This window comes from Manis pentadactyla, chromosome 9 (genome assembly GCF_030020395.1).
Source record: "Manis pentadactyla isolate mManPen7 chromosome 9, mManPen7.hap1, whole genome shotgun sequence".
NCBI classification, from domain to species: Eukaryota; Metazoa; Chordata; class Mammalia; order Pholidota; family Manidae; genus Manis; species Manis pentadactyla.
The window spans coordinates 26,706,664-26,850,842 of NC_080027.1; the positions used below are offsets into that span (position 1 = coordinate 26,706,664).

The 144,179-nt window shown below is 37.2% G+C and overlaps 1 protein-coding gene across 1 annotated transcript; it reads right to left on the bottom strand.

Annotated features, from left to right (window-relative positions):
* Nucleotides 1–2,627: 2,627 nt before the first annotated feature.
* On the bottom strand, nt 2,628–80,891 carry TYR (tyrosinase). Its single transcript, XM_036923325.2, has 5 exons — nt 80,016–80,891; nt 65,596–65,812; nt 44,000–44,147; nt 10,883–11,064; nt 2,628–3,239 (listed from the first exon to the last, which is right to left on the bottom strand). Exons 1-5 carry the CDS (start codon nt 80,832–80,834, stop codon nt 3,013–3,015), a joined length of 1,593 nt encoding a protein of 530 aa, XP_036779220.2. The 5' UTR covers nt 80,835–80,891; the 3' UTR covers nt 2,628–3,012.
* Nucleotides 80,892–144,179: the final 63,288 nt, after the last annotated feature.

Here is a 144,179-nt window from a genome sequence, read left to right on the forward strand (position 1 = left end):
AAAACTATGGAATCAATGTGGTGGTGGTTTTATCACCAATGCTGCTGCCAGACAGGTGAATGGATACCTTGAGCCTCTAGAGAAAACAGTGTTCTGTGTTGAAGTGCAGTGACAGAGGAGGGAATTTCATTGTGGTAAAGAAAAGAATGACTTTATGTCCTGTCTGTAACAATGAACTTTCCTTGGGTAGACTTTTATTCAAGATGCTCTGTAAAAATGATTAAAAATACCCCCCAAGGTAAAATTATGCCTTCATATCAAAACTAGCTAATTAATGGTTTTGTTAGGAAAAAGATAGACCTGAGCAGCTGGGCAAGGAGAAGATAAGGTTCAAGAAAAAAAATGCCCAAACTCTGCCCAGGTAGGAGGTCCCCCGTGGGACAACAAAGGCTTTGCAGGCAGATAAATTCTTTGCATATGGGGTCCAGGCCAAACTGATCCCAATGAGGGCACAACTGAACAAAGCTAAGAACTGCCCAAAGCACGCCTCATCATGGGAAAGGGCACGCGCACTGAGAGGGATGGCTACGTAGATGGACCCATCAATCAAAGAGGCGCATCCTAGCCAGAATGCAGTGTATAGGCCTCCCACCTAATGGATTGAGGCCTTTGTCTACCTTGACTCTGGCCTGTTCCTCCCTTAGAGTATTCAAGTAAAACTTATGCTTTGCTTTGCTGTTGTCTCTCTGCCTTTCAATTCTTTGTTTCAGAGGGGCCAAGAATCACAGAGAACAAACTCAACCCATAACAGTTTTGCACGGTGAGCTCAAACGAAAGGCAACCACAATCACTATACTGCTTCTCCAAAGTCATCTGCAGATGACTATCCAATTTCTTTTCTCACTCCTTCTGCTGGGTTTTACTAGTTCCAATTCCCAACCAAATTGAATCCAGACCTAAGATGCTATTGCTAATTTATTTTAAATCTTTTTTTCTGGTTATGCACCAAACTGAGGATTTAACCCCTAGGATTTGCCCTTGAATCCCACAGCCTCCCATGGTATGTCTAAATCTGCTGTTCCTTAGCCTGTGCCTGTGTTTTCTCCACTAAGCATCAGAAATTAGATAAGCTAAGAAATGAGAAGTCTCACAACTAATGGGGGTTAGAAGATGAATATTATTTTATAACTGAGTTTATTAACTATTAGTACTTTATGAGAGTCAATGCTATTACTTCAGCAATGATTGTACATTTCTATTTGTTCTAGATGAAAATTAGCCAAAATCATCTGACCAATATGTATAATAGGATGATTCTTGCTTTTCTTTGAAATCCAAACTGGGACTAAGTGAAATGTGACCATTTAAAATTATGTGATCTTGACTTTAAGTCAATGTTTTCTTAATAAAGGCATTTACAAGAGCTCAAATTTATCAGTCATAAACAATCTGAACACTATGCTTCAGACCTAAAGGAATTGTAGAATATTTTAGTTTTAAGGTACCTACCTACAGGTCAGTGGGTCTCCTCTTATGTACACTCCTAGAGATATAGAGGTTCAAGTGCCAGACCCAGGCAGGTTTCTGAGAGCCTGGACTAAACAAGTCTGCTTCAGAGCAAGGCATCATGGAGAGAGTGAAAGACAGTGTTCAGAGATGGGGCTGGAAACATAAGTCAGTTAGTCAAACTGAAGTACATATTTGAAAATGCTGAGCTGATAAATACAAACTAAGCATAAGGGAACTGAAGAGCCTAAGGTTACCAGGACAGAGGAAATAAATGAATTTATATGAAAGGGTAAGAGTTGAAATCTGGTGAAACACCCTGAAATACTGTGTCAGAATCACAGTGACTTTTTATAGAGCATTTTTTAGCCTTGCTTCTGAATGGACAATTGTTGAGTCCTGAACCAGTTAAGTATTGCTGTAAACTCATTGCTTAAATTTTCCTTATAGAATTCAAGTTGAATTAGCCATTGAACCTATATGTGAAGAATTACAGTGGCAACCACTTATTATTTTCCAAGGATGTCTGGTTTGGTTTTGGAAAGCTCTGAGTTTGGACAGTTTTTACTTTTACTGAACTAAAATCAGTTCCCTGTAACTTCCACCCACTGATCCTCATCTTTTGTGCTCATGTAGCTATAATAAAATGTGGTATCAGGTGGACTCTTTTTAGAAATTCAGCTACACCCAAAAAATTCAAGTGGACTATCTGCATATCCTAAATTAAGGTCTTTATAGCCAAAAAATAGAAAGAAGCTATGAACTGCAGATAGCCTAATACTGACAAAATTTTTCTCAACCTTCAAATGTTTTGTGGCATTTTAAACATTCTGTAATAAAATAAAAATCTTAAAAGATAAAAAAGCTTGTAATAGGATTATTATTCTTATTGTCAACATATTTAGTGAGTCACATTGTACATTTCTATTTGTTCTAGATGAAAATAGACAGGCACTTAGCTAGTTTTGTTGTAAGGGTGGGGCCCTTGTTTCCAATGACCTTCAAATGTATAGTCAGAATTGTGGCAAGAAAGAACTGAAGGTTGTTTTCTATTTGAAGTCCATAATACATTTTGGAGCAGGTATGTAAAATATAAGGGAAGCATTATGCTCTCTGAGGGAAATAACACTGGGTTTCTCAAACTCAGAGCAATCAAATCAGTGTATATTTGTTACTTAAAATTTGTTTATTAAGATCAAAAAAGGGAACAATAAAAAAGAATGTGCCGTTAAACACTCGGGAGGAAAAGATCAAAATTATTCCCACATTTTGTAAGAGCACCTTCATTCTGATACAAATCACAGTTACTTATTCCAAAATGGCGTCCTTTCTTTGGAACTGTGTGCTTGAGAAAAGGTGTCAAAGGGATGGGCCAAAAACAGTAAGGCAAGCACAGCTGTGTCCTACCTGAGTTGGAAGGGCATGCGTTGTATTAGGTTACAATTCTGATAATGGTCTTCACAAACAAATACTAGGGGTTTCTGCTGGGACATCCCCTGTGGACTGAGACGTCATTTGAGTTAGAGTGAGATCAGCTTTTTGGCCCTTCGCTATTGCCTAAGCCTTTTATACATGGCTCTGATACAACAAGTTGTGGTGATCCCCCTTTTCCATGAGCAGTGGCTGCTCTTCTTCAGGGAGCTGCTTTCTCTTGCAACGGCATAACAGGCTCCTGAGGCCTCCCAGCACGGCAGTGAGGACAGCGCCTACCACAGCAGCCCCAGTGAGCCATGGCCAGAGGCGGCTTGCTTGTTCTAAGTAGGGCTTAATGTAGTCTTGGAAGAAGTCCGGTTCTGAAAGAGAAAGATACCCAAATATTGTTACTGTGGTCTTCACTGTCGTCGTCATCATCGCCAGTACCCTTGCATGGTACTTTGGAGTCAGACGCTTGGATTTGAATGGCAGCTCTGCTGCTTACTAGCCGTAAAGGCTTGGGATACATAATACACCAAAGCCTCAGTTTCTTTATCAGGAAAATAAGAAAACAATACCGTCTTTGGGATGTTTTAAAATTTATAGGTAATATCTGATCTGTAAATTACACAATGCCTGCCTACAATTCAGCTACTATAACTCTTTTGGCTATTCTCGTATTTGAATCCATATTTCTAAAAAATAGGTAAATACTGCAATCTCTTAATTCTATAACATTTATATCTGGAGTTCCTTATATAAAAAGAATAATTTTAGCTTTCTTACAAGTTCCCTTTTCTTGAGCTTTTTGGTATGACATCATGATTTGGGGGCAAATCCACATCTAGGTTTTTCATGATTTTTAGTATTTAAATATTATTCACTGTTGAACCAAGTATTATGTTAGGATTACATTGCCTCTCATATCATTTTCCTTGAAGTTGAAGTTCATAATTTATTGTATCTTTGGCTTTATTTTAAAGTATCTATCACTATTTATAAGATGCCCTATAATCATTTTATGATACAATGGAAAAAAGAGAATGTATTTTGGGCTTACCTTGCAGGAAATTTATGGCTCTCTGACTCAAGTCTTGAACAGAAGTAATATATGTAACTTTGGGTAGTTCCCTTGAAGAGACAAAGTATGCCTTCACCTTTTCCCTTTTTTCTGTTTTGCCTGTCTGGAAGGCAGATAGTGTGGGTGAGCTATCATGGACCATGTGGTCCAGGGCAGACCCTAGGTCCTGTGGGACTACAAGAAAGGAGCAAGTCTGGTCCTTGAAATTATGGAGCTGATATTTGACAACACACAAAGACTATTATTTGAACAATAAATAAACTAGCTTATTTAAGACATGGATATTTGAACCTATATCTGCTTCTGACTGGTGCAGGAACTGTAGCATTCTTTGATGACCCCTTTCCTTGGCTGTAGTTGATTAGTACTCATTGGACCACTGACTCTAATGGCTAATCAGAATCATTACCCAGAATTCACTGTGCTGGAATTGAGAGTCAGGGGCTCAGGAGCTCAGAACAGCCTTACTTCTCAACATGTGGAAGACAGGATGAAGTCTACACACGCTAAGAAGTAGAGGCAAGGGCTGGACAATGACAGAGAGTTTTTAGGGTGCTTAGTTCCTGGTTCCAGCTCTTCCTCAGTCTCAACTACATACCTGTTTTCCCCACCACAGTTTGAAAGTTCATCCCTTCCTTGGAATTTGTAAACCAGTAAGTGCCCTCTTTATCTAAGCTGATTCTGTGGCATTCCTTCAATTTGCATTTCAGAAATTCTAATTATTAAAAAATTTAATTATATGCCAACTATAATAAAAGATAAAGTACCTTAGGCTATTTGGGATGCCAATTATATATAAGCACCATACATAATACAAATGAAATCCACAAACCAAAGAAAAAAGGAGTATTTAATGAAATATCTTGGAAACATGAAGTAAAATTTAAGATGAGAGTCTCACTGTTCACCAGAAACTCAATAATGTTTAGAACAGTTGTAGCAGGAGAATTTTGTTAAAACTGATTTTATATTAAAGGCCAGTATTCATTCAAGGAAGACAGAAATGGAGCTTCCCTGGCTTAAGTGGGTCTATAGAGCTGGAACTTTGTGTAGATTCTCCTGTCACTGTTCCTCTGTCCCTGACACCTCTTCTGACCAGCTGCCACTAAGGTCCATCTCAAGTTCTTAGAACTCCTTGAGCATGATTGGAACAGTACCTCACTGTAGTGTTTGTCTTCATCAGGAAAGCACAGGAACTTGCAAAAGATAAACGTTATTAGGCAAATTATAAAAATGATGTAACTTTGAATGATAACTAATTTAAATGTAAACAATGAAAGCCCACAAAGCTAAAATTCAGAAGAAATTTAAAAATATGAAAAATTACCTCACATGGTATTGTTCTTAATGTATTTTATAAATTATCTTGAAAATGAGACTATACATGCCTAGATTACATTGCTATTAATTAATTCAATATATAGTACATTTTAAATATCCAACAAGATGCAGAGTACATGTAGTACAGACTATATGACATAATAAATAAGACATAATAAATATGATTTCCTTTATTGTTCAAGGCCCTCAGCTCATGCTCAAGTCACAATTTTTAAGTACTATTTCGATGTCTGTGCTGCTCCTCAGCTTTTCTTGTAATTTCTCTCCTCCAGGTCTTTCCAGGTGGTCTCAAATCTCTAGGACCAAAGGACCATCCTCTCCGAGAAACTTTATATTTCTCCATAACTTTAAACTAAAATTCACACTTTCTTAGCTATTTGGTTTTGAACCCAACAGCACACATTTAAATTATTTCTCAAGATCATAATTTTTCTATCATCTTCACCTACTTAAAATTCCATTTTTCTTGTTACCCCTTCTTTTCAGAATGATCATATAATCTTCTGTGCTGTATGTTTTCCACATCACATACCCATTTAGTCACACAACAAACACATGTGGTTGTTAGGGACCATTATCCTAAATTACTGAATTAACAATCTGTAACTGAGAAAATTCACCTGGCAAACTTAAAAACATTACAGGCAAACTTTCTCAGTTATAGATTCTTAATTTAGTAAGTTAATATATGCAAAGTACATAGAAAGCAATTTATAAGTTATTAAATCTTGTTATTCCATAATAATTTCATCAGTATTTCCCATAGTACCAGCTTCCAAAAAGAGGTTTTTCTTTCTCAAACCTGTTTTGAATACTGATTTAGTTCAAGTCTCTTCTCGGGTCTTTCAGACTCTTGCTTTGCTTCTTGGACATGTGCCAAATTGTTCATGTTAAAATTATTTATATGTATGTCTTACTTTTTAGGCTTGATCATAAACTTTTAAGAGCAAGTATTATGCCTCATTTGTTTTCCCTTTCATTCTTCATTAATTCATTCATGTAGCAAATGTTCACTGAAACACTACTACATGCCAAGTAGTGGTCCAGGCACCAGCTGTTGCAGGTGAAAAGATAAGTGAGCAGAATCCTTGACCTGAAGGAAATAATAACTGGAAGAGGAGACTGACAAGTAACAAATTATTTCAAGACTAATGCTATCCCAGAAATTTTCAAAAAGATACAATAGAATCATAAGCAAAAGACCTCCTGTATCTGTCTGAGGAGTCAGGGAAGGCATCTCAGAAGACTAGCCTACTGAGTTCATTCTAGAATGAACTAGAACTCGAACGTGTGATGTTGAGGGCAAGCCATCCCAGGCAGAAGGAGCAGCATGAGCCTGTATAGAGACGGGCACAGCGGTTGACCAAATCCGTGAATAGAAGCCTCATCAAACCCCATCTGCAGAATGAGACTCCAGTTACTGTGAGCATGACTCCCCCTCTCATTTTTAAAATCAGACGTCCAGGTCTTTTGGAATACATTGGAAGAAGGAAGAAGGAAGCTTTCCACAGAGCAGACCAGACAGAAATCAGGATTGCAGTTACCAAAGCACTGAGGACACAACCCTTCGCTGCCAAAGCTTTTGGGCCTCACCTTGTAATCGGTTATGCGGGCAACAAAATCACATGTTACGTCTTTTTTAAAAGCATCACTAAATCCAATTCTAAGAAAATGTTTGGCAAAGGTCAGACATAGTCATCAGCTGCCTTTCACTGGAAACACTTAAGGAATTATAAACATGAGTACATGAATGATGAAAAATGAACTTCTTGAACTACATTATATCAAGAAAATCTTAAGGATTTTTTTCAGTAAACTTAAGGTTTAGCAGTGAATAGAGATACATTTTAAACTCCTTGAAGGTACAACAGAAGCAGCCATAGAATAATTCACAAAATACAAAGTAGGCAGTTGCTGTTGTTTTAAAGTCAGACTTCTCTAAAATTAATATGTATTCACTGCTGTACGAAAACTGCTCCAAATTGATGAAACATTTCAAATCAATTTGATCTTTCAAAATTTCACTAGAAACAAATGATAAACACCTTTAAGCCCCTAATGTGATTTTTTGAGCCTCCTCCCTCTTCTTTCTTCCAATAGTTTTGGTTGCCTTTTCAGTAAAATGTGCCCATTTGGACACAAGGGAAGGAACAATGGTGTGGAACATATAGGGACTAAAGAGAACCCTTTCTAGTGTGGAGTAATGGCAGAGAACTAGTTTGGGATTCAATATTTGCCACTTACCAGCTTTGTAACTTAGAAATAGTCACCTTAGCTTCCTGTTTTCAATTTACTTACTTATAAAACAGAATAAAAAGCATGACTACATAGGATCGTAAAGATTAGCCGAGAGAATAATTTATGTTGTTGTCTGCCTCATTAGTACCTCAAGGCCAGAATCTTTTCTGAGTTTCAAGGCTACCCAACTGCCCCAGAGACATATTCATCCTGACGTCTCATATCACCCCACTTCACTGTATAACAGGTACATCCATAGGATTCCTTCTGTGTCTGGTCCTGCTCCTGCTGGTGTTGTCTCAGTGAATTTTATCACCATTCATCACTTCCACAGGCCAGAAAGATTAAAGGCATCCCTACTATATCCTCTCTCTTATCTAATATAAAAATCATTTTCTGAGTTCTGTGAATTTTGTCTTCAAAATATGTCAAATTGCAATACAGGATTTTTGCTGGCCTTCCTGAATGTGCTTTACAATGGCTACAACACTTTCCACATGCTGCAGGTAACAGTAATCTTTTGAAAACTCAAATCTGATCATGATCTGTTTAAAATTCAACAATGGCTTTTGTTACTCTAACAATATGGCCAAATCCATAATCAATACCTTTTTTTGAACTAATTATTTTTTCCTGTCATATTCCATCCTCCTGAATGTTACTTCATTGACCCCAAGAAATAATAGATGAGTGATTAGGTAAGGAGTTAAGGCCTTTTTTTTCTATTAGGAGGTAAGCTCTGTGAAGATAGAAACTGTTGTTTACCACCGCATCCATAGCATCAAAGACAATGCCTTGTCCAAGGTAGTTACCAAATATATGTATGTAGAAAGAATAAATAAATCAGTAAAACCCCATAGAAAATACTTAATGTGATAGAAGTCATAAAATATGTTAAAAATGCATATCTAAAAATGACCTGGGTTTTAAATGGGAGTAATACTTCTCTAGCAAGCTCTACTTATATTGGTTAAAAGATTATGAGATACTTAATTGGTTAAAAGATTACTTGTACTGATTAAAAGAAAATTATAAATATCACTTACACTCAAACTGATTCATTGATTTCATCCTATACTAATACCATTTGGTACTTAGACTAGAGAAGCTTGAAAGATACTAATTTTCATCTTGTAAGGCTCTTAGACAAGATAGAGAAGGAAACGATACATAGAAAACTTACCATGTAACTCTAGTAAAGGAGTGATTAAACATGACTATGTATGTGTATGAAATTATTTCATACCTGAAAGTTTGGCAAATAGATAAACAGGATCAGAGTTCAGCCAGAGAGAAGAGTGTGTTCAAAAGCATGAGCCATGCTTTTGATGAGCATGGTCTGGAAAAGGAAATCATAGAATCCTAAATGGTGAATCTTTCAGAACCCATTACCAATATATTCCTTTCTTTCTGTACTGTGGGTGTTTATGGAAAGAAGGGAACACATGCTACTTGAGATTGTCCCTCTTTTTAGCTCACAGGAAGCCCCTCCCCTTACCACACCCTTTGTTAAATCCCATATTCTCAGTGACCTCAAGGTTTTCAAAGAACTGATCTTATCTGCCAGCCAGTGTTTCTTCCATTGGCTATGATCTTCAGATAAAGCAAAAGAGGTTCTGTATCTATGCAACTGTTGGTCCTCTAAAAGGCAGGGAAAGGTTGATAAGATACAAGTTCTCCCGTTGGCTCTAAATTGTGGTTTTGCTGTGCCACATGCTCACTAGATGGCCTGGAACAAATTATTTTCTTTAAGCCTCTGTTTTCTCATCTGTGACAAGGAAAATAAAAGAATAGTACCTACTTCATAAGGTAGTGGTGAAGATCAAAGGAAATAATGCATGCAGTATACACCTACAGGAGTTACTGGCACATTAAAAAAATACTCAGGATGTGTTAGCTATTACAAAAAAAAACCGACTCCATTTATCTCCTCAGTGTAATTGTCCATTTCTTATACTACTCAAATAGGAGAATTTAGAATTCCATAAACACGTTGTACACTTTACACCTCTGTTTTTCTTGTTACTCTCCTAGCTTAGAAGAGTCCCTGTTCTTTTCTATCTGCCATTGCCTGCTCATCCATCAAAGCCTTGTCTTCTCTTTTGAGGCTGAACTATTCAGAAGTCATTTCTTTCTCCTTCGTGTTCCTGTTGGATTTTGTTTGTTAACTTTTTCATTTCACGTAACACAGCATGATGTCTCATACTTTCTTGCACAATTATCTGACTTCCATACTGAATTTAGAGCTCCTAGAGGTCTGGAACTGTCTTAGTCATTTATGTCATTAAATCTAGCACAGGAAGTACCAAGTTGGTAAATGTTCTTCATTTCTTTATATTTTACTTATCTGTGTACATTTTCATGAATTATCAATGAACTTAGTGAAACATAAGTGTTTATTGAATACCCCTTACCCACAAGCCATATATTGTTTTACTGTTTTTGCTTGTAGACCTTCTTGTATTAGAGTGGAGGGACAGAGTAGTGAAATGAAGAGAGACCTCATGGTATTGGAATCTGGCTCCTCCACATAGTGGTGTGTGGTATTGGGAAAGTCACTTAAACTCTCTTAGTGTCAATGTCTTCACTCTTTCTAGGGATGATAGTACTTTGCTAATATAAGGTTGATTAATGATGCATGTACAGAATCTGCATGTAGCAGGCTTTTGGGTAGGGGAGACGTTACTATCTGTTCTTCATTTATCAAGAAGATACTGACAGCTCTACTCAGGAAGCTTACTGAAAGCCCAGATCTAAGTACAACCCTAGAGTTTTATATTACTATCTTAAACATAGTCATAGACATTATTATAATAGCTATTATCATGATTACTATTAATTAGGCTTAAAATCAAAATGTCAAAACTTTTCTTGGCAACACAAGCAGGAGTTCTCAAAGGTGATTCTAAAACTGCTAGATACGATCTTGTGTCACACTGCACAAGGTTCTTTAACACATGCTTTTGTTTCATTATCACAGCACTCTTCGATGTATTCTGATCTCAGTATTTCAGGTTAAGAAACTTCAATTTGGGGAATTGAAGTTAAAATTTCCAAGGTCACAAAATAGTCAGCTGAGAAAGTCACATCTTAAACCCATTTCTTTTTCCTGATTTTAATTCTAGTGTTCTTCCCATGGTTGCCGTGCATAAAATGCTCTATGTTAAGCAGAATGGGAATTTAAAGACCCTTGCAACTTGGTTCATGAATGAATAAATTATTGATAAGTTAGGAATTGAAATGTGCTTTCTCAATTTAAAGGGTTTGGGGATAACATTATAAAAATGTAAGTTTCTTTTTAATTTCTCAAAGCAACTGGTCATGCTTGATTCAGCAATTCATATGAAAGGAATTGAACTTTACCTGAATCTTGGAGGTAGCTATAGTCATAGCCCAGGTCTCTGGATGAAATAAAGAAATCGCCATTTCTATAGAGAGGTATAAAAGGAACCATGTAGGAGTCCCGGTTATGTCCAATGGGTGCGTTGGCCTCTGGGTAAACTTCTTGAAGAGGATGGTGCCTTCGAAGCCACTGTTCAAAAATACTGCAGAGGAAAAGATTATTCAACCTCAGAAACATACTGTTTATAAAAGAAATACTTGGAATTCTTAAGATAACAAGGCATATCTTGAAATCCCAAGATATGGAAAGATGCCAGATATTTTTCATGCTTTGAAAATATTTTGTAAAGCACCAGTTCATGCTGTCAGGCCCTGATGAGGCCCATTCATTTGAAAGAAATAACAGAGGATAACTCTGAAAAAGGAATTTAGGAGATGACTGAAATGCACATGACAAAGTTTAGACCCCTCAGAATGCTGCAGAGCAAGGATAATTATTGTCTGAGTGACAATTGAGTCATAGTTGTAAATTAAATGTTTCTTGTCTCAAAGAAAGTTAGCCTAAAGGAAGGACATACAAAACAAAGAAATCCGTACTGGCATTTGGTCTTTTTTTTTTTTTTTTTTTGTCAGGGTGGGAGACTTTTAACTATTTCAGCCCCCTGGTTATCTTTGGTGAAGTGTCTCCTTAATGGATCTTGTGGGGAGAAAGAGCTCACCTTCCATAATGGAGACTAAAAATACTTGGACTTGGTTTCCCAGCTTCCCCAGAGGATGGAATATGACCCACATGATCAATACTCAGCCAATGAGATATACCCATCCAGATGTAACAGATGATAGTGATGCAAAGAGGCAAGGACGATGGAAACCATTGGAGGGGTGGGCAATGGCAGTTGTGAGAACAACATCCTGTTTCTAGGGGAAGCAAGGCCAGAAGTAGCTGCAAAGGGATGCACTCTGTGTCCTGCACCATGGCTCGGCTGCTGCCTTCCTCCCTTGTTTCCACCTGTTTCTTATGATTCCCTCAGCTATCTGACATCCTCTCAGCAAATGCTTCTCCTGTTTCAATTGGTCAGTTAAATCAAATCTTTTCCTGCTTAAATTAGAGTTAGTTTCTGTTGCATGTAACTAACATCTCTGATTGGAACAAAGCTAAAAAATTAAGAGATCAAAATGATCCAGTAAGGATGGAATAGAACTCAAGCTGTAGCAGAATTTATAGTGGCTCATTAAGAGTGTGATAAAGAAAATGGTTTTGTATTATCAGGGCACATAACGTAGAGGGAAGAACACTGCATCTGGAGATGGCGAGTTCCCCTGTGGCCTGGCTCTGTGGTTTAAGAGCTGTATGAACTCTTGGCAAATCACATGAATTCTACGCAAATCACTGAAGGTCTCAGAGATTTAAGGCTCCTCCTCACTAAAATAAAAGTAGTAATGTCTGTCCTATCTGTTTTCAAAGGAATTATCCAATGGGATAACTTTTATAAAAGTTCTAAATAAGTAAGCTATTGTTATTTAGCTATAAAGTGTAAGCTAGGAGATAAAAGGTTAGTGTGTGGTTGAGGGGCTGGTGTCTGAAAAGGAAAGTGAAAAGACATCTTTTTTGAAAAGGCATTTTTAAGTACAATAACGAGAACAAGGAAGCAGATGGCAGCAGTGGTGATCATTTTTTCCATGGTGGAGAATTTTTGCTTAGAGAACCTGGACTTCAAATACTAACTGTGGTCAGAGTTGGTTTTTAATTGTGAATTAAGTGAGGTATCAACAGGATACTGATAAACAGAGAAAATATGGTCCTTGAATACCAAATGCTCTCTAAATAGCTGAATGTTTAAATATGTTTCCTGAATACTTACTATGTGTCAACTTTTGGACAAATATAAAGCTGTGTAAAACCCTGAGTTTTGTGGCTTGTGACAAGGGAAATTTGTAAAATTTCTCAACCTGCTTGATTTTCCTTTTCATCTGCAAAATAGGAATAATATTTATATCATGAAGGTATTGTGACAATGAGTTAATATAAGTAAGCTACCTAGCTAAGTGCTCGACAAATGGTCAGCAGAAGCCGTCGTCATCTCTATCCCCTCCCCCTTCTTCCTCCTCATTGTTAATGTTAAACCGGAAGAATCTCACAACTGGTAAGAGACATGAGACATGCTATGACAGAAATGCCAAAGCCTCATATATTTGAGCAGAGTCTTTAAGAATGGTTATTATTCTAGTTGGCAGAAAATGAGAAAGGAGAAGATTGAGGAAGATTGGTTTTTCAGTGTGTACCTCCATTTCCTCAACTGAAGAATTTAGGAATCTGGCTTAACAAATAAACCCCCAATTCCATTCAAGTCCTAAAATTTTATGAATTAGTCTTTAAGCAGTTTTCTTCTTTTGCACAAAAGAGTAATTTGTTCATTATATACAATTTAGAAAATATAAACAAGCATTATATCTAGTTTTTAAAGTATGCATATATAATGCATGTATAATGGAAAAAGTACAAAAATATTTTAACAAGAGAATTGTATTATAGATAATGTCTTAAAATATTTTATTTCACTAAGCAATGTTTAATGCTGAAACAATATTTGAACATGTTTAAACAATGTTTACCAGCTTTCAACTGGCAAATGCATCTTTTAATGAGAAGGAGGCTCCCTGATAATTAATCTCTCCCCGACCCCTATTAAAATTTGATTGATTTTGAAAGAATACAATGTGCAGTGAGCCCAAGATAAGGACTTGAGGCAAAAATTGTGCCTTTTATCAATTAAGAAAAATTATTACTGTCATTCAATTAATAAATTATCTTTTGTCTGCCAAAAAATAAAAATTCTTTAGCTAGGTAATACAAGGGTAATCAATTCTTAGCACCAAAAGATTTAATGGATGAAACCATTAATGTGCTCACCCACCTTATCAACCTTTTAAATGAAGGTATTAATCTTGATTAAATTCTTCATTGGTGGTTCTCATCTTCAGTTAATTTCATCAAACCATGTCTAGAATGGCTCACGTCAGAATACTAATGTTTAAGTTAGATAATCCCACTGACATATGGGGAAAAAATTATCTTCTTACCAAAGATTCATTTAAACTGTATCTAGACAGTTTTCTGAAAGTCTGAGTGACAATAAAATTCCAGTAGTTAGGAAAAGGTAAAAATGACCATAGATGGAAACAAGAAGATGTGTATTTTATACATACAAGTAACATAGGACTTATGGTTTCAGGACTGACATGTTAAGACCCTGGTCATACCCACAAGAGAGAGCTAGACAAATGGAAAAATTAGTAACATTTCATGGCCCCATGAGAGAACTGAGGTCACAGGGCAAACTGCTACCCCAAAAACTGCAGAGATAAGTGCATCCATGGGAACACAGCTGAGATCTGGGCGTCAGGAACAGAAGCAGCTGGATCCATAAACTGGAAGGAACGTGTAGGCATTTTGGTGGCTGGCTAGAGATTGAGGATGGACTAGTAGTGATAGTGAGGAACTCCCGAGAGCCACATTCTTGGGGATATTTCTACACAGTTGGAGTTTTTTACCTCCAGGAACTCTATCAGGTTTTCATAATGAAAATGGGAGAAAGATTCTCTTCTGGCTCTGTCAGCAAGAGGGAGAGTGTGACCATCGTGATACATGCCCAGAGCCTTGGTCATAGCCAAGCCCTTAATCCAGAAGAAATAGCTACTGAGCCTCATCCCTGCTGGAAGAAGGGAATTCCTCTCAGTCTAGGCATTTCCAGCCATCCTGTCTCACCTAAGGGGAAATAAAACACAGCCTGCATAGGTCAGGCCTTCCAGGAAATAGATTGGGAATTCTGTAACCAAAAAAGGGAGAAGGAGTCCACCATACCATTGGAAAACATTCACGAGGGTCACAGCCCTAATACAGTGGCCAACTAAAAGCTGCAATGCAATCATAGTATTTTAGAACCCACCCCTCCCTTCTACTTTACCATGGTACCAGCAGAGCAGAGTGGAGACAAAAACAAAGACACTCTGGAAATTTGAAATCTCTGGCACCTATAGCTATAAAAATCATTGAACACAGCACAATCCTTGCCAGATTAACAGAAATCCTTACGTTAAAGGCCTGTCTACCTCAGTTTCCTGTCACCCAATAAAACGTATCTGACTTCAATAAAAAGTTACAAGCCATGCCAGAAAGTAAGAAAATAACAGTCTGAAGAGACAAATCTTCAGACCCCAACTCAGATATGGTGTAGATTTTGGAACTGTGAGATAGAGAACTTAAATAATTATGAATATGTCAAGGGCTCTACTAGAAAAAGTAAACATCATGCAAGAACAGATGGGTAGTGAGGCAGAGAGGTGGAAACTCTATGGAAGAGTCAAAGGAAATGCTAGAAATAAAAAATACTGTTAACAGAAAAGAAGAATACCTTTGATGGACTCATTTAATATTCTGGAAATGCAAAGTCAAATAAAGAACTGTCCCTGTCTTCAAAAGTGACAGTCTCGTCAGTCATTCAGCACAGTAGAGTATGAGTGCTGTGGGAGAAGCAGGGCCATTAACATTTGGGGAGAACACAGAGAGAGGAGATAGCATCTGTTTGGGGGAGCTCTTAGAGTTCCCCGGAAAAGCAGAACCAACAGTGTGTGTGTGTGTGTGTGTGTTCAAGGAGAGAGGGAGACCGAGAGTTACAGAAACAGAGACAAAGAAAGGTTCATACAGTCATGGGAATGTGGCAAGTCCCAAATTTGCAGGGTAGGCAGGCAGGCTGGAGACCCACAGGGTTGCAGTTAAACCCTAAAGGCAGTCTGCTGGCAGAATTCCTTCCTGCTTGGAGAGTTCAGTTTTTCCCATGAAGGCCTTCAACTAATTGAATGTGGCCCACCCACATTATGGAGGGTAATTTGCTTTACTCAAAGTCTACTGATTTAATGTTACTATCATCTAAAAAATACCTTCACAGAAACATCTAGAATAATGTCTGAGCCAAAGTCTGGGTACCATGGCCTAGCCAAGTGGAAACATAAATTAACCGTCACAGGTGATGTCAGGCAAGGCACCCCAGTTTAGGTGACACTTGAACCTCCCTTTTGAAAAATGAATAGCAGACGTCTGGGTAAAGTAATAGAAGGGAAAGGGCAGCCTAGGAGGAATAAAACACAGGCATGAAGAAACAGAGGTATGCTTTTAGGGCCTTGAAAGTAGTTCGGAAAGGCTGGAGGGGAGGACGTACGTGGGAATATGTGGCTAAACCAAGATTATGTAGGGCTTTTCTACACATTATAAAAGGTAGAAAGTCTGAATATTATTCTGAAACCTCTGAGGAGCCATAGGAGGATTTTAAGCAAGGAAGTAACATAATCATGTTTAATTAATGCACAATTCAATGAACTAATAGCTGAATTTGGAGTTGCAAAGGAAGTAAGCAGGTGATATATATATGACCTATTTGTGCTGGGATCACTGGACAGAACTGGCGCCTCTCTCTAGGTTTGAGGCAGCAGCAGCCCAGGAGCTCCTTTTCTTCATGCTCTTAGCTAATGATAGAACTCATTTAAGAAGTATTTAGGAATTTTTACTGAAACTACACTTTTAAAATAGGTGTACACTTTAAGAGCTTAGATTTCAGGGATGAGTAGCTGCAAATGAAAGCCTGCTATGCAGCTAAGAACTTCAACTGGAGCCAACCTTTAATGACTATGATTTCAATATACTCTACAGCTTCTTAGCAGAGTTGGGCAAAGGGCAGACAAGTGCTTGGGGAGTAGGTAAGGGAGCGAAAACCAGATTAACATCACTTAAACTAATGATGAAACTTAAAGGAATTTGGTGTAGGAACAAAATTATCAGTGATAATGAATCAGAAAGAACTGAAGAACTAGAAGTCTAAGAAAGAAAGGCAGTTTCAGAGTTTGTTTTTCCTTTTCCCAAAAACACTTCTGGGTATCATTAAGTGACAAGGCACCCTGCTATGAACTGTTTTAAGTGGGGATTAAAAGCAAACTGTAGTGGCCCCATGTGGTTACAGTGTGCATCCAGGATTGAGATCCACTGCCTTAAGCAGACATTGCCCTCAAGTCGCATGAGCCAGGCTGTACTCACAGGCCATAACTAGTCAGTGTAAATCTGTGAAAAGGAATCTTAAAGGACCAGCCCTCCCAAAGTTGAGAGTCTGTGTGGGGCAGGCTATTGATTTGGCCCTCAATACTGATTAACCTTCAAATTCTCAGTGCTCTCACCTGTGAAATGGTGATAATACAAAGTACCTTGTTCCCTTCACTAAGTTGCTCATTTGTTTATTCATTAAATATCCTGTCTTGTACCCATTCCATGCTAAGCTCCAAGGATGGGTAAGAATTGGCCCTTGTCCTCATGGCTCTCACTCTGTGATGCTGCAAAGAGAGATGTGATTTCAAAGCCATGTAATTGATGCTCTTTGGAGGCATGTGCATAAAACCTGTGGGATTTCAGCAGGAGCAGCTAGCTGTTGAAGTCAAGGACAGCTTCACAGCGGGGATGCTATTTAATCTGGCTGAGTAGATTATGGGAAGTCATCGCATTCAAGGCACAGGCCCATAGGAAGCCTGAGCACAGATGTAATTGAAAAATGAAAGTGGTTTGGGATGTCAGAAGAGAATGTAGAGCAGCGCAGGATCAATAGAAGTGAAACCGGAAAGGTGAGAAAGGTCAGACTGTGAAAGACCCAAGGGTGGCTGAGGGTGGCAGTGATAGTTTGGACTTGCTCCCGAGAGTTAATTTTCCGCCTTAATACATTACATGAGGACTGACAAAGATTGAATTTGAATTTAAAAATATGATTATAGTTGATATGTATATTATATTCAATAATAAATCAACACATACTACTTCTGTATATTGGAGATTATAGTGTATCCGTAGACCAACAGTGAATAAGGTAACGTCTACATATGTAGACAACTCTTCTAAGATAGCTACACTGCCCCTCTTCCTTGCAAAATTTCTTTTCACAAACTTTACCATCACTTCCTACTATTCTTCATTAAAGTAATGCTTCTGAGGCTCATAAAGTAATGAAAACCACCTAGTCAATTCTATAATAATTCCCATGTATTAGGTAGTTATGTATCTGGTACTGTGCTGGAGATTTTAACATGCATGGTCATGTTTCTCCAACAACACTGCAAGAGAGGTATTGGTCATAGTAGCAGTGGGGAGAGCTCCATATAGAACACCATATGCTGGGTGCTGTTCTAAGTACTTTTCCTACTGGAACTCATTTAATCCTCAGAACCATCCCATGAGGAATGTTCTATTATTATCCCTATTTTGCAGATGAGAAAACTGAAGCACAAAGGAGGTAAGACACTTTTACAAGGTGACCCAGCTAGTTAGAGGCAAATGGTGGAATCAGGATTCAAAACCAGGCAGTCTATCTGCAGTACTGTTCTTAGCCTTAGCAAAGTATTGCCTAACAACAGTATTTGCATGAAAACACACCACAAACAAACAAAAAACAGGAGTAAACGATGACTTTCCCTGGTTCATTTAGGTAATGACCTGAGCAGCAGGAACCTCAAGGGTGGCTGTGCTCAGTGCTTTCCACGACAGCAGGTGCTTCCAATTGTGTGTTTTGCAAACATACACACCCATGCAGAGTGAACCTGCGTGACTTGCACAATTTCTAATTTAGTCAAGAAAAGAAAAAGAGCATTGCAAAAGAGCTTTTGAGTGGAAAAACCTGTGGTATTTTGTATTAGAAATGAAAGCTTAATCCATTCACTGCTGTGTCCATGAAAGTTGGAAGAGTGCCTGCGTACAGTGGGTGCTCAACGCATATTTGGTAAAAGCCATCCCATAAGGATTCTAGAATCTGCCCCCTGGGAATGAGGACAAAATACCATAAATATATATATATGTTTTTTCAACATCAACTCAGCAAATTGTTATTGAGTGTTTACCTGGGCAGCCAAGTCCTGGCAGTGTATATGATAAAGCAGGAGATAAAATGTTTAAAAAGGCAGAGTCCTTCCCTTAAGCAACTTTTAGGGAGGAAAACCACTCACACCATTTATATATATATGGCTTTTGTATATCTTTACTTTAGTCAAGGCCCTAGGACCTGTATCCGATGTGGGAAGTTGTCTTTAGACACTACTATAGGTTAAAAGTCATCATTCCTGGTAACCACAGTAGAATTAGTTCAGGATGGGCATAATGCATATGAATAGCATTTCACTGGCCCAACATTCTTGTCATGACCACAGACAATACCGTGGATTCCAACATCCTCTGTACTTAAGGATGTCCATGTCCCTAGGCCCTAAACATCAACGTGGCGATGTTAACAGCCTATTGCTCTCCTTGTCAGGGTAGATTTCACCTGCTTCTGAGGGTTACCGTGAAGAGTTCACCACACATCTACTACCTGTCCAGCTGGAGAACTCCTTTGTTTGGAATGAAAAAACTCCTTCCTCCAGACAAAACGATACTGTTGTCATTTTGGAATATGGGCCTTCAGACACAACTCTAACAATTTCAGCCTCACAAGAAACTGGATTTAGTTTGATGGGAATCCATAGAAGTTATGGAATTATTCCTTCACCTAATCACCTACATTACAACTTAGAGATCCTGTAGTCACAGCTGCACAAAGGCTCTAATCCATTAATCAATTTTCACCCATCCCCAACTGGAATTAGAGTATCTGTTTTTTCCCCTGTAGGCTGTAAGGGTTCTTGTTAATAAAAATCACTAAGAACCTCATTCTTCATCTCTGATCACTAAGAACATTTGCTGACTCATCTATGCCCAGACCTGGCCTGCATCTCTCCTGCTTTCTGACTCTTCTCCAGGACATAGAATGAGAAAGTGAATAGTTTGATGGGTATGGATAAAAAAAGGGGGGGAGTAGTGAGAAAAGTGCGTTGATAGGAACAAAACACAAAACTCTATGGGTGTCAGCCTAAGGCATATCAATTTATTCCATATATAATGAGAATCATTGTTGCCATTTGAGATGAACAGAATGAAAAATGTGCATAAAAATTGTATATGCAAGTGTTGCACAGGATGGATTTTTTTGTTAGATGAGAGGCAAGGGACCAACATGTAAGGGGCAATGGCACCTATACCGAAAATGTAAGAAAAGTCAAAGGTAATGTCTGTAAATGAAACAAGAAAGCAAAGAAGGTCATAAATGTTTGAACATCAGGGATGCCATCTGGCAGAAGGAAGATTCAGTATGAGCTCAAATGCTTCTTCCAATGAGTAGCAAACATTCCACGCATGCCTAAGAATATTTATGATGTACAATTATAGAAACACATGGAACACAAATACACAAATAATTTATGGAGTAATAATGCTAATATCATTGGAAATTCAGATGAGAAAAAATATAATGTGCTCAAGTCTATCCTAATGAACAAAGAAGATAATGTAAAACATCCTTCAGAAAGCAAATACAACTGGAGCTGACAACCTGACATCTTAATCACAACAAATGATTCTGATGCTGGAAGGAAGGAGCCCACAAAAAGATAGATCAAGGACCAAAAAGGAGATTATTTTCTTCGTGTTTTTCTCTAACATAGTAGTTACACACCCAACCTATCCACCCTTTTTCTTTAGACAAATTCATCTATCAATATTTCCAAGTCTCTTTTCTTCCTACTACTCTAATCTTCTATTCCAGTTAGGAAAAATTGGCAAATGCATTTCTTACAAGGGTCAGTGCTCAAAGTAAAGTATAAATTGCTACTTTAAGGAAAGGAGAAATCTATTCTCCTTGCAGTAGATCTTTACACTAGAAAGGAAGCTAAAAAAAAGAATTCCCTATCTTCAGTGCTAAGGAGGGGTCCGTAGAAAGGTAAAATATTCGTGAAGCCCGTTCTGAAAACAGCAATGAATCATAGAGGGTAGAAGGCCAGAGGAGCAGGCAGAGAGCATCTCAGAAAGAGTTAAGATTACAAACAGAAGGGTCTGTATCCGTGAGGACTTTGGAATCTCTATAAATGTCCCAAGTTGTTATGACTTATTACCTGTTTTTCCCAAGTCATTAGTAGTATAATTCATGAAATTAGAAAGATTCTATTAGGGACCGTTAAGGGAAATATTCATAATGAAATAATTAATATTTCATTTCAATTATTGTACTTGTATTTGTCTAGAAATAACATAGGCACTGTTTTTATTGATATGGAGTTATGGGAATGTATTTTATTCCACAGCCAAACAGCAGACAGAGAGGAATTCGGAGGGATGGAATGGACTCAGCGGCCATGTCTGTGTACTCTTCCTTGGGTCCAGCTGACAATCCCTGTCCTCATTTCAAATATCAGAGGAATGAACTTATGTTTGAAGCCTTTTCCCCAACTACTTAACATGCTTCTAGACAGTGAGGACTAATAATTCCATTTATCCCCGCCTCTGATTTCCTTGTGTCCTTTTGAAAGTTGAGCTTGCATGTTCAGTGAGGGTTTATCATTTGCTCTTTGTGCCCAAAACACTTGAGAACCTCTATCCATTAAAAAATTATGACTATTGTTTTTTCATGTGAAACCTTCATAAGAGTGTATATCAATCATACCTTAATAAAAAATTTAAAAAAATTATGTCTAGATATAATCACTTAAAAAATAGAAGAATTTCTTAGAGATTTGATTACCTAATGGGTCTGGACTCAAAACTGATGTAAGGATCAATCAAGCTTAATTAAACATGTACTAATCACATAGGTATCATTTACTGGGAACTCATATGAGGGAGAATGGGGGGGAAAGAGTATTATTTTTATTCTTTTCTCTTTGTTTTTCAAACTGGTTAATATCAATTGAATGATCTTCAAGTTTAATGATTCTTTGTTCTGACTCAACTCTTCTGTTAAGTCCTAATTAATATTTCATTTCAATTATTGTACTTTTCAACTCCAAAATTTCTTTTTCGTTTCTCTTAATAATTTCTCTCTCTCTACTAATATTCTCTATTTGGTAATATAAGATTCTTAATACTTTAGTTCTTTATTCCTGATTTCCTATAGCTTTTTGCAAATAATTAAAATAGGTGATTAAAGTGTTTGCCTAGAAATACCATCTAGGCTCTCTTAGGCACTGTTTTTATTGATTGCTTTTTCCCACTTGTGTATTGGATATAGTTCCTTTTTTTCTTTTCATTCATTGTAAATATAAATTTAAAATACTCAACAAAATACTACCAAACTAAATCCATCAACATACAAAAAGAATTTTACACAGTAACAACATGGAATTTACCCCAGAAACTCAAGATTGGTATAGCATCCAAAACTTAATTAATGTAATAAATCCATAATCTAGCAAAAGAGAATAATAGGATTATATAATGAGAACTTTTCTTTTTATTAACATTAGAAGAGGTTCAGTATAACCATAGTGGAATATCAGAGGAATATTTTGAAGTTCCAGATGTTTATCTCCTTACTCATTGAGGTTTTACCAGCAGACATGCTTGAAAATAGGTAGAATGAGAGTTTGGGAGAGAAGGTTGAGAGTTACAAGCAAGGTAAGTCTAGGAAGGTGTCCTGGTTTCAGGTAGGTCAACCCTGAACAGACACCTAAGTATCTAAACATGAGCATCTGAAGGGATGTGATGGACTCCGGTTTGACTCTGGCTTCGGCTTCCTCAAATTCACGGGCCTTAAAAACTCATTCCTGTGTCCTATTTCTTCCAACTCTCCATTTGAATTATCTTTCCTCCCCCAGACCTAGCTACGTTATATCAGTGTAGTTGTATTTGATGCTATTTACAAACGTTTTCTTCTAGAAGGACCTAATTTAGTGTGAGATCTGGGGTTCAGGGACAGGTGGGTGCTGAGGTTGTAGCTTTAGGTACTCTGCTTGGTATTTCCATGTCAGCGGTAGAGGTTTTAATAATGTCAACTTTCTCAGGAAAAGAGGCTAAGAAGAGCTAGGCAAGATACTAATGTCGTAGCCAGATATCCTTCAGAATAGGGCAGAATTTGATTCTCAGTATGAGAAGTACTAACCTTGAAAGAAAGTTGTCTAGTGGTGCAGAGAAGGGGTTCAGAGAATGCTGTAAATTGGTGGATATCTATGTTCACCTTTGGCATACCTGTGGTTGTATAAATACTGCTAATTATACACCTGCCCACATCGTGGGAATGAACTCAGTCGTTCTCAACCTAAGAAAATGCTGATGCTCAGGTCTCCATATTTATTAAGTAAGAAGCTCTGTGTCTGGGGCCTGCACAGGTTATTTTTTAAAGTACGCCATGGATATATGCAGTAAGGATTGGGAGACACTTGCACAGGGGATTACCTATTCTGTCAGGTCTGGCTTAGAAAATGGATGAGAGAGACTTTGAGTAGAATGTATTAATGGCAGAGCTACTGACTAATTGGTTTAAAGAAATAATCCATGGACCTAGAGAGTATTATACTGAGTAAAATTAATCAGACAGAAAAAGACAAATACCATATGATTTCATTTATATGTAGAATCCAAAAATCAAAACAAATGAACAAACAAACAAAACCGAAATAGACTCATAAACACAGAGAAAAGACTGGTTGTTACCATAGGGGAGGGGTGAGGGGATGGGTGAAATAAGCAAAGGGAAAACATTAGTGACAATGTTTGATACCTTCTTCTGGAAAAAAAATACACTCACATTCCTCATAACAATGGGCAGTTGGGTTTTGGTGAAAACAAAATTCTAAGAGATTGCTCTAACTGCTTGCAAAGTAATTTTAGGTCTTTTAATTCATTTAAATTCATAATTCATAAATTATGTCATTTAATTCATTTTAATTCACTGGTATTGTGGCACTGGGTGCGTAATTGTTTGCTATGGTAAGAGGTGAAAAATATCAGATGGGTTTTGCCTGAACACAGATGAGGAAGGCTGCTTTTTTTCCTTTTTTTTTTTTTCACTATTTATAACTTGAGAAATTATGACACCTGATATCTTGAAGGCATTGATGTGGAAAAATTGTGTTTTTATATTAGCTGTCTGCATCAAATCAGGCAAGAACAAAACAGAAAATTGATTTCTTTGCTAGTCTGATGGATATAGTAACTGCTTTTTGAGAAGAAATTAAGGTAAATCTTCCATCACCTACATGCCAACATCTAGCTGAAGGAAAATGTGCAAAAGAGAAAAACAGGAAATAAGTTGGGGTGCTGCTTTTTCAGTGTGAAAAATGAAAAGATTTTAAAGTTAGGTATTTGATTAGGAGAAAATGAAAGGTGTAAGTGTCACCTTCTCTGGCACCTTTGGTGATGTGCATTATAGAAAATATTTGAGAAAAAAAATCCCAGGCTATTAGGTTGGGGTAGCAAATACTTGAAAAAATAAAAACAAAAGCAAAACATGAAAAGTGGATGGATATTGGGTAGATTTAAGGAAAACAAAGTGTTTTTATTTGTATACTTAACTTGTAAATGAAGTAAATAAGCACTGACATATTTTTCTAGCCTCTGCAAGTCTCTTCCACCCACATCTTGCTTAATTTCCACCCCAGGCTCAGTCTTTTCGTCGTTTTAAGGACTAATCTTGAGGGCTGGTAGCCCCACCATGATAATACTTGAGTCCTCACTGATCACGGATTGACTACTTATGTCCACTCTAATAATCTTGCTTCTTTTCTGCCATGTTTTCTTGACATGGGTTACTATCTTATTAACTTATTTGTGAAGACCTTCTAGAATTGGGTCTCTGCCTACCAAAATAAAACTTCTCTGACAGTTGGGGGTCTTTCCCCAAAGTGAACCTATTTGAGTGAGCAATTTTAGTTTCCAAACATTCTATCCCTTTTAACAATAGCTAATAATATGGTATTTGGCCATACAAAATTATCAATTTTCTGTCATAGAACAGAAGCCTTGCATTTGACACATACTCCATCTGAAATCGAGGAGCAGGTGTCTGTTAATCCCCAGACTCAAAGTCCCCACTCACATACAAATCAGCAATATTTCAGGATGATTTTTGCACATACAGACACCAAAAAATATTGTCCTTGCACTTAAAAGCACAGGGAAGACAGAAACATGACCATGCATTTTTTAAATTAAAGTATCATTGGTACACAATCTTACGAAGGTCTCACATGAACAACACTGTGGTTTCAACACCCATGTTATCAAGTCCTCACTGCCCCCCCACCCCACTGTGGTCACTGTCTATGAGCCTAGTAAGAGGCTATAGAGTCATTACTTGTCTTCTGTGTGCTGTACTGCCTTTCCCATGACCTACCTATATTGTGATTGCGAATTATAGTGCCCCTTAATCCCCTTCTCCCTCCCTCCCCATCCTCTCCAACCCCTTCCTTTTGGTAACCACTAGTCCCTTAGAGTCTGTGGGTCTGCTGCTATTTCATGAACATGCAATTTTAACAGACACTAGAATAGACGTAAGTAAAAGATGGTAAAAAAGAGTGTGTGATCAGCTCTGACTGCAGGGAAGGAAAAAGAGGCAATGTTTGAACAGGAGCTTGAAGCTCAGATGGTGGAAGAAGAAGAAGGGAGAAACTGGTTGAGAATTTCAAGGAAGAGGTAAGATAACAGTTTGCACAAAGGCCTCTTGGAGGCGGCACCTAGGTGATTCCACTTACATTATCTTGATTCTCTGTAGTTGAGGGATAGGTGAGTATAGTCGGCCTTCAGCAGATTTAATTGAAGGGCATTTTAGATGTTTTATGCCACAAAGCATATGTATAAGAAAGAGAGATATTACAGTGATTAATGTAATCGATCCTTATTATCAAGGTATATTGGGTTGCTGATGCACAGTAGGACAGTAGGACAGAAAACAGTAGGTATGCAATACAGGGCATTCTCTGGGGAGTTTTTAGCATTTCTGTACTCAATAGTAAGACATTAATGGGTGACTATTGTAACCAAAGAAAGGCAAAATCACTTCAAATTCAGATCTTTTAGGAATAAAAGTTTGGGCCATTCACCAGGTAAAGAGCCTTGGCTGGCTGAGGTACTGGCTAAGGGCAATCAGAACGTGCTATGGGTAGTGGAAAAAATTATAAATAATAACTGTGGCATTATAATGTGGCGTGGAATTGAGGTCTGCAGTAGCTATGCATATTTTCTTGCCTATTATTCTAAGTGTATTTTTGCATACTACCTAATTTGTGTGTCTATGTATATACACATATTTTTATATATTAACTAACATCTTTTTTGTTATCTTCTTTCATATAAGGGATGTCAATGATATTTAATTTTAAAATTTAGATTTTGGTGTACAGAATATTCAGTATAGACTGTGACAGTATTTGAGAATCATTTAACATTTCCTAGAGAGATACTTTGAGTTTTAGTCAGAATTGAATGTAATGGCTTCCAGAGCTTTAGTTATCTTTTTTGGGGGGACAGAATGAGAGAATGTACAGAAAGCATTATTATTATTTAAAATAAAACATTTTATCATACTTGATTATTTTTGCTTTAATTTGAAATTTAACCATGTGTGGAAGGCTGTGTGTATGTGTTAATTCTAAATAGCTGAAGAGTGGACTCTTGCCAGTTATTGACTAGTGTTTCTCAGCCTGAGATACCCTGCTGTCCTCCACTGCGTGGTACCAGGGCTGAGACTGTAATTTGCATATCCCCTTTGCTAGCTCAATCCCACAGACACTGGCAATAGACTGGAAGAACAACAAGGGACTTAACTGTCATTTATTTCAGTAACAATTCCTTACCTTACTAAGATCAGCCTCCAGCTTTTTCATCAGCACTGTCAGAATCAGCACATCATTCCCTTTAATAAGTTTCAATGTAAGTTGGGCTATCTTCTGCCTTTAGAAGTGTGGTATCTACTTCTGAAAAATGCTGGTAAATTCCTAGGGTATCAGGTAAATTCCTACAGCTGCCTACTCAGAGGTTTGAACTCTGCTCCACAAAGCCCCTCTTCTAATATCAACTAGTATCATGAGGCAACAGCCCACAACAGGCATTGTTTCTTTCTCTCTCATTGACACAGAACACACACACACACACACACACACGCACGCACGCATGCACATGCACAGACATACACAAATCTATCATTTTTGATAATAAATTAGAGAAAATAAAGTTCTCGGCTAACTGGTTGTGGGTTAATTTTTTATATGAAATTAAGAAAAACCTAGCCGGCAATTATAGACTATACTTTGAAAACATAAGACATGGAGAGTATCAGAAATAACTGATGTGTATTTAGATTTCATGCATTTTACAGATGAAAACATATATTCATATACTCAAATTGTTCCAGACATACTTATAAGTTTTCCAATAACAAGCACACAACTGTTTTTAAATTAAAACTAAAACTTACATACCTGAGTGGCACTAGCAAAATTTCCACTGCTCAATAGCTCCATTGCAGACCTGGATCACTAGCTTTCTTACTCATCTTATCTTGATGATATAATAACCTACAAACACGATTTTTGAACCATATGTGGCAGTCACATGTTGCCCAGGATCAGAATACAAGTCAAATACCAGCATTCAATGGTATTTCCATTTTTTGTCTTTGTTCTCCCTGTACATGTGCCCACAAGACTGGTGAGAAGGAAACACAGCTCTCCCCAGTCAATCCCATAGAAATGCTAGCACACCACAAGAATTAGTTTGGGTGGAAAATGGGGCCACAGTAGCACTCGAGCCATTTTAATTTCTTAATTTCTAAGCTCTGATAATTACTCATGATTTTGATTCTCAGGTCTGTATTACTCCTATTTAACAGTTCCTCTGGTCTCAATTCCGTATCAGCATCTGAACACACTCTTATGTCTTATTTATTGTTCACTGTTTTCTAAGTATGCAACCTCACTCCCTATTCTTTGCCGCAAGGTTTTTGCTTGACTACTTGCATCTTGACACTTACCACTGACATTAGTATTGCCTTCTTTGTGACTGAGAAGGGGGAGAACATTAAAACTTGTCAGCAATCAGTTCTACTTTTGCTTAAGAGGTAGAAATGTTGCAAGATAATGTCATTCCCAATTTACCAATAAGAAAAAGTCATAATTTAAAAAAATCATGTTTTTGCCTCATCAGTGATCTAGTGTCACAAGGAAACCATGCAGATGGATTCCAGCAAGTGGCAAGACATGCTGAGGAGAGATAAGATAAGCGAGCTGTTTCAGTTTGGCAGAATGTGAGAGGAAAGGGGAAAAGCCATAGAATTGGATAAGAAGGAAACAACTAAAATGTTAATGATTAAGCTTCATGTGGGCTATGGGACAGTTGAGAATTTCTGAGAATCCAAACACAGGGACCATATAAAACCGCTTGCCAGTTCTTTTCCATGGGCCTCTACTGGATGCCCAATGGAAAGACTGGAGGCAGAAAAGAAGACATGTCGGGCATGCATAGGTCTGAAGGTAAAGGAGATGTGTCTGGGATGCCCATTTGTGCTCTGGGATACATGAACACAGTGCTGATTGGCTGCTGGCAAGGGCTAGGCAGAAAACCTGCTCAGATCACAGATCTCTCTTTGGTATGAAAAAAAGACATTAGCTGCTGGGAAATGAGAGAAAACATTTGCACCTCAACCTCAGCCCCCATCCTGTTGCCAGGTAAAGATTAGCTGCTTCTGGGAGAAGGCTAAGCATTCTGCCATCCAGCTCCGTGCTGTGCTGACACTAGGCAAAACCCCATAATATGAACTTTGAAGTCTGTTTTTTTGTCTCCCTGAGATTAAAAGTGCTTTGCTGCCTCTTTTCTTGAGGGAAAATCATTTTTTTAAAACAACTTTTTTCCTTTGATAAACATACATACCTTTCTCCTGGGAGGTTGCTTTGTAAAAAGACCACAGCTACAGAAAACGTCTTTCATGATTATTGTCATTTTGGTTTCTTGAATTTAGTACATGTCTTTCCTGAGTTTCCAACAGATTCTCATTGTTATTTCTAGATCATTGTGACATTTTGTACTTGACAACAGTGATTTGGGCTTTCTTGACTCCAGGATAGAAATAACATTTGTATCATACATCCTTGATTTTCTCTTTTGTCTGCTTTGCCAATCTTACATGCAGAAACTTTGTTTTGCCATTTCCAGAAGTCATATCAATCTAAATTACTTTATCAAAACAAAGTCATATGATAAAAAGGCATTTTATGTGTAATTTGATAAATGAGATTCTCAATATAGCATTTCTTCTGAATATTTTACATATCAGTTATCATTTTTGGTTAGTTTTTCCTTTGGGGAAACTGTGGGATAATTTCCCCTAGAGAATGATCTTTTCAAATTGAAGCCATATATCTTTTTCCATAGTTTACTTTTTAAAGCATTTCAGTGTGCCTTACTTCTTCTTTTTTCTCTACCATTTCCTTAGCAAATTTCCCTTAAATTATACATTCAGTCACGTATCTGTTATTGCTAAAGAAAAAAAAGCCATTCCAAACACTCATTTTCTTAATTCTTCTCCCTCTCAAATAATTTGCTGCCCTATTTTGTCAAGGTTTTTAAGAACTTAGTCTAATTTGATTTTTCAATTCCTATTCTGTTTCGTCCTACTATAGTTTGACTTCCATCCTACCACTTACCATGAGCTGAATTACATCTCCTCCCATCCCCCAAACCATATTTGAAGACCTCACTCCCAAGACCTCAGGAGGTGACTGTGTTTGGAGATAGGATCTTTAAAGAGGTAATTAAAATAAGTTCATGAGGGTGGGCCCTAATTCTGCATGACTGGTGTCCTTATAAGAAGGATAAATTAGGACACTCATGTACAGAGGTGAAGATGTTGGGAGAAGACAGCCTTCTGTAAGCCAAGGAGAGAGAAACTAACTTTGCCAATACCTTGATCTTAAGAGTTCTAGCCTCCAGAATTGTGAGAAAATAAATTTCTGTTGCACCATGGTTGTGTGGTACTGTGTTATAGCAGGCCGGGTAAACTAATACAACCTCTACAGGTGCTGTTTCTGATGTGATTACTGGTGACTTCCTAACTGGCATCGAAACAGAACTGAAAGAAACGTTCAAGTGAGACCTGTAAGTTAAAATCCTATTTTAGTGGATTAATATCTCCGAAACTTTGGGTAAAAGTTTTTCTGAGCCTCAGTCTTCAAATTTCTATGAAGGGGGTAATAAATACTTATTTTGAGGATAAAAAATATGGTATATATGGAAACGCCCCTCATAGTTTTATGCAGAGAGTAATGAAACTCATACTTCTTACCTGTTGCCCAACCAGCTTATACCTTTAACTCAGCAGACCACTGTTGTATTGAATGAAAACTTAAAGGTGATTCTCATATATTTTCTCAAACATTTCACAAACTCTTCCCTTCCCATTCTCATCCTCTCAGTCAGCCCCTACCTCACTTAGAGCTGATGATTTCTCCTCATATTTCAAGGAGAAAATGGCAGTAATTGGATCAGAATGCCCTAATATTTTAGACCCCGAACATACAAGCATGCACACCTCTGGTGAACACCCTGTCCATTGTCTCCCTCCAGGCATAAAGCAAGACCCACCCCAGTCATTGCAAACACCCTCCTCTCCCCCTCAAATCTTAACGAACTTTGCTGTGGCAGGTTTTCTCTTTCACTCCCATGGCTCTTCCTTTGTCCTTTTTATTTCTAATAGCATAAAACATTCTTTAATACACTATATTTCTTTAAAAATATGTATTAAGTTCCAATCTCTCCTTTAATCCCAAATCTCCTTTCGTGCTTCCCATTTCTCTGCCCCTTTTCTTGTTCAAACCTTTCAAAAGAGTTGTCCAGAGCCCCCTTGGCCTGGTTCCTGCTGTTTCCATTCCACTGAACCTGCTGCTGTCAGGACGCCACAAGCCCCATGTCTCCAGACCCAGTGGGTGCTCTCCCCTTCTCAGTGTGTTCATCTCTTAACTGCACTTGATATGTGTCCATTTCCTCACTTTTTGCCTTCATGACCCTTTGTGACTTAATATCCTGTTTCCCTCCTTGTTCATTGGCCAAAGAGTCTCAGTCTTGCTGACTCATCTGTATTCACTTACTCTCTTCATGGGGTTTGCCAGGCTGTTTGTAGTTTTCTCTGTTTATACTCAGTCCCTGGATGATTTCATCCATTCCCATGATGTGAAATAATGCCTATAGGATAAATACTACCAAATACATGTCTCCAACCCTGTTCTTTCTTTTGCACTCCACACTCCAGATGCAACAGACTACTTGGCGCCCTCTCTGTATCTAATCACCATATCCAAAAAGGGCCCTAATATATCCAAAAGAGAACTCCTGATTCCATTTTCTTTACTGTGTTACTTACCTAGTCTTTTCTATGTCAATAAATAGCCCCCATTGTCCTCCTAGTGTTCCTAATCCTAAGAATCATCCTTGATCCACCTTTTTTTTTCTATTGAGCATGAGCTATATTTATGTTATCACTAGTCCATTGACATGTCCGATTGGTCTTACCTTTGAAAATGGTTTTGCATGAACTCAGTCCTATTCCCAACAGCTCCATTGTCACCCATCTGTTTGATATTGCTTTCATTTCTCACTTGGACCAATGCAATAGAATAATTAATAAAAACCTACTAAAGATTTTGCCCCAATAATCCATTTACTACAACAATCAGGCTAACTTTTTAAAATGTCAGTCTTAAAATTATTTCAGTACCTAGATAAAAATCACTTGAAATCTTACTATTGTACTTAGGCCTCTAGTGACCTCTGCTAACCTCTTCAGCCTCATCTTGCACTGGGTTCTTTATTTATCATCTTGAACTTTGCCAGTCTCCGTGAGACAAGCCATCTTCTTTGCTGCTATGGGCCCTTTGAATGTGTTCTTTTTACTTCCTGAAATACTTTCCCAGAAGAACCTGCTATGGTCAACTCCTCGTGAACCCAGTGTCAGGCTACAGCTCACTTCCTCAGAGAAGCCATCTATAACTAGTCTATCAAAATTGGAAATTTTCTTAAGTAATTCTTCATATAATGCTTATTTTATATCTCATATAGTGCTTAACTGAATTGCATGCTTTCTTTTTTTATTTCCTGGATTCCCTGTGTTTTCCCGCACTAGAATGTAAACATCTTAACGGAAGGGGTTCATAATTGTGTGCTCAGAACTTTCATGTGATTTATAAAAATATCATATTCATTATCAAAGCTACAACTTCAGATAGATACTAATATTAGCAGAATTTTATGGCTGAGAAAAGGAAGGCTTAGGGATCAATAAGCAGCTTGCCAGAGGTCGCGTTGCTAGAGGTAGCAGCCTTGGGATTCAAAATGAGGCATGTCTGATGCTAAAATCTGTGATCTTAATCACATGATTTATTGTTTCCTAGTCTCCTGATTTCTGACCTTTTGATTTATTTTATAGCCCTGCTCAGCCTTTGGGCCTGATATTTTGTGCTATTTCAGCAGTTCTGACCTTTGGCTCACTAAGTAATTATGGTGAAGACCTTCCTATAGTCACGCTACTTTGGCTTCCTGGTTAAATATCCCCTGTCATGTTAAACATTCCATTCTGTCTCTGGGACCTCCTATCTTGTACTATTAGACCTTGAAACACTCTTCCCTCTGCTTCTAAGTAAAGAGTGTCCTTGAGCAGGTCATCCTCTCTGGGCCCTGATTCCCTTATTTATAAACTGAGGGGTTTGGATCTTAACATTTTCTTTTAGATTTAAAAGTTCAGCAAAAATAATGACGACTCATGTTTTTTTATCCTCTTCCATTTGGGATTTTTAAGTTATCAGTATTTTAAGAAATTTAATTTCCCTAGTAGTAAAACACATTAATTCCGCAAAGCGCTGGGAGATTTCCCACATTGTAGGAGGATCATTCTTCAGGTTATTAGTTATAGTACATGGCTTCTTCATCAGCTAACTGAGTGTGATTGATTTCCCTTAGATTAGTATTTTACTCCACAACAAAACATTGCTGATAACCTAGCAGATGACTGCCTGCCTTAGAATGATCAATTATACAACTCTTTAACCTAACAAGTATTTAATGAACGTCTCTTATGTGCCAGGGTCTGTGTTAGGTGATGGAGTCTGTGCTAGATGCTAGAGATGATCAGTACCTAGACCCTGTCTTCAAAGAGCTCAAGATGTAGTGGGAGAGACCTACATATCTACGAATAAATCTAACCAAAGCCGACTGGTATAAGAGCTCAACCCAGCAGCAACAAAATCAGCTTTGGGAATATGGATAAGTACAACTATAATGGTATAACTGTTACTTGTTCTAGGGAATTAAATCTGCTTTAAAAACAAACAGGGGGCATTTTTAAAGTTGGTCACAACCCAAAAATATGAGAAAAAAACAAGTAACAAGACAGTTCCTCCTCTGCCATCCCTTCTGATTTCTAGAGCAGACCTCAAGACATTTTTCTGGTTTATGAACTTCCCTCCTTCCACAACCCTGGGATTTCTGTCTTTCTAAGCAAGCTTCAGTCTTGCCGTCACCAGCAGGCAAACCATCTGCTGTTCATTCCTGAAGCTCCAGGGACCTGCCTTCTGCCTGGGCTATTTCTGGGCTCCCAGGTTGGCAAGGTACTTGGTTTGTGTGTACGTGGGTTGGGGCAGCCTTCTTAGCTGGAAGGTTCCCCTTAGTGGGGAGCAGAGTGGAGGTGAAGCCTACAGCAAATACAGCCAAGAGGTCACCCCCAAAGATGTAATTAATCCATAGCTGAGGAGCGAGGCAGGTTTGCCATCCCTGGAATGTGTTGCTTTGAGTTTGTACCTAGCGGGGATTCTCACGCACTGGAACCAGTGAGGTACTGTCAATGCTAGAGAGCACTTGGAGAACAGTAAAGAATGAAAGCATTGCTTATGCTTTATAAAAGTCCACTGTGCTTTACTGTCTCTACAAGAGCCAGTCTTTGAATAATGTAGTTTATAAAGTGTACACTAACATTTCTATGAGGTAATTCCTATTACCACCATTTTCCTAAGTGAGGAGACAGAGGCAGGGAGAGGTTCAGTTACCTTCCCGAGGTCACACAAATATCACAAAGCAGATACCAGGACGTGCCCACAGGCCTTTGGACTCCAGGATTCCCGGCTCTTCCTCTCAAGGGCTTCTCTTCCACACTGAGAGTCTAGGAACTAGACCGTGGGCTCCCAGAGGGGAGGTGGCCATCACACCTTCCCAGCCCTGCTAGGACTGATAAGGACCCCACCCACATCAGCGGAGGGTTTACAGTCAGTTAAAACTGCTCCCTTCTTACGCCTCAGGGCCCTCTAAACACAAGCCTCCCCTCTCCAAATTTTTACTGTTTTTGTTTCCCTTAACATCCCCTGCTTCAGGCTACCCCTCTCCCCTCTCTCCCTCCCTCCAGTTTGAGCTTGCTCTGTTAGTGACCGACTTGTCCTGCCTCCTGCAGTAACTGTCCTGCTTGACTAGTGCTCACAGTAACCACTGGCAGTTCCTCTCTCCTGCTGGGGGAAGAGTATACTCTCTCTGTATATGCAGCTGACCCTTGAACAACATAGGGTTGAACTGTGCAGGTGTGCTACATGTGGGTTTTTGCCAGTAAATATATTGGAAAATTTTTTGGAGATTTGTGATAATTTACAAAAAACATTTCCTTTTCTTTAGCTTACTTTATTGTAAGAATACAGTTTATAATACATGTAACATACAAAATATGTGTTAATTGACTTTGTGTTATTGGTAAGTTTCCAGTCAACAGTAGGCTCTTAGTAATTGAGTTTTGGGGGAGTCAAAAGTTATGCACAGATTTTTGACTGTGTAGGGGTCAGTGCCCCTAAATGCATGTTCAAGGGTAAGTGGTATAACCATTTCTTTTGTTCAGTCTCAATCTAAATCCTTTATGAAGCAGTGTGTAGTGGAGGTTAAGAACATGGGTTCACATCCTGATAGGTTACTTACCCTCTCTGTGTTTGAGTCTGCTCATCCCTAAGATGGTGATGATAATAACATTTAACTGGTACGATGGTCATAAGAGTTAAACCAGTCAGTCCATGTGAAGCATGTAGCAGTTAGTGTATGGTAACACTCAAACATTAGCTGTGTTTTTTTAGTATTTTAGTAGTGTTTAACTATTGTCTGTTCCCCAAGGTTTCTTTTAATTTCACACTTCCATGCCTTTCTTGTGTTCTCTATAAACTGACTGTTTTCCTACCAAACGCCACAAGTCAGAATCCTACTCATTCTTCATTGAGCCACCAGTCACAAGAGCATTCCACACAATAAAATCTCACAACTACTCGGTGACTATCTGCTCTGTGCCAGGCATGGTGTCAAGTGCTGCAGACCCAGGGGATGAGGAGGACAACTCTCTGGTCCTTATGTCCTTGGTGCTCTTTTCTTCACTGCCACATGCTCTGTCCTATTAAAACACTTTTACCGCAGATGTTTCATTTTGTTTTATGTTACTTAGTTATTTACCTGTCTGGACTGGAAGGCAGTAGGTGGGGTAGGAGGGAGGGAAAGAGTATTTAGTACTTGCTGCCTTCCCATGGCCCAATATAGTACACAACACATAGAGGGCACTAACGCTTGTTGGATTAATAGATGAATGCATGCCTGCGGAGGTGTGCTTACTTTTGTTGACATGAGCCCTTCTTGAGTGATTAGGTGTCAAGGGAAAGGAAATATTTCCAAAGCCCCCCTTCTGTTGCTCTGACTCTATCCACAGTGCACCACCCAGCACAAATCATCTTTCTTCCTGGAGGAAGCCATAAGCATTAAAGCTCCTGATTCCATTACGAAAACATCAGCTTGTTGTAGTGTTAGGTTGATTTAAAGTTTCAAATTCCTGTTTTTAGCATGTTCTAAATACTATCGTTTTCAATAAAAAGAATAAACAACACTCCAGCCTATTTTTTCTTTTAGGGCGGTCACTCATTCCTTGCTGCAAAGTTTTTACAAACCTGAGAACTGTGCTCTGTCAGATCTCAGTCTGAATGGCACAGAAAAATAATTTTAACTATGAATTGAACTTACCAATTTGTTAGTTACCTATTAATCTTAACTAAAAGCATGATAAAACTGTCACTAAGAAACCCACTACAGCTCTGTAATCGTACTAATGCATTCTACTGTCATTTCTGGAAAAAAAAAAAATTATCCAGAGTATTGGAAAGTCCAGAAAGGACCTTGGGGCTTTAGATCAATGCATTCTTTTCACAGACAATAATGAGGAGCAAAAAGGTAAAGACTGTAAAGCCATAAACAAAAGTTTGAATGAAAAGAACCACAGAAAAACAATTAACTTGTCTGTAGTGAAAAATATACCATTAAAACCTAAAAGACAATAACAATTGCAGACAATATTAGTAATGTTTCTGACAAAAAGGGCTAATTTAAAAAAATGTGAAGAGCCTACATAATTCAGTAATTAAAAAGGCAAATCTAATATGAAATAGCAAAGAATGTAAACTGACATTTGAGAAAAATATCTATAATGTGCACATGAAGTAGAGAAATTGAAGTGGATTTTTCTACTTTTCAGAGTGGCAAAGATTAATAAGGTTGATGACACCTAGTGCAGGTGAAGGTAGAGGTTGGCAGACACTTTTCTTTCTTTGTGGGATAGTTGGCACAGTCATTTTTGGAAAGCAATTGGGAATTATCTACCAATTTTAAATACAGTTAGCCTCTCACCTTTCAATTCCAATGTTTAGAATTTGTTCTTTTGCTATACATGTGTGTGTGTATGTGTGTGTGTGTGTGTGTGTGTGTGTGTGTTCAGCAAAAAGAGAGAGAGAGAAACAAACAAAATGTCTGTTAACAAGTGGTTACTAAATTATGGTGATTCCATTCAATGGAATTCTTTTTTTTTTACACATTTATTGATTCATTTACCTGCATTTACTTACATTGCATGTTAATAACATCTTAATATTATAATGAAATTAGTGCTGGTTTTGTGGACCCCCTAAACTCTGTCTAAAACATCAATCAGTTTGTTCCAGAATATGAAGAAGCTAATTAATGAAGGACAAAATTTGGAAAGTGAATTTTATTTGACTTGCTTTAAAATACCTACTTCTGAAGAAACTTCTAAAATTTGTTAAAAATCTTAGCAATCTGAAATTTGATGGCTTTATTTCCTTAGTTAACTGCTTATTACCTTTGCCTATAATATGAAGGATTAGTTTTTACTTGCCAAATAGCAGAGATTCTGACTCTAACCAGAATAATTTCCTGAACTGTATGTTGATTTTATTATGTTCTTGACTCTTTAAAAAAGAAACAAAGAACAAAGGTTTCTTGTTTTTCATTTATAAAGAAAACTACAATCATATTACCTTCTTTTTTATTTTAAAATATTTTATTGACATATTGATTAAATATACAACCAATATATATATATATATAACTTGTTTCTCAGTCACTCATAGTCTTATCTTAATCAAGTATCCAAAGATAAATTCTTTGGTTTTTGCCTTACTCAAATTAGATCCTAAATATAGACAAAATTAAATAAATCTTTTAGAATATCTTTTACACCTAAAATGATCTTTCTGATTTCTTAGAGGGCTCCTGGAAAATCACAAACATTTGTTCTTTTATCTTATGGAAAGAGAGATGGTAGAAATAGTCAGTTTTATTTATTAGTTACTATTGATGAGTTATGTGGAAAGAGTACTCAAGAAGAGATACTCAGTCCTCCGTAGGTTACATTTGCGAAGTAAATGTCATTAATATCAGTACTTTAGAAATTGTATGCTTTATGGGAAGTTCCTAGAGATTCATCAGTGCCCTCACTGTCTGTGATCTGTTTCCATTTATTCAAGTCCTAAAGGTGCTTTGCTTGATATTAGGCAACAACAGTGTAATGTTATCAGTCATAATTTATGTTATTTAAAATGTTCACTAGGCTACAGTCTTATTTCTCTTTTTTGTTTGATTTTTTAAAGAGAAGTTTTAGGTTCACAACCAAATTGAGAGGAAGGTAGAGAGATTTGACCATATATGCCCTGCCCCACACATTCACAGCCCCCTCCCTTGTCAAAATTCCCCACCAGAGGGGTGCGTTTGGTATAGTTGATGAACCTCCATTAACACATCATTATCAGTCAAAGTGCATAGACATTAGATTTTACTTCTGGTGGTGTGCATTCTGTAAGTTTGGAAAACGTATAATGATATATATCCATTTTGATAATATTATAAAGAATATTTTCATTACCCTAAATATTCTCTATGCTCTGCCTTTATCTCCCCTTCCCAACACACCCTCACCCCTGGCAACCACTGATAATTTAGTCTCCATTGTTTTGGCTTTTTCAGAATCACACAATATGATAGCTTTTCAGGTTAGTTTCTTTTACTTCTTAGTACTATATATTTGAGTTTCCTCCAAGTTTTTTCATGGTTTGATAGCTCATTTCTTTTTTCTTTTATTAAGGTATCATTGATATACACTCTTCTGAAGGTTTCACATGAAAAACACTGTGGTTGCTACATTTACCCATGTTATCAAGTACCCCCCCCATACCCAATTGAAGTCACTGTCCATCAGTGTAGTAAGATGCTTACAGAGTCACTACTTGTCTTCTAGCTCATTTCTTTTTATTGATGAATAAGATTCCACTGTCTAGATAGAGCACAGTTTCTTTACCCATTCACCAATAAAGGACATCTTGGTTGCTTCTAAGTTTTAGCAGTTATACATAAAGCTTCTATTAATACCTACATGAAGGTTTTGTACAGACATAAGTTTTCAATTCTTCCAGATAAAAACCAAGGACTGTGTTTGCTGGAATGTATGGAAGGAGTTTGCTTAGTTTTATAAGAAACCAAAGTGGTTGTACCATTTTGCATTCCCACAGGCAGTGAGTGAGAGTTCCTATTGCTCCACATCCTTACCAGCATTTCATGTTAGTGTGTATTCTGTTGTTTTAATTTGCATTTCTTTGATGACATAAGATGTGGAGTACCTTTTCATATGCTTATTTGCCATTGTATATCTTTGTGAGGTGTCTGATAAGGACTTTGACCCATTTTTTAATCAAGTTCATTTTCTTTTTGTGTTTTAAGAGTTCTTCGTATATTTTGGATAACAGTCCTTTATCAGGTATGTGTTTTGAAACTATTTTCTCTGTGTCTTGTCTTCTCATTCTCTTGACATACAATGAAATTCTATAAAGCTTTTAAAGGGAAATATATAGATACATATGTGGAAATAAATTTAAGATAAATAGGAAAAAGGTACAGAATCATGTACAAATACAGCTATTTAGTGTATACAAAACATATATTGTGCTTTTTTCCCTGGAAACACAAAAATGGAATGGTGGAGTGTAACTTTTCTTATTTTGTTAATTTATTCCTTTCTCTATGTTTCTGAATTTTCTAAACTTTTTGTACATGGTAGAATAGATTTTAGGTAATTTTCTCCATTATATTGCCTTTTTTTTAATTTAAGAGAAAAATAAAGCAAAAGCTAAAATATTTTAACAGTTTTTAAAGGAAGCCTTTCTTTAAAAGAAACCCAAGAACAATTGAGTCCATCTAATCTGATCCTGTCTTTCTTGCTACTTGCTATGGGAACCCATTCCTCCAGCAGAGCTAAATAATGTAGTTTCTTCAACATGATTTCCTCTGCCTTGTGATATGCCTGTTTCATTCCCTACATATGACATACACTTCCTTCGTGTCATATCTCCTCATCTTCAAGAATTTCTCCTCATCTTCAAGAATCAATTCAATGTAGCCTTTTCTAGAAAGTGTTTACTTTTTAGGGCAGACTTAAACTCTTCCTCTCTGGATTCATATACTTCTTAAACTTTTTTTACAGGCTGTACATGATTGCTGCTTATTATATTTTTCTGTCTTTTTTGAAGGACTGTATAAGTCGAATGTTCAGGTCTTTTTATTCATTTCATTAAATTTAAAAAAGTATAGTATCTGGCATGGTGTCTCAAAAACATAGTGTCTAGTATGGTGTCTGAAATATAGTACAAACTTAAAATGTTTGAAGAATGAATTAATTTTTAATGAAAATGATTTATCTTCAATCTAAGAGTGGTCAGAAGGACACTGATATTTCAGCTCCCCAAGGAATTGTCTGTAGTGGTTAAAAACATAGCTCTATATAAGACTGCAATGTTTAATTGTCAGCTTTGTCCTTTACTAGCTATATAATCTTGAGTCAACTATTGAATTTGTCCATCTCTCTTTTTCAATCTGTAAAGTAGGGATAATACTAGAACATACATTATAGACTTGTGGATTAAATTAAATAAAACTTGTAAATTTGTATCTCAAAATTAATGAAACTTAGAATAGTGCCTAGAGCACAGTGAAAACTAAATATATAGTATCTCTTAAAATCAGACCCATTCTCTGATCTTGATAGAATTGGAACTAGCTTATGTCTTTATTTGCCCAACATTGGAATATTTTGATGGCAGACACGCTGGCTGCTGAGATCTTGTCATTGTCTCGCATATGAACCTTGAGGTTTATTTCCTTGTGTTGGATGTCAAGCTTCCATTTTCCTTTTCAGGTCATACTTCCAGTTTGTGATTGATTTCAGTGAGATAGGAGTCATGCTCCTGATTCTTGAATATCTATCTTTGTCTTGTAGGCCTGCTGTTCTTGAGGGCTCAGCTTATATATCATCTGTTTTATGTGGCTTTCCAAGAATATCTCCCATGATTGTTCATGAATCATGATATGTTATAGTTGTTTACTTGTTTATATTTCCCACTAAACTATGCTTTTTCAGATCAATGATTCTGTTTCATTAATCTGTTTCCTTAGCACCTAGAACAAGATCTAATTGTCTATAAACATGCTAAAATCTTAAAATATGTTCATAGCATGTTTGAATGACTATTACATTTTGCTTTTTAAGACTTGAAAAAAATCCTTCAGCTAAGATGCCTCTCTTGTAGTTCCTTTTGTAAGTATGGTAAATGTAACTTGCTGAGCTTCTTTTCAATTATTTATTTAGTTGATAGACATTAAGTTTACATTTTTACTAATTGTATGCTAGACAAAACACTATGAAAAAAATAAATATAATACAAGACCTATGCCATGCCATTGAGTAGTTCACAGATTAACAGGAGACACAAAGCAAAATAACAAACAAGAGCAATATAAATGGTGTGTCCAAAATAAAGGGCAGAGAGAGAACATGGTGTGAGTTGTAGATGGGAGCATGTTGTATTGGCCATTATTTAACAACTAGACCTCAGAATAAAAGCCTCAATTTGTATCATTTGCCAATTTCATGGTGTAAATTCTCCTACCATGGCTGATTTCAAGCTACAGTTTAAGGTCACTGAAGCAAGGTTGGGAAAAGATGTAGGGATTAGGTCTTGTTAGCCAATGCAGGCTGGCTCCAACACATCCTAGGTGGAAGAGATTGTTATAGACAGGCATGTTCTGGGCAGACTTCATGGAGGAGGTAAAAATTGAAACCAGTCTTAAAGACTGTGTAGAAATTAGGTAAATCAAGGAATATATGTTCCAGATTTGGAGAATGGTATAAACAATGCATAGAGGCAGGAATGAAGGTGGACTATTGAGGCAAATATATCAACACACAGTAGGTGCTCCATAAATATATTTGTGAATAATTGAAAGACAGTGAACCAGCCATCTGACTGAAGAAATTAGTCTCTGTAAGAAGAGACTGGGGAGGAAAGCTCAGGTGCGCAGTATTTGGTGGCGGTCCACAGGTCTCTATCCTTCTTTATAACGATGCTTCTTCCTTCCTCTCTACCCCCAGAATCTTTATAAGCTTGGCTCTGTGGGCTGAATGAGAAACTGTGGTGCCATCTGTTCATTACCCTTGAATTATTTTAAGTAATCATATAATTATCTAATAGTAAGATAGGATTAACAGAGAATTCTAAGAGGGCAGAAAATCTTAATTTTCAAAGATACCAGAGTGGCTTCTAATAGCCATGTATCTGCATAATGGCTTTCTTTCTCTTGAAAAAAAAAAAAACATGCCCCCAGACATGGAATTCAATTACAGCATTTTCTATAAATATACATAGAGGTGATCTAGTGAAAGATCAACTTTTCCTCTCATCTGAAATATAAGTGTGGAATTCTGTGTTTGGGCAGGGATCAGGAAACTTCCTGTAAAGGGCTACAAACTAGACATTTTCCACTTTGTGGGCCATAGGTCTGTGGATAAAGTGAAGGTGCCTTTGGCCAGGATTCTCACTTGGCCCTGGTCAACTAGCTCACTACACACATGTGGGCAATACGTTGTTATTGACTCTATATAAAGAGCTCTGCCCAGTGCTCTCTGGGTGACATGGTGGCGTGGCTGCAAGGCTGCAAGGCTTCAGGAAAGCAGAGCAGAGGCTGGAGTGGTGGCAGCACCGAGGACAGAGACTGAGATGGCTATGCAGAGAGGCCCAGAGATGGTGACTGGCTTGCTGCCTGCAGACTCGCTCTGAGTGGATGGAATTCTAGTGATTGACCTGCCACCGTGGAAATAAAGTTGGGTACAAACGCATTCACCCCAAGACCATTCTACTGTCAATTCTTGGGTCACATTGAATCCATAGTGAACTTGTCTGGGGCTGAAACCCATTGGCAAGACATGGTCTCAGTCCCAGCGAGTCAGCTCGGCCATTATAGCATGAAAGCAGCCATAGACAATGTATAAATGATCGATCTGTAGCTGTGTTCCAATAAAATCTTATTTACAAATAAGGCAGGAGATAGGTTTGGCCTATAAGACATAGTTTGTTGATTCCTTGCCTAGGGCATCCAGGTGTCTAGGAAATCTGTAATTCTTTAAAGTTCATGGGACAAAACTAAAGATCAAAAAATGCCAAAAAATCCACAAGGGTTATACGATGAAAAAATGACTCAGTAGAAAGAGTTCAATCTATCTATTTTGATAAAATGTTTTGCCAACCCCCTTCCTCTTTCTTTTATATATGGGTATAGATGATCATGATGTTATATTGTTATAATTTTGGTGCTTATACACTTTCTTAAAAACTAATTTCTGAATAAAACTTGACTTGGGATGTTACTTAATTCCTATAATACAGAGTTGCCATGACGGCAATAAGAATCTGCTTAATAACCTTCCAGACGAATGGTCATTTTCTTATTTGAGATTATGTCCATGTTCCTGGTCACAAGAGTGTGTTGGAGATTATGACAAGTTAAACATCTAAATTTCAGTTTCAACTTCCTTAGCTTCCAAACATGAAAAATAGAAGCTGTTATATTTACCAAAGAGAATGACAGTATTATCTTAATGGCAGGTATAAATCTGGGCCCTTTATTCATTGGCTGTTGTGAGAAAATTACCTCAGATGGGACCAAAAAAGAAGAGCCCTACAACTGTCATCATGACTTAAAGCTTTATATCCTCCCCACGTGAAGAATTCCAGAAATAGACAACTGACTTTCCTTCATGTACTTTCTTTTCTGTTACCATCGTCTAAGATTAAGTCCAAAATCTATATAGCTAAGATGTTGCATATATAATGGAAGTGGGTTAGTAAGGAGGAAATTTTCCAGGAAAATGGAATCACATTAAACCCACTAGTTGGGCCACATGTGCACCCTGTCTGGAGAATTAATCATAAGATGTTCTGGCCAGTAGTTGAGATCAAACATTGTATCTGCTTATATGTGAGGGTCTGAGGCTGGAAAAGAAGAAATTAAAATAATATTGCTAGAGAGAAAAGAAATATGTTGATGAGAGATGTAGCAGATTAATGTCTTGTCCAGATGGCTTTAGATGCCAGCTGTGTGTGCCCAGCGACCTGATTCTACATGCTTTTTCTCCTAACCACATGCCCCTGAAACCTTCAAAAGACTGCCCTTGGGCACTAGAGCTGCATAGCCTTTCTGGAATTAGCTAGTCCCTGGGAGCTTCACAACTCCTACTGTATGGCAACCTATAGCCAATGGCTATTTAACACAGAGGTGCAAAAACTCAGTTCCTTTAAGGCAAGACAAACTAAGATGTCTTTCACACTCTTCCAAGATCTGGCTGGGTGTGGGATTTCAACTGAAATTGTACTTCTTTCTTCTTATCCTGCTTTGCCCATTCTCTTACTGGTTTCTCTTTAACAAAACACTTTGATAAAACATTTGCATTCAAATCCTGAGTCTAGGGTCTATCTCTGGGAGAACCCAATCGAAGACGATAGACCACCATAATTCATTAGCTTTAATATAATAGCTAAAGTCACACTATATTTAACACCATTGAGCACATAATTTATGAAGAAGTATCAACTAACCTGTCAACAAATACATGGTGAAGAAGAAAAATGGGATCGTTGGCAGATCCCTGTACCTGAGACATCGTTCCATTCATATAGATGTGCAGGGCATTGTGCATACTGCTTTGAGAGGCATCTGCTATTCCAGTAAGTGGACTAGCAAATCCTGTTGGTCAAAAAAAAGAATGGAAAAAATTTAGCTTGTCTTAATGGTTGAATGTCTAAGTAATTATTTCATTTGGTTTACAGGCTACAATTAAAAGTCTAACTCAAAGAAACAAAATCAATAATAAAATTCATTTTGTATTTCAGTTCTTTACATTCTGGATACCCAGTGAGTATTTAATAGATCTTTAGAAATTGAATGGTGTTAACCTGGGTCCAAGGGGCTGGTTAACCAGGTTGAACAGGCTGAGCCAGTTTGTGCTCCCTCCTGGTGCTTTCTCCTATATTCTTCCTTTAGGTAGTGAGTAGTAGTAAGACCTGTTATAATAATCAGCATAGTCAGTCTCATTTTAATCTGTAACAGTGCTTAGAACAGATCTTTCCAGCCTGTTATGTATCTCTTGCTTTCCAGTTCTGGTGGTTACTTTTAATTTTGGTTTCTGGTTCCAGAGAAAGCATAAAACTTGTAACCTTCCACATTACGATTCATCTTCAACAGTCTGGGGGACATTGGGTCATGATGAGTTTGATTTTGCAAGACAATCATTTCAAAGTTAATCAGAACTCCATTAAATGGTTCCATTCATTATATCAGGGATACTGATAATGGGGATAATAATTATAAAAGTTGTTATTTTCTGAATGTTAATTTGCTATATGCTTTCTGTGATTTCTGTCCTCCAATCTACAGCAACTCTGTCAATTAGAAATTATTATCCCCAATGGAAAGAAGAGCAAACTAAGGCTCAGAGAAGTTCTGAATTTCCTTAGGCTACACAGGAGGTGGTAGAGTTGGGATTTTAACCTATATCAATTAAACTGCAAGAGCTGAGCTCTTGATATTTTGTCTTCTCTCTCACACACTCCCTGGGAAGAGAGAGAGTAAGTTAACACTTCAGAGTCCCATTTAAGCAAAACATAAAACATAAGTAGAAGTCAGATTCAGAAAGCAGACAAAAAAGTCAGAGTAACAAAGTTAAAATGTAAGCAGAAAGCAAATTGGGGAAATATAGCAAGGGGTGTATTATTAAACTTCGAATTTGGAAATCAAACAAGTAGAAACTGTGTAAGATTACAGTTTTGAAAAGGTACGATAACATAGTGGAGGTCTGGCTATGGAGGGAGGTTTATGCAGTGAGGAGTATTTTCTTGTCAACTTCTTCATTTTTAAAGCTGTAGCTCTTGACATTTGCATTTGATGTCTTGTCTCCCACCATTGTGGCTCACAGTATTTCTGCACTCTCAAGTCTGTGATTTTTTTTCCCTCCTTCTGAGCTTCCTGCACTCATTCTTGGAGAACATACCAACAAGCCCTGCTCCCTCTGGAAGCCTAGCCTAATTGCACACACTTCTGTCCCCTCTGAGCTCTCTGTCTATGAAAACGTTTATGATTATATGTGCATGGCACTTAACTATATGCAGCAATTTTTCTAAGAGCTTGACATGATTAATTTACTAGAATCTTCAGAATGAACCTTCAAATTAGGTACCTTCATCATCTCCATCATGTAAACTTGGAAAAGGGGGCCTAAGGAGGTCAAGTAATTTGTCTAAGATTAAAAAGCAAATTGAGGAGTTAAGGTTAGGACACAAACCTGTTTTATTTTAGAGCTTAAGCTCTCAAATGCACTGGTTTACTGCCTTTCCTCTGTAGCAATAAATCACATACCATGGAGGACAAGCTTCTGTAGAGCAATTGTCTTCAAGCTTTTATCCTTGACTGGCATCAAAGGAAGGTTTTAAAGCCAAGTTTATGTTGGCTCTTACATAAAGAGGTTTCCTTTTTTCACTTGATCTCATTTTTATTTTATTTTCCCTTGGAATTATACCTAATTGTTATATAAAATATTCTTGATTTTTAAAAAACTCTTTTAGTAGTCTGTCATAAATAGATTTGAAATTGTTTTAATCATAATTATTAACAGTTTCACCAGATATGACTTCAGGGATATTGCAAAAAGTATACTTTTAAAACAGAAGATTTATTATCATTTAAAAAATGTATCCACCTTATTCACCATCATCCATATCAAACTACTGCAGACTGAAATTTTATGGAGTTTCCTTTTTTCACTTGATCTCATTTTTATTTTATTTTCTCTTAGAATTATACCTAATTGTTATATAAAATATTCTTGATTTTTAAAAAACTCTTTTAGTAGTCTGTCATACTTTCCTACAACAAAAATAGGTACAAAAATTAAAATTACTTAAAAAAAATTTTATGTGGCCAATAATCTTGTCTTTTGAATTAGGTTATTAAACATTTCAGTAATAAACAATGTTTTAAAATCACATACATATACAAAATATTTTACAAAATAATTATTGAATATAAAAAAGCAAAATTATATTGAAAATTCATTTCTTAATACTACTGATGTAATAATCTTACTAATATTGATGAAAGTTTTGTTAATTAAAAATAAATTCATATACCCATGCATGAATATTATTCATTTCTACAAACGGTAAAAGTTCAGCATAAATTTCTACTCAGTTTTAGAAAACAGATGAGAAACTTTGTTTCATAAATTAGATGTGAATGAAGATTTTCTTGTAGTAATTTCACCTAATTACTTGAACTCCTTTTTATTTACATATGCCAAAAATGACATACTGATCGAGCATCAGAGTAATCTGATCCATCATCAGACAACTCAATCAAGAATTCTTTAATGAAAAGTCTTCTAAATTATGAATTTTTAAATAAACCACCTGACTTGCAAGACATTTGCTACCTATTTATTAAAGTCATACCTTTTATTAGCGAGAGTGGCGCCAATATTTGGAATTCTCCATTTGTTTGGCGCCTTGCAAATTTTTGCCCCTTCTGGGAATGCACTGTGTTGAGAATGGATTCAGGATAGGTGAGAGGTATGCCCTCTGAGAAGTCGGAGAAGGGAGATCATGAAAAGTGGGGAGATTACGGAGAACCTTCAGAAACCTTCTCAGATTCATTTTTAGAAAACTACACTTAGGAGGAGGACCTGGAAATAAATTTCCTAAAACTCTGTGCTATGTCCCCTTTAGAGAGTCTTAGTGAACCTGCAGCAGTGTGTCTATCCCAGTTTGGAGATAATGCTATAGAGAAAAGCTTTTTAGAGCTAAGCAGATCTGGGTGTACATTCTATGTTACTTACTGAGACTATACACTTTGTCAGGTTATTTATCTTTTTTGAGCCTCATTTTCTTCAGTGGTAAGAGAGGAAATAATTAATGTCCATCTCATGGATTCTGGTAAGGATTAATTCTGACAGTCAGTACAAAACACCTAGTGTTGAATCTGGAGCAAAATGAATGCTTCCTGAAGTTATCATTTCTCTGAGCTCATTGTGTTTGATACATGGGTGCTCAGATGAGCTACCAGCCAAGAGTATGGGGTGCTCCTGCTGCAGAAAGTCTTCCACTACAACTCCCTGCCATTGGGACCCATCCCAGCATCAAACACCTTTCTCCTTCCTGACTCCATTGCTCTACCGAAACCTGCCTCCTGCCCGCCCTCATCCAATATCAAGTGCTCCTGGGCAATTCTAGAAAGTAGGATTGGCATTCTAAGAGTGCTTTCAAGATTTCATGTTCCTTTCCTCACTTCTTTTGCTAACTTGCCAGATGTTGCATCTAGGAAAGCCTCCAGTGATATGAAGAAGGACATCAGAATAAGCAGCACATGGGGCTTGTCAGAGTGCACTGTGACGCGGGCTCAGAAATATTCAAAGGTGCAGGGTGGACAGATGCCAGCCTCTTTGTGATAGGTATAATCATTGTGATACAGACAGCCTACATTACAATTGTTATGTTAACAATTTTAGATGAGCTGTATATATTTTGTGTCTCCATTTAGACTGGAAATGCCTCTAAAGTAGAAACCAAATCATTTGCTTTGACTTTCCACAGTCCAAAACAGCATCGTGCATACCTTTGTACTTAAAAAAAAACAAATATAAAATACTTCTCAAGCCTTCACTTTTATATCCTATAGAAATCAGGAATAGGAAAAATACATTTCTTTCCACAAAATCTTTAAAGGGCCTTCAAAGAGCTTTACTGGCTACTTGTTATGCGACCAAATAGAGAAAATTCCATGGATTTGAATAATGCACAAATGTGAACAAACTACTTTGTATTTTACTTCTTCACACAATTCACTTTTTTAGCCAGAAAATCACCTTGAAAAAATAAGAATTACACCAACATAAGTAGCTTCTTTTGCTGAGATTATTCTCTTTTGGAAGAGCAAGTTGAAAAGGAAATTCTAGGCACCAAATAATCGTAACTTTTACATCACGCTTTTCAAAAGTCTTTCTTGAATCTGATCTCATTTGAGTCCCAGGGCTACTTGTGGTATGAATATTATCATTGTCCCAGTTTTATAGATGTGAAAATGTAAGTTTATAGAAGTTAAATAACACATCCAAATTCAAGCTAGTAAATGAAGGCATCAAGAAATTGAAAGTAGTTTTGGGTGATTCCAAAACCCTTATTCCTTCCTGTGCGTTGCAGCCTGGTTGTGTCCGTACTGACTTGGTGATGCACCTTGGGAGCCTCATATTATTGTGCACTATGAAATGAATTTATTGACTTGCTATTTCCACCTGTTATCAACAAGGTGCAGAATGTGTTATTGCCTCACAACTGTCCAGAGATTCCCCCTGATGGGAAGTCTGATAAGCCAGCAGGGACCTTGTTAGCCATCATGGATGCCAGAACGGCTCCAAGTTCTTTGTAAAGGACAGTGGCAGTTGCCCAAATTACTCTGTGTTATGCCTTCAAGTCTGATGCTCCATTCCTTTGGGAAATTAATAAACACAGTTTCAGGCTAGTGCTAACAGTCCCTTGAAATAGGGAACTTCAACTTGTCAATCCATGTCTTTTTCTCTTTCATTTCTTCCTCAATAGTACTCTAGAGGGTTTTCTGTTTGTTTGTTTGTTGTTTTTAATGCTGATGGCTATCCCTGTCCTCTGGAGATTCAGTTTTAATTGGTATAGAATGGGGCTCAGGCACTTGATGTTTTAAAATACCCTAGGTGATTTTAATGTGCAGCCAGGGTTGAAATTCACTGATTTAAGCTAAATTGCTCTCTATCCTCTAAACTTGAGTTCATACTTTAAAAACTTTACCTCTGAATATATTATTTCCTGTACTTGAAATTTTCTTCATCTATATTCTGATAGCCCAAAAATGTGTCTGTCTTTAAAATCCCACATAACATGCTTCTGCCTTGATATATTTCCATACTGATAAGTGCTCTGATGTGTACCTTTGAAAATTATGTTTAAAAAATTGAGCAACTACTATGTGGCAGACACTGGATGGGTATTTTCACATGTATCATCCTATTTAATTCAGTTTTCTCCTTTCTAGAGAGCTGGGGTATACATGTTGCACTTTATCATGCCTGTCAGATTTTGAAAAACAGGATGTAGTTAAATCTTTAGAGCAGAGTACATCTAGTTTATTTGATTTAATTTAATTTTATGTGCTTCTCTAACCTATTTTAATATTTCATTGAGTTTCAGAAATATAACTGGGAGAAAAGAAACCAAAAAAAATTTTTAAATGTACATCAGTGTGTCTGAGGCTAGAAGAGAAATGATATTAGACCCCCTGGCTGTGTTCAACCTGATAGACTCTCTTAAGAAAGTTAATTTCAGAAACTATGAAGTGCACAGCCTCACAAGGTTACACACGGTAATTTTAGGAGGTTGTATTTGATGGCTGAGTACTTTTAAAAGGCTTATAATTTAAACTATTTGCAGCAGAAATATAATATTGCAGATCAAAAAAAGATCCTGGATCTAAGCAAGTCCCTAAGTATAATGGAAGCATTAACTTTCAATCCAATTTAAAGTTTTCTCAAAGTACTAGCTCTACAGGCATAAATATAATTAATTAGCATTTATGTTTATTAGAAAATACTTTTAATTTGATTCAGGAAATTCCTTCAACTATTGGGAATGGAGCAATGAAGCAAATGTAGTGGCAGATGGTTGTTTCTTACCGTGTAGTATTAGGTGATAAAGTCACAAATGCTCCACAAATTCTGGTTCTCAATAGTGTCATCTCAGAGCAAGCAATGTCACTGGTAAACTTGTTAAAAATATGAACACTCTAGCCCTAAGAGGGAACTACTGAATTGGAAAGTCAGTGGGATTTATCATTTGTGTTAACAAGTCTTCCAGGTGATCCTAAGGAACACTAAAATTTGGGAACAACTGCTCCAAGTATTTTCATTGTTTGCACAAAGACAATGGTGAATCAGTCATAATTAGTCATAGTCATCTCCATAAACTCAGTAAAGGAGAGCGATATTAGTTCACATGTTATCACTTTAAATTGTTTACTATTTTAAGCATCAGACTTATTTCCCCTCTTGGTACCCTCTGTGTTTGTTGTGTGTATGCTGTGTTTGTGTGCATGCACGCATGTAAACATTTTCTTTACATACATATTATAAATACACAGGATATTCACAAGTCATACATCCAGTGATTTTTTTCAGCCTTTCTTAGGTCTTCTCTCTAGTTCATAAACACGTCTATAAAGGGATCTTCCACTTCAAGAATAATGGTTCAGTTCTTCATTTAAAATTGCCTGAAACTTGTTTTAAGGTAAGATTTTTATAATGGCTTTCTATATTCTAAGATTAGATTTGTGTGTTTGGGAAGACTCAGAAATATTGAACCGCATGGCAGAGTCATTTCGTTCACTAAATTGTACCAACTGAAACAAGCAAAGGGCTTAAGCAAAGTGTCATTCAAGCTATATTCTCTTCCTTGTTTTTCACTTATGACTGAATTGATAGTACCTGGTATATTTGGTATATTTCATCAGGTGTACTAAAACTTTGATAATGTATTTATGTTAATGCTAACTGTTTTTGAAGCAAAGATAAGGTAACCAACCATTCTAGACCCTGTTTTCCCCAGACTGTTCTGGTTTTTGCAGTGAAAGTGCTGTGTCCTAAGTAGGGATAGCTTCATAAGCGTGCACCTGAGGGTTCCCCACCCAGATCTGCTCATAACTTGGTTTAATGCTCTGCTGTTGCTATCTTGAAATTCTGAATAATTTTTGAACCAAGTGTTTCATTTAAAAATTTTCCACTGGGCCCTGCAAATTATGTAACTTGTTCTGATCCTGGGAAATCCCATAGTTCTAGGCAACAGGGATGGTTAGTCACCCTACTAAGTTGACTTTGACATCCCTTCATTGGCTTGATTTCATAGGGCTTTTCTAGAATATACAAGTCAATTAAGTCATTTAAATGTATCCTACTGTCTCATTTATGTTTTGCTTTCTAATTAGGCAAGATCATTTGATGATATTTTCATATGCAAGTCATAGAATTCCTATATGTCTATAATTTTCCATAATGAATACTCTAATATATTTTCATTACATGTTACAGTTCACAAAACAATTTCAGGCACATTTTCTCATTAGACATTCCCAGTAGTGTACTAGCCAAAGATTAATAACCAGATCTCAGAGGGTTTTTTTGTGGAGAATAGTAAATAGGGGAGAGATGTTGAAAATGTGATGTGATTTATAGCACCTATCAATTTCCATGTTGTAAATATTCCCATGATTGTTAATTTCAAGGAACCAACTTGATGTCATCATTAGGAAAAGATGCTGTTCTCACAGCAGATGAGTCAGTTCTAGCACACCACTGGATGTTCCTCTATCCCATAAGGGAGAGAGAGTACATTTAACATGATTTTACAGAAAATAAGATTGTGGAATCTGGATGACATAATAAAGGTCACATGTCTTCTGAGCAGCTAATGCCAAAACTGCATTTTCAGTCTTCTCATTCCAAAACTTGAGTTCTTTCCCTATACCATTTTGGTATTTTTTTTTTAATCTTTCATAGCTATCAATTTGAATATAGGGATTATTGCTATCAATGTATAATGAAAAAGCTGAGGCACCTAATCCAGTCCTGTTTTCCATAATGTATTCTTTCAGGGAAGAGAAGGCCCTATCACAGTAGTTCCCACTCTCCCTCTTCCTTTGGATGGGTACTTAATAAGCTTCCTATCACAGGATTGCAGGTGGCCTACAGTCAGCTCAATCAATGAGATTCCTGTCATGAATGTGTTACCAACAATAAGCCCAGATGTGTACCTCCTGAAGCCATGTTTGTTTCTGTCCAATTTAATTCCCTTACTGAATGAAGAGTTTATAGGACATAATTGCATCTCAAAGGTTACTTTTTAAAATCATTCTAAGTAGAAAGCACAATCATGTTGTTGCACTTCGGTCATTAGCTCAGTTAAGCACTATTGCTTTTCTGAAGCGGCTTTTGTCCCCTGGAAGTCTCAAATACTGGTATAGTCCATTGGTTAGAATCTAGTTTCTATACGGAGTTAGAAAATTAGACTGTGCATGTAAGACAGTGACTATTATTTAATGAATTTTCCCATTACAGAGACTCTTCTAAGTAATTTACAAATATTAACTCGTGTTCTTTGTAACAATATATGTAAGGTAGATATATTATGATTATCCTCACATTGTAAATGAACAACTTCAAGTAAACACAGGTTAAATTTACCAAAAGTCATCTGACTAGTAAGTGATAGTATCAGGATTTCAACCCAGGTGGTTTGATTCTGAACCATTATTCTCTGCTTCCTCTAAAACTTGGTCTCTGTTTGGAAGACCTGGGGACATGACCTGCCCTGTTGATGATCCAAATAAAAATTGAATTACCCAATAGCCTTGTGACCTTGTCAAGTTATTCAAATTCTCTGAATCTCAGTTCCTTCATCTGTAATATGAGTGCAATAATAAATATGGTAAAGGCTTTTAAGAGGAGTAATTAAGATAATAGATTAAGATAAAGGTTTTTGGAACTAAAAATTAGGGCTACATTGAAGTCAGAAGTTATTATTAATTACAGGGAATTTCTTGGAATTTGTAAGACTATTATGTTAGGGTATCGGAAAGAATTTGTAATTTTTCTCCTTTTTCTTATTTGCACTTTACCCAGCCTACTCCGTCTCATCCTTGAAGGTATCAGATCCTCAGTCAGAGCTTCTCTGACAACCAACACATGACTAGGTCCCTCTGTTTAATAACATTTTAACTTCCCTCTTTTTAGTCATTTATTTCCTTTGGATTATAATTACTTACCCAAGGTTCAGTTCTTAATTAAACTAAGTTCTAAGAGAGAAGGATCTGTATCATTTTGACTGGTTATTCTTACTGTATTGCTGAGTGCCTGCACAGTAGATGCTTTATAAATGTTTGTTGAATAAATAAATATGGAATATTTATTTCTCTTTCTAAAACATGTAATCCCAACTTTTTGCATAATTTTAAAATCAGTTAAGCTAAAGTTTTTTGGCATGTGCTCAAAATATTCTGAGGTTTATGACTAAGATGGATCATGGCTCTGAATTTGGCTCTTACATTTTTATTTAATAGGCCATCCTCTCAATATTCTTCTGATGGAATAATTAATTGTATATAGAGAAAGGCCTGGGCAACTTGTATGAAAGATAGTTACAGATTGTTCATCAAGGGAGAGATGATAGTAGATGTTGGGAGAGAAGAGATAGGTGATTTTTTATAAAAAAGAAAACGTGAATAGAAATAATTATTCACTCAAAATCATGGAATGCATTCGAGAAATGCAGTGGGGAAAGCAGAATATGTAATGGTGAGGGAAAACAATTTCATGGCCTTTTACTAGTTGGTGGGAAGTGTAATAAAGTGGGAAAGAAAGTGATGGCAAGTAAGAGAGCCAAGAACCAAGGCTGCAATGTAAGTGAGGCATTCCATCTCAACTAAAACCTCCAGCAATCACTGGATCCTAGAGGGAAAAAAAATTGAAGTCTCAAACAGAAAGACCCAACGCACGTGCAATGTGTTCATGAAACTCATTTCCTCAAACTTCTGGATGCACAGCCAACCTCATGTTTAGGTGTGATCCTACATGGATTGTGGTTAATGGAATGTGGACAGAAGGTAGGCAGGCCACTTCCAGGCTTGACTCGTATATTCCTCCTGCAGGACCCTTCAAACACGATCTTCCTTTGTCTCCCAGGAAGATGCAGAAGATCCATCAAAGAGCTGGGGTGTATAAAGTCACTAAAATGGCCATGTAAAAGGATACTCACTAGCCATTAACACCAAAAGTAGACTTAGCGTGAGCAAGAAATCAATTTCTGATTTGTTAGTCTACTATGATTTGGGGGTTGTTTTGTTACAGCTCCTGTTTTAGTCAGCTTGCACTACTATAGCAAAGTACCATAGACTAGCTGGCTTACAAACAACAGAAATTTCTCACAGTTCTGGAGGCTGGAAGTCTGAGATTAGGGTGCTAGCATGGTCATATTGTGATGTGAGCCCCCTTCCAGGCTGCTGACTTCTGGTTGTATCCTCACACAGTGGAAAGCAGAGAGGGGAAGCAAACTCTGTTAGGACTCTTAGAAGGGCACTAATTCCCTTCACAAGGACTCCATCCTCAAGGCTTCATCTAAGCTTAATTAAATCCAAAAGGCCCACCTTCTAACCATCACATTGTGGGGTAGGATTTCAACATATGAATTTGAAGGACCATAAACATTCAGTCTAGAGTATCCTTGCATGTCACTCTGATACATTCCAATTTCCTAAGGTATATATGCTTACAAGTTTAATAACTTGAAAGGTCTGGAGTAAAAAAATATTTTGACACAGCATTTACCACTACAGAATTAATGTTTTATGTGAAACTCAATAAACAGAACACTGGGGTAAGATTATTTTGTTTTATATAGTTCAGCAAACACTAGAAAAAGGGATTGTGACAGAAACTGCTACTTTTTTCACCAATCTCTCTTTTTTCCTAATAATATATATACTACATGTGATGAGGCACATAGCCACTAGCTGGAGATTACATTTTCCAGTTTCCCCTTTGAGCTAAGTGTGACCATATCTATGTGACTGTAGGGATAAAACAGAATTGATGAGAGATGCTTCTAACTTGCGCCTTTAAGGAGGCATGGACACGCATGCCTCTTCCTACTGATTAGTATGAAGACATTACAGAGTGAAGATCTAGAGATGGAAGGTGAGAATCCAAGGCTGGTAGGATTGCACTACCAGCCTTGGATTTTCTACTTCTGCATTGCTTCATGAGAGCAAAATAACTTTGTAAACCACATTATTTGGGTTTTCTTTCTTAGGATATTTTGAAGCGAACCCTAATTAATAGAAGGAGCTACACTAATCAGCAATATCCTAGGAAACTAATGGCCTGTGGAATCTTGAAAGGAATACTTAGAACTACAGTTGCTTTTGGTGTATATACATGTGATGCTTCTTACCCTGTTTAATTACCATATTTCAAGTATTTCTGCCTACAAAATCGATCATTTTAACCAGTATATTCTCTTCTGCTGCTTTAAGCACTGAAGTTATAATTCCAAGTTCACAAGCTTTTGAAGCTTCTATTGGTTAATTCACCTACTGTGAGATCACTGTCGCAAGATCCTGAATTTACTATAAAATGAAAATGAAAAATAAATATAGTTTGGGTTAAAAATATTGATAAAACAAAATTCTAATACTTTGAATAAATCCTAAAAATGATTTTCTTCATTATAATATAACAGAGGCTTCCTACATTTAGCAAACATTGTCTTATTTGACTATGAACACTCATAGATAGATGGCTGAGAAATATTATCTCCATTTGATAGATGAGAAAAGGTGTGCTATGAGATGTTCAATGACTTAGCCTCATGTCTTGAGTTCAAGTGATCTCTCTTCAAGGACGTTAGTATATTTACCGCATTTCTAAACATTTCCCAATGAGATTATAAGCTCAGAATTCAGTATTGATTTTGGATTTCAGCTCTACAACTTAGAATCAACGGGATATAAGCAGAAAGGCTCTGCCTTTCTGATATATTTTGTTTTTACCTATAAAATGGAGATAATAAATAAACTCATCACTTAGTATAAGGTTGACAAAAGGTACATATATTATTCATTAAAATACCTAACATTTACAATCTCTCAACAAATGATAGCTATTAGTTGTTTTTTTAAGTTCTGATTTTTAAGGGAGAGTTGATTTACAGTATTGTACAAATGCACAACCCTTGGGAGTACCATTTACACTGTATTTTCTAATTTCATTCTCTAGAGCACAAAACAATAAAATTTGGTTGGTGTTCCTAGATCTGTATAACACAGTAACCTTAATGAGTTTTTTTTTTTTTGATGGATTTTATCTTCAGGAAAGTGGTATCTCAACACATACTTGGCGTTGGAGACAAGCCTCTAGCTCACACATTTTCCATTGGGTTCAGCTAAAGCTCTAACACGAATGTCTACTGAAATCTATGCCTAAATAAATAAATCACTTTGATCCTCTTAAGCTTACCTGTAAAAAAATTAGTAGTAGTCTTTGGCATGAAACTGATTGGCTCTAAAATGATGGAGTCTAGAGTTAACCCTTGGCATCTGTAGATGTAATATTCTAATTTTAAACCAGTTTTTCTTAAATAAGTTTCTTGAAATTTATAGAACACAAGGTTTTTAAAGAATGTTTGGGGAAATAAAAGACACAATGCAATGGTGGTGATAGATTCTATTGTCAGATTAGTTGGAAATACTTTGGGTTAAACAAATCAAAACAGCTCTGTGTATTATAGAACTTCTTGGATCCCTTATTCCAAGATGTGTTTTGAAGCTCTAAGAAGGTGTATACCATCTACAGTTCCTGAATATTTTAGTTTAATAATCAGTTTTTCTATTTGTCCTACTCTATACAGACTCTTTAAAGGAAAAAAATTGATTGCTTATTTCAGTGGGTTGTTTAAAATTGTTTATGTCCGCTTCCTAAGGCCAATGACATAAAACCATTTATCTTTTTATTTTTGCCAAACCAGGAATCTGACTGAACTTCAAGACTTAAAATTAAGAGCTAGGTTTTTTTAAACTGATAACCTAGCCTAGTCATTTCCTCGGCCTTGCCTCACTAAAAGATCTGCAGTTCTTCCATTAGGGTAACCTAGCTAGGTAAACAGCTGCCATTATGAATTGATATGGAAACTCATTCCTCCACAAAATATGACTGTAAAATACAAAGCAACTGGTAATGCTGTTTGTATAAATGAAAACAAGTCAAAGACTTTTAAGAAGGGTGATTCTTTAGTTAATAAATATGTTAGAGAAATTCACAAAATTAGAGATTCACGTAGTTTTTGGTTTGCTAGAACTGTGACATATACTTAAGGAAATTCTCTGTAAACAATCTGAAGATCCAGGTGATTTGTATACCAGTTATTGGGCAGTTATTTATTCTCTGGGACAATAATTATTCTATTAATCTCAATATTACATTGTAATATTACAGTATTACAGCTAGGATATTACCATTGAAAGAATCAGGATACAGGACACTTGCATACTGAACTAGCCTTGCATTTTGAGAATAAATCTTACTTGGTTCATAGGATAGAATTCTCCTTACATACTGCTGAATTCTATTTGTTAATATTTTATTAAGAATTTTTACAACTGCATGCTTTAGGGTTATTGATTTATGGTTTTCTTTTTCTTTCTTTTGAATGATATTTTCCTTTTAACTTGATGTTACTGATTTCTAGTTTGATTCATTGTGGTAGGAGAACACAGTCTGCATGATTTCAGTTCTTTTAAATTTGCTATGGTTTATTTTATGGTCTAGAATATGGTCTATTAGAATACATTTGCAGGCACTCAATAAAAATGTTTATTCTTTTGTTGTTGGGTGAAATGTTCTATAAATGTCCTTTTGGTTGATAGTATCATTGAGTTCTTCTATATTCTTGTAGATGTTCTGTCAAGTCCTACCATTGCTGAGAAAGGGCTACTGAAATCTTCAACTATAAGTGTGGATTTGTTTATTTTTCCTTTCAGTTCCATCAGATTTTGCTTATATATTTTGGAGCTCCATTGTGCATACATATTAAGGATCACTATGTCTTCTTGGTAGAATGACTCATTTATCATTATATAATGTCCCTCTTTTTCATTTCAGTGCTACTGTCTATTGATGTTCACTCTATGAGATTTGCTTGTATGATGAGTGATTTTTGTTTGAAACCTGAATATATTTGGGTATTACTTTATAAGACTCTGGGTCTTATTAAATCTTGGTTTAGCTGGATTTCTCTAACTTATCTCGATCAAGGGAAGGGAAGACAGACACTGCTTCATTAGGGCTAGGTAGGATAGAAGTCCAGGTTCCCCACCTGATCTGGTTCCCTAATGGACCCCTGTGACTGTCTTGCTGTGAGAGGTGGAGATGACACATTGCTCCTCCTCTCTTGGCCTCCACTAACACCATGGATTGGGTGACTTCAGTATCACTAGGTAGTACTGGAGGTCTTGCCTCTCCACTGACACTCCTCTGACACCAATCTAGCACATAGAGAGTCATTTTTTTACTGCCAGGTAGGGTGGAGGTGCTGTTCTCATTATGAATGCCATGTAAGGTAGTGAAGTGGTTCCTTCCTGCCTGCTGGGGTGCAAGTCTCTGCCCAGCCTTCTCTGACACCAGCCTGCAGGGCATTGGGGTGCATTGTTGCAATCTGGTCAGGGTGCACATCCAGGTATCCCAAGCAGCCTTTATTGGCATGGGTGGGGGTTGTGCCACAGCGTTTTTTGGTATTTGGAGTATAATGGTTATTGCCTAGAAGTTTTCTGCCCCTTTCCTCTTTTTATTTTGCTAGAAAGAGTAGAATTTTGTGGTTTTTGTTTGTTTTTGTCTGCCCCTCTTGCTGTTCCCAGGTTTCTGGCTTCTTCAGTTCCAAATCTTGGGTGTTATGAGGCAAAAAGAAAACAAAAGGGACTCACCACCATGTCAGGGGGTCCCAGGGTCTCCAGCTAATCTGCCATAGCATCACCATTTATATTATTCTTTATTTGTTTTATATACAGTGTCCACAGATTTTAAATATGCTTAGAGAAATAAGGAAGAGTGTATCTACTCCACTCTCCCAGAAGTGGGAGTCTGGTACTTTTATTAGTTTAATGACTGATTTTTTGGACATCTAAAATGTGACTGTATTTTTAGTAATCGAAAATGTCCATTGTTTTCACACAAGGATTTCTTCTAAGATACCCACACAAAGTAGAGTGATAGAACATATAACAGAGGCAGGACTGGGAGTGTATCAGAGACCTTAGTTCTGCTCTGGCAACTTAGAGAAGCCAGAATAGGACATACATATGTAATATGTCTGCTACATTCTGAAGTATGGTGGTTATCTATTGGAAAAGTAATTTTGCCATGGTTTGTGTTAAGTTGAAATAGCCATGGCTTTTATGGAATGCCATCTTTACCTGAATGCAGAGTTGAGAAATAAACTATGGTTATTCAGATTTACACATTTGGCAGACATACTCTCGAAGGTGAACAAACAATGTCACTTAAAACTGATGATATTTTTTGCCAATGATAACATTTGAGATTTCAAGCAAAAATCAGAATTTGGAAAATTTGATTCCATCACTGTAAGCTTGACAGATTCTCAATACTTAAATACATTTCTGATGAGCTTGCTGGTAACATTAATGAATGTGACTTTTTAATATTATATAAGAAAATATTTCAACACTTGAAAGATGTGTGTATCTTACTGAATCAGCATTTTGCAAATGATCCATGCTTAATGTTGCAAAATAAATATGGGAAAAATATCCACTCACAATATAAGATAAATCAATGGATTTAAATATAACAAATACAAAAAGTTCATTAAATGGTTTCAGATTTGACAGTGCAACTAAACCTAATAAATTACCAACTGCCAGGTTGTGATATAGAAGAAACACTTTAATTATCAGAAAATATTTGTAAAAATACTTCTTATTCCAATTTTGTATCTGTGTGAGGCTGGACTTCGTTCAAGTTTCTCATCCAAACACCTTATCATAACATCTTGAGGAAAGAAGCAGGCATAGAATCCAGATGCCTTCTTTTTGCAAAAATGTAAAGCAGTGCCTTGCTACTTATATTTTTGAAAAATATCTTTATGGTATTGATACTAGCATGCAATAATTAACTTTTTTTTTTTAGTGAATCAGTAAATATTTTCAAGTTTTCTCTGTTTTAAAAGTGGTAAGTGGCTATAAACATAACCTATGTAAACAAAAGCTTGTTGGAATTCTCCATATTTTCTAATAGTTATAAATAGACAAAATATTTAAAATCAGTCATTGGAGATTACAAAGCAGTCCTACATGTACAGGGGACCTAGTTAATTTGTCGTTGGTATCCTGAAGTCTCTCAACTCATATCTGTTAAATGAATAAATGCATAAAAATAGAATTCTGCTTTTGCTTTGTAGTATTTATTACTAATTGGTGGCATTTCCCTGAGATTTGTCCCAAGAAGGTGAAATCCCCATATGTCTAATGCCTAACTCTACTCTTAGAAGAGATACATTATTATTTTGCTCCTTAAACATCTTCTAGGACCTTAAATGGAATTAATGGAAAATAAGAGTGTCCTTTAGCAAACAGCCATTTTCCACAGCAGTGGATTCAAATGATGAAAACTTAAATGAAAGCTGTCTATCATGAGTAAATACATGTTGTGAAGCCTAATAGCCTATGTTAAGTTATGAGGGAAGTTGGAATGACAGTTGAAGAGTACAGACAAGACAGGAGTGGGAGAAAAGGAAAGCATTTCTTATGTATATATAAGAGTGAGGTATGTATACATCCTCACAATAGCCTAATACATATAATTACTAAAGTTTAAATGAGAAGTTAGAATCCTCATAATGTTAGCACTGATGCTCAAATTAGGGGGCACTATATACTTTCAAAATCAGTGTTCCAGTTCCTATTAAGGAGCCCTGCAGCAATGTAGAATTTCTTCTGTCCCTTTCTCTCTGCAGTGTAGTTTCCTGAGATGGTATTTGCCAGTACATAATAACAGCAACCTTTTAATTCATAGCAGAGATGGCACATGGCTTAACTAAACTGCTTTCTCACCTTTGGCAAGAACAATCTACATGCTGGTCTAACTAGTAAAAGAGGAAAGAGAGAGGAGAGTTACTTAAAAATGTATGACTATATGGGACAGCCACCCCATTTTTCTGTATAGAGAGTGCTCAGGCTATGTCATTATCACAGTTGTTGCTAAAAGTTTATTGAGGATCAAGCAATAATACCCCTAAACCTTAAACATTCTGTTTATAAGGCTTTTTTTCCTGAAAGAAATATAACTGAATTTCTACCACTCAGATGTCTGAACAATATCACTTGTTCTAAAGAAATTTGTTTCTGCAAAAATGAAAATGTCACCTAATATTCAAACAGTCATAGTTTTTAGCAGGCTATTGCTGTATCCTGGCTACTGAGTTTCTAATAGCCAGATAAAATGAATATATTCTAGTCTTGCCACCCTTATGCCTTGAGAAACAAGGTGCTGATTAATTTAACAGGCATTTCTATATAGGAATTGTGCTTGAGTTATATTTTGTGAACCTAGTACCTAAGTATTAATTCTTCCCTGAGAGCAGCTTCTGTCCTAGATAACTTAAAACATATATACAGATCCCCAATAAATAGAAAAGGTTGAAGAGCTGCAGGAAAAAGAGGTTCTAGAGAATTGTAACAGCAGTTTTTTTTTTTTAGGAGAGCTGTGAAGATAAATTAGATTTTTTAATGGTATAGCTTAAGAGGACAAAACAAGGACCAATTATTAGAAATCAATGACATACATTTCAGAATCATCCCCAATGTGTTGCTTACCTTTCTGCCTCATATTTAATCACCTAATAATGTCAGATGCTCTAGAATATACAAGAGTTTCTATACTCTAACCAACTCATGTTCATCTCATTCTTATCTTAAAACAGCCCTCACCATCCATCATCCCCTTGTAGTTCTGTGACTAATCTTTCTACAGTCTGCTAAGGACACTATCTTTCTAAAATATAAATATGATCATATCAATTTCTTGCTTAACCTCTCATGATTTTCATTGTCTATAACAGTGTTTCACAAAACAAGGTATGTAGACATATTCTTGAAGATATGAGCATTATATCACAATTAAAAACCCTTTGTTTTCAAACATCTCTCTTTTATATGGATAATATAAAAGACATTTACATAAAACAAACTTCAGTATCTTAATTTCCTAGGGATCTGTGGACGTATCTTAGGGACCTGCAACCTTTTTCTCCTCCAGAGAAGATTGAGAAACACTTGCAGGCTAGCAGGCATGGCATATTTTAATCTCTTTATACCTCTTGTTATATCCTTCTGGAAACAATATTCAAGGCATATACAACTTCTCATTTTTGGTAACTAATTTTACTTTCACACTTCTATTCCACTGCAAATGTTGTTCCCTCTGCTTGAAATGCCTTTCCTCTTCTTTTCTTGGTTAGAAATTACTGATATTCCAAGATTTGTTTCCACCTTCTTAAGAAATATTTCTAATTTATCACTGGATTCTACCTCATTTTATACGACTATCATATTTTGCTCTCTTCAACATGTTTGTGTGGTGTCTCCTCATTAGATGGTGAGTTCCTTGAGGCCAGAAACTGTGTAACAGCCATCTGTATATGTCTTTGTACTTCTGTAATTATCCACAGTACCAAGATCCTAGAGGGCTCTTTAAAATGAATGGAATTTTTCTCAACCTAAGGAATGCCCTGTTTTCCCATGTGAGGTAGGTAATGCCTGTTCTTAAATGGCCACATTGGGATACTATCACAGTGGGCATCTCAGCATAGTATGGGATGTCAGACTGAGTACATTGGGAAGTCTCTTCTTGTAAGTGTCCATGATGCTAAGTCACACTGAGCTTAGGGTTGGGACTACACCTTCAAATCAGAGCTCCTCCTTGTTCCCGCCCCCCCCCCTTCCATTTTGGGTAACAAGAGTTACCTTTGTTCTTGTCTCCTTGTTTTTGGGAATTCCTCCTGAAAAGCTATTTATCTCCAGTGATGCTGTCTATCTCTGGGTCTATCTCAAGAATTTATTTTTCCATCCTTCTCCCCTCTGTCTTCTACTGCTTCTAGCCCATCACAATCTATTTTGTCAGGATTCAGTCCTACTTGGTTTCTAAGCTAGTTGTCAGGAAAATAAATGACTGATATCTAAGTTGTCAATAATGAATCCCAGTTTCACATAATAATAGCTGGCATTTATTGAAGAAATGTTTTAAGTTCCTTAAATAAATATATATAATAGTTATATAAAAAATATAAAATTCATATTTATAGAACTATTATATATATAAATATATAATCCTTATGTAAGCCCCATAAATTATTATTCTTATCCACATTTTATGTTGAAACTGAGGCTCAGAAATAAAATAACTTACTCCAAGTAGCACATCTAGAAAGTGGTAGAGTTTGGGTCAAATTCTAGTCCGTTTGATTGCCTTTAACCACTCGCTGAACTTCCAGCCCTGCCCCACCCAGTAACACACATACCAGATAGCATAAACTGGGAAGCACATGATGTGGGCAGGCAGAGATTTGCACATGAGAAGATTCTTCGTTGAATCAGCCCATACTCATGGGAACCGACTATTTACCCTAATCAGAAGACTACTTTTTATAATGCATATTTCTTTTTCTTTGCTTTATCCAAGAACATGCAGCTTTTATGCAGCTCACAAATTGCACATCTTCAATATTTATTTCAGCATTTAAACCTAAAAGGACAGCTGAGGTTACATAAATAACTCAAGGAGACAAAAACACAAAAGCTCCTCCATTCCAGGACTGGCTGTGAGATTTTGTTCTATGGGAGGTATACTACGCATCTCTCACAAAGCCCCGAATAAAAACAGGGAAACAATAACTGTGAGGGCCAATCAGACCCAAGAGTGCAACTGCACCTGCATTTGTTGAGAGAGCAGTGTGCAGTGGCTCCTCTGTCTCTGCGGCCCAGGCCAGCTCTGCTCGCGCTGATACTCACTGGAGCACTTGTTGTAGGCTAAGACATCCCACCGCCACCCTGTCTTGACTTGAGATAAAATGTGTCACTCTGGGAGCAACACTAGCTCCCAGATTTTTGTCTCTAATATCCTTCCCCATTGAAAGGAACCAGTGCTCCCCAGGAGGTATGACTGACCCCAGGCCTTGGGCAGTGTAGGTACAAGACATCTCTAGAATATTTTATTATATCAGAAAGAGTGAAAGTGCTGAAAAATAAGATATGAAACAGAGATAGGAGTCAGCCTCAAGGTGTGCTTATGTGTGGCACTGGGGACCATTTGAGCACCAAGATAAATATACACCTTAATGAATCATATACCATTGAAACAATTGAAGGTCTTTACTCCACACCATAAATAGGCAGATGGATAGTTAGATAGATGCGAAGACTAGAGGGCTCTTGCTAATGTAGAATCCTGAATGCTGACTAATAAATGTAGAGGGAGTGCTGAATTTAGAAAGTCATACTATACCACCAGTGGATGGGAGCTGCAGGAAAAAAACTGAGATGCAAAGCAGGATATTTGCATAGCATTAAAACGTGTCTCAATGTAGTCAACTTATTAGCAGGAAAGGGGAAAAAAGGTAATTATATAGTGGGACAACTGGACCACATCTGGAGCAGATGCTCAAATTAACATCAGCAATGTGAGACAGATGGTCACCATGTGCCTCCAGATACCCTCTTAGATGTAAAATCAGAACTATGACTAGGAGTCCATTATCTGGATCCAGTGAGGAGGAAATGCCAGACAAACTCAAAATGAGGAATATTCTATTTTTGAATGGGGAAACTGTAATCCCTCAGAATACCAATCTCATTAAAAAAAGAAAAAGGGCTGTGGAACTATTTCAGATTAAAGAAGGCTAAAGACACAGGACCACTAAATGCTCCCTGACCCTAGCCTGGATCCTATTACAGAGAGAAAAAAAGTACTTTAAAGGATATTATTAGGTCCATTGAAAAAAACTGCAATTTTAACATGAGATTAGAATAGAGTATTATATCAATATAGAATTTACAGAAGTTGATAACTGTTCGGCTGTTTTGTTAGAGACTATTCCTATTCTAAGGGAAAACACTGAAATATCCAACAGTAAAGGGTTCCGATTTGTACAATTTACCCTTAAGTGACTCAGACTGGAAGAGAGAGAGAGAAAGAGAAAAAATAAGATGAAATGTAAACAGTAAGTGAATCTGGGAAAAGGGTATACCTTATTCATCGGGCTGTGTATTGTCTTCAGTCATTGACGTAGTGGGCATATTCATACGTTATGCTGAAGAGTTGTTAATATGTTGGACTGTTGCTCAGACTTTGCTGAACATATATTTTATATATATATGTCACATGTCCTTCACTCATTCAGAAAATTCTGAATTCTCAACGCTTCGGGACCCAGGGTTTTGGAAAAGGTTGTAAACATGAATTCAGAAAGAGAAAAAAAGGAATTTAAAGTGAGAGATAAAAGGCAGTTACCTTCCAGTGTATTTCTAAAGCTGAAATTAGCAGTTTTATCCATGGAACCCGATTCATACTGGGTCAAACTCAGGCAAAATTCCACGTCAGCTGAGGTGGGGAGCCTCGGGGTCCTGGCTGTGTCGTGGCCTCCGGGATTGCGCAGTAATGGCCCCTCGGGAGCCCCGCTGCACAAAGCCTGATGACTGTTGTACTCGTCCAGTCGGGTACAGATGATCTGCACAAAACACCTTTATGTTAAAGGAGTTCTCACGTCTTTTGAGTCAAAGGGAAAAGTCAGGGAGATAGAAATTCCTGATCACCACATCTGGGTTTTTAATCAGGATATTAATATTTTAAAGTAAACTGTTGAAGGAAGCAGCTGTCTGGGGGTTGCAGAATAAGCCATGAAAGTTAAAATCTAGAACAGAGTTCTAGTCTTGCACCTACCACTTAATAAAATGAATTAAGTTCTCTAGGCTTCATCTATCAAATGGGATAGTAATAACTACCACATTTAATCTTTGTCAAATACTTATTTGATGAGAAAATGAATTTGGCAAACATTTGTTAAACACCCATTGTGTGGCTTTGCTGGTTGAGTGCCCGGGCCCAGGGTTTAGGTCTGTGCCTTCTTTGGTCTCTCTCTGTATCTTCTCCTTTGGCTATAAAAACCAGTTTTATGGCTGACATGCCACCTACATGATTAGAGCTCCCTTATTCCTAAATCTAGTCCCAAACCACTCCTCTGAACACTAAACCTGTGCCCCCATCTCCAACTTCATACTTCAACCTTATCTCACATGCATCTCAAATGTCACATTTAAAACCAAAAATCTGTTCCTCTCCCTGTATTTCCTATCACATCAACCATCCTACAGCACAAACCAGAAGCTCGTGCATCATCATTTTTAAGCTGGAAACTGGTGAGTCATCATTTATATTTTATTCCCCTATGTCTTTCACATTGAAGCCATCAGCCAGTCTTGTCAATTCTAGCTCTAGAATATACCTTGAATCTGAGCAGCATTCTTCATTTGCTTATACATTATGTGATCCAGCTGCTAATGTCAGATATGCACACTTAGGGACGCTTTTAATTATTGGTCACTAAGGTATCACTAATGAATTAAAGCATTGTGTGTTGGGCATTGTTTGTAATTCAACATCCCATACTTTGTTTGTGCCCTAGCATGCTCTCTCCTTGCCGTGTATCTGATACGGTGCTTAGGCTTCAAGGCTAAGAATGTCTTAAAAAAACCAATATTGTCAACGCTGACTTAATAAGTAATTCAGAGGGGCCTGATTCTAAATATGAAGAAATTTTAGAAATCCTCCACTGGATTATTTTGCTTATAGTTACATTTATATGTAAGCAGAAGAGTAAACTATGATCAAAATATTTGAGTAAATAAGTCAAAAATACTTCTTTCAGCAAGTGTAAAATAAAAATTCCAAGTGATTAAAAAGAAATCATATCATAATTTTATTACCAGATGCATTTTTATATTTTCCTCAATGGTATATAAATTAATTCTTCATCTTAATATCATTGATGCCATAGATTCAATGAGAGCAATTAACTAGGTAGCAAGATAGCAGTCCTAAAGCAAAACATTAAGTGGAGGATGGATGAATAAATAAATCAGTGGATGAACCAAACAGTCTTGATCTCAAAATGTGTGTTGAACACCCTTTTTTCCTAGTCCTAGAATTGATACCAGCCTCTGCTCTAGAAGATATTTCCAAAAATATCATTTTTATTAAACATATAATGAGACCCTTCTCTGTCCCAGACAATGAGAAAGGCATCATTGTACATTTTCTAAAATTGCACAACTAACTACGTTTAAGGTCATAAGATTTTATCCTATTTTAATGTTGAGAAAATTGAGTCTGAGTGTGGAAAAGTACAAAAGGCTAATAGAATCTGAAGCTCTGTATTAGGATTCATAATTTTATGGACAACAGGCAAGGCATGTGGAACAGTATTTTAAAAGTGAAAAGCCTTTCTGGTCAACTGTTTGCTTCACAGTTAAAATAATCAAAACAATCCTATCAGCCTCCTGCTCCAGTGAGTTTGGAACCTAGAGGTATGTAAAAGCAAATTAAATCACCATATCAAAGAGAGCTGAATTGAGCTGTGCCTCCCAGGAATGGCTGCTACTATGTTAAAGGAGACACTTAGGGACGTTTCTTCATTCATTCATTCATTCATTCATTCATTCATTCATTCATTCATTCATTCATTCATTCGTTTGTCTATCTATCCATTTATTTATTTATTTATTCATTCATTCATTCATTTATTTATTTGTATTTATTTTGGTATCATTAATCTACAATTACATGAAGAACATTATGTTTACTAGGCTCCCCACTTCACCAAGTTCCCCCCACATACCCCTTCACAGTCACTGTCCATCAGCGTAGTAAGATGCTGTAAAATCATACTTGTCTCCTCTGTGTTGCACAACCCTCCCCGTGCTCCCCATGCACTATACATGTTAATCATAATGCCCTCTTTCTTTTTCCCCACCCTTATCCCTCCCTTCCCACCCATCCTACCCAGTCCCTTTCCCTTTGGTAACTGTTGGTCCATTCTTGGGTTCTGTGATTCTGCTGCTGTTTTGTTCCTTCAGTTTTCCTTTGTTCTTATACTCCACATATGAGTGAAATCATTTGGTACTTGTCTTTCTCCGCCTGGCTTATTTCACTGAGCATAATACCCTCTAGCTCCATCCATGTTGTTGTGAATGGTAGGATCTGTTTTTTTCTTATGGCTGAGTAATATTCCATTGTGTATATGTACCGCATCTTCTTTATCCATTCATCTACTGATGGACGTTTAGGTTACTTCCATATCTTGGCTATTGTAAATAGTGCAGTGATAAACATAGGGCTGCATCTGTCTTTTTCAAACTGGAGTGCTGCATTCTTAGGGTAAATTCCTAGAAGTGGAATTCCTGGGTCAAATGTTATTTCTATTTTGAGCATTCTGAGGAACCTCCATACTGCTTTCCACAAGGGTTGAACTAATTTCCATTCCCACCAGCAGTGTAGGAGGGTTCCCCTTTCTCCACAACCTTGCCAACATTTGTTGTTGTTTGTCTTTTCGATGATGGCGATCCTTACTGGTGTGAGGTGATATCTCATTGTGGTTTTAATTTGCATTTCTCTGATGATTAGCGATGTGGAGCATCTTTTCATGTACCTGTTGGCCATCTGGATTTCTTCTTTAGAGAACTGTCTATTCAGCTCCTCTCCCCATTTTTTAATTGGATTATTTGCTTTTTGTTTGTTGAGGTGTGTGAGCTCTTTATATATTTTGGATGTCAATCCTTTTTTGGATCTGTCATTTATGAATATATTCTCTCATACTATAGGATACCTTTTTGTTCTATTGATGGTGTCCTTTGCTGTATGGAAGCTTTTTAGCTTGTTATAGTCCCACTTGTTCATTTTTGCCTTTGTTTCCCTTACCCAGGGAGATATGTTCATGAAGAAGTCAGTCATGTTTATGTCCATGAGATTTTTGCCTATGTTTTTTTCTAAGAGTTTTATGGTTTCATGACTTACATTCAGGTCTTTGATCCATTTTGAGTTTACTTTTGTATATGGGGTTAGACAGTGATCCAGTTACATTCTCTTACATGTAGCTGTCCAGTTTTGCCAGCACCATCTGTTGAAGAGACTGTCATTTCCCCATTGTATGTCCATGGCTCCTTAATCGTATATTAATTGGCCATATATGTTTGGGTTAATGTCTGGAGTCTCTATTCTGTTCCACTGGTCTGTGGCTCTGTTCTTGTGCCAGTACCAAATTGTCTTGATTACTGTGGCTTTGTAGTAGAGCTTGAAGTTGGGGAGCGAGATCTCCACCCACTTTATTCTTCCTTCTCAGGATTGCTTTCAGGGTGTTTGATGTTTCCATATGAATTTTTGAACTATTTGTTCCAGTTCATTGAAGAATGCTGTTGGCAATTTGATAGGGATTGCATTGAATCTGTATATTGCTTTGGGCAGGATAGCCATTTTGACGATATTAATTCTTCCTAGCCAGGAGCATGGGATGAGTTTCCATTTATTAGTGATCTCTTTAATTTCTCTTAAGAGTGTCTTGTAGTTTTCAGGGTATAGTTCTTTCACTTCTTTGGTTAGGTTTATTCCTAGGTATTTTATTCTTTTTGATGCAATTGTGAATGGAATTGTTTTCCTGATTTCTCTTTCTATTAGTTCATTGTTAGTGTATAGGAAAGCTCCAGATTTCTGTCTGTTATATTTGTATCCTGCAACTTTGCTGAATTCCGATATTAGTTCTAGTAGTTTTGGGGTGGAGTCTTTAGGGTTTTTTATGTTCAATATCATGTCATCTGCAAATAGTGACAGTTAGACTTCTTCTTTACCCATCTGGATTCCTTGTATTTCTTTGTTTTGTCTGATTGCCATGGCTAGGACCTCCAGTACCAGGTTGAATAACAGTGGGGAGAGTGGGCATCCCTGTCTTGTTCCTGATCTCAGAGGAAAGCTTTCAGCCTCTCGCTGTTCAGTATGATGTTAGCTGTGGGTTTATCATATATGACCTTTATTTTGTTGAGGTACTTGCCCTCTATGCCCATTTTGTTGAGAGTTTTTATCATGAATGGATGTTGAATTTTGTCAAATGCTTTTTCAGCATCTATGGAGATGATCATGTGGTTTTTGTCCTTCTTTTTGTTGATATGGTGGATGATGTTGATGGATTTTCGAATGTTGTGCCATCCTTGCATCCCTGGGATGAATCCCACTTGGTCATGGTGTATGATCCTCTTGATGTATTTTTGAATTCGGTTTGCTAATATTTTGTTGAGTATTTTTGCATCTATGTTCATCAGGGATATTGGTCTGTAGTTTTCTTTTTTGGTGGGGTCTTTGCCTCGTTTTGGTATTAGGGTGATGTTGGCTTCATAGAATGAGTTTGGGAGTATTCCCTCCTCTTCTATTTTTTGGAAAACTTTAAGGAGAATGGGTATTATGTCTTCTCTGTGTGTCTGGTAAAATTCCGAGGTAAATCCATCTGGCCCAGGAGTTTTGTTCTTGGGTAGTTTTTTGATTACCATTTCAATTTCTTTGCTCATAATTGGTTTGTTTAACTTTTGTCTTTCTTTCTTCCTTGGTCAGTCTTGGAAGGTTGTATTTTTCTAGGAAGTTGTCCATTTCTTCTAGGTTTTCCAGCTTGTTGGCATATAGGTTTTCATAGTAGTCTTTAATAATTCTTTGTATTTCTGTGGAGTCTGTCATGATTTTTCCTTTCTCGTTTCTGATTCTGTTGATGTGTGTTGACTCTCTTTTTCTCTTAATAAGTCTGGCTAGAGGCTTATCTATTTTGTTTATTCTCTTGAAGAACCAGCTCTTGGTTTCATTGATTTTTTCTATTGTTTTAATCTTCTCAATTTTGTTTATTTCTTCTCTGATCTTTATTATGTCCCTCCATCTGCTGACCTTAGGCCTCATTTGTTCTTCTTTTTCCAATTTTGATAATTGTGACATTAGACTATTCATTTGGGATTGTTCTTCTTTCTTTAAATATGCCTGGATTGCTATATACTTTCCTCTTAAGAGTGCTTTTGCTGTGTCCCACAGAAGTTGGGGCTTTGTGTTGTTGTTGTCGTTTGTTTCCATATATTGCTGGATCTCCATTTTAATTTGGTCGTTGATCCATTGATTATTTAGGAGCATGTTGTTAAGCCTACATGTGTTTGTGAGCCTTTTTGCTTTCTTTATACAATTGATTTCTAGTTTTATACCTTTGTTGTCTGAAAAGTTGCTTGGTAGGATTTCAGTCTTTTTGAATTTACTGAGGCTGTTTTTGTGGCCTAGTATGTGGTCTATTCTGAAGAATGTTCCATGTGCACTTGAGAAGAATATGTATCCTGTTGCTTTTGGATGTAGAGTTCTATAGATGTCTATTAGGTCCATCTGTTCTAGTGTGTTTTTCAGTGCCTCTGTGTCCTTACTTATTTTCTGTCTGGTGGATCTGTCCTTTGGAGTGAGTGGTGTGTTAAAGTCTCCCAAAATGAATGCATTGCATTCTATTTCCTCCTTTAATTCTTTTAGTATTTGTTTCACATATATTGGTGCTCCTGTATTGGGTGCATATATGTTTATAATGGTTATATCCTCTTGTTGGACTGAGCCCTTTATCATTATGTAATGTCCTTCTTTTTGTCGTGTTACTTTCTTTATTTTGAAGTCTATTTTGTCTGATACTAGTATTGCAACACCTGCTATTTTCTCTCTGTTGTTTGCATGAAATATCTTTTTCCATCCCTTGACTTTTAGTCTGTCCATGTCTTTGGGTTTGAGGTGAGTCTCTTATAAGCAGCATATAGATGGGTCTTGCTTTTATCCATTCTATTACTCTATGTCTTTTGATTGGTGCATTCAGTCCATTTACATTTAGGGTGATTATTGAAAGATATGTACTTATTGCCATTGCAGGCTTTAGATTCGTGGTTACCAAAGGTTCAAGGTTGGCTTGTTTACTTCCTTATTGTCTAACTTAACTCACTTATTGAGCTATTATAAACACATTCTGATGATTATTTCTTTCCCTTCTTATTCCTCCTCCTCCCTTCTTCATATGTTGGGTGTTTTGTTCTGTGCTCTTTTTAGGAGTGCTCCCATCTAGAGCAGTCCCTCTAAGATACCCTGTAGAGGTGTTTTGTGGAAGGCAAATTCCCTCAACTTTTGCTTGTCTGAAAATTGTTTAATCCCTCCTTCATATTTAAATGATAATCATGCTGGATACAGTATCCTTGGTTCAAGGCCCTTCTGTTTCATTGCATTAAATATATCATGCCATTCTCTTCTGGCCTGTAGGGTTTCTGTTGAGAAGTCTGATGATAGCCTGATGGGTTTTCCTTTGTAGGTGACCTTTTTTCTCTCTCTGGCTGCCTTTAGTACTCTGTCCTTGTCCTTGATCTTTGACATTTTAATTATTATGTGTCTTGGTGTTGTCCTCTTTGGGTCCCCTCTCTCGGGAGTTCTGTGTGCCTCTGTAGTCTGAGCAACTATTTCCTCCCCCAGTTTGGGGAAGTTCTCAGCAATTATTTCATCAAAGACACTTTCTATCCCTTTTTCTCTCTCTTCTTCTTCTAGTACTCCTATAATGCGGATATTGTTCCTTTAGGATTGGTCACACAGTTCTCTTAATATTGTTTTATTCCTGAAGATCCTTTTATCTCTCTCTGTGTCAGCTTCTATGCGTTCCTGTTCTCTGGTTTCTATTCCATCAATGGCCTCTTGCATCTTATCCATTCTGCTTATAAATCCTTCCAGAGTTTGTTTCACTTCTGTAATCTCCCTCTGGACTTCATCCCTTAGCTCTTGCATATTTCTCTGCAGCTCTGTCAGTATGTTTTTGATTTGTATTTTGAATTCTTTTTCAGGGAGACTGGTTAGGTCCATCTCTGCAGATCCTCTCACAGGTGTTGTCTGAACTATCTTGTACTGGACTAAATTTTTTTGCCTTTTCATGGTGATAGTGGTGGCTGTAGGCAGGTTGTGGGTGTGTCAGCTGGGAGAAGAAAGTGCTTTCCTGCTTGCTGGATGCCTTGCCCTTCTCCGCTGCCTGTGACAGTTACCTGCTCTCGTGGAGCAGCCACCGGGTTAGTCCCCTAAGCTGCTGTGGGTGGGGTCTCTGTCAGAGCAGCGCGGAATCCTGTGGGGAGTGGCAGGCATGCCAGGTGCGCTCCTCCGTGATAGCGGCGCCCCTGCCGGGCAGCTATGTGCCAGCAGCGGCCTTCAGGTCTGGCCCGGGTGGCTGTGCTTTGGGCTGGGTTTCCGGTTGGCTGCTGGGAGTGTGCCTGCTCCCTCTGGCTCCGCTGCAGCCAGTGCACACAAGCCGCACCCAGGCTGTTCAGTCCCCTCTAGTGCCGTTGGCACACGCGATCTGCTCCTGGTCCCTTCCAGTGCCACCGCCCCCAGCACGCGCTGCCACTCTCCCGCTACTGGGCCATTGTGTCGGGGTCTGCGCCGGTTAGAGGAATGACTAGCAGGCTGTTTAGTGCCATGAGGGGCTTCAGAGCTGCGCTCCCTCCCCGGGGTTTAGGGCACCTAAGGTTCCCCAGGATTCCCAGCTGCTCGCTAAGTGTGCCAGGAGGATTTCGTCCAGCGATGGGGTCCCTGTCTCTTTAAGACTTGCAGAAAGCACTCGCTTTTCTTTTGTCTCAGGGGTGCCGTTTGCAGGGACCTGCCCACAGGTTTTGCTTTTCCGTTTAATGTCCAGCCCCCCATGCACCACCTTGTGTCTGCGCTCTGGGTACATATTTCTAGAGCTGGTTGTTTAGCAGTCCTGGGCTTTCACTCCCTCCCCATTCTGACTCCTTTCTTCCCGCCAGGTTTTGGGGTGGGGGAGTGTTCAGGTCCTGCCTGGCTGCAGCTTGTATCTTACCCCCTTCGTGTGATGTTGAGTTCTCACAGATGTATCCTGGCTGGTATTGCATCCACTGTTGTCTCTTTTGGGAATAGTTGTATTTATTGTATTTTCATAAATATATATGTTTTGGTGAGGAGATTTCCTCTGAACTACTCACACCACCATCTTCCCATGATCCTAGGGATGTTTTCAATTATTGGTCACTATGGTATCACTAGTTAATTAAAGCATTGTGTGTTGGAAAAGAATTGGATTCCAAATCCAGGTAGATGTGGGCTTCCATTCTAGGTCAGCTACTTACAAGCAATACATCAATGAGCATATTATTTAGAATTCCTGAGTCTCAGTTTCCTGGACTGTAATGCGAAATAATATTATATATAATATTAAATAATAAATATTATATATGCACGTTAATGTATTATTTATATATAACTCAGTTCCTGGCTCAGCAAATGTCAGCTTCTAGTTTTCTTTATACTTCATTACATCTCTCAATCCTTTTATCTGTGCATAATTGAGAACTAGAACTGTTAGGTGACTTCATAAGGTCATGTGATGTTTATTTAGACTCAGAGCTAGAGCATTAATACACATTTCTCCTGATTCTAGAGGTAAATCCACTACGTTTATTACTGCCTCTGGCATAAGACTGGTTGACTAAGGCTGACCTAATGTTTGCATTGAATGTCATACATTGGATATTCCTTTACAATATTGATTACATAGACATCATAGCAGGCACATAGATGAATCATTTTCATTCCTGTTTAAATAATAAACCATCTCAGAGTATTTTCAAAAGATCCTCACTGCCTAAAAGACTCCTAAGGCACACTTGTTTAAATTAGAGAGGTTTGAATGGCACAATTTTTGCTGAAATGCCAACTGCCAAGTGACTAAGTATTTAGGTGATTGGATGTATTAGTAGGAAACAAGAAGGAAATTTAGCCCAGTTCCAGAAACAATTTGAAAAACTTAATCGAAAGTCATCACCTTTATATTTGATGCAGAAGGAGAGGCTGAGTAGGAGAAATTGTTAGCATTATGGTGATGATCATGGACATTGCAGTCAGACATGCTCTCCGACATTGACTCTTTATTAGCTACAACCTTGGGCAGATTACTTAAGCTCCCTAAGTATTAAGGTTTTTCATCTGTAAATGTGGATTGTAACAACTTTTTATGCAGGAGCAAATAATTTAACATATGTAAGGTACTTAGTACATAGTGCCATATATAGAGTGCATAATAATGACAGCTATTATGTTATTACTGAATATGAGACCATTGGACAGTTCACCAGATAGTTTATAGCCCTGGCTCTGTAACACTGGTTGTTTTTATTATTTAAATAACTAATAGTGGTGTATCATATAAAGATATAATAAAAATTTCTACATGTGGAACTGAAAGAATATGTCAGATATTAAAACTAGTCATTTTACATTAACAGACTTCATTGAAGCCTTTCACAGTAATGCTTTAAGATAATATTGTTCTAATTTTAAAAAGTTCTCAGAATAATTAACTTTCAGATCTTGTAGCTGAATAAGTTACAAAAGTCCACTGAAATTCATGTTTACATGACTCAAAAGGTTATACCCTTAAACTGCATTCTGCTTTCCATTCCATTTAGTATTTTCATTAACACAAAAAACAGGCACATATGATAATTGCACCCCATTTTCTCTGGTGAGAAAAAACAAAGGTCAATGATGCTGCATAACATGTTCAATAGCATTTCATAAGTGGCCGAGCTGGAATCTGGTAAGGGGCAGAGGTCTTCAGATGAGGAATTTGTCCTTTTCTATTTCAACACAGTGATTTATAATGTGTGATTGGGGGGAAAAATCAAGCATCCCAAGTCAAATGACAAAGGGGAGCTAGAAAGAAGAAACAGGTGTATTAATGGAGAAAATAGTGCTCTCATAAATTTAAAGAAATTGCATTTAACTATTAGTTATTAAAAGCTTTCAGGAGCAAAGATTCTATTATGGCATTAGAGGCTTATCTGGAAAAATAAAACCCAGATGACATTCCACAGAATCTTTTTCATAAAGAAAAAAGGGAATCTGTTATTGCACTGAGCTGTTGCCATGGTTACCTGAACCCCTGCCTCTCTGCTGAATGTGACTTTTTTTCTTCCCACTATTTACTTCCATGTGATGGGCTTCTCACCTCATGAGTGAATTCCCTTGCCACATTTCACTCCCGTCTATCATCTTGGAAAAACGTATTTCCTCTTTGATTCATTATGACAGCTACCCCTCACCTACCTTTCCTTTTTCTGGCTAGTCTACCTGCTGCTTGTCTAACTTTGGATCTAATTGTGTTGAGCATAGATATTTGTATTAAGCACACCCCCATCTCCAAAAATAATGGACTGTCCTAACTGATGATAAACATGCTTGTACTTTACAGAAGCTCTTGGCAGTAAGCAAATAAATGAAAAACCATACCAAAAGAAGACATGAATTCTGAATATAAGAAAAACAGTTTTCTAAGAATCCTAACATTAACTAAATATCCAATTTTAATTATTTCATAGAAAACCCTATCATTGAATATTATTAATCTCAATATTCAATACAAAATACAATATTCAATACTCAATACAAAATGTTGTAACTTGTTTGGTCTTCTCTATTGTATGCTCTCTTTTCTGCATGCATGTACACACATACATGTGGAATCCCAGGGAGAACTATGCAAAATGTTTTATTCTAGACTTTGAATTTAGTTGCTGTTCATTTTGCATTGTTGTCTCCTTGGCCTTGGGGATTCAGTGCTGCAAAGAAGTACAGTCTAAGGTTCTAGAAATCCAGCCATGCAGAGTTCAATTTTTTATGTATTCGAGCATTAGAGCAAGCATGTCTATGAAATTTAATTTTGTTCAATTCAGCATACATTGATAAAGCTCATTCCATATATATATTATGGTCCTGAACTCTGTGGATATAAAAATAAATTAGAAATGATCTCTACCATGGAGCAGCAAACCAAGACAGGTCTACAAAGAGAGATTTGAAAACAGCTACCTGTACTGAAGAGTTATAGGTGCCACGATATAAATCTGTACCAAGTGTAATGATAGCACAAAGAGGTGAGGGTCAGTTCTACCTGAGTAAGGGGTGTGGATCAGTAAAAGTCTAATGGAATATTTTCATTATAACTTGAAAGAGAAGGACTGCATCATAATACCTCCCCCAGTTATCTGTAAAACTGAATTTTAAGGAAGTCAAGTGAATGTGAGTCAAATGTTACGTCAATAAATTAGTGGCTTATTTGATCTCTTCTGAGCCTAAATGGCTCATTATTTATGGGGAAATAGCCCTGTAGCCAGAGGCTTTGGATTTTAGTCATCAGCTACTGGACCTTAGACAAATCATTCTACATTTCTAGGCTTCTTTTTAATCAAATGCCAGCACTAGCTACACACCACTGATGCTCTCTTAACGCAGAACTAATAAATGCTATGAATCTCTAAAACCTCTACTTTTGTGTCAAGTGAAAAAGATCTGAAACCAAAGAAAAACATGGAGGCTTTGTACCAAAGGGCTGTCAGTGTAGTTATTTCGGAAGGTAATGAACTCACCAAGTCTGGAAGGTGGGGGTGGTCTCACCTCACACTAAATAGTCAAGCTCTTGATTTTAGTGTTTAATTCAGGCAAAAACATTTAAACTAGGGGTGTGTTTATTATACAACATGCATTTATAAAGTGAAATAGATACTAAAACAATTTCCATATTAAATCAGTGATTATCAGTACTGGCTGCACAGTAGAATTACCCAAGAAGGTTTTAGAAAATACAGGCTTCAGGACTTCACAGTGGACCTTCTGAGTGTGATTTTCCAGCAGAAGTTAAGTGGATGGAGCTCATGCAGTTACTGTGTTTTGTTTTTGTTTTGTTTTAAGCTCCCTAAGTGCTTTAGATGCTGAGAACTGTTGAATTAAATCAAAATAAACAACTAATCTTAATTTTTAAAGGACTGGAACTAGAGAAGCTGTATGGAGGAATGGAAACAGCCAACTAGAGATGGTTTCAGCTCTCACCTCACACAGTGACACCACTCATCTTAGGTGGACCCAAATGTTCATTCATTTCACCCTCTTTATTTAAACTGCTTTTTTTTCAATGGTCTTTATCCACTCTATTTCCCAGTTTTATTTTTAACACCAGTTTAATAATAGACAATATTGAACCAAATGTTGTAACAAGTTCAGGCCAGTGTTTACCAACTAGACTCAAAGTTTTATTTAGGAGTAAAATTGGCCACAATCATTAAAAAAAAATAAAACAAAGTAAGGAAAACATTCACCACTTTATAATCAATAGGTGATTAGAAAAAATTCGATATATATATATATCTGAGTATTGCCAAGTAGCATATATCTCATATAATTAAGGAACAGTAGCTATTAAGCTTTAGTGTGGAGGTGTTTCAACTTCTTCAGTCATTTCAATAATCCGCCAGCTTTTCTGGGTCAAGTGAAACTAGTTAAGGAATGTGTTATAACTGACAGAAAAATCCCACATCCAAGCTCAGTATTTTAAGCAGTAACAGAGGACATGAGAGCTAGGTGAGAGTTTTACACTTCAAGGTTAAGGCAGGAGATCTCAAGGCTTGCTGAAATATATATTTTTTCAAGGGCATTTTTCCCAACTTTTCCTACACAAACAACACTCATTACTCTTGGTAAATAGCTGACATTAGTGACACCAGATGTTGTAGAGTGGCCAATTTTCAGTGAGCTCCAAGAGGCTCCATTTGGAAGGTGTATGATCTTAGTGGGAGGCATGGGGCTGGTGGGAAGCCTTCCACATTTCGAAACTGCAGTGTGCAAGGCACAGTACAAGATTCTTCCTACCTCATTTGGGCTTAGTTCTGTAGAGCACTTTTGGTCAAAAGTAGTGCATTAGAAATGTTGAGTACAGGCAGAAACGCATTCCTTCTACCTTATGGTTTTAGAATGATAGATCATTAAATTAAAAGCATACTTGTTTAGTTACCTCTTGTCCCTAATCCAGAGTAAGAAATTCAGAATAGGAGGAATGGAAATAAAATCTCAAAATAGCAATCTCCCATCATGCACCTCTGAAGTTTACACATATTTAGGAGAAAGTTAATTTCTTCTTCAGTCTAATGAAAAAAGTGACACAGAATGGGCCAGATCCTTTGGCTAAAGACAGCTTAGCAGTCATGACCCTGGAAATAGTATAGGGTGGTAATGCAGCCAAACCATCTGAGAGACATTTCTTTTGTCTACTACTTACTAGCTGTATGAATCTTGTATGAGTTACCTAATGCCTTTAAGCCTCAGTCTTTTAATCTTTAAAGAGGGAACATTTAGTAAGGGTATTGAATGAGTTAATACACAAAAGTATTGCTCACACATGCTAAATGTCAATGAGTATTAGCTGTTTTCATAATTGACCTATTCAGGCCTCAGGGTCCTCCTATATTTAAAAAAATGATTCAAACTAAACAGTGTCCCCCAAATGTTACTGATGATGGCAATCACCACAGACATTTAATAAATGATGCCTTCCCAGGACCTTTCTCTTAAGATTCTGATCAGTGAATCTAAGATAGAGCTAGGGATTTGTATTTTTGCACTGTGTGACTTTTTTTGTGAAGGAAATTTCAGAAACACTGATCTAGATCATTTATTTATTTAATCATCTAAATATTAATTCATCCATTCATTCAACAGATAGGTAGCATTTGCCGGGCACCATCCTAGGTTCCAGAAAATGCAGTGGTTAAGCCAAGTGCTTCCTGTTTGGAGCTTAGGAACCTAGTAGAGGATATTAGGCAAAACCACATAATTTCTATGTAACCACAATTGTGAAGTGTGTTGTAAAGAAAACACACAGGTATTTTGAGAACTGTTAATAGGGGACCTTTTCTACTCTTGGTGGGACAGATGGAGAAGGAAGCTGATGAAGACCTGCCTGAAGGAGCAATAGCGAGGGCTCCTTTATGCTCTGATACCGTGTCCCCCGCACACCTTACCTGCCAAGAGGAGAAGAAGGATGCCGGGCTGAGTAGGTCAGGGTGGGCTGGGTGGCGCCCTCCCAGGTACTCATCTGTGCAAATGTCACAGTTTTCAGCATCTCGCCAGTCCCAGTATGGAATAGTGAAGTTCTCATCCTCTGTCAGCTTCTGGATTTCTTGTTCCCACAGCAGCAAGAAGAGTCTATGCCAAGGCAGGAAACCTGGTGCTTCGTGAGCAAAATCAATGTTCCTCCAGATCCCAGACCCCCCAAGCAGTGTGTCCCTGGACACATAGTAATGAGTCCACACAAAGAGGTCATAAATGTTGATGTCTTTAAACATGGGTGTCGATCCGTTATTCATTTGGCTGGAGGTGCCTGTGGGGATGACGTAGTCTGGGCTGGTAGTATGCTTTGCTAAGGTGAGGTACGCGAGAAATTTGTTCCTCTCTGGTACGCTCAGATCGAAGATGTTTCTTCTGACCAAGAGCCGCTCCTCTGTGCAGTTTGGTCCCCCAAAGCCAAACTTGCAGTTTCCACAGTCGAACCCCATGAAGTTGCCGAAACACCGGCAGCTCCTGTTGTAGAAGACAGAGGGCCAAGACTCCCGGTCGTCCACCCCGGAGAAGGGGAACTGAGGCCCCAGGGGCGCATTGGACAGAACGATGTCCTGGCAGGAGCCCCGGCCCGAGCGCTGGCCGCAGGGACTCCCGTCGCCCCTCCACAGCGGGCAGCACTCCTTCCCCATCAGGTTCTTGGGGGAGACGCAGGCTCGAGGGAAGTGGCCGGCGGAGATCTGGGCATGCCACAGCAGGCAGCACACAGCAGCCAGGAGCATTCTTCCTGCAGTGCTCCCAGGCTGGATGGAGCTGGTTCACTGAGCCGCACACTTCTCTTTCCATCCTCCCCTTCAGTGACTATCACATGTTTTGGCTAAGACCTATGTAATACCGTTCCCACCTCCAGCATCAGACACTTAGTCTTTATCTTAAGCTTTCATCCTCTGAAAGCCACATGACTAATTTGTCTTTGGAGTTGGCACATATCCCACCCAGGGGACAGGCCTATGGTCATGTGACAGACACTATTCACCACTAATAGTTTTATTCTTACGGTTTGAATGATAATAAAAAAATAATGCCTGATCTAAGAAAATACATTCATTAGCTATGAAATTAATGAGGATCTTTATTTTAAAATGAAAAGTAGTGTCAGGACTAGGGCTTTGCTTATGAAGAAAGGTCAGGAAGTGTTAGAGATTATCAGTGCAAGGGAGTTGTTTCTGAGACCATAAATAGGCCAAAACATTTGCAGAACTCAGCTTTGCAGAAAGAGATTCTTCTCAGAGCCTAGAGGTGATTTCTTATATCTGATCATATTGCAGCTTATTTGTTTTATACAAAGTTTCAGAAGAAACAAAATCTTTCTGCTGTTTCCCCCTAATTATCTTGATGCATTCGGCTGCTTGTTCATTTTCTGATTATTTCTAAAGATAAGAGTCCTTCACTTTGATAGGGATCAAATAACTTTAACAGGTGGGTTGTCTGCTTTTTGTGGGGACTTTAACTACTTTAACGACCAGTTAATGTTCCAAAAGAAACTCTTTTTTTGTTTTTAAATGCTGTAGCCATTGTGTTTCACCCGTAAGTTCTGGAAATCAGGAATTTATTTGAAAGATTATTGGCAGTTTGGTCTTGCAAAGGAATTCTCAGTTTAGTGAGTGAATGTATAAGGAGTGATACATTTATTTAACAAATATTTATTATCATTTAAATTCAGGAGTTCTCTCTCTGTGTGTATAATGAGCCAGACAAATTGAAATGCTTGGATTAAAATATAATTTTCCCACTGTGCTAGTTTTCAAATGAGTGGTACAGATAATAAATACATCAGACTTTTAATGGAGTGGTACATTTGCCAATTGAAGATACTGGAAAGTATTGTGTAGTTTTGGATAATAGGATTCTGGTTTTATTAAGGGAATGCCCACTGAGTAAAATGTTAAAGGGTAGGCATACATTGAAAAGACAAATGAGAATGGAGACAATACATCAGGTGAAGGAAGCTCTAGAGGGGGGAGCTGTGTTTCATTGGCAGAGTTAAGCACTGAATTCAGACATGCTGTGACTTTGGGGTGTGGGGAGTGTGGGAAGGGGGAGACAGATATGTTCCCAACCCAGGGCAAACACCCTTTGAAGCCAAAATCAGTCAAAAGGAGAAATAAAGTGGGAGGAATCTGTTTATTAGTTTACAAGCAGTTGTCCACTTCTGTTTGGCCATATCTCTCAGGATCTGGCTGCAGAAAGGGACCCCACCAAACCTCTCTGGTCCAGATATGCCCTCACTCCCCCAACCCTTGTAATCACCTGTTGATATATTGATATGGAGATGGCCTACTTCTCTCCACCCCTTGGAAACACCTATTGATACGGAGATGCACCAAGGCCAGGTGAGAAATTCTGGAAATATTGCAATTTTAGCCACACGTGCTCTCCACACTATAGGATATTATACCTGGGACTTCCACGAAGGGGCTTAACAACTAAGTGGTTTGAACAAAGGTGAACTGAAAAGTTAGAGATTTGAGAGTTGTCAAATCAAGATTGCTCCTCTGAGACTTCCTTCCTTTTGATCATTCCATTCTCAAAGCTGGGTGGTCCCCTGAACATAAAGAACATGGGAGAAAAAGTGAAAGCTCCAAGTGTCTGGGCTCTTAGCTTGGAGTTCCAGGGAAGACTACCACCATCCTGGTGATGCTGGCATGTCAGCCTCTCTCTTCTCTTCCCTTTCTGCTGGAGTTTGTCTCATTATTTAGAGAAGACACCGAGGCTCCTCCATATGAATTTCTTGGGACTCTAAAAAGCCTTTTTTGGTGGAAGGAGCAGTGTGTGGGTGAAGAGGAAGAGAAGAGAAGTTTCCATGGAAATGCTGCCTGTGGCTGGATCAGGAAGTCATCACATGATCTTCACAAGGACGCTTAATCTGTTTTCTTCCTCCTTCCAGAGCCACAAAGGGATTAACACAGGGCTTCTCGCCCCTGAGGAGCCTTGGTTCTCTATTACTTATAACCACATGTGGCCTTTGTAATTCTGTTCTATCTACTTACCGCCAGAGTTCAATTTCTGATGTTCAGTTTAATTAAGAATGTTGCTTTACATTTCCCCCCCATCAGGCTTCCCACTGAATAACTTAGAAAGCCTCTGTCACATGACTGGGCTTCTATGTCTGCTCCCCCAAGTGTCTTTCATAATCTTCAGAACATGCTTAGAGGAATGGCCAAAATGCACTTTGTTCTCTTAATTTCCTTACAAAGTTCATTTCCTTAAATCGACAGATCATCTTTATTACTCCCAAATATAGGACACAATCTCCTCTTGCCCATATGTATGGTAGTTCCACTTTATCTAATGTTTCAGTTACCTGTGGTCAACCGTGGTTCAGAAGCCGATGATCCTCCTTCTAACATATCTTGAGAAGAGCAATATGTAGCAGCATAGCGCTACATCACAGTGCCTCTGTCATTCACCGCACTTCATCAGACCATATAGGCATTTTATCATTTCACAAGTACAATAGACTGTTTTGAGAAAGTGAGACCATATTCACATAACTTTTATTATAATATGTTATAATCATTCTATTTTATTATTGTTAATCTTTCACTGTGCCTGATTTTTAAATTAAACTTTATCATAGGTATGTAAGTGTAGGAAATAAAAACATATAGGGTTTGGCACTATCTGTGGTTTTAGGAATCCACTGAGGAATCCATCTTAGAATATGTGCCCTATTGATAAGGACTTGAAGTGATATGCCCGATGGTGGACTTCTCTGTAAAGGGCTCATTGTTAATACATATTTTAAATATCAAACCCCATTTAGACTGGTTCTCCCTTGAACCCTAGATATATTTTCTCTAGGTATCTCTAGTTTACAGAATTTAAAAGTGTCCTGTTGTATTCTCAGAGATTATGGTATGATGTAACACATGAACTAATGCAATATTCTATTAATCAAATATAGAAGGTCAGTAAATACTCTGCAAGTATTTACTAAGCATCAATTATCAGGCATATACTGAGACATGGGGATGCTATGGAAAGCACAACAGAGAGGTTTCTACCCTCATGAAGCATATTGTCAGTTAAAATATTTTTATGGAGATGCTATGAACATGTGCTATAAGTATGGAGGTACATGTATGGATGAGATCATAGTTCTTGAAGGGCTCAAAGCAGAGATTTGATGCAATATTATGTAAATTTAAAACATTTCACTGAAGCTGATGAGATAAAAACTGATGTGAGGGTGGAGCAACAGTTGATGTAGAAATAGCCATTAGAGATTATTGGAGTAATCCAGGTAAGAAATTAAGTGGCCTGGCCTGGAGTGATGATCCCTGAGAAGGACAGAAGTGAGCGGATCGGGAGAGATACACAGGTGGCGGATTCAAGGGGAGTGACAAGTGAAGAGGCAAGAGGTTGGGGTTGACTCCTAGGTTTCTGGCTAGTGCCACTAACTAAAACGAGGAGCAGTTAAGGGTAAAAGGTTTCTTGGAATTGAATGTGATTTCAATTTTAGACATGTTGAATTTGAGAGTTAAATTATAGTCTAGACACAAACAGTTGTCCTGTCTTCCCATGTTTGCATTGATCATTCACCAGCTCACTGGTTTTGACCTAGTCAGCCTTGCTCTTTTCCCTCATTCTGACCATCAGTCTTTGCTGGTTTATTTGATGGTAGTTTGACCCTTCTTCTCCAACTTTGTTTTTTAGCCCTTTCTCTAAATTTTAACAGTAGCTGCCATTTATTAAGTATATGGAAATAGTTAAATATATTCAAACTAGAAAAAAATAATATAATGAATGAGCATGTACCCATAATCAAGGGCTTCAACAACTATCACGTTTCTGCAGGCATTGTTTCTCCTGTCCCAACAACATAAAAAGAAAAAAAATTCTTTAGCATTTTAAAACAAATCTCAACATATCCTCTCCGTAATATCTCAGTATACATAGTTAACAATGAAATACTTGAAAATGTAACCATAATACCAGTACACCATTTCAGAAAAAAGGAGAGAACAATAATTCCTTAATAATATTGTATTTCAAGTCTATGTTCAATTTACTTTAATTATCTTAAAAATGCTCTCCAAGATCCGAACAAGGTCTTTGTATACGACGTGTTGGCAGTTTCAATACATTGCTTTGGTTGGTATACTTCTTAGGTTTTAAGTTTCTGTTTCTCTCTCTCTCCCTTTATTAATGCAAAAATTTATTTGTGGAACAAAGTGGATTTTGTCCTGTCAAATACCACACTTTTCAGAGTTGACAAATTTTATAGATTCAGGGTCCATTTTGTTACTGTTTTTGTAAGAATTTCTTCACAGGTGTCATTGTGTATTACTTAAAGATGTCAGAGAATATATTGTCTGTTTTCCACATTATTAGTTTTTTAAATTGATCAGTGGGTTGAGATGATGCCTTGTCAGGCTGTCTTGTCTATTATACAGTTCTCTGACAGAAACAAAAAAATCTGACACACCACATAGTTTTTTCATCCATTGGTAATTGTTTCTCACATCCATCATTTCATTAAGAATTATAACAATAGTGAATTTTTAAATTTTATTTGTATTTGTTAATTGTGATTCTTTTGTAATGAATAACTTTTCCTCATCAACTGTTTGGTTACTCTGAAATACATTGTGTACAAGAAAGGCAGGGTAAATGCTTGATTCTTGTCCTTTTATTTTCAGAATAAAGATCTGATATCCTAACAACCTCTAAACATAACCTATATGTTTGTTTTAACTATCATGAAGACTTACAGAGTTTTATGTATTTGGTGTGTTTCATGTGATAGTAAAAATTGATGATTAAAGTTTAGTCATTCATTTATTCAATAAATATTGAGCATCTCATATTCCCAAGACACTATTCTAGATACTGGGGGGTCGGGAGGGTACCATGCAAAAACACATAAGTCACAGACCTCAGTTGCCCCTAGATTTGATGCTTTGGAGTCAGACTCTGAATTTTCAGCCAAGGTCTGTCAGTTATTAGTTCTTAGGCTTCTTGGGAAGAAAAGAGGGAGAATAGAATGAGGCTATACTTATGATTTGTTCAATAATTTCACTTATCGTGGCCTTGGTGTACTCATCCCTACCACATAGGGCCCTTTTGAGTTTTACAAGATATAATACATGTTAAACACTCAGTACAAGGTCTAACACATATTAAATACTCAAAAAATGTGAACTGTTATTATTAAAAACCACAAATCAGGTGCTTGTGATATTGCTACAGGGCTCTCATTACATCTAGGCATTTTTAGTGTTAAGAGCTAGGAAATAACCATTTTATTAGATATAGTTAGATAGCATTATTATAAATTGGTCCCTTCTTCTCTAACTAGCATCCTCACTTGCTCTTTTCCTTCAACTAAAACCTTAATCTCTAAGATACTGAACTTCTGTCACTGTGTGGAGATGCTGTGCTTCCTTAGGATTCTGAGCTTAGCACATGCCCTTTCCCTACTAGGAATGCTTCTCTCTATTCACTGGCATAATCCAGTAGGTTCAGCTCAGATGTCATTGCCTCAAGAAAGCCTCTGCATTCTACAGGAGTCCTCCAAGAATGGTTGGGGCACTTTCTTCTGTTCTTTCATTGTTCCCTGCGTTCACTTTGTCATCACGCTGACCACAACACATTGTAATAATCTACTAATTTATCTGATGCTCCCTTCAGACCACGAATCCTTTTTTTGGTGGGTGGCAAAATGCACTTTCATGTGAAGTACCTGGTATAGTGTTTGGAATTTCTAGTATATCTTTATTAGGTGGAGAATGGATGGACTGATGAAAGACTAGATCTGTTTCTTCTTCTGTTATGTTTTTCTTTGTATTTTGTGAACTGCATCTTAAAGTTCTAAAGGATTTCAAGCATAGAGAAGAAGATAAATAATAAAATGAACATCCGTAAATGCATGACACTGATATAATAGATAATAACATTTTAGACTAGTAGGTGAACTTTTAAGATCACAAAATACCATTCTGGACACAGGAAAGGCAGTGTTGTAGGATGACTAGGAAGTAATATTAATGAGAACAGCCCATCCTTTGGGCGTAGTGTCAGGCACTAAGTCAGGAGATCAGCACCTGCGATAACCTCAGCCTAGACTGAGGGAGGTGAGAAGGCCCACCGTGAAGAGGGACCAAAGAGAGTCAGGGACACATTTTACCAACACCCCGATAGAGGCCTAGCTAGGAGAGGGGAGGGGACTAGTGTTTCCTGGGATTTATTCAACAATCATTTTCATGCAACATTATTGGATGTCAACTTTGGGCTAGGCATTTTACATATAATTAAAAAATTTTAATCCTCAAAACTTGTACTGAAGGTTACATATATCTCTTTACAGTTAAGGAAACTGATGCTTAAATGCTTAAGGTCAAACTACTAGTAAATGGCAGAGGCCATATTTGTATAATTCTAGATCTCATACATATTCCGTTTCATTCTGTTGTCATCTATAATAATACAATTTTTCTTGCTGATTGTACTTTACTAATCCTGCTTTTGTCTAATCCTGACCTCAGACTTTGCTTTACCACAGTCATAAGTTTTATGAAAGGCAGAGTCATAACTTTTATGAAAGATGCTTCCAGAGTATAGATGGGTCTCAACCAATCCCCTGCTACAATTTGAAGGTGTTTTTTCTTTTTTTTTTTGCAATAGATTACTTCAATCACACATTAAATCTCCCTTTAAAAATCGGTCTTCATAGACTGTTGAATGTCCAGCAAATTTTGATCACCATAACACTGAATGACTTGTATTTTCTTTGCTTCAGTTAAACTGTCTGTAAATGATCCTAAAGTCAGAGGGTATTAACTGTAGAATGTCCATTTCCTGACTCTACATAGTGCTACTACATGGAGAGCTAGTTCTGCTAACGCTTAATGCATACCCCACCTTTGATTAAATATTTATTAGAAATATGTAAAAAGCACTAAGAAGAGCAAAATTGCATTACAAGAACAGACAGTTTAATTTAAGACACATTATAAAGAAAATGGATTAGTAGGAAGACACAGTTGTAGGGTGGCTACTGAGAGAGCACAGACTCTGATAACATTAAAATAGTCCCATCAAATGAACTAAAATGCAGAGCTTGAATGCACAGCCTTTGCAAAAGAAGCTTGTTTTAATGTCAATAAATCGTGCAGATCCTCTAGGAGAAAGTACATACATGTCTTTTAGAATTTATGGCATATAATGGCGCAATTGTTGGTTTAATAATTAATAACATAAATTATGTGAATTTATGTATTTATTTCATAGCACTGTGTATACAAGCATTTGTAAAATATTAAGTGTATATGTTCAAGTTACAGAAATTACTCAATCTATGCATAATGTGGGTTAATTCTATAGTTAATGGGTTATAAATCACCAACATAGACAATGTCATCCAACGGTTTGAGTTGTGCTTTTAAGACAAAGAATGGTTTTAGGAGAGTATTGAAACTTAAATCAAAATGAGGGCTTACATGAGCAATCCCCAGGTATTGATAACTAAAGATAATCTCTTATTATCAAAAAGGCATCTCATAAAAGAGTCAAAACAATGTAAATTAAATTCATTAAATTGGAAAATAAACACATAGAACTCTTACAAAGAAGAATGGCATGGAAAATGGGTCTATGATAAAGTCAGTAAACAACTGGTCAACTCTGGATTAGCAGAGTCATCCTGGAAAGCACAGGGCCAGAGATCAGTTCAAATTAGATCTGGGCTACCATTGGACGAAACAGCTAATCTCTCAGATTTTAACCTTCCACAGTTACAAAATGGACGTAATGATGCCTACCTGTTCTACTTCCAAAGGTTGTTAATGATGGGGCTTTTTTCATAGCTTTAGATAACAAAGTACATTCACAAACTCAATCTATCTGTCTCTCTTGAAGTTTAAACTATTGCATTACAATTCTAAGCCCCCATCATAACCCAAATTTCAGTTTGGCCATTTGAAATCAATTATCTTTTCCTGTGCAGCTCTAATTTTTCCTGGGTGCCCAATGATCCTTGTGATAATTAGAGTAAAGAGTGTCATTCTCCACATTATTCCCGCACCACCAAGTTAATATAATTAGCATATTTCTTATAGTGAAGAGAAATAATTTATCTAGTGATGATGCTTCAAGTAATATCTTTCCAAATGTATGTACCAGAATACTGTTCTGTGCAAGATAATGGTTGAAAACTTGTTTACCTAAATAATCTATAGAATGCTTCCTTCTTCAATTCCATTTTCACCAAATGGTCATATAGATCACTAAACTAAGGATGGGTTTATGAACATACTCACCTAATCCCAACTTTTGTGTCCTTCCTCGAGTTCAGTAAGACCTATCTGTCCTCTTGAGCTAATATTACGTGGCCCTTGATAACCTGTTGACTGTTCCTAAGATTAATTTGCCCTGAAACATATTTTAATCATCTTATAGTCTTATTTCTGGATAAGTTCATATGCATTATAGCAAACATTTATGATACCCCAGTGTGAAGCAGTGTACTCAGAAGAATAAAGAGTGGTGCCTACTTTTAAGGAGTCAGAATAATATGCATCCTCCCTTTCTTTGTCTGATGAACCAATAAACATTTATTGAGTGTTTATATTTTGTCAAGCAATATATATAACAACAGAGGATAACAGTGGTAAATGAGCCATGGTCCCTGTGCTGAAGTAGCTCACAGTCTGGCAGGATTCAGAGCAATGAAGAGACAATTACAGGACAGTTTGTTAAGTGCCTATTGTTAATAATGTTGGATGTGGTATCAATCAGGGCTCTGGCAGGAACAGCTGACACACTCAAACTGACTTTGTGAGGAGGGTTTAATAAAGGAACTATTTACAATTTTGGGGGCAGGGTTAAAAGAAATGAACAAGGGATAATGCAATACCCTGGGCATGAAGGGCAAGGGGAGAAAACAATTACTGGAACACAGAGAAGGTCACTGTATTGACTGAGCCAGCTGGCAGGAGCCGGGGCTTGTAGGATGCAAGCAGTCTCTGACTCTACGGCAAAGAGGGATTTGCAGACTCAATACCCTGACCCTAGACTTCACTTTCCTTCTGCCCTCTGATCTTTCTGTATGTGCACCTCTGTGGATGAAGTCAAGTTCAAGTCAGAGCAAAGAGCCCATTAATGCAGTTCTTAAAAATCAGCCACATGTGTCCTATAAAAGGATAGAGAAAGCAAAAAATGGACCCGGGAGGCTGAAGGAATGCTACCCAGCACAGATGCCTTCTCTGTGCTTTCCACATCACATCTTTCATTGCTGCAACTAACTTGAATGAAATGGTTATTTGAATCTGATAGAGGAAGTGAGGTTCAAAAGTTTATATGACTTACCTAGAGTATGCAACTAGTAACTAATGGATCCGGGGTTTGAATACACCACTGTAGTTACGCTTTCTCTGTCCTTTTCACCAGGTCTGTATGTTGGGATTTATATATGGGGAATTAAGGAAGCACAGTGGAGACATGTAACCCATACCATCTGTGAAAGGGCCTAGGGAGTCAAGATTGTCAGGAAAGGCTTCTTGGGTACATATGATGCCGAACAGAGCCTTTCAGGAAGAATGGTGTAAGTGAACAGATACAAGGGAAGCAAGCGCAGCTCAGGGATAGGGAGTAGCAAAATACAGAGATGACACAATGCATTTAGGACTTCAAGTAATTGGTTATGGTTGAAACAGGTTAGAAGAAAGGAGAAATTATGACTTCTATCTGAGCAGTGTGAAAAATTGACATGATTTAGGGACATTTAAGGAGTCAAAGACTACATGCAATATACATCATGGTATATAGATACCAGGCCTCATGTGGACAAATGGATATGAGTATTTTAGGTGAAAAAGAGAGAAAAGGAGATATATAGAAAAATTATTAGAAGGATATAATGTGTCTCCTCATTACTGAAACCTAAGTCTTTGACCACCACCCTTAATTTATCACCATCAAGGACTAAGCCAACATTTTCTAGAAGTTTTATAATTATAAAATATCTAGTCCTTATTATGCACACAGTATAATGATTTTGTGCTATTGAAGTGGCTGTCAGCCTTAAACCCATCTTAAATACTGCATATGTAAAAATCAATAATGCTAAGTCTATAAGAGGATTAGCAAGAAGTTCTGTAATGACACAATTGTTAGCTTGATCCCCGTGCCACTTTGATATAAACTTCACTATTTTTGCCAAACATCTCCTTTTATCTAGTGGCCAGTAATATACATTTTATCTAGAGTCAATCATGATGCATAGCAAAATCAAACAAACAAAAATAGGCTTTGAACAAGGGAGCCCACTGTACAAGACCAAAGGTTTGTCTTATACCAACCATTGGCCTTATTTTTGTTTTTCCTTTATTTGGTAAAATAGAGATAATAAACTCAGTTCACAGGATTACTATGAGAATTAAATTAGTTGTCTTTAAGACAGGAGGTTTCTATCCTCATCCTGCAAATTTCCATGCCCTTTTCCTGTGTATTGTATTCAGGTCTTTTCTGGAGGATGTGCCATTACTTGACTTAAGAAAGACAGGTAAAATTTTTTAAATGTGGGATTCATTTCTGTTCAATTTGTTCCTTATATTAAGCAATTCTAAAAAATTGTGTTACACAGTGAATATTAATGAATTATACAGAATCTTGGGCTAGAAACTTTTCTTTCATCTCATATTATTTCAGTGTATTAATCACTGATGTTAGTAAGAAGCATATCTTTGTGCTACTAAGATTCTACATCATATTACTTCTATTTTAAATATTAGCAAGTCAGACAGTCTAAGGAATTAGGAAACTTTGTCCTGATCCTCTGAGTATTTCATAGTCGTTACTAAATTCCCCGGCACAGAACTCCCCATTCTTTCTCATTTACTCCTCAAGGATCCGATATTTGTAAAGACATTTGAGACAATCAGATGAAAATTGCTCCTATGCACAAAGTCATACTTATATCATATGATCAGAAGCACTGGAACAGAGAAAACATGGGCTCAGGCCATAAGAAAGCAACTCTGAAGCACCCTGAACTTTTTGTCCTTGGGTTAGTGTGGAAGCTGGAGATAGGCAAATGCTGCACATCTAATTAATTTTACAAAGTCATTGTGGGGAAAAAGAAACTGGAAAAATCTGCTAGTTCTCCGTAGAAGCAGGAACTTTCACCTACACCATGTTATACGCTACTTCAGTTCCATCTTGTTTTCCTGACAGCTTGGCTATAAAACCAACCTGCTTCCCTTCTCCAACCCTGTCAAGAAATGATAGTATATTATAAACTAGGAATATAAAAGGCCCTGACAGCTTCCACATGTGCTTTCATGCCAACTTTGTAACTCAGTTCACTTCGTTGAGGTATAAAGACTAAACGCAAAGCTAAATGAGGGCTGTACTCTACAAAGGGTGAGCTAAGGACATCCGTCAGAATGACAGAAGGAAGGGATTTGTTTGGTAGCAGATTTGTTTGATCTGACAGTCTAGACACTTCTGCAATGTCAGGCTACCTTGCCTACACTGCTATTTAGTGGCTTAAAATCTTTCCAACCAAGAGCTGGATTAGCAGACTTCTTTTTTTTTTAATGGAAATCACATTCTTTTCTTTCAGTTTCTACATTAAAAATAAATAAAATATGTTACATATAAGATTTTTGTTATTAGACTCTTAGTAACACATGATTATGCTACTTTTCTGGATTGTAAATATAATAATATTTATAGAAACAAAGTAAAACTTTGATGCAGATTTTCAGCACACTTGAAAATAAACTTAAAGTCTGAAAAAATATTTAAATACATTAATTGGTGGAAGTCAGAAATAAAGATGGACAGAGAGGGAGAGAGAGGCAGTGGGGAGGGGGAGGGAGAGGCAGGCAGAAAGGGAAATCTTTGGTTCCCAAAATGATTAGAGAATTAAAAGCCAGTGTAGTGATCTCTCAATCTGATGCACTTAATGCTCATGAGGGCAATAAGCCAGATATGCACCTAATATTAGGAGATAAGGTTTGAACACCCATGTGGGACAGGAGGTTCGGTGTTAGGCCTGTAAAAAGAGAGATGCAATGGAAAGCCTCCCACAGAGTTGGCAGTATGAAAAGTCTGAGCCTCAGGGAGAGGTGGATGGAACATCATGCCCATCAGCACAGGGAAGTTCCAGAGATGACTGACAATACAAAGGAGTGAAACTTTCACAGAATTATAGAACATGAGTCCTCAATTTAAAAAGCTCATTGAGCTACAAGCAGAATAAATAAAATAGACTTCCAGAAATATTATAGAACAACAGAAAATCAAAGCAAAACACAAATGTGGAAAAGGAACACTATAGAAAAGACAGATTATTTAAAAAATAGACAGTTAAGTAGTACAGAATATAGTAAAAGGATATACGCAAAGTACTAAGAGAAAATAATCCTAAAATGTACAATTTCATAATTCAGTGTATTATGATAGGAGTGAATTAAATAAACTTGAGGGGGGGGAGAGGCTGAGAATATTTACCACTCACAGCTTTTTAATGAAACAATGACTAAGTGATGTATGCCACTGTAGAGGAAAAAATTCCAGAAAAGCGCGATGGTAGGTGAAAACAGCTATGTACAAAAGATGTGGGAAATTATAAATGCAGTTACCATAAAATCAATAGCAATACTGGCTTATTTGAATGGTGTGACAATGAGGTAGAAGTATAATATTATACATAAAACAATTGGACTTAATGTTAAAAGCTTTATTAAGGATAAAGTGCCATTACTTAACGATGGAAAAAATAATAGCAGAAAGCTTATTTTTTTCTGATCTGTATATATGTATTCATTGTGTCAACCAAGATCCCAAATGTAAAGTTACCAAAAGGTTGAAATAAGAGACAAAAGAAAAAAAAACAGGAAATTGTTAACCAAAATAAATCTATTGTAGCTTTATTATTATCAGATAAAATAGGCTTAATAAGCCAGAAAGATTTATTAAGGATAAAGTATACACCATAGTGATTCCACAGTTATACGCATTATTAAATCCTCTCTCTAACTCTTGTAGATACTCTGTCGACATTGAAAGATATTACAGAACTATTGACATATTCTCTATGCTGTACTTTCATCCCCGTGACCAATTTACATTATGATTGAGATTTTATGACTCTTTATCCTCTTATATTTCACTTATTTCACCCATCCACACTCACCCCTCCCCATAATAACCACCAGTCCTTTCTCAGTGTCTCTGAGTCTACTGTTTTGTTCATTTTGTTTTGTTTTTAAGATTTCACATATAAGTGAAGTCGTACAGTATTTATCTTTCTCCACCTGGCTTATTTTACTTAACATTATACCGTCTAGGTCCGTCCATGTTGTTCACAAATGGCAGGATTTCTTTCCTTCTTATGTCCAAATAATATTCCATTGTGTATATGTGCCACATCTTTTCTATCTGTTTATCTGTTGATGGACACTTTGGGTGATCCCATATCTTGGCTATTGTAAATAATGTGGCAATAAGCATTGGGGTGCTTTTTAAATTTTTGAATCTGAGATTTTGTTTTTTTTAGATAAATTCCTAGAAGCAGTTACTGGGTTATATGATACCTCTATTTTTAGTTTTTTCTAAACTAAAAATATTTTAGGAGCTGCCATACTGTTTTCCATAGTGGCTGCACCAACTTACATTCCCATCAACAGTGTAGGAGGTTTCCCTCTAAAGAAAGCTATTTTTGATAATAAAAGGAACAATTCCCTACCATATAAATTAATGGCTATTCGTTTCTATTCAGTAGCATCTTATTTGTATGATATAAATTTTAGTTGTAGTGTTTTGTTGCTTAATTCTAAATATTTTACAATTTTGCACTAGGAATATGTAAATTTCCTGTATTTTTATACTTTCCAAAATTTATAGAATGAACACTGACAAAACTGAATATTGATACTTAATTGTACAAAATCTTAGCAGGAATCTCTCAGAAACTATTACGCCAAAGTTCATTTTTAGTAAAACAGAACTGACCATCAACTAGGCCCAAAATTAAATCTCAAAAAACACTGAGTAAACAATAGTATAGAGATGTCTTTTCTGACTATATTGCAATAAAAGAAGTCATTAATTGCAGAAAACCCAAACCACAACCATATATTTATAAATATTAAAATTATAGAAAAAATAAAAATTGACATTATTATATATGTAGAACTGAACACACAGATTTATGTAAAAAAACTTGGAAGATGCAAAAGGAAAATGGTTCTTAAAAGGAAATGTTCAAAAATGCATATATTCCAATAGAGGTATTACTGAAAATTAGTTATTATTGGATGCAGAAAGAAAATGGTCCTTAAAAGGAAATGTTCAAAATGCTTATATTCCAATAGAGGTATTACTGAAAATTAGTTATTATTGGATGCAGAAAGAAAATGGTCCTTAAAAGAAAATGTTCAAAATGCTTATATTACAATAGAGGTATTACTGAAAATTAGCAATTTAAGTGTTAAGTTCCTGAAGTTAGAGGGGGAAAAAAAGGGAAGCCAAAGTAAAACAAATGAAATGAGATCAAATTTGGTGATTTTTCAGACAATGAAATAATAAAGAGGATTTTTTTGAGGACTAATACAATAAATTCCTAATAAGATTGAGAGGAAACTCAAGAAAAAGCACAAATTAACCCTATTAAATTATAAAGGTAGCATGACTATGGAAGCAGAGGGCATTAGCAAAATCATAAGAATCATACCAAAAATATATGACTGAAAGTTTGAAGTCTTAGATGAAATGTATATATTTAGGGGAAAATACACTAAACAAAATTGACTGTAAGAAATAGGAAATATGAATAAACTCTAAAACTATTGAAGAAATGTAGTCAGTAGTAAAATATCTTTGTATTTGAAAAAAAGCAACATTCCATAGTGATTTTAAATTTCTGTTTTGTCAAAACATCCAGGAACATATATCCCCTATATTAATTCCTTACAGACAATAAAAATGGGAAACAGTGCTATAAGTGCAGTTTACTTTATTTCAAAACCAAACCAAGATAATAGGAGAAAGGAAAATAAATAGGGGAATGCCATTTATGGACACAACACAAAAACTCAATAAAAGTTTAGCAAAATAATTAAGATAATTTAAAAAATGACACATTATGACCAACTTGGATTCATCTTAGTAATTAGAAGACGTTTTTAAATTATAAATTCATTCATAGATTTGGTTAAAGCATACCTCATTTCACTTCCTGCTAAAATTAAACACAAATAAATAATAAAGGGAAATCTTCTTAAATAAACAAATTCACAAGAACCTGACTGAAAGAAGAGGAGACCATAACGCATCTGGGAAGATGGGATGTGAAAGGCAGCTGTCCTCACTAAGCTGAATCCTGTAGCTCTGGGTGGGGGGGTTTCCCTGCCCAGGGCAAGTTCTTTATGAATTCTTTGAGACTGAAGGAAGACAGGGGCGAGAAGTTGGGAAGGAAAGTGTTTATTCTTGGCTCAGTTTCTCCTCGCTTACACTGGTGGCTTTCTCTGGCACCCCTCAGGACCTGCCTAACACAGCTTTTCTTGCTGGCTCCGACTGCTCTCCCGGCATGGGAGGAGCTCTGTGGGGGGTACCCTGGTGACTGGAGGGTGCCTGACCAATGGATGCTTTCTCTCTATCCTCACCCTGGACCAGCAAGCCCATGACTGACCAGGAACTCTACCGCTCTTAAACATCACATAAATGTGCAAATTTGCTCTTATGATATACACATTGAGTGCTATTAAGGCCAGGCAGGAATCCTGGTCAGAAAGTTCCATTTTCCCCACAATCCTGGACCTTAAGGGAGGAGATCAACAATGTGTTATGTAGAAATTACGAAAGTCGCCGGAACTGACAACACAGTGCCTCTCTGGAAGTGGATGTAGAGGGAAAACTGAAAACAGCATGATTATTGAAAGTCTTTTGAAGATGCTGTTGAAGTCCAAGGTCCCTAACCCAGTTCTGAGAGATGGTCTTCTCTGCTCTCCACTGCCCAGCAAGCAGAAGCACAGGTTACCCTCAGAGAAGGGCCTCTGCAAACCCTGCATTAGGGATGAAATGCACAGTTGAGGGCAGGAGTAATGTATTGAAACAGAGGAACTGGGACAGAAACCCATCTACATATTGAAAGATGATTCCCCAGATGTCAACCCTCATCCCCAGCTTTGCTTCTTCAGACTTCCCACTGATAAATAAAACACAGCTTCTTTAGACCTCCCAATGGTAAATCTAAGTCTACAAGCCATACCCCACCAAGATGCTCATATTTTCCAATAAGCTTTTTAGTAATTCAAGTTGAAATGTGAGCCTAGGTCACATCATACTTGGAGAAATCTCAACTATGAAAGACACAGAAGAGAAGAAGTAACAGTAACTGCCCAAACTGATGTAAACAGTATTTTGTATTCTAGAAACCCTTAACGGCAGAAGCATTCTCCATCAAAATATAAAGATGACTCTTCATTGACTTCAGACACTTGGTTTTACAGAAAACTGTGAGGCCAACCTCAATTTATTTCTTTACAGATATTTTATCTGTTTGAATTCTTACAAGATTCTCTTTGTCTTTATAGCAAGTGGCAGAATTTTGTAAAGACTTTGTAGAACAGAGAAAAAAGAAATATTGAGCATTTGCTAGAAGGTCTTTCAGGAAGTTTTTTCTAGGCAAGATTATTCAGAAGCCTTCAAATGTAATTTCCCCTTTGCTGCCTCTTTAAGATACTTAGACTAATTTTTTTAAACTATTTTTTTAAAAAAGTAATTACTTTCAATAAATGTAATTTTTTTAAAAATTTGACATCAGTCTTTAGTTTGTTTTGATGGAATACCATCTTTAAGACTGACCACAAAGTGATCCAGTTATATATTTGGGTAATATATGCAGATAACTAACAATAATACCATTAATGTGTCATTGGAATTGCTATATCCTTATGGATATTTTCATATTTGAAGGTGTGGGGAAGAGAATGATAATCTTACCTATCAAACATAGCTTCCATGAAGAGATGGCTACTTATAGAATGGTGGCTGCCCATTTACCTGTTTGACAAAAATCCTGGCTCTCTCAGTAGGAAAATTCTAAATCAATGGGAGAGAGATAAATTACCTCCCTAACTTCTTTCGTATGGATAGAAATATTTTACTTCAAGAGGTGATTCATGATCAGGACAATTACTGATTTTTGTTTGTGTATTGGTTTTTTTTAACCAGCCCTATTAGTCTAATTAGTGGAAATTCTTATCTCTTAAATTGTCAGTGTCCATTTAAATGATGGGTAGGTTTTTTTTTCTTTATCCATGGCCTTTCAAGTACTTTGGTGGTAAGTTTAACAGGCTGTGTCTGGAGCTTCCTAGTCAAGTGCCACTTTAAATGAGACGTCTAAGTTGTTGCTTAATAGAATCGGCAGTTCCAAATTAAACATTCTTGTATGCTTCCTTAATAAACTCGGTAACTCTCCAGTGGGGGAAAATGATTTGGAGTATTCATCCATATAACATAGCTATTTTTTATCTATTTTGTTTCAGACTCTGTTTGGCCCTAGGGAAATAATCATTAATATAATAATTTTTCACCTCCCAAAGGGATAACAATCTAATGTCAAGACAGCCACGAAACAGATAAATCTTACATGAGCAGAAAGAGCTATAACAGTAGCTGCAAAGAATAGCTTCTCTTACACCAGCCTAGGGAATCAGGGAGACACCATGGAAGGAGTAACCGGAGTCAAGCATGGATACATGGTTCTGAGTAGAAGGAAAGGCTTCCATACACTTCCTTTATTTCTGAGTTTGATGTGAATGTGTTCTCCCATTCATCTTTTACAACTTTATTGAGATACAAGTCACACATCAAACAATTCATTTAGTGTGCAATTCGTTGGTTTTAATATATTCAGATAAGTACAACCATCATCACAGTCAATTTTAGAGCATTTTCATCACTTCAGAGAGAAACCCTCTTCCCTTTGGCAGTTACTTTCCTGCACCCTCCCCTCCACTCTCAGCCTTACACAACCATTGCTTTTCTTTCTGTCTCTCTATATTTCTGTCTTCTGTACTTTCAAATGAGTGGAATCATACAGTATGTGGTCTTTAGTGACTGGCTTCTTTCACTTAGCGTAAGGTTTACATTAAACAGAGTTGCCATGTGACTCATTCTACTCCTAGGTAGAATTACCCAAGAGAAATGAGAACATACATTCACACAGAAACATGTACATGAACATTTATAGCATATTATTCATAATAGCTATGAGTCAAAACAACCTAAATGGTCATCAATGGACAAATGGATAAACAAAATGTGTATATCCCTACCCTGGAATATTATTCAGCCACAAGAGGAAAAGATGCACTGATACATGGATACATGTCCCATGTTGCTTTCCCGGTGTTCTGAGACAGTGAGAATGAGGGATCTGAAGCAGGTTAAGGTTGCAGTTCCACCAACTTCTGTTGCCTTGAATTGCATTGTTGACAAGACATAGTAAATTAGGTTCCTGAACCCAATTCCAACATGTGTGTTGGGGAGGGGCTTGCCACATAATGCCAGGCAATTCTGGTACACCAGCAGGGTGCCTGAGAATTCAGCTCAATTCTGACACTCTCTACCCAGAGATAGAATCAGATTCTGCGGGTTGAGGGCTCATTATTCCCTTACCTGCCTCCACTTCAGATGTCTGTGCTTCTGATCTACTGGCTATAAACCAGAGGTTCCAAAACCTCTTTCTCAGATGGAATTACTCTGCTAGAGCAGCTCACAGAACTCAAGAGAAACATTTTATTTGCCGGGTCATCAGTAAAAGCATGTAATTCAGGAACAGCCAAATGGAAGATATGCATGGGGCAAGGTATGGGGAGAAGACATGGAGCTTCCATGCCCGCCCAGACAGACCACTCTCCCCAGTCTCCACGTGTGCACCAACCCAGCAGCTCTTTGAACACCGTCCTTTTGGGCTTTTATGGAGGCTGCATTACACAGGGATGATGGATTAAATCATTGGCCTTTGGTGATTGATTCAACCTCCAGCCTGTCTCCCCTCCCTGCAGGTTGAAGGGTGGGAGTGAAAGTTTCAACCCTCTAATCACATGGTTTGTTCTTCTGGCAACAAGTCTTCATCCTTCAGTGGGGTCCCAAAGTCCCCTCATTAACATAGTAGGAGACACCTTTGCCATTCTTACCATTTAGAACATTCTAAGGGTTTTGGGAGCTGTAAGCCAGGAACTGTAGACAAAAACCAAATATATTTCTTATAAATCACAATATTACATGTATTCTCCCTATTCTCCTTCCTAAATCTTTCCCCAGAGCTTTCAGATCACAGACTTATCTGAGAAAATAGAAGAGTATGGAACTGGCTTTGATTTAGATTTTTTTTTTACCATTCAGAAATTTACCAGGTTGAAGAGAGAAGAAAAAAGAAAACAATTACAGAGGGCAGCAACTCTTAATTCCATAGAGGAGACAAAGTCTCTACCTTTAAACTTGTTGAGCACCAATCCTTCCCACCCCACACTGTGACAGGCTCTGTGGGATTGCTGAAGGAGGTCATTAAAAGGATATGACCACCCGGTGATGCTGGAACTAGACTCAGACAATTAAGGGTTTTCATCCTCAATCCTTTCTTTGGAATGTACATTCCTCCCGCTGTTCCCAAGGTCCCAGCCTTGAGAGAGCAATGTGTTGTTGAGATAGTCTGGACGGTACACATGACTGAACCCAGATAAGGCCTCTGTATAAGCATTTAAGATCTTGGCAGGCAGGTGTGGAGGTCTACGCATCTTACCTCTTGCTTGTTAATCCTGCCACCTGCCAATCTGGATTTGCCTGCCCTCTCCTTGCCCTCTGTGTACAGGTGCCAATTTGTGGACCAACAGGACTATAGGAAGGAAAATGAAAACAGCAGTCAGTGTAGTGTGGACAACAAATTCCTCTTCCTGATGCAATGGTCTTCTTCCAGTGTTTTAAGCTTTTCAAGATTTAAGTTATTTTGTATCTTTCTTAGTGCCACAATACAGACTTACCACTATGATACTGCATCTCTCTGTCTCTCTGTCTCTCTTTCTCAGAGAAAGATTTACACCTATCGAGATTAAAAGAACTCCTTAAGATGTTGGTGTACATTTTCAAGATCTTAGGGACACTTTCTTATTCACCCACATCTCAAGTTTCATGTCTCTCTCATTAGGTACAAACACTAAAAAATTTTTAAGCACAGTTTTTGTGGGGAACAATAAAGGAACTTAGAGCCAGTTTAGTTCCATTCTCTCATTTTACAGAGCACAAAAATAATGACACACAGAATGTAATTAAATGGCCAAGATTACAGTCAGATGGGAGGAGAGCAAGCAGCAGAATTCAGTCTTCTTGTCCCTTATTTCACGCTCTTTAAACTCGCATCCCCCAAGGTTGTGAGAACCTTGAAAGACGTCAGGATCTGAAGCCTTTGAAAGTTGCCAGTCTCTCAGTAAACCCAGAGAAACTCCTTTACATATGCTTTCTTACGAAGCACTCCAGAGCCCAGTTTTCCCCCTCTTCCACGTGTTCCTCCCCCTAAGCCTTTAATGGTGAGCCACTTAGTGTGACTGCTCTCTGTGCAATCTTTCTGCCTCTTCCCAGAGCCTTCTCTGCTCACTACCAGATGCTGGTCTGGGAAAAATTTGATTCCATGTGCTGCGGCTATTGCACTGCCTCTCTCAGCAGGTTTGTGAGACTCTGGATTTCAATTCAGTGCACAATTTCAGAGTGACAAAAAATAGAGCATCACTGAATACCAGGACCCTCCAAATACTCTTCCTTTTTCTTAGTTCCTGCCTTTTCACTGGTGCTTACGGTAAAAACAGTTTACTCAAGTCAACGTTTATTTATTGGGTAAAGACACCTGCTAAAAGTTTGGGGGAATGAGAAACAAATTGAGGTACCAATTGAGGGGTGAGGGAGTAAGCCTCTTTTCAAACTAAAAAAACCCACAACCGACTTTAATTCAGTGACGTACAGCACTTAAACTTGAATGCAGACTTGAATGCAGGAGAGTCACTTGCAAAGCATGATAAAATATAGATTTCTAGGCTCTTTTTTTCGAAGTTTCTCACCCAGGAGATCCAGGGAGAAATCAGGAAACACTTTTCTTTTTTTTTGGACACTTCACCAGATAATGGTGCTTTGAAGCCAGATTTTATTTCTCTTGTCAATATTTTGTAGTTTTTGGCATATAAATTCTGCCCATTTCTTGCATGTGTTCTGTTAGCTTTATCCATAGCAATTTCATGCATCTTGATTCAAACTGTAAATGGAACCACTCAATTTAATTTTTCAAGTTCTCATTGCTGTTGTGTAAATGTTCAACTAATTTGTGTGTGTGTGCTTCTTGGGGATTTTCTGTATATTTAATCATGGTATTTGTGAGAAAAACTTTTATGCCTTTCTCTCCAATCTGTATGCTATCATCTCTTTTTTCTTGCTCTACTCTAGTGGCTATGATATACAGTAAAGTGTTGAATATGAGCAGTGAGAGTAGATGTAAGTCACTGCCTTGTCCCAAATCTTAGGGGAAAAGAATTCTGTCTTTAAAAATTAAGTATTATTTTAGCTTTTGTGGATATGTTTTGTCAGTTTGTGGAAATGTCCTTCTATTCGTAGTTATCTGAAAGGTTTGTGGGTTTTTGCTTTGTTTGTTTTTGTCATGAATGGATGTTGTATTTTGTCCAATAATGTATTTCTGCATCTTTGAGATGATCATGTGATTTTTCATTTTTAGTCAGTATATATGGTGAATTATAATGTTTGATTTTTAAAATTTGATTAAGCCTTATATTCCTCAGTAAACTCTATATGATCATAATGTATTTCACTTTTTATAAGTTACTTTATTTGGTATGATTATATTTTACATCCCTGTGATCTAAATATGTTAGTAGAGTTCATAGGTTAAATGTTTTAGAATAATAAAAAGACTGAGTTCTGGGCTAAATTCTGTCTTCTGAGATGTGACTCATTCTAAACCATGACTGTTCACTTTTAACAATATCACTAAAAACCCTATACATTATCAACTTACACTTTAAACTTCCTTTCATAAGCATTATTGCATAAGGTTGCCATAGTAACTCTGTGGAGGAATATTATCTTTTTCATTTTTCAGATAAAGCAACTGAAATTCGAGAATATCAATTTACTCAAGTTCTCATAGTTTATTAATTTATTTAGTAATTAGGGTACTGCACTTTAATGTAGCTATTATTTTGGAATATTGCATTTCTAACTCCAAATCACTGGTCCTAACATTCCCCCTACCTTCTCACAAATGCTTTAGCTTATAAGATTAGCCAGGTATTTTGGTGTAGGTCGTTTATTGTCAGTCTTCTGGCTACCTTATTCTGTACTCTGTACTCTTTTCCCTACCCACATTCAGTCCTGAAACTCTAGATATTTAGAGTCTGGGTCACGGATTTACCAAATCCTCCTCACATACCCAACACATCTCAGCCAACAAACTGTTAGACCTTCCGTTCACAGCATCTTCAAGAACTGTATTTTCATTGATTCTAAGACACTACTGGTTATTAGATGCATTACCAGTAGCACCATTAGTTTATGTACTAGTATGATATAAATTTGTAATTGCAAATTGCTCTATGAAATGATGCCTTATCACATTCATTATACTCTGAATAGTAGAAATATTAAAATATGAGAAAGGCTTTTTTCAATACCTATTGATACGAACAACCCACTCCCAAATTTAATGGCTTAATAGAAAAATTCATTAGTACCTTTTGTGGTTCTGTGTGTTGACTGGGCTCAACTGAACCGTCCTCACTTGGGGTTTTTCAAGAAACTGTATCATAGGAGAGAGTTGTGACTGTGGTAATTCAAGGGCATCCTGTGATGGAGTTCCAGATGGCACATTCACATGGATGGCAGTCGATGTTGGTTGTTGGGTAAGCATTTAGCTGGAGCTGTTGAATATGTTACTGAGTCCAAGCTTGTGACACTTGCTGCCCAGCATGTCAACTTGAAAGACAAGGTGTTGAGGCAAGAAAAGCAGCTTTATTCAGAAAGCTGCAGAATGGGAAGATAGTGGACTAACGTCCTAAAACACCATCTTAACTTAGGGTTGGGGAGTAACTGAAGGCTGAAGACAGCTAGCGTCAGAAGAGGGCTGAGAAACTGTGTCCTTGATTTAGTTGAATTTCAATGACCTAGGTTTGGTTACGATGTTCCTAAAACTCTTCAAAGGGCAATCATTGTTTTCATATATACTTCCTTATCTCTTGGAGGAGGCAAGCTTTGGGTAAGGAGCTATTTGAAGACATCTCAATCTGGAAGCAGAATTCCTTTTGATAATAACAAGCCTGTGTGCATGGCTACAGGGCTGAGCAGAAGACCTTTTCCTTTTGGCCCAAATATTAAGGCAACAAAGGAGCCAAATACAATATGAAGAGATGCCAAGCTTTTTCTATTGGTTACAAATAGACTGTCTACACATAACCTCTCCATGGGGCACATGCTTCTCATCTAGACTGGGTTTGGAAGGAGCATTCCAAACTGTGTCCCTAAAAGAAAGTAGAAAATGCCGTCTAGTTAAAGTCTGGGCCTGTAACTGGGGTAGCATGATTTCACTTATAATCCATTGGCAAAAAAGTCACAGGGCCTCCCTGATTCAAGAGAATAGAAAAATAGGCCCTCTCTCTTGAGAGAGGATTGGTAAGCAAAAACATATTACACATATAAATGTATATCATGAGCTCAAGAAACATTTGGTAACATGCACCAATCTTGTTCATTGTGATTGCTGCTGGGTCTAGAGGCCTGAAGGGGTGACCTTAACTTCTTTACAGATCTAAAATTTAAATATTGGGATTATAACTGATTTTCATGTTTTGTCTTTTCTCTCTGTTTTCCAAATACATTTTAAGAAGTATTAATGAAACATGTCCTGAATTAGTGTTGACTAACTGCTTCAATTTTTCCATAATTCTTCAAGGAATAAAAGTGAATACTACTAATCTAACTATATATATTTGAAAATTCTTCAGTTCTCTCTGTTTTTTTAACAAACGGCTTGGGAATACCAGTGTTAAATTTCTAGCTCTTATCCTTCCACAGGAATCAACCTTCCAAGAAGTAAAACTTAGTAACTGTATTCTTCGAAGCTCAGAGCTCACATTTTTTTTTTGTAAAGGAGTAGGTTTTAGAAAGATAGGGGAGGCCATTGGAAAAGTTAGGGTTAGAAATCTTTGCTCTTAATCCTTTGTATTATATGGGTTGCCTTAATGATGGGCAGATGAAGGAATTAAGGGATTCTGGTGGTATTATTTAGCTATTTCAGCATATTAGCTCTGAAATATTCTTTCTCAGTGAGGCTTGGTTAAGGCAAGACATATATCAAGAAAAGTAGATCTGCCAGGCAAATGGCTTCCACTTTTTTCTGTACTATTTTTCATCACAGGATGCAGTACCCCTTCCAAAAAAAAAAAAAAAGATCACATCTACAAAAAAAGGAAAGGACAGGGTGGGTACGCATAACAGAAACACAGTTCATTCCTGGTGATTTGAAGAAACAAGTGATTATTTCTGTAATCACTATAGGGATACACTAGGCATCAATAATTACTATGAAATCAACTTTAATTCTCCATTTTATTTTTAGTAAAAGCTTGTCAGGTGGAAGTACTGCAAATAGGAATGGAGGCTTCCGAAGACTTCAAAATGAAGCCTCTGAAAGTTTAAAGATTGATATGCCCCAAATGTGTCATAGAGGACTTTGTAATTACCTGCGTGTGTGTGTCTTTTCATTTACTGTAATGCTCTCTCCTTTGTCCACACTACTTTCTGAACTTCTCTTCAAGCATGCTGTAAGAGTAGACGCTAATTACGGCAATGTGAAGTAAATTTTGTGATATTTACAGTTAATTTCCCCTTTCCTGATTTTCTCCCTCCCTGCCCACAAAACTTCAAGGGCACCACTTAGCTTCTCCAGATCAGATTGACACCCAGTAAGGTGTATCCAGAGTTTGTGCTTGAAATCTGTTATGACAGGTAATAAATTATCTGAAAATTCTTTTTGTATTTGAGGAGGTGTCAAAATCACTCTTATGGCAAGCTGATGACAGGGCTTATTTTTCCTCTCACGTGGCAGGAGCTTTCCCACTCACACCAATTTTAGAGTGGTTACTGAACTAATGACCCATTCCAGTCAGATGCTTCTGATATTTGTCTTCTGTTTTGTGGTCCTGAAGAGGATGGACTGCTGAGGGTGCTGATATGGGGATTTTTTTTTCATCTCTTTTAACACAGTCAGAGAAAACATTTGTATTGATCTCATAAGTACTTCCTTTCCTTTTCTGTTCAAAATAAGCAGGAAATCGAGTGAGATTCATCAATACTATTCCTCTCCTACATTCTCAGAGTGACACCACTAGGGAAAAAAACAACACCGTAGGCTTGGGAGCTTCTGGTTAAATACAAGTTAAATTTCTTGACCTTCAACTGGACCTTAAGTGCTTCTGGTCATTTTTCCTACAAAGTGTACCCCAAACCTCTTTTTTTTTTTTTTTTTAATATACTTGCTTCTTCTTAACAGATGACCCAATCTTTTACTTTAGCTAAGAAAAATTCCTCCTATTTTTGAGGAAGGGGTCTTTCTGCCCTTCCTCCCACTCTCCGATTTTTGGAATTCTTTCTCTTGGAAATTGCTCTTCTGTTCCTCTGGGTCTCCTCCCAGGCTCTGCCTCCACCCCCAGTCTTTGCATTCTGCCCTGAAACTCATCAAGTCTTTCCTCATGGAAAAACTTTCTCTTGATTTTTTCAGAAGAGTGCCTTCATTTTTACAGCACTATTCCCACTTTTATTCACCCTCTAACCTGACTCCAGTTCTCTTCACGGTAGGAAACATCCTCTCATACATCAGCAGTAGATTCCCAGTGACTATAACAGTGGGTCTTTCTTAGTTGCTCATTGACAGCTCTCTGCGCTGATTCTGTTCCTTTTCTATATTGAAAATCTCCCCCTTTGGTTTTCTGTGGTTTCCTCCCCCTCTGATCATTCCCCCTAATCCTTCCCCTGCTTTTCTTCTTCCGATCACCACTTACATAGATGGAGGTTTCTCAAGATCCTAGTCTCAACTCTTTCCTTTAATCTCTTTATTTTCTCTACCTGGGAAGATATCTAAACTTTCATAGTTTTAAGTATCCTTAAGAAAATTCCATATCTGTAGGTTCTAAATTGTTTCTTCTTCAGTATTTTAGCTTCCTAAGCAAAAAAGCTGGTAGCTTTCTGTAAAATTTTCTACTCTTTTATTCTACTCATTTAAACCAAAAAACTTTTTGAAAAGGAGCAGCATTTGTCACCTCAAAATGTGCCTCTTTGGCAAAAGGATTTTCTTGAGCTCGTTATTTTTTTAAGATATAACAGATCTAGGAAAGGCTCTGAAAACAAGTAGAAATGATTGTTTTCTAAGGGACATTTACATTTACAAGGGAAATCTCCTTTGTAAGGGTGTCTCTCTCTCTACAACAGAAAGAGGATCACTAAATCTCTAGAAACTCTTATCAAAGAAGACAAGGACTAAAATTTACACAATAACCTTACCTTTGTTTACTGTTCTTCTCCTGAGATCCTACCATAACCAACCCCCCAACACCTCATCATTTTTTATGCTAGTGATGATATTTAAGGTGGTGGCTTGGGTCATGTCAGAGAGTTATTCGATTGTCCTGGTCATCTTCTATGTTTACAGGAGGTATACATGTGATGAAACTTTTTTGTTTTTCTCTGCTTAATCTGTTTATTACTATAAAATAGGAGGTTTTAGTCAAGAACCTAGAACGGTAAAGGGAAAATTATTTTTCCTCCTCTACAACATCTAAGCAAGACTCTAACTCAAAAATAACTTCTTGATTCATTTTCTTCATCCTGAGTACACCACTGCCATTTTCTTTAAAGCTTCATAGTCTCTTTTCTCAGAAAAGATTCTCCTAATTCTAAACATCTTCATTTTCTTTTCCTTGCTTCTGTTTCTCTAACAGACACGTTGCTAGACTAGTCTTTCTAAACATGTGCCTAAACGTATCTTTCTTTTGCCTGTAGAGATCTTTGCAATGGTTCTTCAGAGTGTGTTCCACTAAACAGATCTGTTTGTCTGCCAGATTATTAGCATCATGTGATAAATCAGTGCCTGCTTATTTTGCCATTTCTCAGATGGGTAAAACAGAACTCAAGAGAATTAAGTCTGAGGTTGCTCTGAGATCTGAAAATAGATTTGAAAATAGAATCATAATCCAGATTTCAATTTTTTTGCTTATCATGCTATTTATACTTTTTCAAACTCAGCTTCTAAATAAATAAGTAATCAAACAAAATAAATGCCATTGGCATTACCAGTCATGGTCAGTGGGTACCCATTAAATAAGGCAGTAATAACTCAAAGAGTGATTGTCAACCTGCCTGGATATTAAAATCACCTAGAGAGTATAAAAAATTTTTTTGATGTGTAAACTTCACCAGAATCTCCAGAGGTGGGGCTCTGACACCAGCTCTACATATTTCCAAGATCCCCAGATGATTCTAATCACAGATAAGGCCAAGAGCCAACGTCCTCCCTTGCAGTTTGCTTTTACTGCCAGTAACAATATTATTCTCAGAGCTAGTTAGAAATACAAAATCTGGGATGTGGCCTCTGATTCTCCATTTCCAGAGCAGTTACTGAAAGTTGTCCATGGGATGTTACAGAGAAATATATTTCAGGAACATTGGGTTACACTAGGTTAAACAGAACTGTTTAATGCATTTAATATGCAAATATATGAAATGCCTCTCTAAGAAGAGGTATGGTATTTAGAATTGAACAAATTCATCACAGAACACTGTTCCTTTGTTTTTTTGGTTTGTTTTCCATAGAATTTCCTCAGACTAAAATGTTCCACAGAACATGCTTTAGTAAATATTGGTATGACAATGTTTCCCACATGAGAACTATTGGCATCTGGGGTCTATAGTTACGATGGTCATTATTTTTTTGTTTATTTCTCCTACTTGCCTTCTTTTCATTCCCCTCTTTTACATTGATTTCAGGCCCCCAACATAGTGATTCAGCAGTTATCTACTTTATTAAACGCCCACTCCAAGAAATGTTGTTACAATCTGTCAACATACAAAGATATTACAATATCATTCACTACATTCCGTATGCTATACTTTCATCCCCATGACTAATTGATATTATAATTGGGCTTTTGTGCCTCTTATCCCTTTCACCTATTTCACCCATCCTCCCTCCCTGCTGGCAACCACCAGTCTCTTCTGTGTCTGTCAGTCTGTTTCTGTTTTGTTCCTTTGTTTTGTTATGATTGGGGGCCTCTCCTACACATTTCAGGATGTTTTGCATCCCTGAGCCCTGTTCTTTAAAAGTCAGTAACACTCCCTGGTGATTTTGATAATTGAAAATAACCCCATAAATTGCCAAACACTGTCACAGAGATGGTACTTCCCTGGGCTAAGAGCTATTTTGTAGCTGGTCATTAAGCAGAAGGAATAGGGGAGATTAAGTTTTCTATTTGGGAATGATTTTCATTGCAAATCTTTGACTCTTTTTAACCTTGGTCCAGATCCTTACTGTCTTTATTTGGCCCATTATGTAACATATGGATCCCTATTAGTGTCATATCTAGATTTGTCAAGCCCTCATTTAGGATGTTTCCAAGAGTAATTAATAGAGGCCCAAAGTTGTCAGAGAGGTTCTGCCCTGTGCAAAGATCACAAAACTCTGGACCTGATGGGGAGCATTGCACCAATGATGTGGATGGGATTGCCTGGCTCAGAAAGACCTTGAGATCACATCAGCTTTATTTAGCCTTCCAGCCTCACCTTCCACATATCCACCAGAGATACTGTCCTCTAAATCACTTGTAGAGTCATGTCATTCCACTACTGAAAAGAATCTTTTATTGGTTTCCCATTGCTGAAGATTAAAATCTAGATCCTTTATGTAACATTAAAAGAAACCCACAATATGTGAACACATTTCTTTTTCACACACACGTAGACACTCAACGCACACACTGTCAATTCCAGTGGCATGAGTCTTTTCTGACTGAACTCTCACTGTTTGCCAAATGAGCTGTACACTTTATATATCTAAGTTTTTGCTCATGTTACTTGGAATGCCCTTTTCAACTTGACTGCCTGATAAAAATCCTACTTAACTTTAAATTCGTTTTACAAATGTCACCTCGTCTGCAAAAAAATTCTCCAACATTTTTACCTACCAGTCACTTCTTCCTACGTGTGGCTTCTGACTCCTACCATCCAAGGCAGCAATCTGTCTGGACTTATGAGTAGGGGGTATAGTGGGAGATATCTTCTTCCCTTCCCCAAATTATTATAGAGGAATACTTCTGTAGACCTGTGTCCTCTGGCATCCTGCTGAGAAGGCCGCTTCCATCTTCTGCGAATGGCTTTCCTTGTCTCTGCTCATAAGCGCAAGTGTAGTTAATCTAATTTGTGAGACTGTGGCATGTAATGAGCAACATTTTTCTATTAACTGTTAGGGTTACTTTGCCTGAATGTTAGGAAATACACTTTACTCTTTTCCTCGTATTGCCTGTCTCATACATGAGTAAAATTAGTGGAAGTATTGCCCTCTGTTTCCTGCCTCCATGTGTTATGAATCTTTGGGTCAGGGTCCTAAGAATGCAGAAACTTCAATCTCTCTGTCTCTCTCTCTTTCTCTGCTGCCCTGTGCGCGCGCGCGCGCGCGCGCGCGTGTGTGTGTGTGTGTGTGTGTGTGTGTGTGTGTGTGTGTGTGCCTTTGTCCTCTCTTTCTCCTTGCCTGTATGTGTCTGTTCTCTTTCACTCTCTGTTTTTGTTTTCCTCTCTCCACTCCCTATGACTGTCTGGTAAGTGCGGAAGGTCTGAATTATCTGTAGCTAGTGAACTCGACTCCTCTCATAGGTGAGTGTTCCAGGCTGTAAAGTTATAAAAAGACTCCATTTGACTTATATCTAAACCACATATTTTATTTATTTTTAGCTTGAGAGACTTGTGCTTTGGGGTTATTAGTCACTTAGCTTGCTGATTAAAAGGTTTTCCCACTTTGATTTTATTTTCTTGGTTCCAGCCTTTCTGTTAGATGGAACAACCTATAGAGAACACTCTCACTTGCCCTCCCGCATGGTGGTGTATTGGACAGTGAAGGTCCAGAAAGCTTTGAGAAAGTGGATGTCAGCTGCCCTACTATGGTCAGATGGATTCTGATTCTTTGAAATACAGAATAAATAAGAAAGTTTGGGTTTTCAGAAGGCAACTGTTATAAAGGAAACCAGATCCTATTTACATAAGAATCTCCTCTAGATAAGACCAAGAAAACTAAGATACTGATGTTGGAAGATGTTTGGGGTGGATGTAGGAAGACACTATAGGGAAGAAGGCAGCGGCAGTAAGATCTGGTACCTGGATATGATACTATCACACATTTTTGTTGTTGTTGTTTTTCAGTAGTTTATCCTTTTTTACCCCTTTATTATTATTTTTTATTATCAAATGTACATCACAGTGATTCAACAGTCCCCTCCCCCTTGGTAACCACTAGTCACTTCTCAGTGTCTATGAGTCTAGTTACTATTGCAAATTTTTAAGTTTTGAAAGGACACAAGAGCATTTGAGAGTCTTCACATGCTTTTTTCCTCATTCTCATCTCCACAAATATTTTTGCATTTTTTAGAGAGAGAAAGCATGTGTAGTTGAAGAGCTGTTTTTGGGGTATCCTGAGTCCTGCTGACTTTCTGGACTCCTTATAGAAGGGTTACTTATATGAGTCTTAGAGGAGAACTTCAGCTAAAGATGCTGAAGGAGTCATAGCAACACAGAGGAAGCCAGATATTATTGTACAGAAATTCTTTGGGTTGAGATTGAGCTTATTAAGATATTAAGTAGATGAAAACTTCCAATTTGAATTTCTTTAAACTATAAAGAGTGGAAAATTTCATTTTTTTTGGACTTAAATTTCTTAGTGAAAGAAGAGAAATGTTTTTATATTCCAAGAACTGTATTATTTTGAATAATCTTATGCTACCTTCCCAGTACCTACTGTCCTACATGCCCTGGTCTACATGATAAGGAAAATTTAAGATGGGAAATTAAACTGGAATACAATGTAATTAATATTCTTTTTTTTTTTGCACATTTTAGATTCATTTGAATATAAACATTGAGTATAAAATATAATTGAATATAAAAATATAAAAAATACCAACAACCTGACTTAGGAGGAAAGAAGAGACTCGTGGTGGTAGAGCTCAGAGAGCAAGAAGATAAATGCAGCAGCAGCCTTATTGCTAGTCTTTCTCCCCAGTGGGCTTATAAATACCTCAGGTTGACCATTGATACTGTTATTGTTTTTGAGAATAAAAGAACAAAATCTGAAGACTATCAAAGGACACTTCTTTTTTTTTTCTGATATTCATACTTTAGCCCTTTGGAGAAGTGCTCCCCACTCCCACTCTTCCCTGCGGCAGTAAAAATGAATAATTGGATGGTGAGAATTTGACATTCAGTAGGCCATATTTCCACTAAAAGTTGGTGTTCTTTATTCAAATGCACTGCTCATGTGAGACTTGGTCTCTTATTTTATATTTGCTCTCAAGCACAGTGGATGGTCATATTCTCTTGTCTTCTCAAGTAGGCATTGCTTTCATGCAGTAAACACTCCATTAGACAAGGACAAATCCATCTCCAGACTACACTATATCCCCCTTAAAATTTGGCATGCCATTGTGGAGCTTTCTATTTTGTGTGCAGTTTGATGCATGAGCAGGTACCTGGCAACGATTGTGCTGTAGATCTCTGGTACCCATCAGTATGCCCCAAGGTTTATAGATTCATTATAATAACAATTTAAATCCACACCTGATTTATTATTATTTAAATAATTCAGTATTCCAGAAATCCAGTCTTTGGAGATAATTGAGAATTTACTTGTCTGCTAATAAATGTGCTTTTTGCTGTCTATTTAGACTGCTTTTTTGTTTATTGTTTCTGTTATTTGGAACCTAGATGAGAGAAGAGATGACTGGCTCCTGCTATTTCTTCTGTCTGAAATGCTTATCTCCTAGATATTAACTTGATTTACTCTTTCTCTTCATCTTACTCTCTCCCTTTTTCAGAATACAGTCATCTGACAATCCTCTTGAAATTGACATGACTGTCTCTTTCTGGCCCCTTCTTAATTTTTCTCATAGCATTTATCACAAACTTGATATTATATTTTACATTTGATTGCCTGTTCTCCTTTTGAAAATGTAAATTTCAGGAATTCAGGATCTAGTGATCAAAGCTGTATCCACAGTGACTATACAGAAGCATGGCACATAGAAAATACCTTATATACTGATGTCATCTAAATGATGAAGTAATCTTTGATGATATATCTGTTTGATACATCATTAATACTCCCTAAATATGTTGAATTAAAATGCAAGATTCTAATGTTCTCATCGATTTCGGGGATTGCAACTGGAGGAGCATTTAAAAACCGTCTCCAAGCTTCACCCAGATGCAGCTATCACCAATAGTTTGTCCTTGTTGTCTTTTCTCAGCCTTTCTAATTCCTTTTCTCAAATTTTGCTTCTGGATTTGACTTTTTCTTTGATGGCCCACTTTGATTCCCTTCTCTGCTTTAGCAGCCTGGCCTGAGCCATCACCCAACTGACTCTCATGTCTCTTTACTCCCTCCTTTGACACTATCTATAGTTGCAGTCAGCCATACTCATCTTATCTTCTAACCTATCCCTTTCCCATCCCTTCTGCTCTGCCTTCCCAAGGAGGGGATTAAGCACACATTGTCATGTTGTAATTACTCTTCAAAAGTGTTAACATTGAGTCCCTATGTCCCCAGTGCTGCTGCAAGTAGAGTCGTGGTCAAAAAGGAAAACACCTCCCCAGATTCTTCTTCACCCTCCCTGACATTAATCTCTAAGAATCAAATGTGGGCCATGTTTGGATCTGGAAACGAACAAGCTGGGAGCCCAGAATGAAAATTCAGGGTGCTTACTCTTGGTGAATTCGGAGTAATTGATCTCTCTAGGCAGCCAGCCTAGCTAGCCCACCAGGGGTCCAGTGATGAACAATATGGAAAAGGACTTCCTCTAAAAGCAGAGAGGCTATCTGACAAATTAAGTTCATAGACAATGAGAAGAATAGTTGTTACGTACGAGAATGTGAGCTTCTCAGATTCTCTTTAAGGCAACACGAATGACCTAAAATCAAAGACGGAGACATTAGATAAAATATTAAATATACTTCTTTTCAAAAGCCATTGGCCACTGCAACATGTCCTTGGCTTTCTCTCCTCTCTCTTCTCTTCCTATCTTAGTCTCAAATTTCTGTTCAGTTGTAGTATAAGGCAGTTTAACTGTCTTTTTTTTGTCACCTTGTCGTTAACTGTCTGTTTATGCCTTCAGTATCTTAACTATCAGGATAAGGGACTTTTCAAAATGTTTTCCTAAACTATAATTCACTCCGTAAGAGGAAATATGTTGTGAGTTATTAAGATCAAATTGTTTTTCACCCTGATGAACAATTCTTTCAAGTTTTTATCCTATGCATTCTCTACAATCCCAGACATGCTGAACGGTCAGTCCCTGTAGGGGTCTCATCTGTATCACTTCAGGCTGATATGGTCTGGTGGAATAGATTACACAGCTATTTTGTGGTGACTATTGATTGCTGTCTGTTTGCTGTAAGTGAGAGGATGTAGATGGTGAAGGCTGCTTAAGGTTATTGCTAGATGTGTGTAATTTGCTTATTTTAATTTTTCATGGAAAGATTACTTACAATTCAGTAATTCACTTCAATGTCTATCCTTGATTAATTGGTCAATTTTGTATATTTACACTGTGGCATTTTCCTTAATTTTGTTTCACACTTAACTCTATAAAACATTTATATACATAATTATTTGATTTGTAATACATCAAAAGAAATTGTGGTATGCACACATACACAAACACGCATATACACATTTAATCAATTAAGTTTGAGTTGGGATCTATGTACAAAGACCTTAAATAGATCATGTGTAGGGTATGAACTGTGTTACAAGTAATTTCTGATAGCAATATCTTTAACTTGCAAAAGATTTTATAAAATCATCACATTATAGTCTTAGAAATGATTAACAATGAAATTCACACTTTATTTAAGGTATTTCTGCATAGTTCAAAGCTTACACCTAATTGCTTAAATGTGTGTATGGGTGTGTGTGTGTGCATTTGTGTTTGTATATGTGTATGTCACATATTTCTTTTCAGGTATTATATATACATAACGTAGTATATTATATTTCTTATATGGCAATTTATTATGTAACATATAATCTATAATATACCTTATATAAATCAACTTTACCATCAGGGCACATTTTTTTAGAAGTAATGCTCAGTGTTTTAAAAGTTTATTATTCTCATCAGTTTTCACTTTTTATTTATCATCTCACTCTGAGTCTTAGGTTGGAGTCCTTTTGATTGCTTTGACTCTAACCTTCAGTTTTATGAAAGAATTATAGAATTTCAAAGATAAAAAGCCTTGCTGAACATCAAAGAACTTGAGTCACTTATCTTTGAAATAGTCAGATATCCTCTGACTTGGCCACAGGCTCTGTTCACCCAGCCTGGGTTGTCTGGCCTAATCATAGGGAAGGTTTTAATTCACTTTTCTGCCTCACTTCTCTCAGAGGACTGCATTTTCTCTATATTCTCCAGTAAGAAAACAGAAAGAAAGGAAGAAAAATGTAATGCAAAGTCCCATGTGTCTAAACTGTGATGCCAAGCATTCATATTTTCTCTTCCAATTTGACTTGTTTTGATAAATTTTAGCAGGTTGTTCCTAGCCACAGCTTAGAATTCCTATACAGTTTAGTCTTTGAAGCAACAATATGGCAGAAGGATGGTCCAAAGTTATTTGAAATCTATGTGTTGATAGAATGCACACTCTTTGTATTTATATTATATAATACAAATAAACAAAAAGGGTAAGCACCCTTTTTAAAAATGACATTTTTCATTTTTGTATAAAAATGAGAAAATATCAGTTGTGTTTATAAATTAGTATTTGATGTTGTGGTTTGGGTAATTTTGGAGATTATTTATGGGTGTGTGCTGAAACACTCCGCAAACTATTTTTTAGCACAAATACTAACCAAGCAATTTGTCTTATTTTTCGAAAGCAGTATAAGTTTTATATATAACAAATTTACATATATATGTATATATATATACATGCACACACACAAATACTGTTTTTAATGATTTATTTCTTGCAGTATCCTCTATGAAGGTTTGAAAGCTAAGGGTAGTCAGGATTAATTTTTTTTAAAGAAGCATTTTGTTAATTGGAAAGTCATCCATTAGAAAGTCATCCGTTTGTTAATTGGAATGTCACACCAATGATTCTTAATCTGAGATTCAAGTGCAGGTGAACAGACTCCAGCCTGTCCAGAAATACCTTAAAATGTGAGCAAAATTCACATGGATATGCGCCTTTCTGTAGAGAGGTCTATATTTCCATAGAACCAAACTGGATTGTACGGGGTCATAGGATATACATAAAGCTATATATGAGAGATACCTCAAATTTTGAAATCTTTTAAAAATTTTATTTTTAAAATTTTATTGGAATAAAGTTGATATACAATATTATATTGATTCAGGTTTACAACATAGTGACTCAATATTTGTATACATTACTAGATGCTTGCCATGATAAGTGCACTTCCCCTTGTTACCGTACCAAGATATTACAGTATTATTATATATATTCTATATGTTGTACTTCCACTCCTATGATTAATTATTTTACAATTTGAATTATTTTACAATCCCCTTCACCTATTCCCCCACCTACCTTCCTGTGGTAATGAACAGTCTGTTGTCCATATTTATGGATGTCTCTTTTTTGCTTGTTTGTTTTGTTTTTTAGATTCCACATATAAGTGAAATCATATGGTATTTGTCTTTCTCTGCCTGATTTATTTCATTTAGCATGATAACCTCTAGGTTTATTAATTTTTAGTTTGATATAGTCCTATTTGTTTATTTTTGCTTTTGTTTCTCTTGCTCATGGAGACATATTCAGAAAGAAATTTCTACGTTGATGTTTGTGGAAATTGCCTATTTTCTTCTAAGAATTTTATGGTTTCATGTCTTATATTAAGTCTTTAATTGATGTAGCATTTACTTTTGTGTATGGTGTAAGACAGTGATCTAGTTTCATTCTCTTACACATAGCTATCTAGTTTTCTCAACACTATTTATTGAAGAGACTTCATGTTCCTTGGTCATAAATTAATTGTCCATATATTCATGGGTTTATTTCTGGGCTCTCTATTCTGTTTCATTGATCTATAGTTCTGTTCTTGTGCCATTACCATATTGTTTTAATTACTGTAGCTTTGTAGGATAGCTTGAAATCAGGCAGTGTGATACCCCAGCTTTGTTTGTTCTTAAGATTGCTTTGGGTATTTAGGGTCTTCTATGGTTCTATACAAATTTTAGGGTTCTTTGCTCTAGTTCATTGAGAAATGCCATTGGCATTTTGATAGGTATTGCACAGACCTGTAAATTGCTTTGGGCAGGTTGGCCATTTGACAATATTAATTCTTCCTGTGTATGAGCATGGGATAGAATTCCATTTATTTGTGTCTTCTTTAATTTCTTTCATCAATGTTCTACAGTTTTCAGAGTACAGGTCTTTTACCTCCTTTGTTAGGTTTATTCCTAAGTACATTATTTTTTTGATGCAACTACAAATGGATTTTTTTTCTCGATTTCTCTTCCTGCTAGCTTATTATTAGTATATAGGAATGTAAGATATTTCTGTGTATTGGTTTTGTATTCTGCAACTTTGTTGAGTCCACTCATTAGTTCTAATAGTTGTTTGATGGAAAGTCTTCAGTGTTTACTATATGTAGTGTTATGCCATCTGAAAATAGTGACAGTTTTACTTTTTTTAAATCCGTTTGGATGCCTTCTATGTCTTTTTCTTGTCTGATTATCATGGCCAGGACTTCCAGTACTATGTTGAATAAAATATTCAACATAAAATCGGTGAGAGTGGGCATCTTGTCTTATTCCTGATTTTAGAGGAAAAGCTTTCAGCTTTTTGCCATTGAGTATGATGTTAGCTGTGGGTTTGTCATTTATGAACTTTATTATGTTGAGGTATATTCCCTATATAACCACTTGTGAAATCTTAGCATGGTAGAACTTATTTCTTGCTCACTTAAAATTCCAGGCTAATCTGATGACTTACATTCTGATATGGTTACAAATCTAGGATCCTTTTATCTTTCATTCCACCATTCTATGATATTTACTTTGAGATGGCTCAAAAATACACCAGTATTTCAGTCAAAATAGAGACCCTTCCCCTGTAAAAGCAAACTTGAAATACATCATGCTTTCAATGTCAATTAACTAGAACTTAGAAATAAAGTTCTCACTCTGAATTGTCATGTGTCTAGCCAAAAGTCAAGCATTGTGTTTGTTTCCTTAGAGGAAAAAGAGACTAGGCATTAGGGAGTATCAATAGTCTCTACAACAAAGACACATTGTAGAATGCTTAGATCAATACCTGTTACATAATGACACTTCAAATATTAACTATTTTAACTATAGATTCTTTAAAAAGCTGTATCATATGAAGGCTGGAAAGAAAGCAGAGGAGTCAAGATAATATGGTTTATAAATTAATTACCCCATGTAGCACTGTCTTCTTTTTTTTACATATAATGTGTTTGAATTCTGCAATGGTAAGAATTATCTAATTTAATAGAGTGGGATCCATACCTCTTTCTCCCACAGTGCTAGGTGTACAATAAAGGGTTTACTAGTTGACACAATTCTAAATAGTGATAATTGAAAAAAGCATTCTGTCTGGTGCAAGACTTCAGCCTTAGATATTATTTTTCCTCTACTGTAGAGGAACAGATATTCCAGATTTGGATGAAAGGAATAATTGTTCTATAGGATTATATTATGCCACCCACATTGTTCTGTTTAATGCAGGTGGCAGGGTTCCTAATATATTTTTAAATATTTCTCAGACCAAAGAAATATCTTTGTATATTTTGCAGTAGAGGTCTCAGGTTGTATATGTTGCTATTTCTAAACTGTCATAGGAAATTAATATTGTTATGTAAGTATTATTATTATTGCCATTATTATTTTTATTAATTATTTCTACATGAGGAATTTGGTAGTTAGCTATTCAATCAAGAATATGGAGCATCTTTGAAGATTCTGAACTTCATAAAATCTTTGAACACAACATGACCAGACAAATCATGGTATTTGTTAGAGGTGACATGATTGGCCCGTCTTTGGCTACCAGTAGAGAAGAGGAAGGAAGTGTATCAGATGTCAAAAATAACCCTAAAATTAAGTCCCCAAATGATTTTGATTAAATGATTATATCAGTGATGTAAGTAAGCTCTCTCTACATAAAAGGGGACTTAAATGGACATTTATTCTTCTAAGCCCCCATAAGAAACCGTTACTTTATAAACATGCCACATGTTTGGCATCAAGCAGCATTGCTATTTTCCTTTCAGTGTATTTAGAATTAAAACCATTTATTATTAACATCACTTTGCAAAATAATGTGTTATAGTAAACATGACACTTAATTTGGTATTTGTTAGAGATATTATCAAGAGCATTCTAGTATTAGATGGGAATTAGAATGGGTGAATTTTAGTACTCTTTTCAGTTCCAAAAACTCACTAATTTGTTATTTTACCATTTGTAAAGCCTATGTTCTAATTCTAGTTCCACTGCTAACTGTGTGATCATGGACGAGTCATCCAGATTTCTAGTTGTGCTTGGCCAAGTGATCCACCTCTACAAGTCTAGGATTTATAATCTATACTTAATCATGGGGAGCATTAATCTGAAGGAAAAAATTTTTAAATAATGAATTGACTAAAATTTTATAATTTTAGTTGCAAGGGACAGAAACACAATTTAAAGTAAATTAATAACATAGGTGGGGAGGGATTTTTTGAAAGACAATAGAACCATTTATCTTTGAACACATCATGACCAGACAAATCATGATGGCCAGGTTCAGGAGGTGTCATGATTGGCCCGTCTTCGGCTACCAGTAGAGAAGAGGAAGGAAGTGTATCAGAGGTCAAAAATAACCCTAAAATTAAGTCCCCAAATGATTTTGATTAAATGAATATATCATTGATGTAAGTAAGCTCTCTCTTCATAAAAGGGGACTTAAATGGACATTTATTCTTACATAGTTTGATATATTTATATTATATATATATATTTACAGAGTATTTGTGCATTTATATATTCTTATAGATCTAAATAACTCATCCATTCAAATAAAGACTTGTGTATTAGTTTGCTAAGGATGCCATAACAAAATACCACAAACTGAGTGGCTTAAGCAAAAGAAATTTGTCTCATGGTTTTGAAGGCTAGAAGTCTGTGATCAGTACGTTGGCACGGCTGGCAGGGTTGGTTCCTTCTGAAGGCTGTGAGGGAAAGATCTGTCCCAGGTCTCTCTCCCTGGCTTATAGATGTCCATCTTCGTATCATATGGAACTCTCCCTATGTGCATGTATGTGTCCAAATTTCTCCTTTTTATAACATCATTTATACTAGATAATAGTCACCCAAATGACCTCATTTTAATTTGATTACATTTGCAAAGACTGTATCTCCCAATAAGGCACATTCTGAGGTATTTGGGGTTAGGAATATATCATGTGGATTTTTTCCTTTTTTTAAATTTTGGTATCATTAATATACAAGTACATGAGCAACATTGTGGTTACTAGATTCCCCCCATTTTCAAGTCCCCCCCCAACATACCCCATTACAGTCACTGTCCATCAGCGTAGTAAGATGCTATAGAATCACTACTTGTCTTCTCTGTGCTATACTGTCATGTGGATTTTTGAGGGACACAATTCAATACATAACAACTAAATAGGTACATATTGAAAAAGTTCACATCTCTTTTTAGTAATCCACTCTTTCCTTCACTCTTTCTATGTTAGTAGGAAATGTATTATGTCTTTTTACGTAGCTTCCTCCTTGAGTTGCAGTTTAAGAATCCCACCATTTGTTCAGTCCAAAAGTGCCAGTCTGCCTGAGAATACTCAGAGCAAGCAGCCTAATGAATGTTATTGATCTAGTAGTGGCCTTTCTTTCTTGCTGCCATTTCTTCTGTCACTAGCACAATGTTGCTGTGGTAAGGAGACCCTAGACAGGATGTCCCCATTGTCCCCTACTCCAATGGCTCCTCCACCGCTGATGCAGGAGTTTCTAAATTTATAGGCGGTAAAAGAAAGGAAAGGTTTTCCCAAAATATTATGCTTGGCAGTAGTGGCCAAACAGACAGTTGGAGCTGTCCCATGCTGATATGGATCCCTTCGTAGTCTGTAGTGACTCTTATTTGGAGAATAGCCAGGAATGCTCTTCTTGTGGATGGCTAGGATTGCTGTTTTTTATTTGGCCTTATATGCTGAGTGTTCCCAGAGCACTCCCTGTGGACCAAAGTAATTGAAGGGGTGGGCAGGGAAGGCAGAAGCTTTTTAGCCTTAGCCACACATTTTTTTTCTTTGTTAAACTCCCTTACTCCACAGTCATTCAGCCTTGGAAGTGAGTCTGATTCACTTGCCCAGACAATGCCAAGTGAGTAACCCTTGGATGACCTTGATTATTTTTTCTGCCAGCGTTCCTCACTTGGTTGACTTCAAGCCATGAAATCAGAGGATTTTAATAAAACTGAGCCTTAAAAGAGGAGGAGTTGAATATAGTCTCTAGTCTATGTTTTTATCTCTAAAGCTCCTTGCCCTAGGTAGATATTTTGATACTAAGTATGAAATGGATAGACATTATCAATTAACCACCACAATTCACCAATCATGATTCAGTCAACTTTTTTGCTAGAGTGACAAGGGCCCCCTTTCCTTTTGAAAGTTGCAAGAAAGTAGACAAAAATTCTCATCATAAGAAAAAAAAATTTGTTTAGTGATGGATAGATTTATTGTGGTGACCATTTCACAATATATACAAATACTGAATCATTTTTTTTGTACACCTGAAACTGATATCATATTAAGTGTCACTTATACTTCAATAGAGAAAAGATTCATATAGTAGAACCCTATACAGCATTGAGAATAAATAAACTATAATTATGTACACCAACTTGGATGAATCTCACAAATTAGATGTTGACTTAAAGAAGTCAGATGGGAAAGAACACACACTGTGTGATTATATGTAATACTCAAATATAGTATATAGATGATTGTAGGTAGATATGACAGCTAAGGTTGCATTACACATAATTTGCATATGTATATATGATTAGAACCTCTGTGCTTAGGAGTCAGTCAGTGGTTATCTTTTTGAGTCTCAGCTGTGGTTAGAGAGGCTTCTAGGCTGGCAGCCACAGTCCACACCCTGATTTGAGTGCTGGTTGCACTGAGTGAGTGCAGCTTGCGGAAACCCATTAACTGTCACTTATATTTGATATCCAGCCCCCCACCCCGCAAAAAAAAGCCCAAAGAACATTTGAAGAACATACTTATTCAGCTAGAAGAGAAATGTGTAATACATTTGCTAAGTTAGATACTAGTTAATAGCTTACAAGTCAATAATACTACAACCTTTGGGGTTATTTTTAATACTGTACAACAATTATTTCATTTTTTCTGGACCAAAAATATTTGCAGTTTAGGGGTTTTCTAAAAGTCTAGACAGCTTACAACTATATAGAATCTTTGAACAGAGCTCTAATCAATGGTAAATAGTAAGTTAGATATACATCAACTTGGGAAATAAGATAATCCTTCACTTTGTATCTAATTTAACAAATTTATTACTGCATTCTTTTCCTTGCTTATTATAGAAGTCTTTATTTCTCAAATATTCTTTAAATTCTTGAAGGGGTCTGTTAGATAGTACCTGAGTATGACGTTGAAAAATTATGAAATATTCTTTTGTGTTATTTCCACAATTTGTATAATTTCATCTTAACTACCCTAAAGTTATATGTTGCATAAATTATAGCTAGAGGAGGGAAATCTGTCTGTGAAGTGACAAATTCTCTCATTTGAAGATAGTTTAAAATAAATTTTACATTATCAGTTGCCCAGCTATATGTTAATCATTATAAGCAACCAAGGCCTTACATTTTCTCATTATTTACTTATATGACCAACTCCCTTTCAGCAGGTTAGTGGACTACAAAAAAAGAAAAAGTTTCATCTAAAACATTTTTGAACATCAAAAATATGCTTACTTATCATGATAGGATTTAATCCTCACAACAACTTGGCAAGGCTGGTATTAGTTCTGTTCACAAAGTTCACAAAGTATTTGAGTATTTGGTCTAAGATCATTTGACCTATAATAGTGGGACTGGATCATGAGCCCTGTTATCTTGACTCCTGAATCCATAATCTTTTCCCTACACCATTTCAGAGGTGACTTCTCAACCGTTTGCAAGGGGGCATGTTGGAAGAGTGAAATTTAATGAGGCAATTATCAAGAGTTTAGTCTAAAAGCTCTAATAGGATGAAACCAATTTTGTTTGAAATTATTAAGTGAGCATCAAAGAATGTCAACTATTTTAATTCCACATAATGGAAAACCAATGTCTGCTTTTTTTCTGTCTTACAGTACATGTCAGATATGATAAATGTGGGAAAAGAAGGAAAGAGATGTCATTAGGGTTCAGGTTAAAGTCATTGCTGTTGGTCTGAATTTATGATCTTTAAAAATCTAGGAAAAGTCTGTTAATGGAAGGAGCACATCATGAAGGTGTAGGATAAGTCTGGAGTCATAGATTATAATCATACTCTCCCACCAAGTCTTCTGGACTGGCTGGGTTAATGTGCCCCTCTGAGCTTCTGTTCTTTATTGTATAAATTAAAATGGTTGTGCTAGATGGTATCTAAGGTTCATTTCAGCTTTAATATTCCTCGAACCTATTAAGGAATCAATAATAGAGGACAAACAATATACAACATCATTTTCTTGCTTAAAAACTTTTAATGATTTCCCATAACAGTATAAGCATTGTGGTTAAGTAATCGCTTAATTTCTGTGTCCCAGTTTTCTTACTCGGGTTCCTGTGAGGATTTAAATAAGATTATGTATGTAAAAAATGCCACAATGATCAGAAAATGATAAACATTCAATAAGTGCTGGCTATGACTATTGCCTAGACTATTAAGTTAATTTTTTACGTGATTAATCCATTTTTGGTCACCTTTGCCTCCCACCATTCTCTGTCTTATCCATCGTGCTGAAAAACACAAAAGTATTTTTCACTCACTTTTGAAGAATCATTTTGCAAGGTAAATAAAGACTTCTACATTAGTAGTTTTTTGTTTTTTCTCTCTCAGTACTTTAAATATTCTGCGTTACTCTCTTCTTACTTGTGTGGTTTCTGAGAAGAAATTGGATGTAATTGTTTCCCCCCAAACCCTACTTCTTTCAGGAATTTTTCTTTACCTTTGATGTTCTGTAGTTTAAATATGATATGCCTAGGTGAATTTTTGGCATTTATCCTGCGTGGTAGTGTCTGAACTTCCTGGATCTGTGAGTTGATGTCTGGCATTAAATTGGGGGAAATTCTCAGTCACTATTGCTTCAAATATATTTTATGTTCCTTTTTACCTTTTTTCTTCTTCTGGTATCCCCATTTCATGTACGTTACACCTTTTTATAATTGTCGCACAGTTCTTGGATACCCTGGGTTTTCAGTATTTTTTCTCTTTGCTTTTCCCCTTAGCACTTTCGATTTATACCCTCAAGCTCAGAGACTCTTTGCTCAGGTGTTCACTCTACCACTAAGCCCATTGAAGACATTCTTTACTTTATTTTTTTTTTTTTTATATTATAATGAAAGTTTGAAAAAAACAGTGGGAAAGTCACCTATAATTCCAGAACACAAGCCTTGCCATTTATTATTATTATTATTTTTGTACATAATTATTTTTTATTGAAGGGTAATTGACACACAGTATTACATTACATTAGTTTCAGGTGTACAACATAGTGATTCAACATTTATATACATGATAATTCTATGTACCAGCTATCACCATACCAAGTTGTTACAATATTTTGACTATATTCCTTATGCTATACATTACATCCCGGTTACTTATTTATTTTACAATTGGAAGTGTGTACTTTTGTTGTTGTTGTTGTGAGGGCGTCTCTCATATTTATTGATCAAATGGTTGTTAACAACAATAAAATTCTGTATAGGGGAGTCAATACTCAATGCACAATCATTAATCCACCCCAAGCCTAATTTTCATCAGTCTCCACTCTTGTGAGGCATAACAAACAAGTTCTTACATGGAGAACAAATTCTTACATAGTGAATAAGTTACATGGTGAACAGTACAAGGGCAGTCATCACAGAAACTTTCGGTTTTGCTCATGCATTATGAACTATAAACAGTCAATTTAAATATGAATATTCATTTGATTTTTATACTTGATTTATATGTGGATACCACATTTCTCTCTTTATTATTATTATTTTTAATAAAATGCTGAAGTGGTAGGTAGATACAAGATAAAGGTAGAAAACATAGTTTAGTGTTGTAAGAGAGCAAATGTAGATGATCAGGTGTGTGCCTGTAGACTATGTGTTAATCCAAGCTAGACCAGGGCAATAAAACATCCACGTATGCAGAAGATTTCTCTCAGAACAGGGGGGGTGAGGTTCTAAGCCTCACCTCTGTTGATCCCCAATTTCTCACCTGATGGCCCCCCTGCGACTGTGCCTGTCTTAGGTTGTTCCTCCCTTGAGGAATCTTACCCGTCTCTGGCTAACCAGTCATCTTCCGGGGCCATACAGGGGAATGTGAAGTTGGTAAGTGAGAGGGAAGCCTTATTGTTTGAAAAGGTTAGCTTTTTACTTCTTTGCATTTTTATGCCCTGTGGCTTCTATGCCCAGCATTTGTCTTGAGGTATCTTTACCACTTGGAAGAATTATGATACTCGGTAAATTGGATATGAGGCACGAATTCTATTTAAGGGTTGTAATTAGGAAGGAAGAAGAAAAGCTATAGAAGTAGCAGGTGGAAGAAAACATGGGAAGATTGATTATTTCTTTGACATATCTTCTTGTAGAGTAACTTCAGCATGTATAGGTTTTAAGCTACTACTTAAATTGCGCACACACATTAACATAATAGGAGTATAGTTACATAAGCAAAGCATACCTGTAATTACCAGCCATCTCCAGTGTAACCAAGAAAACCATTAAGGCACCTTAGGCATTTGTGAAAACTTATCTATGATATGGTGGATATTGTCCAACTGAACTTGAACAGTCTGAGAGAAATCAGACAAATTAAAACAACCCATTCCTGGGGAATGTTCACATCCCTTATGTTCTTTTAACAGTAAATAGTCTGTAGTTGTAAGATTTTGGAGCGCTACAATTTGCACTTCTCCTAATTCTTGATTGAGTTCCAACAGTATAGATCCAGTCAAATTTGTTGTTTTACTGTATGCACAGGCCAGCTTAGATATCTCCTTCCTCATTCCCATGGCAAGTCCAGGAACTGGTGGGATGAGGGCATCTACAGCTGTAGCAGTGCGTGGATCTTTGTTGGGTTTTTTTGCTGATCATCTTCTGGCATGAGTCTTCCCGAGAGTGCTGATGTTGGAAGTTCTTTTTCATATCGTATCTTAGTTCATTTTCGGGGTAGCCCAAGGCTTTGATCCTCTGCATAAACACAAACAGACCCTTTGCCTACACTTTTCCATGCCCTTTATACCCTTGTGTAGAACTCATTAGAGGTTACCACACAGGAACTGCCTTTTTTTTTTTTCTTTGGTATCACTAATCTACACTTACATGACGAATGTCATGGTTACTAGGCTCTCCCCTATACCAGGTCCCCCCTGTAAACCCCTTTACAGTCACTGTCCATCAGCATAGCAAAATGTTGTAGAATCACTACTTGCCTTCTCTGTGTTGTACAGCCCTCCCCTTTCTCCCACCCCCCATGCATGCTAATCTTAAAACCCCCCTACTTCTCCCCCCCTTATCCCTCCCTACCCACCCATCCTCCCCAGTCCCTTTCCCTTTGGTACCTGTTACTCCATTCTTGAGTTCTGTGATTCTGCTGCTGTTTTATTCCTTCAGTTTTTCCTTTGTTCTTATATTCCACAGATAAGTGAAATCATTTGGTATTTCTCTTTCTCTGCTTGGCTTGTTTCACTGAGCATAATACCCTCCAGCTCCATCCATGTCACTGCAAATGGTAGGATTTGCCCTTTTCTTATGGCTGAGTAGTATTCCATTGTGTACATGTACCACATCTTCTTTATCCATTCATCTATCGATGGACATTTAGGTTGCTTCCAATTCTTGGCTATTGTAAATAGTGCTGCAGTAAACATAGGGGTGCACTGATCTTTCTCATACTTGACTGCTGCATTTTTAGGGTAAATTCCTAGGAGTGCAATTCCTGGGTCAAATGGTAAGTCTGTTTTGAGCATTTTGATATACCTCCATACTGCTTTCCACAATGGTTGAACTAATTTACATTCCAACCAGCAGTGTAAGAGGGTTCCCCTTTCTCCACAGCTTTGCCAACATTTGTTCTTGTTTGTCTTTCGGATGGTAGCCATCCTTACTGGTGTGAGGTGATACCTCATTGTAGTTTTAATTTGCATTTCTCTGATAATTAGCGATGTGGAGCATCTTTTCATGTGTCTGTTGGCCATCTGTATTTCTTTTTTGGAGAACTGTCTGTTCATTCCCTCGGCCCATTTTTTAATTGGGTTATTTGTTTTTTGTTTGTTGAGGTGTGTGAGCTCTTTATATATTCTGGACGTCAAGCCTTTATCGGATGTGTCATTTTCAAATATATTCTCCCATACTGTAGGGTTCCTTTTTGTTCTATTGATGGTGTCTTTTGCTGTACAGAAGCTTTTCAGCTTAATATAGTCCCACTTGTTCATTTTTGCTGGTGTTTTCATTGCCCGGGGAGATATGTTCAAGAAGAGGTCACTCATGTTTATGTCTTAGAGGTTTTTGCCTATGTTTTCTTCCAAGAGTTTAATGGTTTCATGACTTACATTCAGGTCTTTGATCCATTTTGAGTTTACTTTTGTATATGGGGTTAGACAATGGTCCAGTTTCTTTCTCCTACATGTAGCTGTCCAGTTTTGCCAGCACCATCTGTTGAAGAGACTGTCATTTCACCATTGTATGTCCATGGCTCCTTTATCAAATATTAATTGACCCTATATGTCTGGGTTAATGTCTGTATTGTCTAGTCTGTTCCATTGGTCTGTGGCTCTGTTCTTGTGCCAGTACCAAATTGTCTTGATTACTATGGCTTTATAGTAGAGCTTGAAGTTGGGGAGTGAGATCCCCCCTACTTTATTCTTCTTTCTCAGGATTGCTTTGGCTATTCGGGGTCTTTGGTGTTTCCATATGAATTTTTGAATTATTTGTTCCAGTTCATTGAAGAATGTTGCTGGTAGTTTCATAGGGATTGCATCAAATCTGTATATTGCGTTGGGCAGGATGGCCATTTTGATGATATTAATTCTTCCTAGCCACGAGCATGGGATGAGTTTCCATCTGTTAGTGTCCCCTTTAATTTCTCTTAAGAGTGGCTTGTAGTTTTCAGAATATAAGTCTTTCACTTCTTTGGTTAGGTTTATTCCTAGGTTTTTTTTTTTTTTTATGCAGTTGTGAATGGAGTTGTTTTCCTGATTTCTCTTTCTGTTGGTTCATTGTTAGTGTATAGGAAAGCCACAGATTTCTGTGTATTGATTTTATATCCTGCAACTTTGCTGTATTCCGATATCAGTTCTAGTAGTTTTGGGGTGAGTCTTTAGGGTTTTTTATGTACAGTATCATGTCATCTGCAAATAGTGACAGTTTAACTTCTTCTTTACTAATCTGGATTCCTTGTATTTTTTTGTTTTGTCTAATTGCTGTGGCTAGGACCTCCAGTACTATGTTAAATAACTGTGGGGAGAGTGGGCATCCCTGTCGTTCCCGATCTCAGAGGAAATGCTTTCAGCTTCTCGCTGTTCAATATAATGTTGGCTGTGGGTTTATCATAGATGGCCTTTATTATGTTGAGGTACTTGCCCTCTATTCCCATTTTGCTGAGAGTTTTTATCATGAATGGATGTTGAACTTTGTCAAATGCTTTTTCAGCATCTGTGGAGATGATCATGTGGTTTTTGTCTTTCTTTCGAACGGACTTTCGAACGTTTTTGTCTTTCTTTCGAACAGACTTTCGAACGTTGTACCATCCTTGAATCCCTGGGATGAATCCCACTTGGTCATGGTGTATGATCCTTTTGATGTATTTTTGAATTCGGTTTGCTAATATTTTGTTGAGTATTTTTGCATCTACTTTCATCAGGGATATTGGTCTGTAGTTTTCTTTTTTGGTGGGGTCTTTGCCTGGTTTTGGTATTAGGGTGATGTTAGCTTCATAGAATGAGTTTGGGAGTATCCTCTCCTCCTCTATTTTTTGGAAAACTTTAAGGAGAATGGGTATTATGTCTTCCCTGTATGTCTGATAAAATTCCGAGGTAAATCAATCTGGCCTGGTGGTTTTGTTCTTCGGTAGTTTTTTGATTACCGCTTCAATTTTGTTGCTGGTAATTGGTCTGTTTAGATTTTCTGTTTCTTTCTGGGTCAGTCTTGGAAGGTTGTATTTTTCTAGGAAGTTGTCCATTTCTCCTATGTTTCCCAGCTTGTTAGCATATAGGTTTTTATAGTATTCTCTAATAATTCTTTGTATTTCTGTGGGGTCCGTCGTGATTTTTCCTTTCTCATTTCTGATACTGTTGATTTGTGTTGACTCTCTTTTCTTCTTAATAAGTCTGGCTAGAGGCTTATCTATTTTGTTTATTTTCTCGAAGAAACAGCTCTTGGTTTCATTGATTTTTGCTCTTGTTTTATTCTTCTAAATTTTATTTATTTCTTCTCTGATCTTTATTATGTCCCTCCTTCTGCTGATCTTAGGCCTCATTTGTTCTTCTTTTTCCAATTTCGGTAATTGTGACATTAGACCATTCATTTGGGATTGTTCTTCCTTTTTTAAATATGCTTGGATTGCTATATACTTTCCTCTTAAGAGTGCTTTTGCTGTGTCCCACAGAAGTTGGGGCTTAGTGTTGTTATTGTCATTTGTTTCCATATATTGCTGGATATCCATTTTGATTTGGTCATTGATCCATTGATTATTTAGGAGCGCGTTGTTAATCCTCCAGGTGTTGGTCAGCCTCTTTGCTTCCTTTGTACAGTTTATTCCTAGTTTTATGCCTTTGTGGTCTGAAAAGTTGGTTGGTAGGATTTCAATCTTTTCGAATTTTCTGAGGCTCTTTTTGTGGCGTAGTATGTGGTCTATTCTGGAGAGTGTTCCATGTGCACTTGAGAAGAATGTATATCCTTTTGCTTTTGGATGTAGAGTTCTATAGATGTCTATGAAGTCCATCTGTTCTATTGTGTTGTTCAGTGCTTCCATGTCCTTACTTATTTTCTGCCCAGTGGATCTATCCTTTGGGGTGAGTGGTGTGTTGAAGTCTCCTAGAATGAATGCATTGCAGTCTATTTCCCCTTTTAGTTTTGTTAGTATTTGTTTCACATATGCTGGTGCTCCTGTGTTGGGTGCATATATATTTAGAATGGTTATATCCTCTTGTTGGACTGAGCCCTTTATCATTATGTAGTGTCCTTATTTATCTCTTGTTACTTTCTTTGTTTGGAAGTCTATTTTGTCTGATATTAGTACTGCAACCCCTGCTTTCTTCTCACTGTTGTTTGCTTGAAATATGTTTTTCCATCCCTTGACTTTTAGTCTGTACATGTCTTTGGGTTTGAGGTGAGTTTCTTGTAAGCAGCATATAGATGGGTCTTGCTTTTTTATCCATTCTATTACTCTTTGTCTTTTGATTGGTGCATTCAGCCCATTAACATTTAGGATGACTATTGAAAGATATGTACTTATTGCCATTGCAGGCTTTAAATTCGTGGTTACCAAAGGTTCAAGGTTATCCTTTTTAGTATCTTACTGCCTAACTTAGCTCGCTTTTTGAGCTGTTATATACACTGTCTGGAGATTCTTTTCTTCTCTCCCTTCTTATTCCTCCTCCTCGATTCTTCATATGTTGGGTGTTTTGTGCTGTGCTCTTTCTAGGAGTGCTCCCATCTAGAGCAGTCCCTGTAAGATGTTCTGTAGAGGTGGTTTGTGGGAAGCAAATTCCCTCAGCTTTTGTTTGTCTGGGAATTGTTAAATCCCACCATCATATTTGAATGATAGTCGTGCTGGATACAGTATCCTTGGTTCAAGGCCCTTCTGTTTCATTGTATTAAATATATCATGCCACTCTCATCTGGCCTGTAAGGTTTCTTTCGAGAAGTCCGATGTTAGCTGATGGGTTTTCCTTTATAGGTGACCTTTTTCTCTCTAGCTGCCTTTAACACTCTTTCCTTGTCCTTGATCTTTGCCATTTTAATTATTATGTGTGTTGGTGTTGTCCTCCTTGGATCCTTTCTGTTGGGGGTTCTGTGTATTTCCGTGGTCTGTTCGATTATTTCGTCCCCCAGTTTGGGGAAGTTTTCAGCAATTATTTCTTCTAAGATACTTTCCATCTCTTTTCCTCTCTCTTCTTCTTCTGGATCCCCTATAATACGGATATTGTTCCTTTTGGATTGGTCACACAGTTCTCTTAACATTGTTTCATTCCTGGAGATCCTTTTGTCTCTCTCTATGTCAGCTTCTATGCGTTCCTGTTCTCTGATTTCAATTCCATCAATGGCCTCTTGCATCCTATCCATTCTGCTTATAAACCCTTCCAGAGTTTGTTTCATTTCTGCGATCTCCTTTCTGGCATCTGTGATCTCCCTCCGGACTTCATCCCATTTCTCTTGCGTATTTCTCTGCATCTCTGTCAGCATGTTTATGATTCTTATTTTGAATTCTTTTTCAGGAAGACTGGTTAGGTCTGTGTGATCTATGTGATCCTTCTCTGGTGTTGTCTCTGTGATCTTTGTCTGCCTGTAGCTTTGCCTTTTCATGGTGATAGGAATAGTTTGCAGAGGTGGGACTAGTGACGGCTGGAAGAACTTCCGTTCTTGTTGGTTTGTGGCCCTCCTCTCCTGGGAGAACAGCGACCTCTAGTGGCTTGTGCTGCGCAGCTGCGCGCAGACAGGGCTTCTGCTTCCTGCCCGGCTGCTGTGGAGTTAATCTCCGCTGTTGCTGTGGGCGTGGCCTGGCTCGGGCAGCTACTCCAAAATGGTGGAGTCGCGTTGGAGCAGGAGCGGCTGGGAGGCTATTTATCTTCGTAAGGGGCCTCCCTGCTCCCTGCAGCCCAGGGGTTAGGGTGCCCAGAGATCCCCTGATTCCCTACCTCTGAATTAAGTGTCCCGCCCTGCCCCTTTAATACTTCCAAAAAGCACCCGCCAAAACAAAACAACAACCGCAAAAAAATTAAAAAATGGTCGCTCGCTTTTCTGATGTCCTCCTGCGCCAGGCCTCCAGTGCCCGCTCACTGTTCTTGCTGCCCTGATTCCCTAGTATCCAGGGCCCCCTGCACATGCACTGTGTCTGTGCTCTGGTGCGGATGGCTGGGGCTGTGTGTTCGGCAGTCCTGGGCTCCGTCTCCCTCCCGCTCTGCCTGCTCTTCTCCCGCCGGGAGCTGGGGGGAGGGGCGCTCGGCTCCCGCGGGGCCGGGGCTTGTATCTTACCCCCTTCACGAGGCGCTGGGTTCTCTCAGGTGCAGATGTGGTCTGGATATTGTCCTGTGTCCTCTGGTCTTTATTCTAGGAAGAGTTGTCTTTGTTATATTTTCATAGATATATGTGGTTTTGGGAGGAGATTTCCGCTGCTCTACTCATGCCGCCATTTTCCGATCTCCCATTCTTAATTTTTTTAAAAATCTCTAACAAGTCTTTTTATTCTTTCTTAGAATTTCCATCTCTCTGCTTGCATTGTGCCATCTGTTCTTGCACACTGTCTACTTTTCCATTACAGTTCTTAACCTATGACTCTTAGCTATTTTAAATTCCCAGTCTGATAATTCCAACATGCCTGTTATATCTGAGTCTGGTGGTGTTGCTTGCTCTGTCTTACAAGACTGTGTGTTTTGCCTTTTTACCTACCTTATAATTTTTTCTTGGTAGCTGGCCATGAGGTACTGGGTTAAGGAACTCCTGTACATAGGCCTTTAGCAATGTGGTGGTGGCGTGTGAGGGGAGGGAAAGCATTCTATTGTCTTGTGATTAGGTCTTAGTCTTTAGTAAGTCTGTGCCTCTAGATTGTGAGCTTCACAAGTGCTTCTCATTTCCCTCTGTCCTCAGGTACGAGAGGATGGCTAGAGTGTGCTGGGCTTCTCTCCCATATGGATGGTTAGAAGGATCTAGAGGTGGGATGCTAGAGCTGGCTGGAGTTGGTCTAATATTTCCCTTTCCCTAAGTCATTTTGGCTCTAACAAAACCTCAGCACATGAGTCTCTGGTCAAAGAGTTTCTCTTGAGGACAGAATGTGTTTAGAACAACAGAATGCTCTGTCGTATTTCAGAATGGCGGCTTCTCCTCTTTCTCTGCAGGAAACACGAGGGGATTTTTCTCCTGTATTCACTATGAGGGCCTGATGGAGCTCTTGTGGTAACATTCATGGAAGTGTGGGGACTTCTCTCCTTCATGACTGGGGTCCTTGCAGTTTTTCACTCTAAAACTTGTCCACATTGAGCCTCCAGCAATTCATCAATCCTAGCACTGGTTCATGTGGAGACTTTCTGCTCACAGGTTCCTGCTCACAGGTTTCTGCTCTGCTAAGTTGTGATTCTCTGTACCCTCCTGTCTGTCACTCCAATTCTAGGGACAATGGTTGTTCCTGTGACCTCTCTGTTCTTATAGATATAAAAGGAATTGATTTTTCAGTTTGCTCAGCTTTTTACAAGTTGTTAGGTTGGAGTGGTGGTTTCCAAGCTCTTTACATGCCAGACCAGGAATTGGAAGTTGCCTAAGTGAGGTTTTAGGGGTTTGCTTTATACACAAATGCAGATATCCAATGGACAACCAATGTCCATGCTGACAAAAATTAGAAAGCTACAGATGCCAATTTGGTAGATGGGTTGAAGGTAGTATCAAGTGGATGAACTTTCGCAAGAAAAGGGCATAGGAAAAGGACATGTGATGCTAGAATCTTGTAGCATTTTCCCCATTTTTGCAAGGTAATATTACATTTCTTACAGTGCTTATCCTCTCTGTTCTAAAGATTTGATCATTAAGTATAGGAACAATATAAATATTAACATGGTATTACATAAAAATCTTTGTGGCAAATGCACATGGAAAATCAACAACTCTCAGATAATAATTGCCTTACAAAAGACTTATAAATCTTGATTTTACTGACACTTTAATTATCAAGTGACATTTCTAGTCCTAAAGTAGCCAGTCTGCATAATCAGTGATTTTACTTAATGTGTTTTCACTAATCTTGACACAGTACTCAACAATTGAAAATCTGGCCTCTACCCTTGTGGAGAGCACGGATAAGAGTTTAATATACTAGTCATTCAACATTTGACTAATTCTTTTCCAGTGAATTCAAAGCCTAGAGCTATTTTGTTTTTATGAGAAGGATTTTATTTTTACAGTCATGTTGGCCTTTAAGTGTGTTTGACTTTGTAGTGTCAGAATGATCGACTTATTCATTTTACCTTGATTTCCACTTAATTTTCTCCTGGAAGATTTCTTTCCTTATCCTGCTGTCATGCTACTCCTCTCAGTGATTATGTTAAGTAAGGAAATAATTACCTATATCTAAGTACCGTAAGAATACAAGTTTATTTATCTGGTTGTTTGTTAACACCACACAGCTGCTGGAATGCCTGAAATTTTTTTTTTCACCCCTCAAAATTTTAATTTTTGTATATTTTTTAATGTACAAGCAAAGAATTAGCATATGATAGAAACTGCTTTGGAATGCCTTAAATTTTAAAAATGAATCATGCCAAGTGTTGGTGAGTAACTAGAACTTTAATGCACTTGTAAAATGTGGGAATATAAAATAGTACAATCAATTAGAAAAAGTTTGTCAGCTTCTCTGTTGGTTATCTCTTTCTTTAGCTAAACAAATTCTGCTATTTATTATTTCCTTTCCTCTTCTTGTTATGGATTTACTTTGTTCAATCTTTCCAATTGTCTTAAGGTTAAAGAAATTATTATTATTATTATTATTCTTAGGAGATCCACAAAGATGAACTTACTCCTTTATTCCTTCATACTGTCATGAATGCCAGTATGCTTGAAGTTGGTACAGACTCCCTGTGACTATGGGAAAAGGCTAAGAGAATAATACAATGATAGGAATGTTTATCTTGTTTTCACTGAGCTGTTGAAGGATTCTAAGCAGCATCTTACTGCAAGACTGCTTGTTATATGAGTCATAATCTATCTGTTTTAAGTCACTGCTTAACAGATTTTATTTACTTGCATCCAGAAACACTCCTGGCCAATCTATTAACCATCCAACAAAGCCCTTCTAGAATGACTACACTGCGCAGCGTGATGATTTTGATAGGTGGAAGCAGTACTGTATTTGTTCTAGAAGACAATGCTGTGAAGGCTCACTAGATTCTCGATTGGGAATAAAGAAGAGGGCAGCAGCTTCCTGGATTCAGCCCGAAAAGCCCATGCCTCCCATTCCCATTATTTCCATGCCCAGGACAGAGCCTGAGTTCCCTCATTGGAAAATGGATATAAATAATAGACTTTACAAAGCTATTAAAAGGAATAAATACAATAGTGCCTGGAAATTTTTTCTGTAGTTCTTGGCAATAGAAATCACTCTTTAATTGGTAACTATTTATTACATCAAATTATCATTTCCTAGTGGATTTCCTTGAAAAATTCCCCAGTTGTTTTATGTTATGAACTAGTCAATTCCTCTTGGATAGGATCCAAATCTTCTATTTATTTTTGATGCCTTTTTTTTAATCCCCAGTTCCACCTCCCATCCAGTCAGAACCCAGCTAGAGACCCTGCTTATTACTTTCAGATTACCATTAAATGTTAAACCATCACTGTCCCTTCACATACTTAAACTGCTTCACACTTCCATTATATGATGCAAAAAAACAGAGTGTTTTGTGAAACAATTCTATTATACTGATTTATCCTGGGAAGTTAAAATCTCTAGAAGTTAAATAGGAACCTAAGCTTTCCCTTGACATATGCATTTATTTCCTGGGATGTAATGAAGAGAACTTTGCAAACTGTGAGGTTTCATCAGAATAGCCCACTTTGATTATGTCTTAAATGATGATAATAAGGAAGCATTTTTACTAAAGGCTCTATTAGCATATTTCTTGGAATTTCTGTTAACTCTGTGACAGAGTTGAATCTAAATTAATGAATAACTTAGAGAAGTTTCTGCTATAATTATATTTTCAGGTTCTTCAAGTTATAGGGTAGAATAGTTTTAAAGTGACAGGCATTGGGATTAATAGACCTCTCTTATTCTATCCTGATTCTATTCCCCATGGGATTTTGAGAAAAAGTATGTAATATTTCTAAGCCTCATTGTGATTTGTTAAACGTTAATGATCGTTATATGCACTTAATAGAGTTGTGAGAATTGAATAAAAACCATGAATGAAAGTGCATTAAACAAGGTTGGCAAACAATAATTTATCAGTAAACATTGGCTGGTCATATTGTGAATTGCAAGTATAATCAAGACATCAGTTAGGTTCATCCTGCTTCTGAAAACCTGAATTAGGTTGGCTCGAACCCCACTGTCGTATACCAGATTTCTTCTCCAATATTTCCAAAATTCTCATAGTCATGTTTCATTTTGGAGTTTGTGTCTGTTGCATATTGCTCTTCAGTATTGATTTCAGTGTTTTCCCTTTACTGCTGTTTAGTGTTAATTCAAGCAAAACAAAGCGCATCCCTCTGATTTTCTTATGCAACAAATTTAATTCTTACTAGACCCTACTGCCAAATTCAGCTTTATATTTTCACTTTTTAAAATAGCCATGTCATAAAAAACCCTTTAATGTATTCTACCAAACCACTAGACTAACCCCGCCTGGTTTCTGGTTCTCTCCTCCTTAACTGATTTGTCATGGATACCTGCCTGCCCAACCCCCACGCCCAAAAACATGAGAAAGCAGCAGGGGCCATGATTGTTTTTTGTTAAAATGACATTTATTTTTTATGTCTCTTTGGCATTTTGAGTAAAGGAAGTGCAATTTTTTTTATTGAAGTTTACTTGATATACAATTTTATATTAATTTCAAGTATACAACATAGTGGTTACCCACATTATTAAATCCTCCCTCCAACTACTGTAATTACTATCTGTCAATATACATGTTACAGAATCTTTGATTGTATTCTCCATGCTATATACCACTATCTCTGTGACCAACTTATATTATGATTGAGAATTTTTGTGTCCCTTTATCCCCCTTTCCAACCCACTCACCCCAACTCCTTCCTCATGGTGACCACCAGTCACTTGTCAGTATTTGTAAGTCAACTGATGTTTTGTTCATTTTTTTTGTTTTGTTTTCTTTTTAGATTCCACAAACAGGGGAAATCATATGGTATTTGTCTTACTCTGCCGGGATTATTTCATTTAGTGTAATACCCTCTAGCTCCACCCATGTTGTCACAAATGGCAGTATTTATTTCTTTTTTATGGCTGAGTAGTATTCCATTGTATGTATGTACCACATCTTCTTTGTCCATTCATCTATTGATGGATACTTTGGTGGCATTCAAACATTGACTATTATAAATAAAATGGCAGTAACATAGGGGTGAATTTATCTTTTCAAATCAGAGATTTTGTCTTCTTCAGGTAAATTCCTAGAAGTGGAATGGCTGAATTGTATGGCATTCCTATTTTTAGTTTTTTGAGGAATCTCCATATAGTTTTTCCAGTGGCTGGGCCAATTTACACTCTCACCAACAGTGTAGGAGGGTTCCCTTTCCTCCACATCCTCGCCAACACTTCTTATTTGTCTTTTGGATAGTGGCCATTCTGACTGGTGTGAGGTGATATCTCATTGTGGTTTTGATTTGCATTTCCCTGATATTAGTGATGTGGAGCATCTTTGCATGTGTCTGTTGGCCATCTGTAATTTCTGCTTTGGAAAAATGTCTGTTTGGGTCCTCTACCTGTTTTTTAATCAGATTATTTGTTTCTCGGTGTTGAATTGTATGAGTTCTTTATATATTTTGGATGTTAACTCTTTATCAGACAAATCATTTATGAATATATTCTCTCATATGGTAGGTTGCCTTTTTGTTCTGGTGATGGTTGCATAATTTTTTCATTACCTTAAATATGGACAGATTGAGTTGCTGTTAAGCACCCATTTAAGATTAAAAGGACAGATTTTTATCTTGTAAAGACCTGTTTTGGGCCTGTTCTTGGCTATAATTTGAGCAGCCTGAACTGTTTTATAAAGACAGGCTGTTTGTTCAAGGAAGACAGGATTTATGGTCAAATTTCATGTGTTCCCATTCTGGCCTTAATATTCTCATCTGTGCAATAAGAAAACCAGTATTTTATCTGTCCAGCACAGTACTTATGATGGATACATTAGAAAATAAATATTAACAACTTTAAATTACAAAATATGACACAAAGATATATATTGAATTGGATTAAGTATTGCAGAATAGAAAAATCATGGACTCTACTATCAATAAACTTGATGAATGACCTTAAATAAGACTTTTTTTTTTTTTTTTTTTTTTTTTTTTTGTGAGGGCATCTCTCATATTTATTGATCAAATGGTTGTTAACAACAATAAAATTCTGTATAGGGGAGTCAATGCTCAATGCACAATCATTAATCCACCCCAAGCCTAATTTTCGTCAGTCTCCAATCTTCTGAGGCATAACAGACAAGTTCTTACATGTAGAACAAATTCTTACATAATGAATAAGATACATAGTGAACAGTACAAGGGCAGTCATCACAGAAACTTTCGGTTTTGCTCATGCATTATGAACCATAAACAGTCAGTTCAAATATGAATACTCAATTTGGTTTTTATACTTGATTTATATGTGGATACCACATTTCTCTCTTTATTATTATTATTTTTAATAAAATGCTGAAGTGGTAGGTAGATACAAGATAAAGGTAGAAAACGTAGTTTAGTGCTGTAACAGAGCAAATGTAGATGATCAGGTGTGTGCCTGTAGACTATGTGTTAATCCAAGCTAGACAAGGGCAATAAAACATCCACGTATGCAGAAGGTTTCTCTCAGAACAGGGGGGGTGAGGTTCTAAGCCTCACCTCTGTTGATCCCCAATTTCTCACCTGATGGCCCCCCTGTGACTGTGCCTGTCTTAGGTTGTTCCTCCCTTGAGGAATCTTACCCGTCTCTGGCTAACCAGTCATCTTCCGGGGCCATACAGGGAAATGTGAAGTTGGTAAGTGAGAGGGAAGCCTTATTGTTTGAAAAGGTTAGCTTTTTACTTCTTTGCATATTTATGCCCTGTGGCTTCTATGCCCAGCATTTGTCTTGAGGTATCTTTACCACTTGGAAGAATTATGATACTCGGTAAATTTGATATGAGGCACGAACTCTATTTAAGGGTTGTAATTAGGAAGGAAGAAGAAAACCTATAGAAGTAGCAGGCGGCAGAAAACATGGGAAGATTGATTATTTCTTTGACATATCTTCTTGTAGAGTAACTTCAGCATGTATAGGTTTTAAGCTACTACTTAAATTGCGCACACACATTAACATAATAGGAGTATAGTTACATAACCAAAGCATACCTGTAATTACCAGGCATCTCCAGTGAAACCAAGAAAACCAGTTAGGCACCTTAGGCATTTGTGAAAACTTATCTATGATATGGTGGATATTGTCCAACTGAACTTGAACGGTCTGAGAGAAATCAGACAAATTAAAACAACCCATTCCTGGGGAATGTTCACATCCCTTATGTTCTTTTAACAGTAAATAGTCTGTAGTTGTAAGATTTTGGAGCGCTACAATTTGCACTTCTCCTAATTCTTGGTTGAGTTCCAACAGTATAGATCCAGTCAAATTTGTTGTTTTACTGTATGCACAGGCCAGCTTAGATATCTCCTTCCTCATTCCCATGGCAAGTCCAGGAACTGGTGGGATGAGTGCATCTACAGCTGTAGCAGTGCGTGGATCTTTGTTGGGATTTTTTGATGATCATCTTCTGGCATGAGCCTTCCAGAGAGTGCTGATGTTGGAAGTTCTCTTTCATATCATATCTTAGTTCATTTTCAGGGTAGCCCAATTAGGCTTTGATCTTCTGTATAAACACAAACAGACACTTTGCCTACACTTTTTTTTTTTTTTTTTAATAATTATTTTTTATTGAAGGGTAGTTGACACACAGTATTACATTACATGAGTTTCAAGTGTACAACACAGTGGTAGAACATTTATATACATAATTCTAGGTTCCAGCTATCACCCTACCAGGCTGTTACAATATCTTGACTATATTCCTTATGCTATACCTTACATCCCGGTTACTAATTTATTTTACCATTGGAAGTCTGTCCTTTTTTTTTTTTTTGTGAGGGCATCTCTCATATTTATTGATCAAATGGTTGTTAACGACAATAAAATTCTGTATAGGGGAGTCAATGCTCAATGCACAATCATTATTCCACCCCAAGCCTAATTTTTGTCAGTCTCCAATCTTCTGAGGCATAACAAACAAGTTTTTACATGTAGAACAAATTCTTACATAATGAATAAGTTACATAGTGAACAGTACAAGGGCAGTCATCACAGAAACTTTCGGTTTTGCTCATGCATTATGAACTATAAACAGTCAGTTCAAATATGAATACTCATTTGGTTTTTATACTTGATTTATATGTGGATACCACATTTCTCTCTTTATTATTATTATTTTTAATAAAATGCTGAAGTGGTAGGTAGATACAAGATAAAGGTAGAAAACATAGTTTAGTGTTGTAAGAGAGCACATGTAGATGATCAGGTGTGTGCCTGTAGACTATGTGTTAATCCAAGCTAGACCAGGGCAATAAAACATCCACGTATGCAGAAGATTTCTCTCAGAACGGGGGGGTTAGGTTCTAAGCCTCACCTCTGTTGATCCCCAATTTCTCACCTGATGGCCCCCCTGCGACTGTGCCTGTCTTAGGTTGTTCCTCCCTTGAGGAATCTTACCCGTCTCTGGCTAACCAGTCATCTTCCGGGGCCATACAGGGAAATGTGAAGTTGGTAAGTGAGAGAGAAGCCTTATTGTTTGAAAAAGTTAGCTTTTTACTTCTTTGCATATTTATGCCCTGTGGCTTCTATGCCCAGCATTTGTCTTGAGGTATCTTTACCACTTGGAAGAATTATGATACTCGGTAAATTTGATATGAGGCACGAATTCTATTTAAGGGTTGTAATTAGGAAGGAAGAAGAAAAGCTATAGAAGTAGCAGGCGGAAGAAAACATGGGAAGATTGATTATTTCTTTGACATATCTTCTTGTAGAGTAACTTCAGCATGTATAGGTTTTAAGCTACTACTTAAATTGCACACACACATTAACATAATAGGAGTATAGTTACATAACCAAAGCATATCTGTAATTACCAGCCATCTGCAGTGAAACCAAGAAAACCAGTTAGGCACCTTAGGCATTTGTGAAAACTTATCTATGATATGGTGGATATTGTCCAAATGAACTTGAACAGTCTGAGAGAAATCAGACAAATTAAAACAACCCATTCCTGGGGACTGTTCACATGCCATATGTTCTTTTAACAATAAATAGTTTGTAGTTGTAAGACTTTGGAGCGCTACAATTTGCACTTCTCCAAATTCTTGGTTGAGTTCCAACAGTATAGATCCAGTCCAATTTTGTTGTTTTACTGTATGCACAGGCCAGCTTAGATATCTCCTTCCTCATTCCCATGGCAGGTCCAGGAACTGGTGGGATGAGTGCATCTACAGCTGTAGCAGTGCGTGGATCTTTGTTGGGGTTTTTTGATGATCATCTTCTGGCATGAGTCTTCCAGAGGGTGCAGATGTTGGAAGTTCTTTTTCATATCGTATCTTAGTTCATTTTCGGGGTAGCCCAATTAGGCTTTGATCCTCTGTATAAACACAAACAGACCCTTTGCCTACACTTTTATATGCCCTTTATACCCTTGTGTAGAACTCATTGGAGGTTACCACACAGGAACTGCCCCTTTTTTTTGTTTGATTGTTTTGTTTTGCTTTGTTTTTGGTAGCACTAATCTACACTATCATGACGAATATTATGTTTACTAGGCTCTTCCCTATACCAGGTCTCCCCTATAAACCCCTTTACAGTCACTGTCCATCAGCATAGCAAAATGTTGTAGAATCACTACTTGCCTTCTCTGTGTTCTACAGCCCTCCCTTTTCTCCTACCCCCCCGTACATGTTAATCTTAATAACCCCCTACTTCTCCCCCCCTTATCCCTCCCTACCCACCCATCCTCCCCAGTCCCTTTCCCTTTGGTAACTGTTAGTCCATTCTTGAGTTCTGTGATTCTGCTGCTGTTTTGTTCCTTCAGTTTTTCCTTTGTTCTTATATTCCACAGATAAGTGAAATCATTTGGTATTTCTCTTTCTCTGCTTGGCTTGTTTCACTGAGCATAATACCCTCCAGCTCCATCCATGTTGCTGCAAATGATTGGATTTGCCCTTTTCTTATGGCTGAGTAGTATTCCATTGTGTATATGTATCACATCTTCTTTATCCATTCATCTATCGATGGACATTTAGGTTGCCTCCAATTCTTGGCTATTGTAAATAGTGCTGCGATAAACAAAGGGGTGCATCTGTCTTTCTCAAACTTGATTGCTGCGTTCTTAGGGTAAATTCCTAGGAGTGCAATTCCTGGGTCAAATGGTAAGTCTGTTTTGAGCATTTTGATGTACCTCCATACTGCTTTCCACAATGGTTGAAATAACTTACATTCCCACCAGCAGTTTAGGAGGGTTCCCCTTTCTCCACAGCCTCGCCAACATTTGTTCTTGTTTGTCTTTTGGATGGCAGCCATCCTTACTGGTGTGAGGTGATACCTCATTGTAGTTTTAATTTGCATTTCTCTGATAATTAGCGATGTGGAGCATCTTTTCATGTGTCTGTTGGCCATCTGTATTTCTTTTTTGGAGAACTGTCTGTTCATTCCCTCGGCCCATTTTTTAATTGGGTTATTTGTTTTTTGTTTGTTGAGGTGTGTGAGCTCTTTATATATTCTGGATGTCAAGCCTTTATCGGATGTGTCATTTTCAAATATATTCTCCCATACTGTAGGGATCGTTTTTGTTCTATTGATGGTGTCTTTTGCTGTACAGAAGCTTTTCAGCTTAATATAGCCCCACTTACTCATTTTTGCTGTTGTTTTCATTGCCCGGGGAGATATGTTCAAGAAGAGGTCACTCATGTTTATGTCTAAGAGGTTTTTGCCTATGTTTTCTTCCAAGAGTTTAATGGTTTCATGGCTTACATTCAGGTCTTTGATCCATTTTGAGTTTACTTTTGTATATGGGGTTAGACAATGGTCCAGTTTCTTTCTCCTACATGTAGCTGTCCAGTTTTGCCAGCACCACCTGTTGAAGAGACTGTCATTTCTCCATTGTATGTCCATGGCTCCTTTATCAAATATTAATTGACCCTATATGTCTGGGTTAATGTCTGTATTGTCTAGTCTGTTCCATTGGTCTGTGGCTCTGTTCTTGTGCCAGTACCAAATTGTCTTGATTACTATGGCTTTATAGTAGAGCTTGAAGTTGGGGAGTGAGATCCCCCCTACTTTATTCTTCTTTCTCAGGATTGCTTTGGCTATTCGGGGTCTTTGGTGTTTCCATATGAATTTTTGAATTATTTGTTCCGGTTCATTGAAGAATGTTGTTGGTAGTTTCATAGGGATTGCATCAAATCTGTGTATTGCTTTGGGCAGGATGGCCATTTTGACGATATTAGTTCTTCCTAGCCACGAGCATGGGATGAGTTTCCATCGGTTAGTGTCT

Excerpts from the sequence above, each read along its gene's own strand:
- TYR (XM_036923325.2), bottom strand. The coding sequence starts at position 80,834 with ATGCTCCTGGCTGCTGTGTGCTGCCTGCTGTGGCATGCCCAGATCTCC. Across the intron at positions 65,813-80,015 it reads CCTTCTTCTCCTCTTGGCAG|ATCATCTGTACCCGACTGGA; the intron begins GTAAGGTGTGCG and ends TGTTTTGTGCAG. Across the intron at positions 44,148-65,595 it reads CTTTAGAAATACACTGGAAG|GATTTGCTAGTCCACTTACT; the intron begins GTAACTGCCTTT and ends TTTGACCAACAG.